We start from the raw sequence: 144,179 nt of genomic DNA, 5'->3' as shown, positions 1-144,179 counted from the left end.
CTTCACATCCTGACGCACGCTGGAGTCCATTCCCCGTGCCTGTCCTGGTGGCTGACATGTCCTGTTTATAGCCAGCAGACCAGAGGGGTGAGCAGTCGGACTCCAGCTGGGGTTCCCTGGGAGATCTAACATCCCCACACATTCCGGACCCCCTCCCTTTGGAGCTGCTGCCAAGAAAGCATCTGCCCTGCTGCCTCATTTCCATGAGGAACAACAGCTAAGGGAGAAAGGTCCAGGGAAGGAGAGTGGGGTGGAGGTGTTGGGAGGAAGGCAGGGTTTTTTTGTTTGTTTGTTTGTTTGTTTTTGTGTGTGTGTGTGCGTGTGTAAGGGGAGAGAACCCTTGGTCTCTGCAACTGCAAAACCCTTAATGCTGCAGACCTGGCTGGCCCATTGTCCCCTGCCCTTGCAGCTGCTACCTACCCCCTGGAGCCACAAAGCCCCTCTCAATGCCACAGTCAGAGGAGGAGGGAAATGCTGAGTCCAGAGCTCTCAAAAAGGCCAAGTCTTCCTTGGGGTCCTTTCTCTTTACTGTGAGCTGACAGCTCTCTTCAGCTTGTACTGTTTCCTGCATGGGCCTGATGGGCTGTCACTGGAGATAGGGCAGTGGGTGATTAGAAGCCGAGGGCGTCAACTCAGGAGAGCTTCTCTCCCCACTTACTGGCTTTGCCACCTTGAACAAAAAGTTGAATCTCACTCTCATCTTGTATAAAACAAGCATCATAATAGAACCTACCTTAGTAAGGGGGTTGTGAGTATGCTTGGAAACTCTGTCTAATGACATTCAGAACAGGCTCAATAATGACCTTCTCCCCACTGCAGTGGGACCTCCCGCATGCCAGGTTCCCCTCCAAGACTCAAGGGCAGTTCTGAGCAAGCAGCACCCTCCACCAAAGCTGTTCATGACAGATCGTGTTCTCCAGGAATCTTTCCTCTTGCATTGGGATGAGCTGATTGAAGCTTTTTGTCCCTGTCATTTGTCTATCATTTATTACCTCAGACTTTTTATTAACATGGTCTTTCAGTATGACCTCCACTGATCATCTTATTCAAATCACAGCCTACCCTATTCCCTGCTCCATTTTCCCCATTTTTTCTTCCATTGACATTACCATTCTATAGACTATTTATCTCACTTATTTATTGGTTTATAATTTGTCTTCCCACTAGAAGGTAAACTGCACAAAGTCAGGGAGTTTTGTTCATCTCTGTATTCTTGATGGCTAAAACAATGTTTGGCAGATGGTCAGTGCTCTATAAATATTTGCTGAATGAGTGAAATTAAATCTTGGGTATTTTTTTTTTTTTTTTTTTGCCATGGGAAGGTCCATATTGCTCTTTGATTGGTAGCTACCTGTAAGAAACCACTTCCCCCACCCCAAGTAATTTAAGTTGTTTATAAAGTACCATAGTAATATCCCTCTGGGTGTGAGAAGTGGACACTTATAGGATATGTATTGTGGGTGGTCCCAATTACACTCCTGTGGTCTGATTGGTCCAGTGGTCTTGTCTCTTGCAGTGTGGTCACACTATGCTTGTTATTGGTTTTATGTGGTACACAACCCAGAAGCCTTAAATGGGTTAAGGTAGTAACTTACAATCCATGGGTTTTGCAGATGTAATGTCCTAAGTGTTGTATATCAGGAATTGTACTGACCATGACTACCGGACACCATACAAAGAATGGCTTAAACTTAAACAAGTTAGGGTCGTATTTTTCTTCTATAAAGCATGAAGTCTGCAGGTGAGTCATCTAGGGCTGGTGTAGTAGCTCCACAGCATCTTCGGTGTCCCAGACTCCTTTTTCTTTTTCTGCTCCTTTCTTTGGCCACAGGTTCTAGACTCAAGTAGCCTCATGGCTGTAAGATAATCACTGTAGCTCCGGCTATCAAGTCAGCCTTCCAGTTAGTAAGAGGGCTAAGGCTCCCAGAAACAGCCTGTTTCTGACTCAGCCTCCCTTAAAAATATCCAGTCTGACAAGCTTTGATTTTAATTGAGGCATTTAGCCCATTTATATTTAATAAAATTGCTAACATATTTGGGTTTAAATTCACTGTCTTATTATTGCTCTTTTATTGTTCTCACTTGTTTTATTTCTTTTTTCCTCCTTTCTTGCTTTCTTGTGGATTATTTTTTATTATTCCACCCTTTTTAAATTATTATTATATCTTTTCTATATTTTAATAGTCACCCTAGAGATTATAATATGTACCTTTGACTTATTAAAGTCTAATACAAATTAATACTTTTACCACTTCCAGGGCAATGTAAAGATTTGAGAACACTTTAACTCACTCGCTCTTCTCCCATCTTTTGTGCTCTTGTTGTCATGCACTTTAATTTTATATGTATTTTAAACCTCATAAGACATTATTGTTATTATCTTATATTAATATATTGTGAATTTCATTTGGATTTGCTCATGTATTTGTCCTTTTCATTGCTGTCTATTCCTTCCTACATCACTGTGCTTCCTTTTGGGGTCATTTTCCTTTTGCTCTATAAATGTTTCTTTAATCTGTGTTTGCTGGTGACAAAAGCTCCCAATTTTTGTTGGTTGGAAAATGTCTTTATTCTATACTTCCTCCCATCTGTGGAGGGGCAGAGGACTCTCGTGTCCAAGGTAGGAAGGACACCATGATGAGCTGGATAATATGGGCTGCATGGAAAGTTCACAACCCCTCTCGGGGAGGGGGTGAGAGGCATCAGGAAAGCCAGAGTTTGGCAGAAGGCACGGGCAGCCATTCGATTCTGACTTGCGCCAAGGGGTTGGGTCTGGCCTTGGTCAGATTACTGAAGGGGAGCTGCTCTTGGCACCTCCTCCCACAAATTTCACTTTCCACTGGGCAGCCAGGGTCTCAAGGTCCAGCCTCTCCCTGAGAACAGTGGGGAAGGAGAATGGCTGAGTCTACCCAAACTTCCACCTTCTCACTTTTTACAGTAGAATAACTTTATTAGGCCTATTTTCTTTAAAGGACAACTCAAAAAACTTTTTTTAAAAATTATTATTATTATTATTATTTTTACATTTTTTTTGAGACAGAGTCTTGCTCTGTCGCTCCAGCTAGAGTGCAACAGCGTCATCATAGCTCACTGCAACCTCAAACTCCTGGGCTCCAGCAATCCTCCTGCCTCAGCCTCCAGAGTAGCTGGAACTACAAGTGTGTGCCACTATGCCTGGATAATTTTTCTATTTTTTTTGTAGAGGTGGGGTCTCGCTCTTGCTCAGGCTGGTCTCAAACTCCTGTGCTCAAGGGATCCCCCAACCTCGGCCTCCCAGAGTGCTAGGATACAGGCATGAGCCACCATACCTGGCTTCAAAAAACATTTTGTAAACTGCTCTCCCCTTGAATTCCTCAGATAAGCCTCGGGCCTGCATGGATAGACAGTGAGTGGTCCTCAGTGCTCCTGGTTTGACCCAGCCTGGGCATCTGGAGTGGCTCTGGCTGGATTCTTTAGACCCTGAGGTGTCTATTCTAGTGTGAATTGGTGGCCCCAAGGATCCGGGAGTGAGTTGGGAAGTTCAAGTCTTCTCCAGATGGTATCTCAAACTCTATATCCTAAATTCCAAGTCAAGCGGGGAAATCACACCAGGGTAAAGAGTGGGACAAGGAGGCATTATACAACTTCTTTCTTCCCCTGAAAATCACCAAAGTCCCACTTGCCAAGGTGAGTAACTGCCTATACTGAGGATGTAGGAAACAAACAAAACAGAAGCACGGCTTGCCTCTGTCCAGCTCTGAGCTCTCTCTGGGGTGGGAGGAAAGTTGGAATGCATTTCTGGTGGTCTGCTAGTGTATAGCTATCTTACTGCAGGCTAAAAAGAGACGCCAAGAGCTTTTCCTTCTCTACATTTTATTTTGCCAAGTCAAACAAAAACTCATTCTAGATTGTTCCCTCCATCTGGAACTCTTTTTCTAGATGGTCCATGCTCACTCCTTCACTTGAAGGTCTCTGCTCAATGCTCCCTTCTCCGGGAGGCCTTTCCCAACTACTGTATTTAAAGCTACAACCACCATGACCCTCAGCTCACCACTCACTTCAAAATCCTGGCGATTCCCCACTCCTCTTCACTACTTTATTTTTCTCTGTCACTGTCTCCATCCATTTGTGCTGCCATAACAGATACTCAAGACTGGGAAATTTATAGGGGAGATAAATTTATTCTCCAAAGTTCTGGAGGCTGGGAAGTCCAAGATCAAGGCGCAAGTATCTGGTGTACTGTGTTCTCACATGGTGGAAGGCAGGAGGGCAAGAGAGAGCCCTTTTTATAGCAGCATTAATCCTTTTATGGGGGTGGGGCCTTCATAACCTAAACACCTCCCACTAGGCCCCACCTCCCAACACTGTTGCCTTGAGATCAAGTTTCCAACACACGAATTATGGGGTCCACACTCTCAGACCACAGTAGTTACCATGATTTATTTGCCATCTGCCTCCTCTCACTAGACTGTCAGCTGCATGAGGTTAGGGATGCAGGTATCTTCTGTCCGCTGCTGTGTCCCCAGAGTGAAGAATAGTGCCTGGCACATAGTTGGCCTATGAGTTATTTATTGCCTCGTAAAAAATCACTCCACACCTTAGTGCCTTGAAACAACAACATTTACCCTCTTACAGTTATTGTGGGTCAGGAATCTGGAAGCCACTTAGCTGAGTCCTCTGGCTTAGCACCTCTCACAAAGCTGCCAGCAAACTGTTGGCTTCAGGAACGGTCTAATCTGAAGACTCAAATGGGGGAGGATCTGCTTCCAAGCTTATGTGCTTGGTGACTGGATTCAGTTTGTCAGGTTGGACTGAGGGCCTCAGTCCCTTGCTGGCTGTTGGCCGGAGACTGCCCTCAATTTGTTGGCACGTGGGCTTCTCCCTAAGGCAGCTCAAAATATGGCAGTTGACTTCATTATCACAAATAAACTGCAGAACCACGGAGAGAGAGTGTGAACAAGAAGGAAGTGGCCATCTTTTGAACAAATGGTGACCATAATGGCCCATCACTTTTACTGTATTCTGTTCATCAGAAGCAAGTGACTAGGTCCAGTGCACATTCCAGGGGAGAGGGTTGCACAAGTGTAAGTCCTAGGAAGTGGGAGTCACTGGGAGCCATTTGAGAAGCTGCCAACCACATTAGACTTGCAAGTTTGATGAATAAATAAAGTGTTTGATGAATAAATAAATGAATAGATTTGGATAGATGGAGAGGAAGACTAGAGACAGGTAGGGACGTACTGCTGTTGAGAAATGGTTTATCCTTGGTACACTGGAAAAGCAGCGGATGTGGGCATTGAAGAGCTTGCCACTTTCCACTTGTCACATGCTTCATTTTCAAGAGTGATTAACTTCCACTCTGACCCCACCCTCTTCATTTGCCCACAAATGCGTGCGTGCACATGACATACACATGGGAGGACAAGTCATCCCTCAGAGAGATGAAGAAACAGGCAAGCTTACATACTGGGCTCAGGAGTTTGGGAATTACTTTCAGAGGACAGACTGGGGAAATTTTAAAATTTTGGGAATAGCACATTTTTTCCCACTTGCACAACTCAAATAAGGCTGAACACTTCCTTGCTGGAATTTTCCAAACCTTTTCCATTTCTCCTCTAAAGAGGAGAAAATTCAGACAAAGAAAGCCTGTTTTCAAGGGAGAAATGAGCTATATCTTTGGCATACCTTTTGTATGCTCAGCATGAACTTACATTTCAGGGATACAGAAGAAATAAAGACACAGGAGGAACAGGCACGGTGGCTGGAGGGACCAGATCAACAGTTGGGAGACAACAGTGAAACACAGAGACCACCACCTCAATTATGAGGCTCAGGCATGATGTGCTGTCCTCCTGACCAGGAGAAGCTCTGGGGAACATGAGCGCATCTTGGATATAGCTGCCAGGGGAGCAAGAAAGTTCACCCCTATTCCTTGTGGTCTGCTACAAGATTGGGAGTGGAGGGGGGGCGGCCATGATGGGAGACAAAAGACCAGGGTCACACTAGAACTTCTATGCAGCTCCATCCCCTACCCTCCCAGCTCCACCCTCACCCCTTCTTGTCTCCTTGTCTCCCATGCCTGTTCTATTGTTCTCCACTGCCTTCTTTCTCCACTGCGTGTGTGACACCTGACACATGGTATGTTCACTTCTTTGTCTTGCATACGGTCTGTGTGAGCTCCACGAGGGCCGGAATTCCCAGAGATTACAAAAGTGCTTGGCACGTAGTGGGCACTCAATTAATGTCTGTTGAATGAAAGAAGGGTAAATTGGCCGAGCGCGGTGGCTCTCGCCTGTAATCCTAGCACTCCGGGAGCCCGAGGCGGGAGGATTGCTTGAGCTCAGGAGTTCAAAACCAGCCCGAGCAAGAGTGAAATCTGGTGTCTACTAAAAATAGAAAAAATTATCCAGGCACAGTGGTGGGCGCCTGTAGTCCCAGCTGCTTAGGAGGCTGAGGCAAGAGGGTTGCTTGAGCTCAGGAGTTTGAGGTTGCAGTGAGCTATGATGATGCCACTGCACTCTAGCTGGGGTGACAGAGCAAGACTCTACCAGAAAAAAAAAAAAAAAAAAAAGAGTAAATAATATGATCGGCGCCTGTTTACAAAGTGTCAAGCTCAAGCTCCAGGGGCAATGGACTTACCTACAGCCAGTGCAGCTTCATTGGGAACCCGTGTGTCTTTACCTGCAGAGAAGAGCTCTTGCTTGGGACAACTCTCACCTCAATCTGGGCACCAGGGGAAGCTGCAGGTGACACAGGTCTTTCTCGGGGTCACATCTGTGGCCCTGAGAGAGATCACAGAGAGAGGGCCCCGCTCCTCCTCTACTACTTTTTCTTTGTCGTTGTCTTCATTTGGCGTGTTCATTTCCAGTGATTGCTTTGACTGCTCGAAACAGCCCAACTTCCCAGTCCTCTGAGTTTGGGGCTCCTGCCTGCCCAGCCCCCTGTGCCAGCCTCTTACCTCCCTTAGTGCCCATCTCCTCTGCCCCCTGCTGCCAGCCTCTATGGGCACCACGACCACCTCTGGGAGACCCTGGCTGGAAAGGGCAGGAAGAGCTGGGGTTTGCCCTTCCCAATGCCCACCCCAGCCCCAACAAGCAACAGGAGAAAGGGCTGGCAGTGATGTTTCAGAGGCTCCATCATGACCCTATGAAATATGCTTCATTTTTCTCAGATAATGAATCACTCTTTCCCTCTTATATTTTCATATGGTGCCCAGAAGCCCCTGGATTTCCTGGAATTTATATGAAGAATTTCAGCTATTCCAGCCACAATTTTCACACACATAGTCCCTGCCAACAGACTTCGGCCATGTGGGGGGCAGCCCGTGGGGTGGAGAGAGTGCAGGCTCTTGGGCCCTGGAGATCTGGTAGGGGTCCCAGCTTCCCCCCTGACCCCTGTTTGCTCTTGGGTATTTTTATAAAAACAGTTTTATTGAAGTATCATTGGCATATAAGAAACTACACCTAACAACGTGCTAAGTTTTGGCTCAATGCTTATACCTGTGAGCCATCGCCACAATCAATGTAGCAAACACAGCCCTCATCTCCAGGCTCCTGCACTCACCCTAGTCCTGCCCCTCCCGCCCCCTTCCCCAGGGCAGGCAACCACTGGTCTGCTTTCTGTTCATATGAGTTAGTTGGCCTTGTCTAAACTTTTATATTACTAGAATCATTCAGTAGGTACTCTTTATTCTCTGACTTTTTTCTCTTAGCATAATTCCCTTAAGAGTCATCCACTTGGTGTATATCAACAGTTTGTTTCTTTTTATCCCTAGGTAGTATCCCATTGTACGGCTGTACCATCATTTGTTTATCCATTCACCTTTTAATGGGCATTTGGCTTTTTTCTAGAGCCATTCCTTTTACAAATAAAGCTCCTATGCAAATTCATGTACAAGTGTTTGCATGGACATGTATTTCCTTTTCTCTTGGGTAGTCACTTAGGAAAGGAATGGCTGGTTAGCATGGTAGGTATATGTCAATGTTTAAAGGAACTACCCAGCTGTTTTTCAAAGTGGTTGTACTGTCTTTCATTCTTGCCCACAGCGTGTGAGAGCATCATGGCCTCCACATACCAACACCTGGTAGGGCCAGTCCTAATTTTAGTCATTCTAAACAGTGTGTAGCAGTGTCTCATTGCAGTTTTAATATGAATTTTCCTAATGACAATTGTTGTCGAGCGACTTTCCCTGTGCTTATTTGCCAACCTTATATCTTCCTGGAGAAGTGTCTGTTCAAATATTTTGCATGCCCCGCGTTTAAAATTGGATTGTTTTCTTATGGTTGAGTTTACGAATTCTTTCTATAGTCTGGATACAAGTCCTTTATTAGATGTATGCTTTGCAAATGTATTCTTTCAGTCTGTGGCTTCCCTTTTCATGCTCTTAACAGTGTCTTTTGAAGAGCCAAAGTTTTACATTTTGATGAAGCCCAATTTATCCTTCTATGGATTGGGCTTTTGATGTTGTATCTAAGAAACTGATGACTAATACAAAGTCATGAATATTTACTCCTGTGTTTTCTTCTCAGAGTAGTATAGTTTTTAGCTCTTACATTAAGGTCTACAATTCATTTAATTAATATCAAATTAATTAGTAATTTGATATTATTAATATCAAATTATTGACATAATTTGATATTATATCAAATATCAAATTATATCAGGTGACTCCAAATTCTTTCCTTCCCTCTCCTCCTCCACTACTTTTCTTTGTTTTGTCTTCATTTGGCATATTCCTTTCCAGTGATTGCAGTACTATTTGTTGAAAGGCTGTCCTTTCTCCACTGCATTACTTTTGAGCCTTTACAGATGTTCCTATATGGGTTCTGCATTCTCTACTCTGTTTCATTGATTTATTTGTTTATCTTTGTACTAACTCTATGCTCTTTTGATTGCTGTAGCTCCATTAAGATTCTTGAAATCTGGTGTGAGTCCTCTATATTTTAACCTCTTTTTCAGGGTAGTTTTGGGTATTCTAGTTCCTTCATATTTCCATATGAATTTTAGGATCAACTCATCAATTTCTACCAGAAAAAAAAAGTCTATTGAGCAGGATTGCTTTGAATCTGCAGCTCTTAGATATTTTACTTTACTATTTTCCTGCGCTTCACTTTTCTCCTCTGCAATGTGGAGATGTTAATTTCTGCATGGCAGGATAATCGGGAGGCTCATATGGGCTGGTACTGTAAAACTGCTGACACAGTGCTGAAGCATAGTAGAGACTGAAAACTATTGGTTCTTTTATACCTTGTCATATGACAAAACCTTGCACCTTTTACCCTAACCTTTCCTATAGGTTTTCTTCTGTCACTTTTGGAAATTCCATCATCATATCCTGGTCAGCAGTGGATGTGACATTTTTCACTTTCTCTCTTTTAAGTGGTCTCAAAAGCAATGTCTTCCAGATCTGTAAAATCAAGGGCACTAGCAGTGCAGATATTTGGAGAAGAATATTCTAGTTAGAGGGAACTGTCAGTGCAAAGGCTCTGAGGCCAGTGTGTGTCTGATGGCATTTGCAGAGCAGTAAAGGAGGGCAATGTGGTTGCAGCAGACCAAGTGAGGGCCAGAGTACTAGGAAGGGACATCAGAGGGCAGGTTATGCAGGGCCTTGTAGAGCGTCATAAGGACTCTTTGGCTTTTCGCTGACATGGGAGCCATCAGAGGTTTGCAGCAGAAGAGCGGCGTAGTCTGACCTATTGTTTATGAGTAGCTCTCTGGCTATGTCAAGAAGAGGCTGACGAGGCAAGTGCAGAAGCAGGGGAAGTGGTTAAGAAGCAGCGGCAGTCATCCAGGTGAGAGATGCGGGGGGCTTGGCCAGGGAGAGACACCTTCTAGAGGCAGCATCGTGCTGATGGCCTGAATGTGGTCGGGGTAGTCAGAGAAAAGGTGGATAACAGTGATCCTCTGTTTCTGGTGTGAGCAACAGGGTGGAAGGGGGACCACTGCTGAGGTCAGGCTTGGGGTAGGTTCAGGGAACCAAGACTTCTATTTGGAGAAGTATGTGAGTTGTGCAAGTGGAGATATTGAGGGGAGTGGGAACTCAGGGTGTCTGGAACCCAGGAGACAGCTGTGGAATGGAATGTAAGTGAGAGAATCCTTAGCAAATGTGTGGTATTTAAGGCTGCGGGGATGGGTGCTATCACCCGAGGAGGGATTGTAGAGAGAAGAGATTGAAATATTGCTCCCATTTCTTTGCTCCCTGATAAACATACCTTTGCTGATATTTCATGGTGGGAGGAGTGAACACTGCCTCCTTTGACTTTGGATTGGGCCACGTGACTTATCTGCAGTTAGGATGTTAGCAGTTCTGTGTAGTTTGGCTTGGCGCCTCATGCCTTGGCCATTGCCAGAAGACATAGCCGAGGGAGCTGGGCCCCTCAGCCTAGCACCTGAATAAGACACATGGAACAGAACCACCCCAGCCACTGCCCAAATCCACAGCCTCAAGCAGAGCTACAGCTGGCCTGCAAATGCCGAGCAAGAAAGAAATACTTATAGTCATACATACTCTGTGGGTGTTCCACAGCACAACCTGACTGGCATACCTCCCTTCAGCCTCTTGTGCCCATTTGTCCCCTAACTCCAGCTTGCCTCCCCATTTTAACAGCCTATTGTCTGCCACCTGCCAAATCTTTCCTTTTCTTATCCAAGATCTTCACACCCTATCCCTCAGACTGTGCTAGACAAGGTAAGGGGACGAGAAGAGTGCTTTGTCTCAAATAGTGATAACTCAGGAGTGCACAGCACTTCAGCAGGCCTGGAGCACTCTGGACACATGCTCGTTGGGTCCTAACAAGCTCATGCGGTAGGTATTCTTACCCTGCTTTTACTGAGGGGCAGCTGAAGAGAAGGGGAGTCTTGCACCAGGTCCCACAGCTTGAGGTAAGATAGGAGATGGAAGGCCAGGCCTTGCTGAGGCCAAGCAGGAAGAGAAAAGCAAACACTGCCATCTGGGAACAGGGGGAAGGGAGACTTGCCTTTCACTAGCCAAATAGCCATTTGTTCCTTTAATTCTGTACCAGGTGTACATGTTATCTACACCCATATACAAACACACACAGCCTGGGAATAAGCTGTGATATTTACACACTTAGAGAAAGGATCCATCTGTCAATTGGAGGGGATGGGAAAAGGGGTGCAGAGAAGCACATTTTTTTTTTTTTGCTGTTTTCTCAAGTTTTGTCCAAGAGGGGAGATCTGAAGTGCAGTCTTCTCACAAGGTTTCTCCATTCCCAGTTCTGGTTTCGCCTCGCTAGGCCTTCCCTTGGATGGAGAATTATGGGCTGGAAGCACTAAACATTCTGGAGGAGGACAGCCCAGTCTGTGTGGGGTTCTGTCCTGCCTTGTGAGTGTGCTTCCTGGGCTCTGGAGCCTCTGGGATGCTGGTACCCCCTTTCTTGGTGGCAGAGTCAAAAGACTGAGCAAGAGCAGGAGCTACTGCCCCAGGTGACTCCATGGAGGTGTCAGCCTGGAGAGGCCCCACCTGAGAGACTTGCCCAAATCTACCCCCTTGAGCCCTGACCCTCTCTTTGCAGGGAAGTGCCTATTAGTAACAGCAGCATGAATTGAGTGTGGGTCCTTCTTGTTTTAAATCCACAGAGAGATAAAGTCCACATCTGTCCATAGCTCCTCCTGTCTTGTGGCCTTTGTTTTCCCATCTATGATAAGAGGTGATGCGTCTGGTGTGTGTGTATGGGAGGTGGGGGCAGGCAGGGAATGGCGAGGGGAGACTGAGGATCTTGAGCAGGGGCTGGGAGATGCCTAGGGAGGAGGGTGGATTAGAATCTTTGGGGGACAAAGCTGTAGTTTGAAAAGGCAAGCTCACAATGACCACAATGACCATAGCTGTGTTTTGTTTTCTTTTGCTTATTTATATATTTTTTTGGCCTGGATATGGCACAACATTTGAAATTGTCCCCTAACATGAAAGGAGAATGTGCGATGTTAAACAAATATGGGCAAAGACCGGCTGCAGCGGGCTGGTGGGACTTGAAAGGGCGGTGTTTGGGATTGCAGAAAAGAGAAACCCTGCTTTCAACCCAGCATCCCAAGAGACCAGGACAATTGGGATAAACTCAGAGGATCAGACGTACATGCGGACAAAACCAACATCTGCATTTGAAATGGGTTCCCGGGGCTCTTCCAGGAGGCATGCGGCGTGATCTGCCCGCTGAGGGGCTCCTCCAGGCCAAATGACATCCCAGAAAGCCCACGCGGGAGGATGCGGCTCGGATTGCAGACCCTGGGACTCCGCGTCCAGGAGCGGCCCCAAAGAATGCCCGCGCCAAAAGCTAGGGGGCGGGGGAGCGGGCGGCTGCCCCCAGACTGGGCTATTTTGCTGAAGGTCACCTCCACACGGGACAGGAATAAACCCTCCTTGTTTGCTTCTCGCCCTTCCTAAGCCCCGGGTCCCCTTGGGTGTCGTCCAGGACGCCAGGCGCGGCTGCTTACAATGGCGCTCAGACGACAGATGGCGGGCGGGAAGGGGGGCGCGGGGCAGGTGCGCGGGGGGGACGCCCGCGGCCGCGCAGGACGCCAGGCTGCCGGGTGAATGGATTTGCAGCCCGCCGGCTGCAGGCGGCCGCCGCTGAGCCCCGCGAACAATGAGTAAATTCTCCGAAGAGACTGGAACCCCCCGGGCTCGGCCACGCGCCAGCCAGGGAGAGCGGACCATTGTGCAGCGCCGGCTGGGGCGGGGCCATCCCCGGCGCCCGGAGCTCCCAAGGGCCTTGGGCCTGTGTGCGGGGACAAAGCTGCATGTGCGCTCGGGCGCGCGCGCACACGCGCACTCACTCCACGCACTCGCGCGGGCTCTAGGCCAGAGAGTCCTTGAAAAGGTCACAGGTGTGGCTTGAGCCCAAGTGTCCAGGGAGCAATGGCTTTCCTTCCTGGCGCACAGCAGACTTCAGAAAGAAGTGGCATTTAGTTTTGAGTGATGAGCTCCGTATCATAAGCCACTCAAGCAGGGCAAGGACTCAGAGCCCTGAGTCAGCGTTGGGAGAGTTACAACCTGGCATGCCACTCGGTGGGAGGCGCGGAGGCTAGGGCAGTAGGTGGGATCCCCGCGCCCTTTTCAAGACAGCTTCTTTTCAGCAGTCCCTCTAGCTGCAGGCCTGCAGGTTTATGCTCCGTCTTAAACAAAATGAACCAGACACTGGCGAGGCAGGTGAGCTGAAAGCAGCCCTTTCTGACTATCCTTCAGGCCTGAAGATTTCCTGAGCCAGGGAGGCATTCATGAGCCGCCAGCTAAGTGTAGTGTTCAGTCCTCAGGAGAATCATCCAAATCCTCTGGAGACATGGAGCGATTGGGCAAGTCCACTGCAAACGGGGCGGGACCCACCTGCACAATGTGCCGGAACCCCTTTGTTGTTGAAGAGGGAATGGCAGCTGGAGTGACCTGGAGCCGTGAATGCTTAGAGTCTGCAAGTGTCTGTGGCTTTGAGTCACAGTGACCTTCCCTCCCCCAGCCCACCACATTGTGTTGACAGTAGTGATAAACACCACACAACACAAGAAACACATGAGGCTCTTCATTTGGAAAAAATTCTCCTCTGTAGTAAAGGCAGATCCGGCTCCAGGCCCTCACTGACCCAGACACATCTATGGAGGGGATGCATGTGAGAGAAAGTCCCTTATGAGGCTCACAGCTCCTGTTGTGGCTCCGGAAGTCCTTTCAATCTGTAAGACCCAAGTCGCTCTTCACCCCAGGGAACAGCTACCTCGCAAGACAGTTTGGCAGTTTCTTACTAAACTGAACACATTCTTGCTGTACAATTCAGCAGTTTGATATTTACCCAAATGAGTTAAGAACTTATGCCTACACAAGAGCCTGTACAAGGGTATTTATAGCAGCTGTATTAATGATTGATAAAGTTTGAGAACAAGTAACATGTCCTTCAGCAGGGGAATTGTCGAATAAACTGTGGGACCTCTAGACAATGGAATATTATTCAGTGCTTAAAAAGAAATGAGCCAGTAAGCCATGGAAAGACATCGAAGAAGTGTAGGTGAATATTTCTAAGTGGAAGAAGCCCATCTGAAAAGGCTACACAGCGTGTGATTCCAACGATTGGACATTCTGGAAAAGGTAAAACTATGGAGACAGTAAAAAGATCAGTAGCTGCTAACAGTTAGGGGAGACACAGAAATGAACAGACAGAGCACAGAAGATTTGTGGGGGCAGCAAAACTATTCTGTATGACATCATAATAGTGGGTACATGTCATTATATACTTATACAACACCAAGACTGAACCCTAATGTAAACTATTGACTTTGAGTGATAATGATGTATCAATGTAGGTTCTGTGATTGTAACAATGTAGCACTCTGGTGTGGGATGGTGACAGTTTGGGAGGCTGTGGGGGCAGGTGGGAAGGGAGCCTGGGCTATGTTGGAACTTGGTACTCTTCTCTTAATTTTTCTCGGAACCTAAAACTGCTCTAAAAAAAGAAATGAATATTTATATGATATACAAACCCTGGATAAAAATGATTAAATGTTATATCATAAACTATCTGGAAAGCAATGATCTATTTAGTTCATACCCAAACCAGTAGGACACAGTGAAAGCTACACTTAGAGGAAATTTTATAGCTTATAACATCTTCATTATCTGAGAAGAAAGGTGAAAAATAAAAGGACTAAATATTTATCTTCAAATTAGAAAAGCAAAACAAATAAAAAGTTATAAATAAAAAACATCTTAGTTTTTAAAAAAGGAAAGGAATTAGAAAAAGGGTATTTAAACAAGGTGAAAACTGAAATTAATGAAATAGAAACAAGAACAAAAATGGTTAAAGATCAAATAGACCTCAGAATAGGCTTTTTGAAAAGACGAATGAAATACATAAACTTTTCACAAACTTGATCTGAATTTAGAACACAGGAAGAGACAGGGCAAAAACAAACATAATTAGAAATGAGAAAGGAAATATAACTGCAGATGAGATTAAAATAATTATAAAGAATACTACATATAGGTTTTTAAGAACAAACTTGAAAACTTAGAGAAAATGAATGATTCTCTGGAAAAAATTTCCAAAACTGGCCCTAGAAGAAATAGAAAAATTGAAAAGACCAATTATCATTGATGATTGGAAATATGATAAAAAATCTACCACTGAAAAACATACCAGTATCAGATGGGTTCATGGCTGAGTGTTTTCTGACCTTTAAAGGAAATCAGGACATCGAAAAACATGGAATGTTTCCTATTCACTTAATAAAGCTAGCTGTGTTAGTGAGGTTGTGCTGCAATAAAGCTGCACAATTTAAAACAACACCCCCCCCCCAAAAAAAAAATCTCAATGGTTTTCAGCACAGGCTGTGTGTGGTCAGCTATGGCTTGGTTAGGCTTTACTTCAGGCTACAGATTGAGGTTAGTTCTGCTCAACATGTCTTCTCCAGGGAAATGGTCTTCTCAAGTAGCAGGAGGCAGTGTAAAAGTAAAGCCAAACCAAGGCTGAATGTGACATCTATTGTGTTTGCCCACATTTCATTGGCCAGAGCAACTCAAATGGCCCAAAGTTATATACTCCACCTTCAATGAAGCCAGAGCAAAGGGCAGGCTTGGAGGGGGTGGGGGAATGAAAGAACCGTAACTGTGTGTAGATAATCTTGTTTTCTAAGCTACCTAACTTGAAGACCAAACTTTATTTTTTAATATAAATGCAAAAATTCTAAATGAAATGTTAGCAAATCACAGAAAGACTCTCTATTTTGACCTGAGTGATGGTTACATAATTGTTTGCTCATTTGTGATTTGTGCTTTTTCTGTCAGTGTGATATTCTTCAATAAAAATGTCTAAAAACGTACACTAGAAAATTAAATGCAAGCCCAGAAAACTCATGAATGACCACAGAACTGTGAGCAACAAATAAATGGTTTGTTGTTGAAAGTCACTAGTTTTTTTTAACTGCTTGCTACACGTTAAGCTTCATGAGGTCAGGGATTTTATGTTTTGTTTGCTGCTGTGAATCTAAACAACTTCTACAACACAGTAAGCTGTCCATAAATATTTATTACTAGCAAATAAAAAAGTAAAGCAGCAAATAAATCACGACAACATATCAAAAGAATAATGTATTTTGAACAAATAGAATTTTCTCCAGGAATAAATATCAGGAACTCCCTTTAACATAACTTATTACCTGAATATGTTAAAGGAGGAAAAACCATATGATCATATCAATAGATACGGTAAAGATTTGGTAAAATTCAAAAGTCATTCCTAAAAAAAAAAAAAAAAAATTCACAGTAAAATAGAAGTAGAAAGAATATTACTTAAACATTTAAAAAAGAGAATTTGCCAACATCCAATAGCAAATATTATTCTAAATAGTGAAACACTGAAATAATTTCAGTTAAAATTAAGAAGTTGACAGGGGTGCCTGCTTTCATCATTGCCATCCAACATGGCTTTGGAGGTTCTAACAAATGCAATAATACAAAGATGTTACATAATTGTTATAAGCATTAGAAAAGAAAAAAATAAAACTATTATTTTTTTTTATCATGTTATAGCTCATCTAGAAAATCCAAAAGCCTTTAGGAAAAAAACCTGTTGGAATTAATAAAATAATTTAGAAGGTAGCTAGATAGATGAGACATATGTCAAGATAGTTGATCTCTATCTTAGCAATAATCACCTAGACACAGAAGTAGGAAAACAAATCATTACAAGGGTGGCAAAAGTTATACAGTGCCTAAAATAAATTTAGCATGAAAAACACAAGACCTGTTTATAGAAAACTTGAAATCTTATTGAAAAATATAACATATTATTGTTTGGGGTGGCAATATCATAAACTATTAAATCTTCCAAAATTAATTTATAAATTTAATATGTTAAATTTCCATAGAAATATTTGAATAGGATAAAATGATTTTAATGATTATAAAGAATAGTATAATACCTGAAACTTGGGAAGAAATTATATGTGAAAAATAAAGAGTGATCTTTAACAGATACCAAAACCTAATACAAAGACAATGTAATCAAATCACTATGGTATTGGCATAGGAATAGACAAATAGACTATAGAAAAGATTAGACAATTTATAAATAGATTCCAAATCTATTCATTACAAGGGTGAAATGAATATGAAAATTTGTAATGAATATATTTATTACCAATTCATTGGGATATGAAATATGTAATTGACACCACCAGCTCTCTACCTGGAAAAAATGAAAATTGGATACTACCTCTTAAATCCTATTAAAAAATAAATTCAGATTGATTATAAAGGACAAAGCAAAAAATTCTAGGATACTGTTCATACAATCTAGGATAGTTCTTCTTAACCAGGACTAGCTGGAAAAGAAAAGATAGACATATTTGACTATGTAAAAAATGTAAAAGTTTGAATGTCTAAAGATACTTCAAGTAACAGATTACTCCGACATACTTAAAATGTTTTAATACACTTGCCAAAAGGTTAATATCTATAATATACTAAGAGTTTTTTCAAATTGATAAGGAAAAGGTGACCCAACAGAAAAAAATTGGGTAAAGGATATGAAGAGGAAGTTTAGAATGGCTAAGAAAGGAAGATTAGAATGGCTAAGAGAAGATGCTCAAAAACACGAGCCATCAAGGAAATTAAATTAAATTGGAAGAACAGAAATTAAATTAAAAATGGGATATCACTTTTTGCTCATTTGATTAGTAATAATTAAGAAGGTATAGCACCGATTGCTGGAGGGGTTTTAGGAAAGAGGTACAATCATACGGCCTGGTGGAAATCTGACAGTTGTTTTGGAACATAATCTATAAACACCTATTAAAAATACAGCTCCCCTTTGACCAGGAGTCCTATTCCTCAGGCTCCATCCCTTAGAAACTAAACCATGAGTGTTTGAAGATATACGTATAAGAATGATTTTAGCAGCATTGTTTACGAAGAGCTAGAATCAGAATCAGAGTGCATGAATGATCAGTAGGCGTTGGTTGAAAGAATTATGATACATCCACACCATGGTATATACATGTGATAGATAGCAGCTAAAAGTGAATTCAAGTCATAGCAGTGAACTCAGAGGAAGGGATTTCTGAGAGGTATGTTTGAATGAGTAAAGCAAAATGCAGGACCGTGTATATAACATGATCCTCTTTAATATTTTTGTGGAGCAAAATAGCCCCTGTATGTATGAATTTTTTTTTAAGAAGGGAAAGAAAACCATCCTGATTTTCAGATAAACAGGTAAAAAAGGGAAAAGAAAAGAAAACTCTCTGATTCCCTGCTAATAGTCAGAGATGCTTATCTGTACTTAGTCTATTTCTGCCAAGTGTCTGGACAGATCACAAAGCAGTTGAAGTCAGAGTTCATTTGCAGGGCCTATGCTCAAACTGATCGTCTTTAATACAATAACATTTGCAGGTGCCGTAGGTTTCCTTGGTCTGACTAACTCTTCTAACATCAGGGAAGGTTAATCTAGATAGGTTTACTTAAAGCACACTTCCTACCCCAATCCCTGCTTTTCTCTCCTGATGCTAAAATGGAAACTAAAAAGGAAGTTATATTTTCACCATAAATAGAAAACTAGTTTTACTTAAAACAAATAGAGGATAAAAGAAAAAAAAATCAAAATGATGTTATTAAATTCCAGCTCCTACTGCCAGCAGATGGCTTAGACCTAAGGCCCCCTCTCTCCGTTAAAAGGGAGATTGGAAAGCCATTAGAAAGGTTAAAGGCCCACTAGCATCAAGTTGAGACTTTCTCCCCTATAGTAGTCAAGGACTGGAAGATAGCTGCAAAGGAAATAGTTGTTTCAGTGCCTGCTTCAATATCATTTGATGTTGTGCTCATATGTCACGCAGAATCCCCGGTGGCATAGCTCCAGCGCTCAGGCAAAGCTGATTTTGTCAAATCCTTATTTCTCCAAGTAATAAACCAACCCCTGGATGGGAATGGTACCTCCTGCAAAGTCAAACATCTGGATGGTGGCATGTTCTTGCTGCCACACCTGGCTGGCTCTTCCTGAAAAAGCTAAATTCTTTGCAGACATTTTAGAGCACAAGGAGCAAAATCAGGAGATGACATTTGATTCTATTCTGGGCTGGTCATGGAAAATAACTCCTTTAGAAAAATAATCTCATTTATGTGAAAGTTAAAATAGATGTTCAAGGGGTAGCATGAAATATATAAAGGTCCTTGGAGGAGAAACATGCTAATCAAGAAACCATTTAAAGTGCTTTGTCTTGTTTCTCAAGGTGGGGAAAGAATTTAAGAATAGAACTCACAAAAGGAAGGGTTCCAAATAGAAGAGTGATGGTGCGGTAATTATAATGTGATGGGTAATTATGGTCTTCCAGGAAGTGCCAAAATTACAGGGCATAGTGTCATTTCCATGTTAGTTCCTCCTAAGAAAAATAACACAGGCATTTGACACTTGGGCACACCTGGGCACCTCCCCTAAGGCAAAGGCAGCTTTGGTTTGGGGTCTTATGACTGCCCTTTTCCTTCCTTCAGCATGTTGTCACCTCCTGTGAGGGGTGGCAGTCAATGACTTGTCCCTTCTTCCCTGACTCTATAGTGAGGTGGTACAATTCACTGGTCCCCTCTCTGCCTTCTCTCTGGCTCCAAGTGAGATGAAATGTTAAGAAAGTCAACACTAATGAAGTCATGGAGAACGGGCAGCCTGAAATAGCAGATTCTCATTCCCTTTTCCTCTGCACAAAGGCAACCTTTCATTCCCTTGGAAAAACCCACCCGAGGGCCCTTGTGAAGAAATGGTCATCCCCAGGACTCCTGTTTACTTAGCTCTCTCGCCTGGGAGGCCAGGGCTGGCTGACACAAATGCCCCCCTTTTAAAGGCATACTGACCTCAAGTTGGCAGAGTGGAGAAGCTAGGAGTTTGTGTGAGGGGCTCTTAGAGGGAAGGCCCATGGAATTTTCCTGCAGCCATTCTGACTGCAGCTGCAGCAGCTGTTCCACACACAGTTGTTTTGATGTGGAGAGTTTTGACTCAGCCTAAAACCCAACCACTAAACTTTAGGCTTTAAAAAAAAAAATAAACCAAGTACACACACATCCCTATCCTATTCCTGAGCCTCACCCCTGGGTAAGGTGAGAGTCAGGAATGTAGTAAGGGTTATGAGAGTCTGTTTTGTACGTGGACTGATAAGTTTTAAGAAACAGGGTTTTACACTTTGATACAACCTGTGAAAATGTCAAGAGAAGATAGCATCTGAATGCCTGTTTCAAGGCATCCAGCTTCTCATCCAACCCACTCTCACCCTCTCACAGGGCACTCCCTCTCTCCTATTGCCTGCTAGGTTGGTTTGGAGTAAATTCCTTAGAGATAGGCAACACTCTAAGTCTCTAGCAGGTATAGCTGCTTGGTGTACTGATAACATAAAATATGCTTACATACAATTAGAACTTTCTCCTTTTCTGAAAATCAAAGAAAAGAAACCAAGAAAGATCCCTAAACCAGTGGTTTCTCCAAACTCTTTGACCACAACCTATAATTTAAAAAACGACTATTTAATATTGCAACCCAATATAGTATCATCTCTTTCTCTTTCTCTCTCTCTCTCTCTCTCTCTCTCTCTCTCTCTCTCTCTCTCTCTCTCTCTCTCTCTCTCACAAACACACACACACATCCCTGGTACAAAAGTTTAAAGAAATAAAACTCACATTCTCTATGCACAACGCACTTAGCCATTTTCTGTCCTGTGCTATTTTGTTCTCTATTTCATTTTTTAAAATGGTTGAACATTGTGCGTTCAGTTGGTTTGATGGGTAGCAAATGGGTGGTGACTCACAATATAAAACACTACTGTTGACACTTGTCAGACCCATTCCTGACAGTGCTTAGCAGGGCACCAGCTCACCCACCTGAGAAGGTGGGGCTCCCTAAAGGTTCATAAGAAGGAGCTGCAAAGTGTGCTTCTGAGCCTGGGCCCATGCTGACTCCCATTGCTCCCCTTCGCCCTCCCCATCCCCACATGTGTAGCTGGCACATGTAGTTGGCTTCATGGGGCAGGTGGGCAGGCTGTGCCTTTTGTTCCAGGAACAGCCCTGATCCAACATGGAATTCAGGCTTAGTATGCCAGTCAGGGTACAGATGGAAATGAAACCACACTAGGTATTTCAACAGAGAGGAATGAACATAGGGAATTGCTAGCACAACTGCCAGAGGGCTGACATAACAAAAAGACAACATGAGATAATTCAAAGGTACTACCAAGTACCTCTGGTTCTGAAGCAACAGTGTGCTGGCAGCAGCTGGGTTGGCTGGCCCCACATTTATAGAGTTTCCTAATGAGGGGATGATGAGCCTAAATGGATTTAGATAGTTTACTACTCACCACACAGCAGGCATCATGAGCTTCATGTTTACATTGGTTTCCCTTGTCCCCTGAGTCCCAAGGGGGCAATGCAGAGGTGGGCCCACACGGACACCAAACACACGGTGGGTCTGTGCCAGAGCTGAGGAATCCTGAGCTCAGGAAATCCCAGTCCTAGAAGGAGGCTGCTAGCAACCCTGTCATATTAGTCATCTAGGGCTGCCGTAACAAATATTGCTGCCTGGGTGGCTTCAACAACAGAAATTTATTTCCTCACAGTCTGGAAGCTGGAATTCTAAGATAAAGGTGTGAGTAGAGTTATGTCTTCTGAGGCCTTGATCCATGGCGAGTAGCTGGCTGTACTCTCCCCATCTTCACATGGACTTCCCTCTGCATGTGTTTGTAGCCTCATCTCTTACAAAGATACCAGTCATACTGGACTTAGGCCCACCCATGCAACTTCATTTTACCCCAATCACCTCTTGAAAGACCCTCTCTCCAAATGGAGCCACTTTCTGAGCTCCTGGGGGCTTCAACGTGTGAATTTGGGGAGGATAGAATTCAGCCTGTAGCATCTGCCCAGATTTCGCCCTCGAGGAAGCCATTAGCTCTGTTATCCTGGTCAGAAAACCTCCCCTGTGCCTCAGAGGGTGGCATAATCTCTAGCTTTCAAGGCCATTTGCATGCAAACTTCTTTAAAAAGATATTCCTGAACAAAAGCTGTCACAGGTGTGTAGAAATGTATGGAGAATTGTCTCCCAACAGACAGTGAGTGTGGGGAGCAGCTACGATCTCTGGGGCTGGGGAGCAAACAGAGGTTGGGGTATCAGAATCTAGATGGGGCAGTGAGGCTGGTTCTAGGAATTTATAAAGAAACTGGGGGCTGAGGCCCAATTCTGCTGCATGGGTACATCTGGTCACCTCCAGAAGGCCACTTATTCTGAGGTCAGGGTGGAGCTTGCAGTGTGACAACTGCAATGTGGGGCATCACGCCTGGCTCTGTCCTGTTGGAGATGAGGCCCATCTGCCTGGCTGGGAGTTTTGCCTCCATGGAGAGTGATTTGTGTGGCCTGGCAGAAGAGGGATGTCCTCAAGCCAGGGTCAGAGCAGCACCTGCCCCCCAGCACCTGCTGAGTGTCAGATTACAGCCACAACAAATGGCATCAGTTCAGCTTCCATGGACCTCCGGTCCACAGTGCAGGTCACCTAACCCCGAGTCCACAGTGCAAGGCAAGGCTCGTCAAAGTGGTGAGGAGGAGAAGGGTGGGTAGCGCAGGGCATCATCCAAGGGTGTGCTCATGGGGTGGAGGTGACAGGTGTGGTCCCCAGGAAAGCCGTCCTCATGCTGAGCACTCTCACAGGGACACCCTCTTCACACTGTGCAGGGAGATGCTGACAGGGGCCTTAGACACCTGCTAAGGATACGCTCCCCTGCTAAGGCTACGGACCCAAGGGAAAAGGAATCAGGTCCATTGGCAGAAAAATAAACTATGTGGAAGAAAAGTGAGCCCGAAAGAAAATGTAGAACCAACTTACTTCTGAAATAGAGAGCAAGAACTCTCAAGCCTTGAAAAGAGAGCAAAGAAATACACTCAGTTCTATCTTTTGTCCAGTGCAGTGGAGTAATAAGGAGCGAGTGACAGGAAAAGGGAGGGAGAGTGGAGAGCTGCCTATAGTGATGTGGGGCCAGCTTGAGAGAGGGCACCTGGAGTGCCTCTGGCCAGACCCAGCTCCCCTCTCTGCTGCCCCTCCCTTCCCATTATGGCCCCCATCTGCCTCTGCCTCAATTCTCATCCTTGTCCCCACTGTGGTCCCACCTCTCTGCTCCTGACTTAGCCTACCCCAAGCCTACCATGCCCCTATGTGACAAAGGTCCTGATGAGCTGGACTTCGGACACTACGTGTGAACAAAGGGGGAAGGTGGAATTTAGTGTCCAAGTCCTCTGGCTCAGGTCCATGGTCACAAAGGAGATAATGCATTAGCACTACAAAGTTACAAGGGTTTTAGCCATTGCTTAGTTGAAGCCCTCATTTTGCAGATGAGAAGGCTGGTGCTCAGGGACCCAGGGGCTCAGGGACTTCTACAGATCCTCAGGTCCCACTGGCACTCTTCCCCAACACTGCAGAGCACTGTCTGGGGCAATCGTACCGATGGACGTCACCTGCCCTTGCTTCTCTCATTGTGCCCTTGAACTGCCTTCTCTGTGGGGAAGGATGGCAGGAAGTCCTAGGCTCAAATTTGGTCTCTGATAGTTACTTGCAGAATGACCTTGAACAAGTCACTTCATCTCTCTGAGTCCAAACCTTCTTGTTCTAAAAAAGAGGACTTATTTTTACAATTGTGTGGTAACGATTTATATGAACTAATGTTCATGTTTAAGGCAGATGGCAGACTGGAAAGAAGTCAGAAGACCTGGTTTCAGATTCCAGCTCTGTGACTTGCTAGTTGTCTGATCTTGGGCAAAGTTTCAACCTCCTTAATCTTAGCATTCTGATCTGGGAGAGAGGGATGTTAATCTCTCTCAAAAGCAGTTGTTATAATCATGATCTTATTTATGTATTCACATTTATTAGACTTTAAACTAAAGCACTGAGCACCCGTTTATTAGACTTTAAACTACCATGTGCCAGGCTCCATTCTAGATGCCAGGAAAGCAATAGTGCATTAGACCTACAGAAGCCATCATCGTGAATTCACATTCTATTGAGGGAGACAGTTAATAAGCAAATGAGTAGATACATATATAATCTAATGCTCAGAAGTTGAAAGAGCTATGAAAAATGGGAGAGAAAGATAGGAGGAAAAGACTTGGTAAATTACAGAGCACGATATAATTCATTCCTCTTGTTATAAGTTGCCTGGCATTTAGTAGGTGCTCAACAAATGCTAATGTCTTCAATGCCCAGTGCTACTCTCAGGAGCCCATACTCTTCTCTGAGGGCCTCACCGTTTTGCTTGGCCACCCACCCAGCCATGCTGCATGCAATCTCACACTCTGCCTCTTGCAGACCCTGGGCCAGGCACTGAGCTCTCAATGACAGCAGGACACCTGCCATAGTGAGAAGCTTATTATATGGCAGGAGGGAAGGCATGGCAACAGATGCACACAGTGCAGCCTATGAGACATGCCTTTGGTGCCAGGGCAGGTGCTTACTCCCCGGGGCCTTGCCCTCCCCTGCCTCTGGGACTGGGAGCTGCTCCTGAACAGAGCTTCAGTTAACAAGATGGAGAGAGTCTCTGAAAATACCACACCAGTGATCGAAGATCAAGCCTCTCTCAAATTTATTCGTTAATAATGAAACATAACATAATTAATTAATTTTATCCACCAGAGATTATAAAAAGCATTTCCAAAAATACAAAGGCAAAGAAATATATATATACATATATATATATATATACATATTTATTTATTTAATACAAGGAAAGAAAATTTAAGAAATCCATCATATTTTTTTTCATTTGTAAATGTGTACTCTGTCCCATTATACCCTCTTATTTAACTATAAATATTTAATAGCTCCAGGTATGAGTTGCTTGTCTAGTCTGTCAAGAGTTCAAGGTCAGGAAATCCTGATTAGCTCCTGGTTGGGGTTTCAGAGGAACAGCTTACCTTGTGTGAGACAGAAGAACCTAGAACAGCCTTCCTTCTATGGCAAAGCTTCCCTTTCACCCCTTTGCTCCTTCTGGCTTCCCCATCTCAGCACTCTCTGGGACAGGCAACTAGAATTCATCTGAGCAAGGCTGAGTGCTGGCCCTGGAGGCCACAAGGGGTGAAGAGACAGAGACCCCACCCTCAGGGAGTTTGCAGGGAGACCTCTGGCTTTGGAACCAGAGCCTTACTTTCAGGTCCAGCTCACCCTTTCATCACCAGTGTGACCCAGCCTTGTTTTCCCATTTGTAAAATGAGGGGGCTGGCTTACATTAGCATTCCCCAAGGTGTTAGCCACGTACAGTTCCATAGGATGTTCTAGGGACAACGGGACTTTGGACAATATGTTCGCAGGCCACTGACGTCTGCAGGAGCATCCTGGGAGGCCCTGCTGGCTGCACTTCATCTGGTCTGAAGCTGGGCCGCCCACCCCTGCTGGAACACAAGCCCTTTGCTGAGGGTACTGCCGGCAGCTTTCTGGGAAGAGCCAGCTGTGGATTTCTGAAGGCCTTTTCCAGGCAGAGATGCCTGGGGTACGAGGAAAACAGGATGGGGTAAGGAAACCACCAGCCTGGGGATGTGAAGGACTGAGCACCCTCTCTAACCGGAGAGCTGTGGGCACATCCCCGCCTTGGCCGAGCTGCTCTGGCCACAGTGGTTAAGTGGGTAGCCCGGTCTGGACGCACGGCCACCACAGGTCCGTCCACAGAGATGAGCAAGCAGCATCCCACCGCCTGCCGCCTCATCCCAGCCCTTCTCACGCCCGCCCCCAGTCTCCTCCAGATCCCCTGTGGCGGGAGAGACTCAGCGACTGTCAGACGGGACCACAGGGGCTGAGGGGAGCTCTGCCTTGCCTGGTGGGGCCTCCCTGTCAGAGTCCCGGACGGGTCTGAGGGGACACCTTGTCTGGCCCTTAGAAATGGCAGGGGGGCTGGATGGTCAGAGCGGTAGAGTTAGTCTTCCCGGCCCCTGCCCTCCTCCCTCCAGAAAGAGGTGACAACTGAAGCAATCTTGCTGAAAGAGAGAGCCCCAGCGCCTGAGATCCGAGGGCTGGTGAGGCAGTGTGGTTGAGACGGTGACCTCACCCCCACACGTGCAGTGTCCTGCCGGGGAGCCCAGCAGCGCAGCCGAGGAGACAGCGACGGCCGACAGCCGGCAAGCCTGGCTGGAGGGCAGACTGAGTCACCTCAGACGACGACGGAGTCCTGGGGAGTCACGCCTGTGAGTGACGAGCACCTTGACTGTGGCCAACGTCACGGGCGCGTCTGGGAGGTGAGTCAGGGACCCGCAGACGAAGAGTCTCTCCGTTCCTGGGAATGGCTTCCTCTTACTGCCTTGCTGTGATATATTTTCTCCCGTAAGTGACCTCAAAGGAATGACAGCTTTGCAACTGACATTTCTACAGCTAAATGAGCTAGTGTGCACAGGAGTTCACGTGGCACAGCTGCGGCTTTCCAACCAAACTGCAGTGGAGTGTCAGAGGCCGATCGCCCGCCCCTCCCGCTTTCCTTCCTTCCATTGTGTCTGTATCCATCTTTCAAATATTTATCAACAGCCACTTTGTGCGAGGCACTGTGGACTGGGGGCACAGTGATCAACTAGACACACGTGGTCCCTGCTGTCACACACCCTGTGGTCTAGGGTAGAAGGACACCGAACAGTCACACCAATGATTACCTGCAATGTGCTGTGAGCTACGAATGACTAGCTCAGGGGGCTCTGAGTGGGTCTAGCAGGGGTCCCGGCAGGACCTGGAGGAACAGGGAGGACTTCCCTGGGGAGAGTCAATGTAAGAGGAAACTGAGAAGGTGGGAAGTTCACCAGGGAGGAATATTGCAAGCAGAGGGAGCAGAGGAAGCTGAGAGCTCTACGGCTTTGAGAGGCAGCCTAGTCAGTGTGGCTAGAGAGAGGCAAGCACAGGGGAGGATTCAGGTCCGACAGGGCCTAGGAAGCTGTGGTGAGCATTCAGAGCTTTACCCTGAGAACAGTTCTTAAACAGGGAAGGTGGAGAGCTGGGGCCCCTGTGCTCCAGCAGGGAGGTTGTGTGATTCTGCCTGTGGGGCGTTAGAGCTCTGATCCCTAACCATCAGCCACACCCCTTAGCTGAGAGCCAGTGACGCAGGGGAGGCTGGGACGTCTTGCTCTGGGAGGCTGGCTTCCAGGGGTCTTCCCGCCCAGGCCTACGGGGGTGACAGTGGGCAGGTGCTTCGGTTTCCCTCACTGTAACATGGGCATAATAAGGCTTGGATCAATGTGTCTGGAGTCTGTAAGGATGAGCAATGGTGGTAGCCTGAGGGCAGCCCTGTGCTCTTCAATGGATAACCCTGCCCAGGAAAAGACTGCTGGCTGCCCCCTTCCAAACCAGAAACCTTGAGCTTACAGAAACTGCAGTCCCTCCATTATTAGGTGGCACCTTTCCCGAGGAAACAGAAAAATCCCAAGTCAAAAAGCCCACAGATACCTTGATGTAGTAAAAGGAGGCTGGGCTTTGGAGGCAGAAAAATTTGGATTTGTATCCTGGATCTGTCACTTGCTGTGTGGCCTTGGGCAAATCACTTAACCTCTCTGAGCCTCATTTCCTTATCTGTAACAAAAGGACAATTGCAACAAACTACCCTTATTCAGTTGTTTCAAGGATTAGAGATGGCATTTGTAAAATGCATAGCAGAAGGCGAGAATAGCCCTCTGGGTATTTGGTAGTAGGAAAACATTCAAACCATCTGAGAGAGGTGGTTTTTCACCAGTGCTCATAACAAGGAGAGCCCTTTCTGCCATTAGTGCCCTGTAATAATCCTTTATCAGTCAACCTTCACTGCCAGGAAGTGCTGCCTTATGTCTAATCTGCATATATCACGCTGCATGGCAGCTGCAGTCCATCTCCCCTTGGTCTGCCCTAACAGCTGGAGCCTGGCAACATCTGTGCACTACCAGAGGAAGGTGCCAAGACCCTGCCCCCCACAGGGCCTTTCCCACTAGTTTCTACAAAGGAGCTCACAGAGGACATAGAACATTGGTCCTGCAGAAACAACAAGTCAGCTGCCTGAATTAAATCGTGTCAGAAATGCATGGCCCACACACCAAGACCTGTCACCGTAGACACTAAACCTTCCCAGGACTGGGACAGGAGAGACCAACTCTAAGGTAAGCAAGGGGCCAGGAAAAGGACACAGAGTTTCTGGAGCCATAAATGCACACACAGGCACACGCACGGGAACGTGGACAGACATAAGAACATGTAATTATGTAACACACACAAAGAGTGACAGGTAAGGGGACCCCAAACCCAGAGATCCCCAGACACTTGAGTACACGGTAAAGTTATTTACCGTTTCCCTACCTCAGGTCTCTTGTCTGTAAAATAGGGATGACAGTAACATAGGAATGGTGTAAGGATCACACATGAGGTACTTGAACAGTGCCTGGCTCAGACTGGGCTCTCAGTTTTTGTTAGCTATGATTATTATCACAGCTAGAAACACAGACATACAGGGACACACACGCAGGCACAAATGCACCCAGGCCCAGAGCAATCAGATTCACAGGCACACACAAACCCCACATCTGACCACAGATACAACGTCCAGGTGCTCACTTAAGAGAAGCGTGCTGGTGGTCGGTGTGGTAGGGCTCACACAGTTTGGGACTGGTCCAGTTTCCTTCAAAGGAGCAGCATTTTGAGATGGCATGTGGGGGGAGGCTGAAGAGGAGGGAGAGGGCTGGGCCTGAGTTCAAAGGCTCTTTTTAAAAACGTCAGATGCCACTTTTAAGCTAGTGCCCAGGCCTGCAGTTTAAATAGTCCTACTCCACTCGATGCACCTTCAGTGGAAGGTGTATTGTCCCCAGTGCCTGACGTGACAAGTGTTTGGAGCTGATCAAAGAAAAGGGACTGTGTTCTACATCTGAGTTAATGTACTGCCAGCCATGCTCAGAGGCAAGACATGCAGACTTCAGTGGGAGCAGAAAATTAGACCAAGCTGACCAGGAGAAAGGGAAGTGCCCCAAGGCACTCCAAGTTGTCATGAGATGGAGATGGGAGCTATTAAAATGTCTGGAGGATGCAGGGCTATCCAGATGGCCAACTTCTGAGTTACAAAAAGAGCAGAAATATGAGCACATATGCCCAGCCCTCTCTAAACCATCATCCCCACCTGCTAAGGGAGGCTGGGGCGGCTCGTGGGAACCCTGCAGGTTTAGCCAGAGAAGGCTCTGTGGAAAGTGGGTGTGGGGTGGAAGAAACACCGTGTTTGCATCTGGTCAACCTGAAAGCAATGAAGGTTATATCTTGGGGGAGGCCCTCTAGGAACTTTCTCTGCAATTCATCAAGAGATTTTCTGTGATCCCACACTGATTATATTTAAGAGGAGTCTGTGAGTCACCCTCAAACAATTAGTACCTATCATTTTTCTTTCGAGGATGAAGCTGCCCCATAACTCTACAATTAATGCACCCTGACTCTGGATGTCAGAGGGGATTAAAGGACGGGATTGGACCCTTTTGAAAAGAAGGTGGCCATCTGGTTTGTGCAGGTGCAAGGTGCCTGGGGCCAGAAGGTGGCAGATGGTTTGATTCTAGGAAGACAAATTAGGGAACACAGATGACAGATGGGCAGGTGTTGGATCGTTGTGAAAGGGAGTTGCCCAGGTGAAACAAAGAGTTTTTTATATTTAAGTTTGGGCCAAGTACAAACTTTGCCTTTCAAACTTTGCCTACAAAGACAGTAGGAATCTCTTTATGGCAGATCAGTTTCGGAAATAAGCAATAAAAAGAAGAGAGAGGAGAGGCAAGGTGGACCTGCCATCTCTTATCTGCAATTCCAAAAGGCAAAACAGCTCTGAAAACTAAGTTTTTAAAAAAACTCATTTGGCAGCATAACCTGATCTGAATTGACCTGAAGCTCTTTGTCATCCTTATTCCATGTAGTTTGAACATTTGATACAGAAATGTTGATGCATTTGACTATCCAGGATTGCCCCACACCACACCCCCATTTTACATAATATAGGTAATATGCTCTATATTACCTTTCTAAAATCCACACAGTTCTAGATTCTGAACACATCCGGTCCCTAGGTTTGTAGACAGAACCCTCCTACCTCCGGGGATGGCTGAGAATGAGTGCTCGGCAGGCTGCCTGGTGGTGGCCTTGGCATGGGACCCTCAGGTGTAAGCAGTGGAAGAGGCTGCAAGGAAAGGCTGCAGCTCTTTGTATGGGCACCCTTGGGTGGCAGGGGAGCCTGGGTATAAATGCTCAGGGGAGTTCCATTGACTCCAGCAGGCAAAATAACAAAGAGGGAGAGAAGCTCTTAGGAAAGCCATCCTCCTGGATGAAATGATAATTCACTTGAGATAGTGTTAATAATTAAAACATTTTTTGATAGCATTTTAAAAAAGAGATCCATTCAATTAGGCCCACTTGCAAAGCTACTCCCACATAGAAATCTGGGGTGTGACTTTGGGGTCCCTTGACTCGCCTTTCTCATCTCCAAAAGGCTGGTCCCCAGTCCTTAGGAGGGCCAGTGAGGAGGAAGGCTGAGGTGGGGGGGAGGAGCCGGGAGGATCACCATAAATAGATTCCACCTCCCCCATTTTTCTCATCCAGTGTCCCAAAACAGCTGTAGCAGCAGCACGGCAGCAGCCACAGAAGTGTTGGTGTCACAAGGATCTAGTGTCAGGTAAGAGAAGGGGTGTGGCAACAGAGGGACAGAGTCGGGGGGCTGGGTTGGTGCTAAGCTTCAAAGTGGTCTGATGAGAAGTAAATAAATAAATACCCACAGAGGTCTCCTAACAAAGGAGGAAACATAAATGATGTCTTGGACACTTTTTTAAAAATATAGCTTCGGGCCAGGCATGGTAATCCCAGCACTTTGGGAGGCTGAGGCAAGAGGATCACTCAAGCCTAGGAGTTTCAGACCAGCCTGGGCAACACAGCAAGACTCCAACTCTACAAACAAAATACAAGAAATTAATTGGCCATGGTGGCATGTGCCTGTAGTCCCAGCTACTTGGGAGGCTGAGGGGGCAGGATCGCTTGAGCCCAGGAGGTTGAGGTTGCAGTGAGCTGTGATTGTGCCACTGCACTCCAGTCTGGTGACAGAGCTAGATCCTGTCTCTTACAAGAAATCAAGCTTCATTCTAAAAGGAAGTGTCTTGTATGTTGTTTATGTAGAAAACCCTGAGTGACTTGTGTCTTTAACAATGGTTTTGCCATAGATACAAAGGTAATTTTTTAAATGATTTTTTTGTTGTTGTTGATAAAAGGACTTAATAGAACAGTAGGAGATTTTAAACGAGACTCTGGACCAGCGATTCTGAGAGGGCCAGCGTTTATAGGCACTCCCTACTACCAAGGGTGCGGGAGCAGGACATGCTGGGGGCTCCCACACAGGGCATGTGAAGAGATGCTGATGGGGAGGACTCACAGGCAGGGGAGGACAAGGCTCTGGATGGGGAACCTGGCATCCTCAGGGAACCAGGACCCATGGGAGGAGTCTCCACACCCACCGTCTCTCTGACCCCATCAGAGGAGGAGTGCTACCCAGTATGGGTGGACCGGGGTGGGAAGCAGTGAGCTCCTCTTCACTGCAGGTGATTAAGAGGCTGGCAACTCCTTGTCAGGTATGCTGCAAAAGGGATCCCTGCATCAGATGGGGGATTAAAATAGACAAGGTAGTCTCACCAGGAAAGGAAAGAGAGTGCTTCTGAATCCCAGGGTGGAAGTGAGCTGCAAATAGGAGCCCCTGATCTGCCCCTCCCCCACATTGCAGACAGCCTGCGTGGTGGCGAAGCGTGGCGGGGTCTCTCAGGCTGTTGGGGAGGAGGCATTAGGACCTCTGTGCCGATGTTCTCACCCAGGCTACCTGGAGTAACAGCAAATACTTAGCTAACTGCAATGGGCTAGAGAAATAGTCAGCAAGAGCTGCTTAGGAGTATTCTAGCCCAGAAAGGCAAGCCGAATTCACGTTTGACAGAAGGCAGACTTTCTAAGGGTTGGCTGTCTTTCCCCATGCAAGTAAGACCCTACACCCCACTGCGTCCACTTTGCCTGGCTGCTTCTGGTTTGTAGGTGACAGAATACAAAAGACTTTCGATGTCAGCATGTATTTTTAAACCAGGAGAATTCTGGAACTATCTAGATATCTCCCACTTCCTATCTCCACGCCTAACTCTGTCCATCGGAACTTTCTGCTAAGACGGAAATGTTCTGTGCTGCCCAATATGATCGCCGTGAGCCACATGTGGCTGTTAAGCATTTGCAGTGTGGCTAGCGGGAACGCAGAAATGAATTTTTAACTAAATTTAATTTAAATTTAAATAGCCACCTGTAGTTCACAGCTACCATAGTGGACACTGCAGCTCCAGACCATTCATTCTTTGATAGCAGGAACTGATATTTTTTAAAAACTTTGTATGTCTAGCTCCTTGTATGATTAGATAAGTGGATATTTGATAAGTAAACAGTAAAAGAAGATGATGTTTTGGGAGGTTTCTGGAGAGGGCATGGTTGAAATCTCAAGGGGAAAGGGCTGTTTTTAGTAGATTCATGAAGATGTCAAATCACTGGGATTGTTGCCTGGTTTATCTGCAGTTTTGTTCTCCACAATGGCCGGGGGAATTCCTGTCATTTTAAGCATAATTTGATGTGTTTTGACAAGTGTACACAGATGTGTAACCACCATCAAGATATCGAACATTTTCATCACCATAAAGCGTCCTCTTGTGCTCAGGGTTGGTTTCATGGGTGTGTGTGATGTGTGCAGTCACGCAAGGACTTGTGCTCAGAAGGTCCCCATGCTTGGTTTAATGCTCTGCTGTTGCCGCCTTGAAAATCTTAGTAATTTTTTAACAAGGGGTCATGCATCTTATTTTTTTTAAGAAACAGGGTCTCACTTTTTCACCCAGGCTGGAATGCAGTGGTGTGATCATACCTCACTGCAGCCTCAAGTGAACCTCCCACCTCTGCCTCCTGAGCAGCTGGGACTACAGGCATGAGCTACCATGTACAGCTTATTTTTATTTTGCTCTGAACCCTGCAAATTACATAGCTGGTACTGCTTGTATCCCTTTGAGGTTGATCCCCTCCCAACACTCCAGCCTTAAGTATGCACTGATCTGCTTTTGTCAGTGTAGGCTAAATTTGGCTTTTTTAGAGTTTGATATAAACGGAATTGTAAATTATGTACCCCTGTCTGGTTTCTTTTACTGATAACGTTGCTTTTGAGATTCATTCTTTTCTTTCTATCTTTTTTTTTTTTTTTTTGTGAGACAGAGTCTCACTTTGTTGCCCAGGCTAGAGTGAGTGCCATGGCATCAACCTAGCTCACAGCAACCTCAAACTCCTGGGCTCAAGCGATCCTACTGCCACAGCCTCCCGAGTAGCTGGGACTACAGGCATGCGCCACAATGCCTGGCTAATTTTTTCTATATATATTAGTTGGCCAATTAATTTCTTTCTATTTATATTAGAGACGGGGTCTCGCTCTTGCTCAGACTGGTTTCGAAGTCTTGACCTCAAGCAATCCTCCCACCTTGGCCTCCCAGAGTGCTAGGATTACAGGCGTGAGCGAGATTCATTCTTTTGTGTGTGTGTGTGTGTGTGGTGAGCAATTGTTTGTTCCTTTTTTATTATTGAGTAGCATTCTATTCTGTGGATATACTACAATGAGTTTATCCATTCATTTGTTGATAGATATTTGGGTTGTATTTGTCTATTATAAATAAAGCTGTTATGTGCTTTTGTTTACAAGTCTTTATGTGGACAATGTTTCCATTTCTCTTGGGCAAATACCTGGGGATGGAATTGCTGATTGTAGAAAAGAAGTATATTTTTAACTTTTCAGAAGCTGTCAAATTATTTTCCAAAGTGTTTGAAGCACTTAACATTCCTACTAGTAATGTATGAGCTTTCTAGTTGCTCCACATTTTTGTCGACACTTTGTATTGTCAGTCTTAAATTTTAGGCATTCTAATGGGTAGGTTGTATATCTTATTAGGGTTTTACTTTGTGTTTCCCTGTGACTAAAGATGTTAGGCATCATGTTATGTGCTTTTCACCATTTGTGTATATTCTTTTGTGTCATTGGTCCAAATCTTTTGCCCATAATGTCTGTTTCCTTATTATTGAATTCTTTATATGTTCTGGATATGAGTCCTGTGTTAGATTTTTGTGTGTATGTGTATTAATAAAATATATTTACTTCCATTCTGTGACTTGCTTTGCCATTTTCTTAATGGTGTTTTAAAAAAAATAGAAGTATTTTTAACTTGGATGAAGTTCAATTTAATAATTTTATCTTTTATGGTTTGTGATTTTTGTTATACTAAGAATTTTTGCGTACCCCAAGGTTACAAAAATGTGCTCTCAGTTTTTTTTTTGAAGTTTTATAGTTTATTCTTTATCCTTAGGTCTATGATCTATTTTGAGTCAATTTTTGTGTAAGACATGAGATGAGTAAATGTTCATTTTTCCCATAGATATATTCAATTGTTCCAGCATTTTTAAAAAAAATTTCCCTTCCTCCATGGAATTATTTTTGCACTTTTGTCAAAAAACAATTGATCACATATGCGTGTGTCCATTTCTGGACTCCTTGTTTTCTTTCATTGATTTATATATCTATCTTTATGCTAATACCACTTTGTCTTTATAACTATAGACTTATAGTAAGTCTTGAAATCAGATAGGACAAGTACCCCAAATTCATTGTTTATAAAAATGGCTTTAGCTATTCTAGGTCCTTTGCAGTTTCATACAAATTTAAGAATCAACTTGTCAAGATTGTATTAAATTTATAGATCAATTTGGGGAGAACTGAGTTCTTACAAGTATCAACTCTTCCAATTCATGTACTGTCTCTCCATTTACTTAGATCTTTTTACATTTCTCTCATTAATGTTTTGTACTTTTCAGTGCACAAGCATTGCACAGTTTTCTGTTAATTTATTCTTAAGTATATAATGCTCTTTTGATCTTATTGTGAATAGGTATCATAAAATTTATTTTCCATTGTTCATTGCTAGTATATAAAAATACATTCGATTTTTGTATATTGATCTAGTATTTTGTGATTTAGAACTTATTATTTCTAGTAGCATTGTTGTAGACTCATTAAGATTTTCTATGAATGTAATCATGTCTTCTGAGGAGAAAGACAGTTTTACTTCTTGCTTTCAAATCTGTATGCCTTTTATTTCTTTTGTTTGCTTCTTTCATGGGCTAGAACCTCCTGTTCTATGTTGAATAGAAATAGTGACAGCAGTTCTTGCTTCACCCATGATCTTAGGAAGAAAGCATCTTTTGCTGTTAAGCATAGAGCTAGCTGTAGATTTGTCATAGAAGCCATTTATCAGTTGAGAAAATTCCCCTCTGTTCCTAGTTTTGTTGAGAGTTTTTACCATGAAAAGATGTGGGGAACTTTGTCAAAAACGTTTTTGTTTGCTTTTTTTGTTTGTTTGTTTTTCATCTTTATGATGATCATGTAGTTGCTCTCTTTTATTCTTTTCATATGGTGAATTGTGTTGACTTGTTTTTAAAATTTTGAATACATTTTGCATTTTTGGGATAACCCCGTTCATAATATATTATTCCTTTTAGAAATTGGTGGACTCTGCTAATGTTTTGTTAGATATTTTTGTGTCTGTATGCACGAGGGGCATTGATCTCTAGTTTATTTTCTTATACTGTCTTGCCTTGTTTTGGTAAGAGGGTAATGTCCTCATTAAAAAAAATGGGAATGTTACCTCCTCTGTTTTATGAAAGGATTTACATAGAATTGACACTGTTTCTTTCTGAAATGTTTTAAAGAATTCATCAGTGATGTCCCAGAGTTACTGTCCTGTCCTAAACTCTATGTAGGCCTGGAGTTTTCTTTATGGGAAGAACTTTATTTACCAGTTGAATTTCTTGGCTGGGTGCAGTGGCTCATACCTGTAATCCTAGTACTCTGGGAGGATGAGGTGGGAGGATTGCTTGAGCTCCGGAGTTAGAGACCAGCCTGAGCAAGAGTGAGACCCCATCTCTACTAAAAATAGAAAAATTAGCAGGGCGCGATGGTGTGTGCCTGTAGTCCCAGCTACTTGGAAGGCTGGGGCAGAAGGATCGCTTGAGCCCAGGAGTTTGAGGCTGCAGTGAGCTGGGCTGACGCCACAGCACTCTACTCAGGACTCTGTCTCAAAAACAACAACAACAACAACAACAACAACAACAAACCCCAAACCAAAACCAAAAACAAACAAAAACACCAAATTCAATTTCTTTGATAAGTATTTTTTAACTTCTTTCTCAGTTTTGGTAAATTGTATTTTTCAAATAAGCTGTCTATTTTATGTAAGTTGTCAAATTTATTAAAGGCATAAAATTGCTTGTAATATTCCTTTACCCTTTTAATATCTGTAGGATCTGTAGGGATGTGCTCTCTTTCTTTCCTGATATTACTTGGTTGTGTCTTCTTTCTTTTCTTCTTAATCAATCTAGGTAATAGTTCATCAAATTTATTGATCTTTTCAAAAAACCTAGAGTTTAAAAAATTAATATTCTTATTGTTTTTGTCCATTTTCATTGCTTTCCACTTTGATCTTTATTATTTCCTTTCTTCTACTTTGGGTTTATTTTTCTTTTAGGTAGAAGCTTAGATACTTGATTTTAGACCTTCTTTTCTAATATAAACATTGAAAGCTATTAATTTTTCTGTAAAGCTCTAGATGCCTTGCACAAATTTTGACATTTTCATCTACTTCAAAATGTTTTCTTCATGATTTTTTTTCTTTGACTTATAGGTAATTAAGAAAGTTGTTCTTTAATTTCCAGATATTTGGGGATTTTGTTATTGATTCCTAATTTAATTATGAGTGGTGAGAAAACATATAATTCAATCTTTCTATATTTGTTGAGACTTCTCTTGTAGCCCAGAATATGGTCCATCTTGGTGGATGTTCCATGTACACTTGAGAAAAATATGTGTTCTGCTGTTTTAGGGTGGAGTGTTCTATAAATGTTAATAAGATCAGGTTGGTTGATAGTATTGTTCAATTCTTCTATATACTAGCTAGTTTTCTGTCTACTTATTCTATAAATTAATAAGAGAGAAATATTGAAACATCTGAATATAATTGTGGATAAATATTTTTCTCTTTTTAGTTCTGTTATTTTTTGTTCCATGCATTTTGAATTTTCATTGTTAGTTACATAAACATCTAGGATTGTTATGTTCTCCTGGCAAATTGACCCTTTCATTATTATGATAAGTCCCTTTATATTTTGGTAATATTCTTTGATCTAAAGTCTACTTCATATAAAATTAATATAGCTATCTTAGCTTTCTTATAACTAGTGCACACATGAAATAACTTTTTCTATGAAAGATCTTTTCACCTTTAACTTTCCTGTGCTTTTTAAATCAAAGTGAGGTTCGTACAGTCGGCATATAGTTGGTTTTTTTTTAAAAGTCTAGTTGACATTTATTTTATCTCTGTTTGTGGTTTTTAGCTATATGTCTTTATTTTTAGTGGTTACAATAGGATTTACAATGTACATCTTTAATTTATCACAGTCTACATTTAAATAATATAATATCACTTTAGGTATAATATAGAACCTTACCACAGTATTCTTTAATTCCCCCATCATTTGTACTGTTATTATACATTTTAATTCTGTTATAAATCCCACATATATTATTATTTTTTCTTTGAACAATCAGTTTTGTTTTAAATATATTTTAAAATAAGAAAAAATCTTGCATATTTACAGTTATTTATTATTTTTGACATTTTTCATTCCTTGGCATAAACCCAAGTTTCCATCAGAATCATTTTTCATCAGCCTGAAAAACTTCTATTTATAAAAAATTTCTATTTCTGCTTATTTTAAAAGTCATATTTTTTTGTAGAATAGGTTTGTTGACAATGAATTCTTTCAGCATTTGTCTGTCTGAAAACATCTTTACTTCACCTTTGGTTTTGGAGGATATTTTTACTTTCTATAGAATTACAGATTGATTTGTTTTTTATTTGAGCATTTTAAAGATGCCATTCCATTGTCTTCTGGTTTGCATTTTTTCTTATGATATATCTGTTGCATATCTTTTTGTTTTCTATATGTCATGTGTCATTTTTTCTCTGTCTGCTTTTAAGATTTTCTCCTTATCCTTGGTTTTTAGCAATATGCCTTTATGTAGTTTTATTTGTATGTACTCTTCTTGGGAGTAGTTAAGCTTATAAAATCTTTGGTTTCAGAAACTTTATCAAATTTGGAAAAACTTCAGGCATTATTTCTTTAAGAATTTTCTGCTCCCTACCCTTTTACACATTTGTTCAACCCTTTGATATGTTTCCATAGTTCATAGGCATTGTTAATTTTTCTCAGTCCTTTTTTTTCTTTCCAGGTATCAGTTTGGAGAATTTCCGTTGTCATGTCTTCAAATTCACTTGGTTTTCTTTTGCAGTGTTTAATTTACTGGTAATTCCATCTAGTAAAGATTTTATTTTATATATTATATTTTTACTTGTTCTCTTTTATATTTTCAATTTCTCTTCTTACTATGTCTGTGCACATTTATAATAGCTGTTTTAACATCCTTTTTGCTAATTCCAAAGTCTCTGTCATTCTGGATATGTTTCTATTGACTAAGTTTTTTCTTAGGTATGGGTCACATTTTTTTGCTTCTTTGTAAAACAAGTAATTTTTATTGGGTGCTGGGTGTTGTCACAGTTACCTTTTTGAGTGAACAACTTTTGTTTTTTACTTTTTTTTTCCATTTTTTTTCTTAGATACCTTGGTATGAAATAGTTTGAATGTTTTTTACTTTTAAAGAGTATTGAAATTTCTTTTTGCTTAAGGAACTTAGAATCAGCTCAGTTTTTTTCAAGGTGAGCTTTTAAGTTTTGCTAATGCAGGTCTACAGCAACCTTTATTTTAGCTCTATTTCATTTAATTTTATGACTTAGATGTCACTCTTCTAAAATCTCCACTGAATGCACTGGAGTGTTCAATGCCAGAAGTTTCTTCTCTCTGTCTGGATTGCTACTATCTCAGCCTTTTCAAGCTCTGGGGATTGTGCAGCATTCAGTATCTCTTCACATAGCCTTGTGGAATTTCACCCTAAGCATTTGCAGCTTAGTTTTCAGAACAGAGTCAAGGAGACCCTCTGCAGATTCCTGGCTCTTTCTTTGCATAGTTCTCTCCTTCCCAGGACTCTGCCCCATACATTCCAGATGCTTCAGCCTCACTTAACTCCAATCCCTGCTGTGCTTGTGTTCCTTCTTCTGCACCACTGTATGGAAAAGTGGCTCCTAGCAGAAAGCAAGGGCATTTGTAAGGCTTACTTTATTTATTTTCTGACTCACCTGATCATAGCTCTGTACTGCTTGTCGTACAGGATTTGGAAATAGCTGTTTCATATATTTTGTGCAATTTTTTCATTCTTTTAAATGGGAGGACAAGTCTGGTACCAGTTACTCCAGAACCCCAAGTCCCTGGCCTCTGCAGCTCTCTGCTCCCACCCCATCCCCCTACCTGGATCCACATTCCTGTCCTCCCCACCGTAACTAGAAGAGAAAGATGGGCTTTTAAAAAGATCACATTCCCAGCAGTGGTGACTCTAAACTTTTTTTCATAGAGCCCCACAACAAGGGACTTTGATAACTGAGTAAGACTTAGGAGGATCTGAGGTCTGTCGATTTTATAGTGGTACAGAGGCCCAGGATGTCAGGAAAGGGATCTCAGAAAATCTGACAGCTCAGGCTCGAACAATTGGGATTTTTGGTGTGTGGGTTGGGAATAGGATTTGAGTATTTCTATGTAAACATTATTTTGTCCTTATTGAAGAGGAGAACCCAATATGAGATAGACCAGGAACTTTTCTTCTGAAAAGTAGATCTCAACCTTGGCTACATATTAGAATCATCAAGGGAGTTTTTTACAAATCCTGAATAGTGCTCAGGCTGTTCTGAAAAAATAAATTGGTCTGTGGGATGGATCTGGACTGATCAGTGTATGTCTTTTAAAGCTCCTTTGGTTCCACCAAAGTGGAGGATCACTGCTCTAAGGTGCTCCACGGCAGCATGGGGGCTGTGGATCTTCTTCCCTGGAAGTCTATCAGATGCTCTGTGTGTCTTATGTCCTTACCACCCCCTTCCTTTCTTTTCCTGAGCATCTTTCTTCTGAGCTGTCTTACTGTATTCATAAGGAGGCCCAGGTGATGAGACAGTGGGGAAGGCCAGACAGGAGGTATTGCAGGGGAGGAGGGGCATGTGGATCCAGGTAGGGGGATGGGCAGAGGCCAGGGGCTTGGGGTTCCCCAAAGCTCCTTTCCTCCTACTGTCACACCTCCTTCCCCTGCTCCAGGCCCAAACAAGTCTGGAGTTAGCCAGCTCAGTTGGGGACTGTCGAAGATCTCCTGCCCACACTTCCTGGCCACAATCCTCCTTCAAGGTGATGAAAAGACCCTGGAAATCCCTTCCTATTTACTGAGAAAGCGTAGGCTTGTCTCCTGGGAACAGAGTCCATAGACTTTCTGTGATGGACAGCACTGTGTGGCAGAGCTCGTGCCCTGCTGCTGACTTGCAGAATGACCCAGGGTCAGCCGCTGCTCCTCTAGGCACCTGTTTTCCCACCTGTAAAATTAGGGGATCAAACTGCATGGTTTCATTGATTCTCCATCTCTGACTGTTTGGACGCACACAGCATCCTGTGTCCCTTTGGGAAAACTCCAGAAGTTGGCTTTGAGGACCCTTTTATCCCCAAAGGTGTGTGACGCCAGGTGAGTGTTGGCTCTTATCTCTCCTCCTGGAGTGTGTCAAACTCTCAAGAACATGCTGGAAATGAAGATGGCTTTAGTAGCTGAGAGGATGGCAGGTGGATTGTTGGATGTGTAATAGAGCATTATGTGGAACTGGACCTCAGCGTGGCCTTTTCTTTTCCTTTAAAGCTGGAAACAAGAGACTATTTTGAAAGGGTCATGTTGAGGACAGAGAACATGTTTGTTTTGAAAGAGACCACTCAGCACTCCCACTGATGATGCGGGATGTGGAATACCTGCTCTCTGGGCTAAGGGTATGCCATGGAGATTCCTGGAAATTGGGTGGGGTGATGGTGGCCAGCCAGGTGGAGGGTGTAGGGAGAGGACCCTGTCTTTGGAGGATGTCTGGGAGCTGGACAGAAGCCAGTGAACAGGAACTCTGCAGCAGGGCTGCGCTAGGGGCTCTCTGAGGACATGCTGGAGCAGTGGTGGGGGAGGAATTTCTGTGCATGAAGGAAGGGGCCAAAAAGGGAGGCAGTTCCCAAACTGGGCCCCACAGCAGTTCTCTGGCGAGACTCAGCCACAGCCAGCAGCAGAGATGACCTCACAAAGACACTGGGCAGAAGCAGCAGCAGTGCTGGGGCCTGGGCTGAGCAAGGAGGCTGTCTGGAAGCTGTCTGAGGCCTTGCTTGAGAGCCCGTGGAGATGGCACCTGGGAGCCCCCTGGCATCATCTTCAGAGCAGACCATCAGAGAGCCCAGATTCTCTGCACCTGGTGGGCGAGGGCTGGGGCAGCATTCGAAGCGGTCCTTCCTTTGCAGCTGAGGGCTGCTGAGGCCTGGGGCAGAGGCTGCTCCTCACAGCGCTTGCCCCACAGCCCACGGAGGCACCACACGAAAGGGGGCAGAGGCTGACTGCAAGAGTAAAATGTGTAGGGCCCAGTGTCCTCCCTCGGGTGTGTTTACAGAACTGCTGCTGTGATTATCATCATTGCTAATGAGCCATCCTGGGAATGTTTTCATGGACTAGGGCCCAATTTACATTGATCCCTTTGTTGACTTCTGCTTGGTAACCAGGGTGCCGCTGTCCAGGCCTGTCCCTAACATTTGTGTGGGGCCTACGCCAAGAACACAGATGGAGGCCCACATACTTTAACATAATAAATTCGGCTTACTACCAAATTTAAGAGCAAGGGGAATTTTTTAATATTGCAAAATGTTCCTTAGCCATTATGTACAGCCGCTATGAATACAGCACTAATTAACGAGAGCCTCGGGAAGCACACATTGGAAGTGAGCGCTCTGCATGGCAGGGAAAGTGTGTGCTATTGCATCCTGCTGTGTAGCCCACTGCACTCGTGCTGTCTGAGAGGAAGGACTGGGAAAGGTAATTTGTCTTTTCTCCATCTAAGCACCTCCAGTTCCAACTGAGCACATTGTGCCTTCTCATTGCCACACCTCCACAGCATTCAGTCACCTTTGATAGGAGGACACAGAGCAAAAACTCTGCAGTTGGGTTGTCCTGGTCCCCAAACGGTGCTAATTGAGGGAATGGATATTTAGGTTTTGTGTTTATAATATGGGGGCAGGGAGGGTGCTCGAAAGCATGGGGGTCTTGTTGCTGGGTTAGCATTGTTTTATTTAATTTTATTTTATCATTGGATCTTAGATACAGAGATTTTATGTGTGCACTCCTCAGTGCATGACACAGAAAAACCTTTGGTGTGTCCAAGGGCCTCTTAACACGACACATAAACTTCAGGATAAGCTTTTCAAAGAGATGAAGGGAACTATCAAATTGGACTAAACGTACTGCTGAGATGACGGTTCTCATCTATTTTGAGAAATACAACTTAAAAAATGAGTGTAAGATAGATTCAGCTTAACTCCTGGACTTTTGATGAAAAACGATTTTCAGGTTCTTCTTCAAAATCAGTTAATAACCGATCGAGGGTCAGGAGGATCGACACCACCGGATGCAGATAGGCGTTTATAGAGGCGGGCGTCTAGATGTCACGTGAGGAGAAGACAGGGAACAAAGGAAGAGGCCCACGCTCATGGGCGGCTGCCTGTACGTGAGGAGCAGGTGGGACAGCCTGTCCTGCAGCCCCGTCACTAGCCTGTCCGCTGTGGCCTTGCCCGGCGGTCAACCGCTCCCCTTCTCCCTGGCCAGCACCCTCTGAGTTAGGTCGCTGGCCTTCCCATCCCCATGTTTTCTGCCCCCAGCTGTCCATTCAGCCATTGTAGCTGGTGCCACTGGAGCCTCGACATTCTGGTGTCTCCTCCCCTCAGGGAGCCTGCCTGTGTCCTGTTTTGCCCTTCTCCCCACCTCCCCCAACTGTCCTCCCTGGAGACCACAGGCTGTCCTTATGGAGACCCTCACCCCGGGTGTCAGTCATGGCAGTGGAGAAGGAACCTGTGAGTGAGCCACCAGCACAGGCCTCCCCTGTCCTCTCACGGGGATGCTTGCTCTAGAGCTCCCTCTTGGGGCTGTACCTCTCTGAGGCTCTTCCTGCCCTCTCCTCCGTCCTTCCCCCTTTCCTTTTGCAGGTGTCAGAATTGCCCTCTGGTTTAAAGGGTCTGCCTGCCTCCTCCTGCTCCTTCTTTCCCTCCACCCTCCACAGTCCTCTCCCCCCAAACATCTCTCACCCTTCTAAGGTCACCCCGGTGTCCACGTCTTGGAGAACCTGAATCGACACAACTGGTGGGAAAGTCTGTGTAGAAAAGCCACGTGTGGCTTTTCAGCTACTGGCAGAGAGGGAGAAAAGGTGGTGTGAGGGTCCGGTGAGCCAACAGTGGCCTCCCCAGAGCCACTTGCCCTGAAGAGCATGCTTTGAGCAGAAAGTAAAACAGGGGAAAAGGGTGGGGCCCTGGGTTGCTGTGCTCCCTGGCCCAGCCCCTGTAAAGGGTATAGGGAGCCTGGGATCCAGGGTTCGTGTTCCTCTCCTTCTTTTGGTTGCTATTCACCCCCTGGCCCTGCTACTTTTGCAGAATCTTGCAACATGTGAACTGAAACAGGGAGGGCACTGGCACCGAGGCTCTCTTTCCATTTGGCCAACTTTCCTGCATTGAATTCACACCGGTTGTTAACTACCCATGCAAACAGCCCTTCAACATCCACCTTCCCCTTTAGAATATAAGCCCTGTGAGTCAGAGGACCCTACCTGTCTGTTCAGAATTGATTTTCTAGAACCAAAAACAGTGTCTGAAACATAACAGTTACTCAGTAATATTGGTTGATGGAATAAATGAGTGAATGAGTATGGGGTAGACCATATTTTTATTCTTCCGGCAGCTATAAAAATTAACCAAGAAATAAAAGCCATCCCAATAGCTTAGTATTCTAGCCAAAAAGTATATCTCCCATGGCTACCTTTTTCATGGGCGTAGTCCCTGTGGTCCCTGTCCTAGAGATGTCATTCCTGTATTCAAGATGGTTTTCTTTTTTCCCCATAGGAAGCCTGTTTCCATACCCACTGTGCCCAGACTTCCCCAAGAGGCCGAAGCCAGCTGTATTTGTGTTGAGCAACATTTTTAGGGTGCCTGAACTTCAGGAAAGCCTGTGAGATGACATTCCAGAGTACTCCTCCCCCTCTTCTTTCATTTAGATAATTATAGGTCTCTTCCTCCCAAGGTTCTGAAAGAACTTCCCCATGGGGCAAAGTGCTCTGGAAGGTGGTCCAAGCCCAGTGTTGATGATGTGCACTCATATTTGAAAAGCCACCCCTATCAATTATCTCAGGAATGGGCAAGCTGGCAAGTAATCATTTGTCGATGACTAGGAGAAAAACAATTGCCATACTCAAGAGGTAAGTCAATGCAAGGCTCGCTGGGCTTTCACAGAGAGGAGAAGCAAGGACTCTGTCTACTCTTCACTGAGGACCAAAACAGAGACTGGGCTGAAAGGGCAGTAAGCCACTCCTGGGTTGGCTGTTGCTGAACCATGACTCTTTCAAAAAATAAGGTTAGCTTGTTCTTACGGAGTGCATTAGATGTGCTCACAGAGGGGGCTGGGCTCCGGGTAAAGTCCTGCATTCCTTTCCTCCTTGGTTACCTCAGGACAAGTTACCATACCCGGGATGAATCCTTTCAATGAAAGCATCTCTCTGTCTATCTCTGAGTCTCACTCACTTGCTCACTGTCTCTGTCTTCCAGAACACATTATATAGAAGGAAATTTCTCTAAGATCAAGGTGGGACAGAGTATTTATTCAATCATTCACTCATTTATTCATTCAACAAACATCCAGGACATGTGTCCCCTGTGCCTGGAATTGTTATAAGAGCTGAGGATGTGGCAGTGAACAAAACAGACATGGTGCCTGCTCTCACAGAGCTTGTGCTTTAATGGAGAGGAGAGACAAGATGATAAGCAGGCAGTAAATAAATGCAAAAGACAATTTCTGACAGTGGTAAGTTCCAGGAAGACCATAAAACAAGATAATGCAATGGATAGGATGGGTTCTCTTTAGGTAGAAACACAGGTTGGGGAGGGGTTTGCTAATTAGGATTGGTAGTCAGGAAAGAACTCACCAATAAGGTGGCCATTTGATCCAAGACTTGAACAACCTCAAGAAGCCAACTACACAAAGACCTAGAGGTAGATCTTTCTAGGTAGAGAGGAAGAGCCTTGGAGAGAGCCAAAGTGCTAAGGTGGGAATGAACTAGGTGTGTTTGAGGAATCAGAGGAAGATTCAAGTGACTGAAGTGCAATGGACTTGGGGGAGAGGAGGAGGTCAGAGAAGTAGAAGGGGCCAGATTATGTGGTGACAATGACCAAACTGACATACCAATGAAAACGTCATCAGCTCTGTGTGCATCTCAGTCTCTAGGAACCTGACTCTAGGTCCCTGTTTATGCAGGGATCACTAAGTGATGATAGGCTGAGACGACTTTGGTCACTTGGACAGTCACACATATATGCATGTGTATCTAGACTCCATTCCCACCAAGCTTCTGGGTGGTCTCTTACATATTTTATACTCATGTTGGCCAAGGCAAAAGAAGTGACTTTGCAAACTCAGCATTCCAAGTCAATTACAGAATTCCCATTTCAATAGTTCATGATATGTGAGCAGGAAGTGGTTAGTCCTCTACTTTCCAGTGATGCCTCTGGCTTCCACATTAACCCTCTTGTTAAGCAGCATTGGGTTACAGATCAAATCAGGTTCAAAGAACTAACACCAAAGCTTCTCATCGACCAAGCCAGGGCTTTGCAACATCACCCCTCATTTCCCTAGTGACTGTTTCTTCCCCTGTTTTCTGTTGACTGTTAGAGCCAAAAGAGTCATTTGAGATTCATGCTTCCCTCTCAGTGAAGGAATGTCAGTGCCAACATCCTTGTCAGGTGGTTGTACATCCTTGACTGAATTGTTTTTTTCTACTGGGGAATTCACCTCCTTCTGAAGAAGTTGGTACCTTTGTTGGACAACTTTCGTTAGAAAACTCATTAGAAAACTCGTTTACCTATTGAGTTTATCTTCCAGTAACATTCACTGACACGATATTTCCAAAGAGTTATCTTGTGGTCTTAGAGTCTTCTCTTCTCCAGGATAACATTACCAGTTCTCCAGCTGTTCTCCCTAGTGAAGTTTCTGGATCCTTAGAAGCCCTCAGATACACTTGGGTCAGTTAGGATTCTTTTGGTAAGAAATGACTGGAAATCCAAATCAAATTGGCTTAAGCCAAAAAGGGAACTTAATGGCTCACAAAACTGAGAAGTCTGGGGAATGCTCCAGATGGTCTTGGTCCAGCGGCTGGTTTCTCCTTGTCTTTGGCTCAGCCTTCCTTTGTGTTGGGTTCATTCTCCAGTCCCCTGTGGTGGCCCTCGGAGCGCTAGGCTCACATCCAAGTTTAAACGTGATGCTCTGATTGGCCAGTCCTGATCACATTGTCACAGTAGAGCAGGGGAAAGGATCAACTGCATCGGGAGCAGAGATGTACTGAGCATGGAGGAGAAGTGCGGTGCAGCTACCTGGAGAAAAAGGTGAATAGACACTTTGGGGACAAAACAACAGCACTCCAACTGAGCCACAGATCTAAAAGCAACCAATAGGTCCCACTTCATCAGCTTGGGGTACAATTAAAATCATATCTCTCCATGCAGTCTTCCAGTGAAAGACTTCAAATGTCCCAATCCCAAGTTATCTTTTCCTTTTTCCTGGGGTCTACCCTTCTGGGATAAACCAAGAAGTGTCCAAGGTGTTAACCTGTGTTTACTTGGGTTTTGTCTTTGGTGGAAACATTGCATGGTATTTGGGGAAGAAGTAGAATTCAGACCTATTCTAGAAACCAGAGATCAAGCATCAGAGTTGATGCCTCTGAGGTGTATGGAGCTTTCTGTGCTGTTGCTGTTGCAGCTTCTGCTGTTGCTTTTACCACAGAAGGCTGTCTGTCATACCAGTGGTCATATATGAAAACGTGTGACCAGCTGAGACTGAGCATCCTGTTCAGGTTGCTGCCTCTGGACAAGGCAGAGGTTTCTCTGGTTGGGATGGAGGTGGATTTACTGTTCCTCCCCCTTGACACATTCTGGTGCCATAGGCTCAGCCACTGGGGTCCTCAACAAGGTATAGCCTAGGCTCTAAGAGCATGCATAAACAAATCTTTAATGTTTGAGGGCTTTTGAGGAAGAAGAGGAATTACTACGCTTGTATTCTAATGATTTGCTCATTAATGGTCTAAGTTTATCAGATGATTAACACTCCATTGACATTAATTGCTCCATATTTCTCTACATGTCCACACAATATTTACACAATTGTAAATCAAAACTTGAATTAAATTTTCCTAATTATTTTCCTATTAATTGAAAATTATTTAATCTTCTAGATATTTATCGTGTTCTAAAATTATAAATCTATTAAATCAGTTTTATTAAATGCTTCAAATATCTTAAAAAACAAAAACACACCAAATATTACAATGATTATAAAATTATTAGACTTATATTAAAATCATTCATAAAAGTGCTAGTATCTGGATTTATTATATATGTTATTATTCTTATTCTTATTCTAAAACCTCATTTAGGTTCTTTTTTCTAGGGTTTCAGCCCTCCAGAAAAGAAAAAAACCAACCATTTAGAGTGGCCAAGATTGTGGGTTGTGAGCTATAAATTCTTGAGCAGGATCAAGAACTGGTACCTTAAATCCTATCACCTGAAGGTCAGGCTGAGCCTTTGATAATTTAGCTTACTTTTTAATCCCCTGGAATTGGTGTAGATTTTAATTTTAGAAAGGGAGGTGTCTTTTTCCAGAAATGATGGACTCTTTAAGTTTTGCATACTGGCTCAGCTGACCCTCTGCTTGCCGCTGAGGGACTTTAACTTGGTTAGGATCCCTACAGGTAAGTCTTGATGATGATTAGCTTGGGGTCAAGTCTGGGCAGTTGGCATCATCTTTGGGACATTTGCTTCTTTTGCTATCCTGGAACCCACACTTGAGTTTTTTGTAACTGATTAGCATGGGTGACCACCATGGCTGGCCAATTTGGGGACCTCTTCTCCCTCAGGTCCTGGTCAGCTAGTACTGTTCTTGGTGCAGCAACCACTTTTACCAGCTTTACTTGACTTTGTCACAATTTCTGTGTTTTTAAAATTTATACTTAGAGAACATATCCCTACTTTACAACAAGAAATAAAATAACTCTATGTGTGTATGTGTATGTATTAAATATATAGGCATGGATATGTGGATATAGGCATACATTTACATTTCCTGTCTCGTTCTCTTCCATATCTATGAAAATTATTTAAAATGGAATCTACTATATTATGTTCATTCTTTTTTATTTCAACTATATCATTTATACTCTCTGTATCATTTAAACTCTTTCCTGAGCATTGTTATACTCTAGCCTTTCACAAACTGTTTCAACCAGCCACATTCATTATTCCCCATTGGATGCTCAGAGTGTCCCAGCTTTGCCCACAGGAGGCCCCTCAAGCCAAGCACTGCCTCACACATCCCAGAAAGCATCCTTGCTTTCTGGCAACAACTAGAAGATGTTCTAGACCCTTCTTGATTTTTCCTTATTATTAGGGACCAAAATCTGGGCACTAGGAATGCACAGGAGAGTTGGAGGAGAACAAAAGTGTGGTTTTTGTTTTGTTTTTGGAAGAAGAAATTAAAGATTTTTTTTTAAAGGAATGTATTTGCCCTAGTTTTTCCAGTGTAAGACATCGCATTGCCGCCTTTTCGTAGTTTGTGTTCTCTTTCCATAGTCTGTGGTCTCATCAGCCCCTACAGTGTTTCCTACCTTACAAATTACAGCTCTTTCCATTCACTCTGCCAGTCACTCCACCACCTGGAAAGGCTGGGCCAGGACATGCTCCACCCTCCCTTGTCCCAGAGACCTCCAGTCCTTTTCCTCTTTGGTCATTTAACTCACTGCAGAATCCAAGGCATAGGTCCCATCTCTATCTGTCTATCTTCTTTTGGGAGGTTCACTATATCCCTCAATTCTGCTTCATTAGGAACCTGCTTCATAGAAAGGTCACCTTTTATTTATTGTTAGGAAAATAATATATTCATTAAAGGTAATTTGGGAAAGTCATTAAGTTACAATGAAGAAAATAAGAACCAACTATGTCCTCTAGCTTTCTCTGTGCAAACTACCTGAAACAAAGGATGTTTTTAGCAAATTCAGCTTCAAACTCTAAAGTCCAATTTATATCACAGTGCTAACAGAGGTTACATCTGGGAGTGGCGGTGGAAGAGAGAGAAGAGAAACTTTATTGTTTATACTTGTGTATTGTTGGAATTTCTTAATCTAAAATATACTGCCTCTGTAGTAATAAATACAATTTTAAGTGCTTTGAATAATAAAAAATTAACCACCATGGTAAACACTGCTAATACTTTTTTGTGCTTCCTTCTAGTCTTTTGTTCTCTGGGGTGTACATTTCTTTTTGCAACACTAGAACCATGATCTATAATTAATATTTTCTAGATTCTACTTTGAATTTTAATTCAACACGATATAACAAGCACTTTTTCACGTTATCAATTATTCTTGGGAAACACAGGACTTGTAATAGCTGCATGATATTCTCTCATGAGGATGTACCATACTTTATTGGGTCATCCTCCTATTGTTGCCAACAAATTGTTTTACATTTGAGAAGTGCGTGAAAGATCGTCCTGTTGGAGTGTCTCGTTTTCCAGATGAGAAAGCTGCAGTCTAGTGAACTAGTCATTTGTGTAAGCACAGCCAGCTGGTCGGAGGCTTGGCTGGGACCGGGCCTGGGCCCCTGCTCTTGCTGCCGTCACACGCTGCCTCCTGGGCCTCCGCGGGGCACTTTTGGAACCTAACTGTAGGGCACTGCCTACATTCTTTCTAAATTACATTTTGTAATTTGGGGCGTATTATTCCTGTCTGACAAGATCGTTTTTTATCTTCTGTCATATAACCATTAGCTAATGAGGGACAGTGTAGCCAACATCAGAAACTGTGGCTTTTTCCTCTATCAAGATCTGCTTCCTAAATCATCTGTGTGCCGAGGAAGAGGAAATACTGTCATACCTTCGATCAGATAATTCCAATAGTCACCAGCAATTACAGGGAAGGGTGCTCATTAGCAGACCTTGGTCTGTGTTTCTCAGGCATCCCCTGGGTTCTGACATTCTGTGATCAGCACTCTGGGAGGATGCCCGGGCCCTGCCCAAGGGCAATGCTCATAGGACGGAGGAGGAATAATTATTGGGTGGGGAAAAGAAGAAGAGGAGGGAACTAACTGCTTTATTAGAAACCTGCCTTGTAGAAATGTCATCTTTTATTTATTGTTAGAAAAATCATATTTTATTATTATAAAATATAGTCGGGTGGCTGACTTTGTGCCAGGTGCAGGGAACCAGGGCATGGGTGGCAAGCATTATAGGAGGGGGGCCTGTAGGATAGAAACTGGTATGGTTTGGGAAAGCAGGTAGATCAGAGGACTCTCCCTCTTACTTGAATAAAGGAATATTGTCTCTCCCTGAAGCTGTAGTATTAAAGTCTAATCAGACATGAAGGAATGCATGATGATAGAAAAGATTACTGTTGGAGAGCCAAAGCTTGTTTTGATTTTTTTTCCTTCACATTTTATGAAATACATTTTATTCAAACTTTACAAATGAGTCTTTGACATCAGCATCTGTCATCCCTAGAACCACTTTTGAGTCATCTCATTTAGTTTTTTTCCAGAATATATCATGTTCACTCTCATTTAAGTTATTTGAGAAATAGCCCCTTTAAAAACTCTCTTAAAAAATATAGTGGCCTGGGTTTATTCTGCAGGGACATTTTTCATGTATTGCTTTTCAGAAAATGCTCAATTCGTATGAATGTGATTACAGGCACCAGGGATTGTGACGGTTTCTATTTATGGTTAATGTTAATCCATTGACCATATGGTTGTGTAAATTTCTAGTGTGAATTCCTTTTGTATGATGTTATAACTCATTCCTGGACTGTTATAATTGTGTCATTTATCAATGTAAAAAATGGACTTTGAAATGTAATAGTCCAGAACCAATATGGTGAGCAGCAAGAGAATTGTGTGTGTGTGTGTGTGTGTGTGTGTAGAGAGCTGTTTTCATGGGAACTAAATGCTTCGAGAAAGACCCCTGGATCCCTGGGCTGCAGTGTGAGCTGTGCATCCAGGTGATCTGACCTCAGTTCTAGGCTCAGCTCTGGCATCAATAGCCAGGTGCCACAGACAAGTCCCTTAAGCCTCTTTGGGACTAGCATTCTTGTCTCTGAGTTGAAGAAGTTACAGACTGGTTCCAAAGTTACTAGACTTTGGAGTATCAGTGACCAGTAATATCTTTAATTTTTTTTTTTTACTTTGTAATAATTTTAGATTCAAAGAAAAGTTGCAAAGATAGGCAGCTTCCCCTAATGTTATCCTTTATCCAGATTCCCTCAATGTTAACATCTTACATGAGTACAGTACATTTGTCAAAGTAAGATTAACATAGGCACAGTACTATTAGCTAGACTACAGGCTTTATTTGAATTTTCCAAGTGAAAAAACTTTTGAGATCCTTTTTCTGCTCCAAGATCGAATCCAGAACACCACAGTGCATTTAGTAACCAAGTTGTCTTATCTCCCACACTCTGTGACCATTTCTCAGTCTATCTTTGTTTGTCATGACCTCAATAGTTTTAAAGAGTACTGGTCAGGTATACTGTAGAATGTTCTGACCAGTAATATTTTTAAAAAGAAAAAAAAATTGGAGTCTAGGGTTGGTAAATTTTTATTTTAACAGGTAAAGTGTAGGAGTAAATCCTCAGGATTGCAAGTGACAGAAAACCTCACCAAAGAGGGAAGTTATTGTAATTCATGTAGCTAAAAAGTTGGGGGGCCTCTGTCGGTTCAGGTTGACATTCCCATTGAGTTCCACCTTGTCTCTTGGCTTGGTTCTCCTCTTCTCTGAGCAGCTGGGTCATTCTTAGATGTGCACTCACCATGTGGTTACAAGATGGCTGCCAGCAGCCTGCATGGCTATTTCCAGCTGGGGTGTGCATGTGTGAGCATATGTAGGTGTGTGTGTATGTACATGTGTGCGTGCCTGTGGTGAGGGTGGGATGTTTGCCTGTTTCACTCTTCCAGCTAAGTTCTCATTGGCTCTTAGTCAGCCACCTGCTCATCCCCGAACCAGAGGGAAAAGCTAATCCTTTTTCTGCCCAGATGTGTTGCCCAGAGATGTGGCCACCATCTCCAACCATGAGGACAGAGAACTGAGAGCTGAGATGTACACGAGAACCTTAAAGTTGAACAAGAACCTGGGTTCTGGGCTATATCATTTCGCTGCTGAATTAACCAACTCTAGAGCGGGGTTGACCGTCTGAAATAATAAATCCTCTTTTTGTTTGAGCTCCTTTCAGATAGGTTCCATATTACTTGTAACCAAAAGCTCCTTAATGATACAATATTCCCTGGTGCACATTTTCCTGATATAGGGTTCTTTCTTGGGCATCTGTAGTTGATGGCATAATGCAAAGCAGAGATTCTGTTTCATAGTTTTCATTAGAATTATCATTGAAAACTCTAGCTTCACATAGGCATTTTGGAAAAACCAGAAGTGATCCTCTTCGATTTCACACAATATAGGGCATTAGCGCAATCATTCCAATGTTTCTGGTGGTTCTCCTCATGCAAGCTGGAAGGGGATGGGAAGGGATCTTGCAGGGGGGTCTTCACTTGGATCATGTCCGTGCTCAAACTTCTGACCATCCAATGGGGACAATCTGGAATTGTTCAGAAGGGACATCCTGCCTGGAGAACACTCCTCATGACAGACATTTGGGCACTCTGGGCTGAGATGGTCTCTTCTAAGGCCCCTTTCAACTCAGGCTAATATTGCAGGACGAGGTGAAGTGGAAACCAACAGCAGTAAGGACCTTTTTCTCAGTGTGAGCCCATGGTTTCCGATGAAGAGCAACCTCTTTAAGGACTAAAGGAGTGTCAGTTTGGAAATGCTTTGGCTTCTTCCCTCTTTGGCGGACACACTCACTCCTTTAGTGATGCAAATGAACAGTTTTTGCTTGCTCCCCTGACTTTTTTAAATGAAACAGTTTCTACTCCTTCCTTCCCTCCCACGCGCACTTTCTCACGAGCGGATACATACTTACATGAATACTCTCAGACTTCTTGTAGATCCACATATTTTGGGCATGTACATGAAGGCATTTATAAGGGTTTAATCCATGAATCATAGACAGAAGATTCTCATTAGGAATGGGCCGTGGCCTCTTTACGCTTGCATATAGTACTTATAGTATTTGAAGGAACGACATTTTATGGGAGGCTTACAGATTCACAGCAGACTCAGCATTTTAATATCAAAAACTCAGGTATGGTATCAAGCCCAAGGGCAATAACCTGAAATGATAGCAGCACTTCGTTCAGGGCCTGGCATATAATAAATTCTCAAAAACATCTGTTGAGGAAATGAATGACAGTCCCCCCCCCTCCCCTGGGTTTTCAGGATAAGAAGTCACAACAGAGCTTTAGGGAAAATCAAATATTTCAGAATTCCTGGATTGCTAAATGCTGAAACAATGTTTAAATTTCTCTGCAGTTACATTTCAACAGGGCTGTGGACAATCTCATGCAGATTTGTGATTCTTCAGCAAATGAGGTTTTATCTTTAGTGTAAAATTGACTCCATTGCTTGAGCCCATTTTAGGGGATGTTGTATTTTGTCTTCAGCAGCCCACACAAAGCCCTCAGGACCTGGGTACTCACTTCACTGCTGAGAGCCCTACACTTTCCCTCTTGGTCTCAAATTAGTTTTACTGAAACCCTATCTTTATGTGGGTCAGGGCTTCCTTTTTCCTTAAAAACTTCTTCTTCTTCTTCTTCTTTTTTTTCACTTGAAAAACAAACAAAAAACTCTCCCATTTCCAGAAATTCCTGCACTTCTTATTTCCTGTTGGCTTATTTAGGGGCATTTTTTGCTAATGATGTTTCAAGATGGTTTCTTGAAACTGTTATAAAGTTATATAACTTTGCTGATTTAAAACTATCTTTTTGCTAAATTCTTAACTATTGAGTCTCTCTCTCTTTTTAGAACAGAGGCTCTTTTTAGCTACTGTTGGTCATAACAGTGAAACGAGATCATGGTTTTGAAGAATGTCAGTCCAGTATGCAGTTTTTTCCTTTTCTGATCCCAGACTTCACCATTCTCTGCTCTGTAATTGTTGCTACCTCCTATTTTAACTCAGCCGGTCAGACTCCAAGGCATGGACCCATGGGCTTGTTTCTGGCTTCCTGGGTGACGTGCTGTCAAGAAAAGCAGCTTGTACAGTGTCCAGGACTCCAGGTTCCAGTCCCAATTCTGCCTCAGTTTCCACATCTGTGAAGCAAGGGCCCTATAGTAGTGGATGTCTTTATGGTTCTTTTAGCCCCAGGCTCTGATCCATTCAGGTATCTAAACATTCCATTTCTAAAGGCCTTGGAGAAGAAAACTCTGGGGTCCATGGCTTCACTCCTTTGATTTTTCTGCCTCATAACGCTAAAACTTTCTTCCTTCAATCATTTAAATTCTTTCCCATTCAATCAAGGCTGTGTCCTTGAAGTGGGCAACACATGGCTACTTCTGCAGCCTCATAGATTGTTGGCATTTGCACGGCAATTGATGGAGAATGCTTTGCTCCTCTTCTTCATAACTGTTGGCTATTCGAATTATTTATATTTTTCCAAGAATAAAGATTGCAGGTACAATGGCATGGTGCAAGGAGGCTGGGCTTGGGCTGGGTGATCTTGGCTCTCTGAATTCCCCTTTCCTATGAGTAAGGTGGGGGGACCTGGCCACCTGGCCACAGAACTGCTGGGAGGATGAACCAAGATGATGCACTGAAGTCCCGGCGGGGAGTGGCTGTCTTCACAATGTGTGATTATGTTGCAGCCTGTCTCTGGGTGGCTCAAGGGCAGGGGATCAGCTGTGCATGGAGACCCTTCACAAGCGGCTTTTAGATCCATATGGAATCCTTGGTGGAATGTGATAGGCTATAAATAAATCAAAAATATACATATACGCAGGGTGAAAATGGAGACTTCTAGAGAATCTGGCTCCCTGTGACACTGTTGGAGTGCCGGGTGGGGAGCACTTATTCAGGGCACTGTGACTACTGACTACTGTGGCTGTCTCCCAGTGCCTCCCCTCAGTCCCCCTTCCCTCCCCCCCCGCCCCCCCCCGTTTTAAAAAAAAGAACTTTCCCCGAACTTTCCCATTCTTCCATGGCCTGGCTGCGAAAGCTGAAATTCCATCCTGTGTTTGTTGTCACCCGCGGCCCCGTTTCCATGGTTACCCAGATTCCAGGCACTGGCCTGGGGCCACCGCAACGCATCCCTCAAAGTCTCTTTGGCAGAAGAAAAACATTCCTCCTTGCTGTGGCCAGTCGAAGCCAAAAGAGGCGCGCTTTCCTTCTCCCAAAGCCCCTGCCTACCCCTCGCAGTGTTCCAGGTGGGTCTGTGCAGCACTGTTTTGTGTGTGTGTGTGCATGGGGGGTGGGGGTGGGGGAGGTAAACACAATGTAACAATTCCCTCCATTTCTCTTCTCATTTCAGCTGAGGAATTACTTGTACCCATCATTACACCCTTGGAAAACACTCCAGATGGTTCTTATTAAAATTCCGATTCCTTTTTTTGCAATTCTCCCCCCCTCCCCATTCTTTTCAAACTGCAATCTCAAAAATAAACACCAGGTTGAGGAATAAGTGGAGGGGGGGGGTGTCTAGGTATTCCTGCTCCATGAATGGAATCTTTTCAGAGTCCCTGGTGTGCCCTGAAGGGGCCTCCAGCTCCAGCTCCTCTTCTTGCCAATGGCCACCTTGCCCTTCATGGGGCTGCTGGGGGCAGCAGCCCTGTGGCATTTTCTCTGTGCACTGTCACCAGGGAGAGTCTGAACTAGGGGCATGCTCAATGGCAAAGGTGCCCTTAGCCATGGGCTCTGCTGCCTCTGCAGGAAGAGGGCAGAGGGCTGGGTAGAACCCTGCTCCCCAGCAGGCCCTGGCCCTGATGAGCCTGAGGACGGCCTGTCTGCCTCAGTTAGTGCACACTGAGGCCTCTGCACACCACTAAAGACACTGGCCGCAGCAGTGAGGGGACACTTACTCTAAGAAAGGGGGTCATGGTGGGGGGATTGCCAATGCTTTTTGGCCATAATTGCAGCTGAGCAAACCATAGGCTTTGCTCCTACATCAGGAAAAATCTGCTTATGCAGAAAAGTATGTGTCCAAGGATGTGTATTTGGTGTGTTTTTATTTCCAACTTAATATTACAAAAATTTTTTTAAATATAGAGAATCTGTAAGAATAGTACAGTGAATAGCTATATCCCTCCACCTATATTCACAAGTGTTAACATTTTGTCATGTTTGCCTTCTATCTTTTTCTAGATAGATCTTTTTATTTTTTTATTTCAGCATATTACAGGTGTACAAATGTTTAGGCTACATATATTGCCTTTGCCCTACCTGAGTCAGAGCTTCAAGCATGTCTTTTGATTAGACATTTGAAAGTTGGAATCTTGCCCCTATAGTGTTTTAATAACCTTTTAATTTTATGTATTAATGTAATTATATAATGCAGTCATGTGCCACATAATGATGTTTCCGTCAACAACAGACTGTGTGTTTGACGATGGTCCCATATGATTATAATACTGTATTTTTTACTATACCTTTTCTATGTTTAGATATGTCTAGATACACATATATTTACCATTGTGTTACAACTGCCTACAGTATTCATTATAGTAACGTGTTGTGCAGGTTTGTAGGCTAGGAGCAATAGGCTATACCATATAGCCTAGGTGTGTAGTAGGCTACACCATTTAGGTTTGTGTAAGTACACTCTGTGATGTTCACACAATGACCAAATTGTCTAATGACGTATTTCTCAGAATGTGTCCCATTGTTAAGTGATGCATGCCTATATGTGAATATATTCTTATAATAAAATATTAAAATATTCAAACAGTACAGAAGTTTAGAGAGTATAAGCAAAAGCCCTGCATGAATCCTTCCTCATCCCATCTTCCCCATCACCCAGGATTACTTGGTTTGTGTCTTTCCTGACCTTTGTGTTTATGCAGACATAAGCATGTTTAGATAGAAATATATATTTTTGTCATATGTATTTTTAAACATAAATGAGATCATACTGTACATGCTGTTTTACAATTTATTTTTCGCTTGGAAATATGCCTGAGATCTTTCTATATTAGTGCTTGGAACTCTGCCTCATCCTTTGACTACTGTAGAATATGCCAAAGAATGGCTGTATAATAATTTTCTTAACTGTTCCCTCTCGATGGGCATTTCAGCTATTTATTATTATTTTTCCATTACTCACAATGATGCAGTTAATATCCTTGGGAAATGTTTCCTTAAGGAGAGCGCCAGTATTTCTCCTTGACAGATATCTAGAGGTGGAATTGCTGGGCCGGATGAGATGCGCATTTTACATTTGGATAGATAGTGCCAAACTGCCCTTCAAAATGGCTCTCCAGTATACACAACCTCTGAGAGAGAGCCTGTGTCCCCTCATCCTCACCAATGTTAACTTTTATCAGTCCTTTCTAGTGTTGACATTCTGATTAATGAGAAATAATAGCATTGTTGGTTTAGCTTACATTTCTTTGATTATGAGTAAGGTGTCAGAGTTCAGCTAGAGATGACAGAAGCTACTCCATTAGTTTATGCAGAAAGAGATTTATTCATAATACAGGGAAGGGACTAGGAGGAGAATGGCTGGGGATGGGATGCAAGAGGCATGGAGAAGAGGCCGATTGGGCGGAGCCATGCTGCCGTCTGTCTGAGCAGAGCTGGGGGAGGCTGCATGGGGTCTTAGTCAATGACAGGTGTCAGTGTATCCCCACCAGCCAAGAGGCAGGGGTGCTGTGCCTCATTCTCCCTCCAGAAGCCCTCCCCAGTGAGACTGCGAGCCACTTAGAGCAAGTACCGTTCTGTGAGCATGGTGGCGGGGCTAGGAGAGCTACCAGAGATGAAGCTGGCAGGTGGGGAGGAAGCATGGGCAGAGGTGCCAAGAAGGTAGAGGAGAGCATGCCATGAGCAGAGGAAAACCCCTTTTGCCCTTGGGTAGTGGCATCATGATAAACGGGATCTGAGTCACCAGGGAAGGCATGGAATAACTGGGATGGGCTTGTGCATCAACCTCTCCCTCACTTCCTTTGGAGTCATTTGGTTGTTTTCTAATTCTCCACCCTTTGCCCATCCCCTGCCCTCATCAAATCCACTTGGTATGTGTTATGTGTGTGTCTTTGTGTGTATACAGGCACAGTTGGCTCTTGGTAAGAGTAATATTAGGTGAAAACAGGAAATTGCAATTATCTGGCTATTTTTTGACCTACAAAAACAGATTTTTCATAAGGTTCAACCAATAGGGTAAACTAAAATAAAAACTCAGGTATTAATAAAAACCCTTGATGCTAATGCATGGAACTAATGAGGTAACCACTGTTCCCAGCTCTGTAATTGTCTTCTCACGCCTTACTGCAGTCAGAGGCTCTATTCTGAGATAACTGCATCGCTGTGGCCAGGGTGGTAGAATGCAAGGTCATGCAGCAGCTGGCTAAGAGCCAGGTGGAATTTAGGCAAGAACATATCCCAGGATTGGGTGATAACCTTGCTTCAAGTTCTGTCTGCCCCTCACCTCACAGTCAGTCAGGCTAGTTTTCAGGAGGCAAGGGTGACAGAGCTCAGTCGAGCTGAGGGAATGATTTCAGCAACTGCACTGGGACAGCTTTCAAGGACTTGGAGCCCCCTGTTAGGACACTGCAGAGAGCCGGGGAGCTGGGGTCTGCCCAGCTTTTCTCCTGCTGCTCCTCCTGGACCTGCCTGCTTTATCCTCCCAAAGGCCAACGCTCACAGTGCCTTGAGTTCCCACTCCAAAGGCAAGAGTATTTGCTGGGTTGAGTTAGTCACTGTTCAGCGTGGAACCCTGATAGACAGCTGCCATAGATTCAAGGACCAACTACATAATTTATGGGGCCCAGCGCAAAATGGAAATATGGGTCCCTTGTTAAAAAATCATTCTGAGTTTCAAGATAGCAGTAATAGAACACTATACCAAACCGAACACATGCCCTTTTGAGCATGGGGCGCAATGCGACTGCACAGGTTGCACACCCACGAGGCTGCCCTGGCAGGAGCGCCCATGGGGAAGCCAGGAGGGCCGTGAGATATGAAGCCCCTGCAAGAGCCCGCCCAGCTGCCTTTCCAGGCCTGCCCCTGCCCACCCTTTCCACAGGAGCTCACTGCTGGGGGCGTGGCATGGCAAGGAACACTTAACGGTGGTAAGGTAGGGCCAGATTAAGAAAGCAAGCTTTGGAAGCTTAATGGATTATCCTTGGATGATGCTTAAAGTATCCAAATGATTTTACACGAAGAGCTGGGAAATAGCTAATTGAAAGAGCCCCAGGCTTGGCTATGAGTTGGAGTCACAGGTGGGCAAAATTCTTGATTCCAGCCCTCCTTTTCTGTAACCAAGGTCCTGAACTGCCCTCACCTTCTGTGTGCCCTCACTGCCCTGCCTCACAAAACACGAGTGAGAAGCCCACTAGCTGAGCTGCCTAGTCAAAGCCTGGCCAGCCAGAATCCCAGGGAGGCTGCCCTTTCCTCACATAAACCCCTACCCAGCACTTTGGGCAACCCAGATAAGCAGAATCACTTCTAAGCAAAAGACCACATTTATTCAGGACTTTCAGTTTCAGAATTTGCAAAAGGATGAGCTAATGATTGAAACTTTCCAAAAGGCACGGAGCGCCCCCTGCTGGGTACCATGTAGCCTTGACATTAAACTGTCCTCTGCCAAAGCACCCAAATCTGAAACTATGCGGTAGGGCAGCGGTCCCCAACCTTTTTGACACCAGGGACCTGTTTCATGGAAGACAGTATTTCCACCGAACGGGGGCCAGGGGATGGTGTCGCCTCCTTGGCTTCACCTCAGATCATCAGGCTCTGGATCCTCAAGGGGAACGTGTCACTTGGATCTCTCGCATGCTTTTGCAGTAGTGTCCAGGCTCCTGATGCAGGGCTCAGCCGGTGTTGCAAGCGATGATGAGTGACTGTGGGTGCAGGTGGGCTTTACCAGCTCGTCAGCCTTCACCTCCTGCTCTGCGCCCGGTTCTCGGAGGGCCACAGACCCGGTTCACCATGTCACTGGGTGCAACCAGCGAGTGGGCAGGCAGCCTTAGGGAATTAACTTTGTATAAAACCCAGTGACAACAGCAGGGCCCACGGTCACAAAGTTATAAATTATACATGCATTTGATAAAAGGTTGAATTTTTCAATGTTTCATGACTCCTAGGCTCCTAATAAACATTCTTTTAGTTCTTTGTCTCAATTATAGAAACAAAGTAAGCAGTTTGAAGTTCTGAGTGTTCTGACAGGATTTTCTTCCCATTTCAGAATGGGTGGGTCACAGGTTTTTCATGGGTGGAGGGTGTGGTTGGGGGGTGGGGATAACATGGTCCAGGAAGAGCACATGGGCTTTGGGATCAGGTAGCACAGGTTGGAATCCATTTACTATTTGAGTGCCTTGGAATAAGTCCTTTAACTTTAACCTTAAGTCATTATCATCTCCTGACCAATGAGGACAATGATATCCACCTAAACAGTGAATCCCAGGGCTGGAGTTCATGTGCATAAGGCACAGAGAAATGCTTGACTAATCATGGTGTCACTGTTACTGTACTATTAAGATGTGGGTCTAAGTTGAGCTTCAACAACTCCAGGACTCAGATTCTGTTTCTTGAGAATAAGGGCTGTATCTGGAGTCCTGTGTCTGGCTCAGAGATCTCGATACCCCTGGGTCATGAGGGCAGTGCTCATGCTGGGCACTTGAATCTCTTCAGAACCACATGGCCATGATCCAGGGTGCTGGCTTCATGAAAAACACCTGGCACTGGGCGAGACTGGACAATTCCACTTCTAAGAGACATCCCAAATCCACCACTTCTACCTCCATCTTGCTAGTCCAACCCACCACCATCTGGGTAAAGACCTCTCCTCAGTTTATCTGGGTCATTGCTGCTATCCTCATTGCCAAGTCTGAAGTGCCCTTGAATGAAGGAGGTGGCGCCAATGCTTGGAGTCTTTGCTCAGTCTAAGGGACTCAGGGCTGAGGTTTGGGTCTCTCTCAGGGCACCCACACAAGCCATGAACCTCTGAGGTTCTGGAAATATTTCAGAAACAAAATCAGTATTTTAAATTACGTGCTATAAATGCTACTTAACACAACTCCCTTGATTACTCAATACAAATCAGGTGCCTTCTGTATGCTCCTATGCCTGCAGTAGTCACTGTTGGTGCCCATGCGCCCTTTGCCTGGTCTGTGCATTCCCCAGCCACTGGGTAGTGGCTGCCCAAGGCTCATGGCTGTACCCTCCTTGGCAGTGGAGGCTGTACCCTCCAATGCCCAGGAGGCTATGCTCTCTCTGGGGGATGGCGGGAGGGGCAGAGCCAATGACTGAATGGTTCATACTGAGTACATGGGCCTAGCCCCTTGCATTGAGGTGGGAAAACTGTTGGTGCCAGCGTGGTCCAGAGCTCCCGTGTGAGCAGACTGAAGCGAGACTTCAGCTGACATATCGTTGCTTAGCTCCTTTCCCTGCTCTATCCTGCTTCCCTCACAGGGCTCTTCTGAGAGCACAACCTCCATAAAACACTTGCAAAGAAAAGAGCTTCAGGCTTTGTTTCTAGGAACCCAAACTAAGTCACATCCTTTAGTTTTCCTTCCTAGCTTATGGCACAATTTGAAAACACAGATTTGTATGGCTATTGGTTTAATGTCTATATCTCCCCCACTAAACAAAGGCTTCATGAGGGCAACCAATAGATGTCTTACAGGAATCATATTCTGATTCAGCTGAAATCAAGATAACTTCCATATTGTATTGGTCTACCGATAATCTAGGGAAAGGCTGGGCTGGATTCATATGAACATTCATCAAGTTCCTAGATGTTAGTGTCTTAGATATAACATACTGTACGTTGTAAAATCCTCATTTAACAAGAATGTGAAAGAACTGTGGCATACTAGGTACTTTAATTTTTTATAAAAGCTTTGTATTCTCTTGGTATAGATTTTTTCTAAACATCGTAATTTTCTTTTCTATTAGATTGTCTTTCTTTGGGTCTTTATTCCAAAGATAAATCATTTTTAGGTAGGACCAGTGATGGAGAGGGAAGAGATCGGTCTGGATTATAGAAGAGTTGCTACAACCATGTTTCTGATTGAAACTCTAAAATAAGCTCATTTGTTTCGTAACATACTTCTTCCTCCTAAAAGGCAGGTAAACAAAAAGACCCAAGTGAAAACAGGATGAGAAGAGATTTAGATTATTCTGTGTTTTCAACGAGGGATACAGACGTATAAGCCAGGACTTCTTCCTACAGAGTTTACATGTTACAGAACATGAAAGACACTGTTTAACAGAGGCAAATAACTCCAGGAGATAAATATACATGAAGGTGTTTTACAAAATACAGGTTCTTATACAAATGTATAACTAAATATTGATTCCATGGTGGTGTGGTTGTATCTGAAAGGGCTTTGAGAAAATAAGAAATGCCATTACTAGATAAAACTAGTAGTCCAGGTCGCCAAAGAGCCTCTCCAGCAGCACCAAAGGAAGTTGTAGGGACAGCAGAGGTAACTGTCAGATAACTTTTTAATCTGTACATTTACAGAAGTTTGAAAATACCATGGGAGAATCTTAGGAATCCCAGTAATCAGTGAATGGGATATCTATAGATCCGTAAGATCTACATGGCTAAATCCACTCAGAATGCTTCTCTAAGTGGGTGATGGGGAAGGTGTATGAGAAGTTAATAATTCTCCTTCAGTCTGGCTTCCTTTTTGCCTTTCCCTCTCCTATTTGCAATCGCCCGTGTCACAGGACACGTATAAGTAGGTGGGAGGTGTTAAACTTTGACAGTAAATCGAAATCAGAGTTAAAGGCAAATGTTTTCCCACTCACGTTTATACAAGCTACTGAATGAAGAGTTCTAGGGTTTAAAGAGTCAAATATTCTACACTCCTGAGAAATCTTAGTTTCTCATTCTGGTGAATATTTTCACATCCCACTTTGCTACTGTAAACCAACTGGGTATACATTTTTGAGTGTTGATTTACTACTCAAAGATTTGAATTAGGAGACTAAAATAAAACATTTTGTATCTATGTATTTTATAAAAATGCATCCATGAGAAAGGAGCCGTGTGTCAGTTTCCAATGGGGGGAACATTCTCATGGAGGTACTGTAAGGCTAAGTCTGTCCACTTCATTTCCTGTTCTTTGACAGATTCTGTGGTGCCACCGTTGTCTTGTTCAGGTTCAGGAAGCTCATTCTGAAAAGGCACAATAGACATTGAGAATGGTAATATATTCTGTGTTAACCTCTTAAAACTCAAGAGCGCTTAGAATTAAAACCTGTGAGTTCCTAGGAACAGGCAACATAACTGACAGATGTACTCCAAGGAAAATATCAGAAGTATCACACAAACACAGGCTGGTCCCTCTTCAGTAGGGAATGATGTGCATTATGACCCTGGTGTTTGGGCAGCAGGCAGTGTGGCAGAGGGCTAAAGACAGAGGCTTTTGGAAGCCAACTAGGATCGAAGCCCACAACTCTGCCATTGCGGGGTTACTTGACTGAGCAAATCCTTGAGGCCTTTGTTTCCTTTTTGGCAAATGGGAGAAAATAGCCATCACCTCACAGGACTGCTGTAAGGATTAAATGAGGCAATTCCGATAAAGTAGTTAGCAGTGTGTGGGCATCCAGGTGCTCAAAGAATCTTTGCTATTATTATTAGTGGCTAGGAACACTGAAAAAAGCCAATACTAAATCTTTTTTTGGGAGTATGCTTTAAAAGAATATGAGATTTGTGGACATATTCTTTAAGCATTAGAAACGTATCCAAAAAACTATCCTGTACCCAACATGCCTATATTATAATGAAGGTGGAGATGGAGGGGAAACACTGAAAATGTAAGATATTACATTTTAACATCTAATAATAGATAAGACTTCCCCCTTGTGGTGGAGCAGGGCAACATAAGACATAGCAAATGACCACACCCTACCAGCAATTTTCTTAAATGGTAAGCCATGAGTTATGCTTAGTGCAGAATCTGAGATTATTTCCTTATATTATAAATTTAAATTTATTACTACTGAAACTGTGCTTTGTACCAGAGTTCACTGACAAATTTCTTTTCTATTATCAGAATTTACATTCTGTTTTAGGGTTGGCAAATTGTTATTCAATATCCAGACTTATGATTTCCCACTGGATTCTAATTTGCAGTTTTTGAATATGTTTTTCCTCTTTAAAGTTATGTTCAACATATAGTAAATGATATTTATTCACAATGTGAATAAATGTGTAAGTATGTTTGTGTAAGTATGTGTAAGTATATTTGAATCACATACATCTTGCTCTACAAATGTAAGAAACATACTTGTATAGATTGAAAAGAGCTATCATTTATTGTAAATGCAAAAATATACTTAAAAAATAGTCTGGTCCTAATAATTATTTACAGATGACAAAGAATAAACAGCTCCTTGGTTAATAAATTATTTTCAGAAGCAGGTAACTTTTCTTAATTTCATCCCATCTGTGGGGTGCTTTTTAAAATAATGTCTTTCCTAGGGTGATTATTGTCTTTTGCAATGAATGCCAACACACAAAATTGTACATGTACCTCGAAAACAAGGGTATAATAAACACAATCATCTGCAAAAATGGCTGTAGTTCTTTGTAACTACTCCTATCAAAAGGTAGAATCTATTTCCCCAGTCTTGTATTTGGACTGGCCATGCAACTTGCTTTGGCCAACAGAACGCAGTTATGGTGTTAGTGGGCCAGTTCTTGGCCTACTGTGCAATTTCTCATGCTGCTCTTGGAACCCTGAGACTGAGAAGTCTGGGCTAGCCTGCTGCATTGTGGCAGACTGTGGCCTAGTTGTCCTGTCATCCAGCTGACAACTTGCTAACTGCCAGACATGTGAGACAGTCCAAGATCACCCAGCCTCCAGTCTGTTGGCTGCATGCATGACACAAGCGAGCCTAGCAGGGATCAGCTGAGCTGGCACAGACCAGAAGACCCTCCCAGCTAAACTACACAATCATGAAATAAACAGTTTTTGTTTTAAGCCACTAAGTTTTGGGGTGATTTGTTACGCAGCAAAGCTAACTTGACATACACATTGCCTTAGAACTACAAGACAAGGGAAAAGGTATGGATTAGCAAGAGGGCAAGGCCACGATCTGAAAGTCAGCAGGCAAATGTCCCTTTCCCTCATCCCCTACTACACAAATGGTTCCCAATCCATGCCATCACAACTCCAGAATTCAGCAAGTCTCCTCTATTTTCTTGACTTTGTTCAGGCCTTCCTCCCTTGCCTAGACCCCTGCAAGAGCTTCCTAATTGGTCTCACTCCCCCTTTCTCCATGTCAGACCATCTCTAATAAAGCTACCAAACTGATTTTTCAAAAGCCAAATCTGAACATGGCAGTATTGTTCTGAAGATCACTCACTGCAGGATCTCCTGCAGATGAGGTCTAAGTGTGGCATCAAATACTTCTCTCAAAATCTGGTCCGAGCCCAACTTTTCAGCCTACTTACTTTGATGACAAATGTATTCTCCATCTGCACTGAATCTCTCACCATCTCCCAAAGCCTTTCAAAACTCTGGGCCTTTACACACCTGTCCTCTCTAGTGCAGTGACCTTGTCTACCCCCACTGAACTTCTGGTTCTTCCTTACAACCCAGCTTAAATGTTACATTCTTTCTGATGCCTTTTTGATGCCCCCAAACCAATCAGCCACTTCCTGTATGATGTGGCTATTCACACCCTGACTTAGATCACTTATAATTATAATTATTTATTGATATGTGTTGCCTCTCTAGATCCCAGGGGCAGGAACCATATCTTGTGTTCAGGGGCACACAGTAGGCTTCAAAAAAAATGCTTGTCAAGTGAATGAATCAACAAAAGCTCACAAGGCAGGATTTGGAACTTCACAGACCTAGGTATAAAGTCCAACTTAACAGCTACCAGACTTTGGGCAAGTTCCCTTCTCTGATCTTATTCCTCTCCTATAGAATGGGGTTCATACCACCTTCCTTGCAGGGTTGTTTTAAGGATTAGAGCTAAGGTATGTCTTCAACCTCACTCCTTGGCATAAACTGGTATTCAATAAATGGCAGCTATGAAACCCGTTATGCTCTCTCTTTTGACTACATTCCTAAACTTGAACTAAGCTGTGACTTATTTTTTGATATGTATATTATTAATTGAACATATTACTCTTATTTTTAAATGAAAATGTGGGTGAACTATTTTATTTCTTTAAACAGTAGCACTGGACAACCTACCCATAAATTACATTTTATTAACTACTCTCCTCAGGTCAGCTGGCATGCTTTAAAGAAAAACAGTCCCCAGGCCCTGTTCTACTTTTGTTAGGCCTCTATGACATAAATAGGATGTTTAATAAACATTTATTTACATAAGCAAAACTTCTGGATCACTTATTCCATGAGGTTTAAAATACTCCTTGAAGAAGAGTTTTCCAGAGATTAGGGAAGAAAAGAATATTCCAGGAGCCTGTTGGCCTAAACGCAAAAGAGAAAAAGTCATGTATCTTCTGAATATTTTCCAGGGAACCTAGGATGAGTGTGTGTTCTAAGAATGTGAGTTTCTAAAAGTGTCAACAGACTGATAAGCCACAGGCAGGGAAGTAAGAAACAACATTTATGCTGCTGCTCCTTATCTTACATACTAAATTCTCATTTTTTGATTTCTGGCTTTGGTGTGATGGACAGAAACAGCATGGCTCAGAAACTCTGGTCTCCAGTCCTGGAGTGATCCCTAACTGAGCTGCTCATATTTCTGAACCACATTTCTCTTCAAATAAAAAGTAGGCCTAGGTGCTCTCTAAGGGCTTCTGAAGTTAAAGCAGCTTTCATTTCTTTGCCCTACTAATCTTCCACCTCCACTAGGAACTGCCAGATGATACCTTCAACCCATCATCCTCAGTTTAAATCATAACCTACCAGTGGTATCGCAACATCTTCATAAGGCAGCTTGTCTTCTCGCCAAGCATCGTCAATCAAATCCAAGATCCTTCCATCCCTTTGTACCTCACTGTCCATTTTCCTGCAGCTTTGATTTTGTCAGATCTGTAAACCAAAGAGGTTATTTCTTAACTGTGAAGACTGAGATGGTGAGTACTAGCATTTCCCAGGCTTTTCAGCCTGGAGCCATTTTTTGGCACAACACCCTGGGAAAAGCTCATTTTCTCATATTGGTCAGGTGACAACTTATATTTATAAGACCACAGTTCCTCCCCTTCTACCTGCTGATAGATGCTTTATACTGTATATTAGACAGACATAGCCCAGTGACATTCCAGTGCCAGAGTGTGACAAGACAGCAACATATTCCCAAATGAGGCCCTCAAACATGTTGCATCTAAATGTAGCTTTTCTCTCCCAGCTTGCACATTTACCTTTCCCTGTTCATGATGACTTTGATGAGTCCCTGACTTGTAACTGTTTCCTAAGTTTCCTCTCCAGCCCCTCTAGACTTGCCTGTGCCAATTTTATGTTTCCACCTACTTTGGTTCAAACCTCAGCATTTTTAGGCACTGGAGCTAAATGAATATACTGAGATAACATTGCACTGGACTGTGCAAGGTGACCAACTACAGGCCTGACACAAATCCTCAAGAACCATGCCAGAAGTTGAGCTTGTAAAGGAAACTGCTTCCTTTCTTAACAGCACCCAGGCTGAGCTCTGAAAAAAGCACCTCCAGGTGAACAACAGTGACAGAAGCCTGTATTACTCCAGTTTTCTACTTTCCTTTGGGGTTCCTTCCCCTGCTTAAGTATTAATGCTACACTCCCTTCAATGCCTGGCCCAAGTGGTCAAGATGCTTACTTAGCTCTTTGACCATAGTGCATAGTGGATTACCCATTTTTCTCCTGAACAGCTGTAATCTAAGCTAAAAGGCTGGCCATCTTAAAGGATATCATTGGGTTCCTGTTTCCAGGTTTAGGTCCTGTTTCCTCATTGTAGGCATCACCCTACTATCTGAAGGCCTGGAAGAAACTGGCACCAAAGACACTCTCAGTCACTCCCAGTTTCTGAGACTTTGGAGTCTCATACAAGAAACAATTTTTGAGGGGTGAAACTCAGCTATGTTATATAGGCCTGTGTTTGTCCCCGTAGTATAACTGTAAAATATCTCTAATATCTGGGCATTAGAAGTACCCAGACTGGGGTGGGGAATGGTTTTTAGCCCCATGATAAATTTCAGGCAAAAATGAAGCAAAAGGTGCCCATCTACTTCTGTCACCAGTGAACCAGGTGAGGTCTTAATGTTTCACTCAAGAATTAATCCAGTACTACACAGTGGATAACTCAAGTTAAAAGATCTTGTGTTCAGGAAAATACTCAGTTCCAGTTATACATTTGAAGTCTCTGCCCTACAAGAGCTCTCCTCTTTCCTGTTGCCACTCCTTTGTCCTTGCTGCTCTGTTCCCTAGGATACCCTTCTCACTTCTTTCGGATCCAAATCTGCTGATTTTCCAAGGCCCAAGCAGATTCCACGTTTTCGTAAAGTTTTCCCAAATCACTCCAGCTTCAGCTGGGCTTCTGTCCTTGAACGCTTGCTTTTGGTCCTAACTTGATCCAGTAAACAAGTTAGGTCAGCTTTGTGACCGACTGCTCAGGTATTATTGTCTCTAACTGTTATGTGTAAATTTTGTGCCAGTGATTCCTTAGCAGATCTTTCCACAACTTGGCCTCAATCTTTTTCAACTGTCCCTCTTCCAAACACCTCGAATCCTTTCTCACTTTCCAGTCTAGCACTTAAAAGCCCCTTTTCCTCGTCACTAATACCTTTCAAGCAACACGAGCATCAGCTCTGCGAGGTCGACATCCCATTTCCAGGGTTAAGCGCTAAGGCGCCTTCATCAAGACAGGCAACGACAGGCAATGCGCAGGGCAGGGCCACTGTCCCAAGCAGTCGCCTCACAGTACGACTACCACCAGTCTCCGGAACAAACTTTCCTTATACATGCGATAGTCCCCATGCCTGGAATGCTCTTTTCTCTTCTTTTCCCGGCGAACCCACAATCGGTCTACAAATCTTAGCTCCCTGATCGCCTCCCGTAGGACGAGGTCCCCTCTAACCCCAGGCTGAGCACAGTGCGGGGACCCACCCTGCACCCCCAGGTCCAGCAGTTCCTTGGGCTAGGCTCAACGTATGGCACCAACTGAGGAGTGTCACACTGTCCAGACACGCAGCGCCTGCGTTCCCCGGGAAAGGGGCACCTTGTATTCATCTTCGTATTTTACAGCGTTGTAAATAGGTGATTTATATGATCAAGGTGGGGCAGCTTTTTCCCTCGCTAGAAATGACCCTCGCAGGCCACCACCATCCGTAGCAGGGTGTGACGCCTTCCCCAGGTGCGGCTTCCGGCCTCCGCAGGATATACCAAATGTGGAAGTGAAGGGGGTCTAAGAGCGCCACGCAAGTCCCTTTCCACCCGACAGAGCATGCAGTGAGGGGACGATTACGAGCGTGCAGTGAGGGCCTCAGCATAGGCCGAAGGCAGGAGGAAGGTCGACACTGAGGAACGAAGGCGTTCCCACCCCGCAAGACCGAGACGGGGGTTGCTAGAAACCCTTACCCGCGCCCGGCCCACCGCTGCACCCGCTTTCTCCGACCGCGCCCTCGGCACCACGTGACCTGCACGCTCCTCCCTCAGATTCCGGATGTGGGCGAGCCCATTCGCCGGCGCGGAGAAGACCGCGTTTCAATAAAAGCGAGGGCGCGGTGGGCGGGACCGACGTGCTGACGCTAGAGGCTGGGCGTAAGGTTGGCGGTGACGCGCGTGCGCAGCGCGGGCCGGAGGTAACGGCGGGAAGGCTCGGGCTCTCTCGCGGCGGTCCTGTAACTGCTGTGCTCTCGTAGGACGGGCCAGGGGCGGGCGCCTCCTCGTCCGGAGGCGGCCCCGGCTGCCGTGGTGCCGCTGGCCTCGCGGCCGCATGGCCTACGGCTGGTTCCCAGGGCAGCCCGCAGGGCACCAGGCCCGTCCCCGCCGGCCTGGGTCCGCTCGGGCGCGCCGCCCATCGGTCTCGCCACCCACGCCCTGCAGATCTGCGGACGCGGGCATGGCTCCGGCCGCGGCGCCGTTCGGCCCTGCCAGGTGGTCAGCCCTCCCTCGGAGGCCGGGCTGCGGGAGGGCGCTTGGGAGGGTGGCGCGGTGGGCGAGCTGCTCCGGAGGTCTCGCCTTCCCGGCGCAGCCAACCCCGGGCCGGGCCCCCTGCTCGGTGGAGGGACCTCGGCACAGCCTCCCTGCCTGGGCTGCTGTGTCTAGCTAGCGCTTCCTAGCGTTGTTGCGGCTTATTTCATTTATGGCCGATGATGCCGGCTCTTTCATGGTGGGAAGTTAATTAAGGTTAACAACTTTTTAAGAAGTGAGTTGGTTTCAACGTTAACATTAGTACAGGAAGAACGGAAATGTGGCAAAAATCGTGAAGGACTGAAACGGGGGGAGCCCTGAACTTACGCACACAAATCAGCGATGGAAATAAATGGTAGAAGATTTAAAGAGGATAGTTTCTTAAGAACAGTTTAATCATGAAGATACTTGAAGACAGTTCATCTAGGCACATAATACAGCTTTTCTTACATCAGGAGAGTTGAGTTTGATGTCAGAGATTAGTCTTCATTTACATTTGCAGTGCACAAAGTAGTCTCCCTGAGCTTTATAACCGACTCCTTAAACCAATTTAAACCGATATATTTTTTAAAAATATTTTATTCCTTTAATAAAGCAGTATTTTAGGGTAAATGCCTTGTATTTATACAGTTGTCACATGCTTGCATTTTTTATTTTATGTGAGGAGGAAATCATAAGGATCATTGGCTATACATTACCTTCAAATATTTACATTTCTACTTAATAGCTGTAGCTTAATGATATAATAGTGTATATAATTGTATTTGTCATGCAGTGCCATCTTTAGATTTTTATCCCAAGCTCTTTATCTTTTGACTAGTGTCATTATCAGTGATCAGTATAGTAAAAAAGCCTCTGAAACTAAAGGGTTAGAGATTTATAAACAGTCAGGCGCACTGCCCTTTAAAATGTATGTACATTAAAATCTAAAAATTATTTGTAAAACTTATATATGTTAATTGTACGGATGCCATTTCCACCGGTTAAGAGGTAGAAAACCTTTGCATGGTCTTACCTGTCCTCATTTATGTAGTGGATGGTGGCAGCATCAGTAGATAACTCTACACAGCTTTCTACTTTAAAAAATGTCCACTTGGCTTGAAATTCAGCTAAAGCTAACATTGATAATTAATATAAGGTTTCAGGAATTGAATTTTTGATTTTTGTTATTTTAGGTTCCGCCCCGCCCCCCCCCCCAGCTAGGTTTGTTTTTTTCAGTTTTACAGAACTATAGTACTATCATTGCACCTATACAAATTAATACAAATTCTATAATGTCAATATCCATTCAGGGTTCGGATTTCTTCAACTCTCCCATGAATAAGTATCTTTTCATAGTTAGCTTGTTTGGACTCAAATCCCACAAGGATCTGCCTGCGGCATTTGGATGATGTACATTTTACGTTTTGTAATCTATAGCAGTTCCCTCACCTTTTTGTTTTTCCTAAACATTGTAAATTTAGCTGGCTGCATTGCATGATATCCTGTTCCCTTTAACATGTATCTCTGTTCCCTGTATGTCCTCTAAACTAGTGGTTAGATCTGGAATTGTGCTGTCCAGTATAGTAGCTACCGACAAGTTGTGGCTATTTAATTAAGTAAAATTAAAAATTCAGTTTCCTGGTTGCATTAGCCACATTCTGAGCTCAGTGGCCACAGATTGCCTAATGGCTACTGTTTGAACAGTGCATTTATAAAATATTTGTGTAATTGCAGAAAGTTGTATTGAGTAGCACAGATCTAGAAGCTTGATCAGATTCAATCTTGATTTTTTTTTTTTTTGGTGGGGTTGGGGGGAGAACATTTCATAGGTGGTGCAATATACTTAGTATTTCATTAATTATCAGGGTGGCAGGTGATGTCTGAGTTGTTTCTCCTTTTGTGATATTAAGATTGAGCATTGTAGTGGATTCAGATGTTGTTGGCATCATGAAATTCCCCAAGAGCCTTTCACTTAATGGTAAAATCCTTTCATAGATTTAGATATTGACTGTATCTATTTTTGCATTAGGGATTGCAAAGTGGTGATTTTCAATTCTATCATTCCTTTAGTATTTATTATCTAGGAATCTTTTATGAAGAAGAACTTTCTCATCAGCTATTTGACTACCCTGAAATATACTTTGTACAGAAAAGACAAGAAAAATGCTTAATTTTTCCCCCTCTATTTTCAGACTACAGTAATATGTAGGTGACCTAGCAATCTCCAAAGATAACCTATGAGGGTTTTTGCCTTTTTTCAAAATCATCATAAACGTATTGACTTTAATGTATTTAATATTAATATTTAAACTGTTTAAACATACTGCAGTCATTTTTTAGTACTCAAATTGTTCCATGTTAGGCAAGTGAGACCCCCTTTAAATTGATTCCTGTTCCATTTGCTATGACCAAGAGTTTTTTGAGTTTTCATAATTTATTTCCTTCCTTCCTTTCCTTCCTTTTCCTTCTTTTCTTTTTTTTGACAGAGTCTTGCATTGTTGCCCAGGCTAAAGTGCAGTGGCATCATCACAGCTCACAGCAACCTCACTGTGCTCAAGTGATTCTCCTGCCTCAGCCTCCTGAGTAGCTGGGACTACAGGTGTGTGCCACCATGCCTGGCTAATTTTTTAATTTTTTTGTGGAGACATTGTCTCACTGTTGCTCAGGCTGGTCTTGAACTCCTGACCTCAAGTGATGCTCTCACCTTGGGCTCCCAAAATGTTAGGATTATAGCCACCTTGCCTGGCCCTTGTCTTCTGATAAAACATTTTCCTGGCTTCCTTTAAAATATATTTATACATTTCTGGCCTCCAAATGAGCCCTGGTTCCTTTGAGTTGGAGGTAATTAGAGACCACAGTCTGGGTGAGAGAGGTGTTCTTACTCCTAGGTTGGTTGTTGGTTCTAGGATTTACAGTGGTCAGAATTAGGAAATACACTTTTTAAAAAGAGATAATAGAGAGTTCATACTGCTTCCAATTTAAGCTTCATTTTATAGTTTTTTTTAACATTTGATTTTATATTTGTATCTTTTTCTCTTTTACTGAAAACAATGGTAACTAATTGCCATTAATATAGTTACTTTTTATATAAAATGATTTCAAATTAACAATACCAATTTTATTATTACCAGTATGATTCCCGAATAGAGCCTAGAATTTCTTTTTAGTTCTTTTTTATCCTTAGTATATATGCCTCTAGGGCCATATACAGTGAAATCACTGTATTTTAAAGGCATATGAAGTTATTGTATGGTTAGTCTATCAACTCGATATCTAGTTGATGATTGATTTATTTAATTTTATTTCCAATTTTTCAGTACTGCTTTTTTTCATTTTGATTTGATTTATCCTTTGTAAAACATTAGTATAATTTCTAAAAAAAACAAGCACCTATAAAACAAGGGTCATTCAGAGAAGCTTAGCTTTCATCCCTGTTTCTTCCACCGTTTGTTTATTTATTTATAGGAAAACTATGAAAACTCAAAACTATTGGTCATATCAATAGGAAAGGAGCCAATTTAAAGGAGTGTCTCACTTCCCATTTTTTTTACTGGCTTTGGGTTTATTGTTCCATAAAAAAAAATGCACATAAAAGCAATATGCAAATCCTAGCACTCTGTGAGGCCAAGGCAGGCGGATTGCTTGAGGTCAGGAGTTCAAAACCAGCCTGAGGCCGGGCTCGGTGGCTCACGCCTGTAATCCTAGCTCTCTGGGAGGCCGAGGCGGGCGGATTGCTCAAGGTCAGGAGTTCGAAACCAGCCTGAGCAAGAGCGAGACCCCGTCTCTACTATAAATAGAAAGAAATTAATGGCCCAACTAATATATATATACAAAAAATTAGCCGGGCATGGTGGCACATGCCTGTAGTCCCAGCTACTTGGGAGGCTGAGGCAGGAGGATTGCTTGAGCCAGGAGTTTGAGGTTGCTGTGAGCTAGGCTGACGCCATGGCACTCACTCTAGCCTGGGCAACAAAGTGAGACTCTGTCTCAAAAAAAAAAAAAAAAACCCAGCCTGAGCGAGACCCTGTCTCTACTAAAAATAGAAAGAAATTAATTGACCAACTAAAAAAAAAAAAATATATATATATATATATATATATACACACACACACAAAAATTAGCTGGGCATGGTGGTGCATGCCTGTAGTCCCAGCTATTCGGGAGGCTGAGGCAGTAGGATCGCTTAAGCTCAGGAGGTTGAGGTTGCTGTGAGCTAGGCTGATGCCATGGCACTCACTCTAGCCTGGGCAACAAAGTGAGACCCTGTCTCAAAAAAAAAAAAAAAATGGGGGGGGAAATGGGCATTTATTGAAACCTTAAAATCTGTACCCCCATATTATGCCCAAATAAAAAAAAAAAGCAATATGCAAGCATCATAGATGAAAGGTTCTGTTTACATATGCTGTTTTTTATCTTGCTTTTTTACCTAATAATTTATGCCCTTTGGGTCCTTCCATAGAAGTATGTAGAGATTATTACTCTTTTTTATAGTTTCATAGAATTCCATTGGTGGAGGAATATTTAGTCTCCTCTTGATAGGCATTTGTGTTATTTTCTGTTACAAATAATGGGGCAGTGAATAGCCTTGTGCATATGTTATTTTGTATTTTTACCAATGTATCTTTGGTATAGATTGTAAAAAGTAGCATTGTTGAATAAAAAGGTAAATGCATGTATCAGTAGGTGTTACCAAAATCTCCCCTGGGTAGTTGTACCATTTTACATTCCTGTCTGCAATGTGTGTGAATGCTTGTTGTCCCATAGCCTTGTCATCAGACTTTTCTTTTTTCTTTTTTTTCTTTTGAGACAGAGTCTTACTTTGTTGCCCATGCTAGAGTGAGTGCCGTGGCATCGGCCTAGGTCACAGCAACCTCAAACTCCTGCGCTCAAGTGATCCTTCTGCCTCAGCCTCCCGAGTAACTGGGACTACAGGCATGCACCACCAAGCCCGGCTAATTTTTTTTATATATATTAGTTGGGCAATTAATTTCTTTCTATTTATAGTAGAGATGGGGTCTCGCTCTTGGCTTAGGCTGGTTTCGAATTCCTGACTGTGAGCAATCCGCCCGCCTCAGCCTCCCAGAGTGCTAGGATTACAGGCGTGAGCCACTGTGCCTGGCCCAGACTTAATTTTTGGTTAATCTGATAATAGAAGAAAGAGTAATTCAGTGTAGTTTTAATTTGTGTTTTTCTTATTATCAACAAGGTTGACCATCTTTTCATATGTTTAAGGCTATTTACATTTATTTTTCTTTGCATTGCTTGTTCATACCTCTTGCCCTTGTTTCTGTAGATTTTTTTCCTAGTTATAAGTGCTTTATATATTTGGTTAATTAATGCTTTATGGTAAAACTTTCAAATACTGTTGTCATTTGTCTTTTAACTTTGCTTATGGTATTTTTTAATGTAAAAGTTTATTTTATGTACTTATATTTCTAAGTCTTTATCATTATTCTTCCTGGATTTTGAGTCATAGTTTGGACAATATTTTTAAAATTTAATTTTTTTGAAAAATTTCTCTAATACCTTATCCACTGACTTTTTCCCCTTTAAGCTTAATGAGAAGCCTTTCTGGAAAATGCTAAATAATATTGATTGTTCATAGTTTTGGGGAAGGTGTGGTATCTTTAATTGAGGGGTTGGAAACAGAGTACCCCTTTAAACACACACACACACACAGAGAACATGCAAATAGCTCCAATTTTGGTAGAATAATTCTTGGTCTTCCCCAGAGAGACAATTTGTTGTACCCATGACTGTTGCCTGCAAAAAATAAAAGAGAAAAAAAGAAAAAAGAAACAAAAAAATAATATTGATTGTTCATTGGAACTGCTATAGTTTACCAGCCATAGTATATCTGACACAACCATAGATCTTTGTCATTACAGTGATCTCAAGGCAGGTAAAGGGCCAGAACATTGTCACCCTTCTTCACCTAGACTTCAAGGTTAGGCATATCCCTTCTCTTAGCACATACACATTTATTCATAATTCTATCTGGAGTTTTTATTTTCTTTTTGTGTCCAATTTTGTAGGTAATTTGATCTTGGGCATATACTCTGATATTTTTCCTGATCTGTAAAATGAAGAGGTTAAATTAGAGGCCTGAAGTACTTTCTAGCTCTTAAATTCTAATATGTTAATGAATTTCAAAGATTTACCTATTATCAGACATTCTATTTATATTCTATCCCCCTCATATTTAAAGTGTTTTTCCTGCTTCCCAGACTTGATAAAAAAGCTTGTGTTTCCTTTGCCATCCAATTCCAGATTTCACTGATTTAAAACAGCCTTCATTCCAAAGGAGAGTTATAATTATTAAGTTCTGTTTGTTGATGTTTTGATTTAATTGCAGAAATGAGTAAGATCATACCAATTGTAGAGCTGGACATTTTCCATTTAACCACATTGTCATTACATGTTAGTGGCAAGGAGTAGCAGATCATCAAACAGTATTTACTTAAATTTGTATTTAATATTATGAAGAAAAAATATCTAACTTTATGTAATTATCACATGGCACATGCAAAGAAATAAAGTGACATAGTTCATAGAGTTGAATGAGAGTCAGGTTGGTTAGTAAAGGAATCAGCTACGTCACGTAGCTGTGAGCAGCTCATAACAAAGATCCACAGAAAATCTGAGTCTTTGCTATTTACCTTATCCTAAGGAATGAAAACTGATGATGTTTGGCAGTTACTCAAGCAGATGGTGAAAGTATTATTAAAGAAACGCATTACACATTAGTAAGTTTACTTTATTTTCCACAGAGTGTGCTTCTGGTTCCCTCCCCTCCCCTTTTAAAAATAAAAATAGGGGTCTCTTTGTCTTCATCTTAGACCATTATTTTGATTTCTGAAATGGCAATTTCCCGTGTACTATTTCATTATTGTGCTGCCGCCGCCTGGTGGCCACAGTGGTAATGTTGTACTTCAGTTTAAGATTTTTTTTTTTATTGCCAGGACACTATGGGACCCAAAGAAAATATGCTGATGGATGTATTTTAAGATCTGGAATACCATAAAATCTATAAAAATTGCACATTAGTTGGTACTTCAGAGTTGAGTTATTTAACTTTCTAAGCCTTAGTTTACTCAAAGTAATAGTATCTGTCTTTTATGAATGTTGTGAAGATTGAATTAGACAATGGGCACAAGAGAGCTAATATATAACAGTTGGGCATTCAATGACATTTAACTTCTGTATATTGTTCTTCTAAATAACTTCTAAAGTTACTTCTAAGTAACTTCTAAATATTGTTAATTATTAAATAATAGTAATCTGGAAAATATAATGATGTGTTATATATTGCTAGATATATTACTGAATTTATTAATGTTTAAGACTATCATGACCTAAAGAAGTGTAATTTTACTAATGATAATTTTGAATAACTAGTAGCACTGTACTAAGAAAAGCATTTTCTACATATTTAACAAATATCTATGTATAGTTGTCAGGAGCACAATATTTACATTGGATATTTAATTGACTATTAGAACCCCGTGAGAGATGTGCAAGAAACCTTGGAGATTATCGTTCATGCCCCCCATGTGGATGCAAAAATGGAAGACTGTGGATAGAGGAGGACTATATCCTAACTGTGTACTGCCTCCCAGTTCTAGAGTGGACCAAAACATGGAATAGGTTGCATTGTAATTTGACTCTATCATGAAAATAGAAAGTGGACTAGAACATGGGAACCTTTTTCTTTAGGTTTTTATTTTGTGTAATGTTGGTGTAACATGTAGGGTAATTCAACTGGAAAAAAAATCCTCTCTGCTATATTTGTGCGTGAATAGTTTAATACTCCTTGTTACTACCTTTGGAAATGGATAAAAATAAGGTTCAGTGGTTATATTTTCCAGTTTTTTCATTCTCCTCTGTGTTTCTGGAACACCCTGGACGTGCCTCGGTCACTATATTTGTCACACTGGGAAAGCATTTTTGGCTAATTTTTTTCTGTCCCATACTGGACAGTTAATTCCTTGAAGAGAGCCATGTCTATCATTTCTGCGTGTCTAGTAGGACAACACTGAATTATTTGTTCAATAAAGGAATCTACTTGGAGCATATAACTTTTAGATAAGATGTTAGGACAAAGGGGCAGAACTTCCACACCACAGTCTTTGCTTATTGTCTAAATAAGGAAAAGGAGCAGTTTCTTAGGAGTGAAAAATGGCTTGATATTTATGAACATTTTAAAGATTTGTGATAAGAGGTGAGAAACCTATAGCACATAGTACTTATAGGTACTTCTGAATTTAAGGGTCTTCATTCCTCTCTCACTCTCATCTTCCTTTCTTCATGATATATCTTTGTCTTTTTATGGCAGTCTGTTCTGTCTCCCCTCTTCTCTTTCTCAGTTAGACCCTTCTCTGTGGTCCTCCAGGTATGACCAGTTTGCATACTGTGGTAGGTATAAGAGAGGAGTTGAGATAAGCGAAAAGCACCTAGCACATTCCGTGTTGGAATGCTATACTGAGCTCTGGAACAGAGATGAATAAAATTGGTTTTCTGCCCTGGAGGGATGAATAGTCTAGTAAGGAAAAAGAGTATATAAAAAACTCACTTCCAATGTGGTGTAACTCCTAGGCAAGAACCTGTTAAGAACCAGGAACTATGAAATGCAGAGGAGGGAGGGTCCTGTGGCTTCTTTTCATGGGTGAGAATGTGTAGCAGGAAGCTCTATGGGTCTCTCTTCTCCTTGGTGAGTGGGGTCTTCTGTGATGGACCAGGGAGTTCAACTTCAGTGCCTTCACCTTTTTAAATAATATTAGCATCTTTATTTATTTATTTATTTTTAAAGGCTATACTTTTCTTCTGACATATGTGACCCCTTTGTTTTCCTCTCAAATGTAAGAGGGTTTGTGTCAGTGTCCCTTTGCTAGAAAGACCCACCTCCACCCCTGGCCCACCCTTACATTAGGAACTTCGCATAGAACAATGAGGTATTTGATAGCAGTCGTATGAGGAATGTCAACGCGATTTGGATAAGTTTATTGTCTTTTAGTCTGAAATATATTTAGTCCTGGTATTTCTTGAAATGATATTATTTGCCTGCTTCTGCAGTCATCTTAAGAAGTGTTGCATTTTCTCATTGTTATTTGTATGCTTTCGTTCACCTTCTTAGGTCATAAGTTAGAATGTTAGAACTTAAAAATGAATTTTCTCATGACTTACTTTTTTTCTTCCTCAGTTGCCGAAACAAAGGGGATTTGGTGATGGAGGCTTTGTTGGAAGGAATGCAGAATCGGGGACGTGGTGGGTAAGTTTGCTTTTTTAAAAATTAATTTTATTTATTAACACATAATTGTAAATATTTTTAGGGTATATGTGATACTTGGATACATGCATATAATGTGTAATGATCAAATCAGGTATTTAGTATATCACCTTAACCATTTATCATTTTTTTGTGTTGGGAGCATTTCAGCTCTTCTAGCTAGTTTGAAATATATAATAAATTGTTAAGGTTTAAAGAACTTTACTGTGCTAGTCTGCCTTACTGTGCTACTTACTAGTCACTTACTAGTTACTTGCTAGCCACCCTACTGTGCTATTGAACACTGGGACTTATTCCTTCTATCCAACTGTATGTTTGTACACATTAACTAATCTTTCTTCACTCACTGTTCCCAGCCTGTGATAGCCATCATTCTATTCTCTACCTCCATGAGATCCACTTTTTTGGTTTCCACATATGAATGAGAACATTTATTTTTCTGTGCCTGGCTTATTTCACTTAACATAATGACCTTCAGTTTCATCCATGTTGCTGCAAATGACAGAATTTCATTCTTTTTTGTGGCTGAATAGTATTCCTTTGTGTGTGTGTACCACATTTTCTTTGTCCATTCATCTGCTGACGGACACGTAGGTTGATTCCTTATCTTAGCTCTTGTGAATACTGTTGCAGTAAACATGGGAGTACAAGTATCTCTTTAATATACTGATTTCCTCTCATTTGGATTAATACCCAGTGGTGGGATTACTGGATCATATGGTAATTCTATTTTTAGTTTTTTGAGAAACCTCCATACTCTTTTCCGTAGTGGCTGTGCTAATTTACATTCTCACCAAAAGTGTGTAAGAGTTCTCTTTTCTCCACATCCTCACTAGCATCTGTTATTTCTTGTTGTCTTGATAATGGCCATTCTAACTGTGGTGAGATGGTTTCTCATTGTGGTTTTAAGTTGGATTTGCCTGACAATTAGTGATGCTGAGCATTTTTTATATACCTCTTGTCCATTTGTATGTCTTCTTTTGAGAAATGTCTATTCATTTCATTTAATGAGATTTTTTTTTCTGTTGAATTCCTTGTATAATCTGGATATTAGTCCCTTGTTGTATGAATAGTTTGTAAATATTTTCTCCCATTCTATAGGTTGTCTCTTCATTCTGTTGATTGTTTCCTTTGCTGTGCAAAAGCCTTTTAGTTTAATAATGTCACATTTGTCTATTTTTATTTGAAGTCTTAACCATAAAATCCATGTTTTCTAGGTCTTTGCCTAGACCAATCCTGAAGTGTTTCCCTTATGTTTTCATCTAGTAGTTTTATAGTTTTGGGTTTTATGTTTAAGTCTTTACTCCATTTTGAGTTGATTTTTGTGTATGGTGAGAGATGGGGTCTAGTTTCATTTTTCTGCATGTCGATATCCAGTTTTTCTAGTACCATTGCTTAAAGAGGGTGTCCTACCCCCAGTGTATGTTTTTGGCACTTTTGTTGAAAGATGAGGCTGTTTCTGTTCCATTGGTCTCCATGTCTGTTTTTATACCATTAACATGTTATTTTGGTTATTATGATTTGGTAATATTAATATATTTTGAAGTCGGGTAGTATGATACCTCCAGCTTTGTTCTTTTTGCTCAGGATTACTTTGGCTATTTGAGGCTTTTTGTGGCTCCATATCAACTTTAGGACCTTTTTTTTTCTTTTTTCTATTTCTGTGAAGAATGTCCTTGGCATTTTTATAGGGATTGCATTGATTCTGTAGATTGTTTTGAACAGTATGGTCATTTTAACTGTTAATTCTTCTGATCCATGTGCAAGGGATGTCTTTCCATTTGTTTTTGTTCTCTTCAATTTCTTTCACCAGTGTTTTATAGTTTTCATCATAGAGGTTTTTCACTGCCTTGGTTAAATTTATTTCTACATTTTTTTTTTTTTTGTAGCTATTGTAAATGGGATTGCTTTCTTTTATTTTTTATTTCGGCATATTATGGGGGTACAGATTTTAAAGTTTCAATAAATGCCCTTCCGCCCCTCCCCCCACAAGTCTGAGTCTCCAGCATGACCATCCCCCAGATGGTGCACATCTCACTCATTATGTATGTATATACCCGCCCCCCTCCCCCTCCCACCTGCCCAATACCCTATTACTCTAGTACCTATGTGACCACTTAGGTGCTGTTCAGTTAATACCAATTTGCTGGTCAGGGGATTGCTTTCTTGATTTCTTTTTCAGCTAGTTCATTATTGGTATATAGAAATGTTACTCATCTTTGTATGTTGATTTTTTTTTTTTTTTTTTGAGACAGAGTCTCACTTTGTTGCCCAGGCTAGAGTGAGTGCCGTGGCGTCAGCCTAGCTCACAGCAACCTCAGACTCCTGGGCTCAAGCGATCCTACTGCCTCAGCCTCCCGAGTAGCTGGGACTACAGGCATGCGCCACCATGCCCGGCTAATTTTTTCTGTATGTATTAGTTGGCCAATTAATTTTTTTTTTCTTTCTATTTATAGTAGAGACGGGGTCTCGCTCTTGTTCAGGCTGGTTTTGAACTCCTGACCTTGAGCAATCCACCCGCCTCGGCCTCCCAGAGTGCTAGGATTACAGGCGTGAGCCACCGCGCCCGGCCTGTATGTTGATTTTGTATCCTAAAACTTTTCTGCATTCTTTTATTAGTTCTAACAGTTTTTTGGTGCAGTCTTTAGGTTTTCCTTTATACAAAATCATGTCATCTGCACAAAAGGACAGTTTGACTTACTCCTTTCCAACTTGAATACCTTTTATTTCTTTTTTTTGCCTCATTGCCCTGGGTAGGACTTCCAGTACTGTAGTAAATGGGAGTGGTGAAAGTGAGCATACTTGTCTTGTTTCAGTTCTTAAAGGCAAGGCTTTTAGCTTTTCCCATTCAGTATGATGTTAGCTGTGGGTATGTCATATGTGGCCTTTATTATGTTGAGGATGTTCCTAGTTTGTTGAGAGTTTTTATTATGAAGGAATGTTGAATTATTTATTTTTTTTCAGACAGAATCTCACTCTGTTGCCTGGGCTAGAGTGCCTTGGCAGCAGCCAGCTCACAGCGACCTCAAACTCCTGGTCTCAAGCAATCCTCCTGCCTCAGCCTCCCAAGTAGCTGGGACTACAGGCATGCACCACCTTGCCTGGCTAATTTTTTCTATATATTTTCAGTTGTCCAGCCAATTTCTTTCTATTTTTTGTGGAGATAGGGGTTTTGTCCTTTCTGAGGCTGGTCTCTAACTCCTGAGCTCAAACCATCCGCCTGCCCCGCCCTCCCAGAGTGCTAGAATTACAGGCATGAGCCACTGCACCCGGCCTGGAATGTTGAATTTTATCAGATGCTTTTTCTGTATGCATTGAGATGATCATATAGTTTTTGTCTTTCATTCTATTGATGTGATGTATCACATTTATTAGTTTGTATATATTGGATCATCCTTTTATACGGGTGATAAATTCCACTTGATCACCACTTTTGATGTGTTGTTGGATTCAATTTGCTAGTATTCTGTTGAGTACTTTGCATCTATGATCATCAGGATATTGGCCTGTAGTTTTCTCTTTTGGTTGTGTCCTTGTCTGGTTTTGGTAGCATGGTAAAGTTGGCCTTGAAAAATGAGTTAGAATTCCCTCCTCTTCAATTTTTTGGGATAGTTTGAGAAGAACTGGCATTAGTTCTTCTTTATAAGTTTGGTAGAATTCAGTAGTAAAGCCAACAGGTCCCAAACTTTTCTTTGCTGGGTGACCTTTTATTACTCATTTAGTCTTGTTTCTCATTATTGATCTGTTTAGGTTTTCTGTTTATTCCTGGTTCAATCTTGGTAAGTTGTATGTGTTTAGGAATTTGTCCATTTTCTCTAGGTTTTCCAATTTGTTAGCATATAGTTGTTCATAATAGTCTCTAATGACCTTTTGTGTTTCTGTGGTATCAGTTGTAATGTTTTCTTTTTGTTTTTGATTTATTATTTGTGTCTTCTCTTTTTTCTTGGTTAGTCTAGCTAGTAGTTTATCAATTTTGTTTATCTTTTCAAAAAACTAACTTTTCATTTCATTGATCCTTTTTATTATAGTTCTTTTAGTCTTTATTTTGTTTATTTCTGCTCTGCTCATTATTATTTTTTTCCTTCTAAGTTTGGGTTTGGTTTGTTCTTGCTTTTCTAGTTCCTTGAGGTACAGATTAAGTTGCTTATTTGAAATCTGTCTGCTTTTTTGATGTAGGTGTTTATTACCGTAAACTTCCCTCTTAGCACTGCTTTTGCTGTATCCCATAGGTTTTGGTATGTTGTTTATTTCTATTTTCATTTGCTTAAACAAATTTTTAAAAATTTTCTTCTTAAGTTCTTCATTGATCCAGTGGTCATTCAGGATCATGTTGTTTAATTTTCATGTATTTTTAATTTCTAAAGTTCCTCTTCTTATTGATTTTTAGTTTTATTTTATTGTCTGAGAAGATATTTGATATGATTATGACTTTTTAAAATGTGTTGAGACTTGTTTTGTGTCTTAACATATAGTTTGTCTTGAATAATGTTCCATATCTTGAAGAGAAGAATGTATATTCTGCAACTGTTCAATAAAATATTCTGTAAATGTTTGTTGAGTTCATATGGTTCATATTGTAGATTAAGTCCAATGTTTCTTTGTTGATTTTCTGTGTAGATGACCTGTCCTGTGCTGAAAATGGGGTGTTGAAGTCCCCAACTACTATCGTATTGAGGTCTGTCTCTCTCTTTTTAGCTTTAATAATATTTGCTACATATATCTTGGTTCTCTGGTATTGGGTGCATATGTAATTATAGTTGTAATATCCCCTTGCTGAATTGATACCGTTATTATGTAAATGCCATCTTTGTTTCTTTTTATGTATTTGACTTAAACTCTATTTTATCTGATATAAATATAGCTACTCCTGTGTGGCTTTTGGTTTCTATTTGCATAGAATATTTTTTCCTATCCCTTTATTTTCAGTCTATGTGTGTCTTTACAGGTGAAGTGACTTTCTTGTAGGCAGCAGGTAGTTGGGGCATTTTTTTTTTTTTTTAATTCATTCAGCCAGTCTGTATCTTTTAATTGGGGAATTAAAATTATGTATATTCAGGGTTGTTATTGATAGATGAGGAATTATGCCTGTCATTTTGTTAATTGTTTTTAATTAATTGTTTTCTAATTATCTTTTATATCCTTTTTTCATTTTTTTCCTCTTTTATTTTTTACCTTTATGATTTGGTAGTTTTTTGTAGTGATAATGTTTGACTCCTTTCTCTTCCTTATTTGTGTATCTGCTCTACCATTGAGTTTTACACTTTTATATGTTTTCATGGTAGTAGATATCACTCCCATAAGCATTTTTCATAGGGCTGGTCTAGTGGTGATGAATTTCTGCATTTTTTGCTTGTTTGGGAAAGACTTTATGTCTCCTTCATTTTTGAAGGATAGCTTAGCTGGATGTGGTATTCTTGGTTGATGGTTTTTTGTTTTTTGGTTTTTTTTCTTTTAGCACTTTGAATATATCATCCCATTCTCTCTTGGCTTGTAAAGTTTCTGCTTAGAAATCTACTATTAGTCTGATGGAGATTCCCGTGTATGTGACTAGATGCTTTTCTCTTGCTGTTTTAGAATTCTTTACCTTTGACTTTTAAGAGTTTGACTATAATGTGCTGTGGAAAGACCTTTTTGGGTTGAATCTATTTGAGGATCTTTGAGCTGCTTGCATCTGGGGATGTCTGTGTCTCTTGTAATAATTGGGAAGTTTTCAGCTATTATTTCATTAAATAGGTTTTCTATGCCTTTACATATCTCTTCTCCTTCTGAAATTCCCAGAATTCAAATATTTGGTTGCTTTATGTTCTCCCATATATCATGTAGGTTTTCTTCATTCATTTAATTCTTTATTATTTTTATTTTTTGTCTGAGTTATTTTAAAAGTCTTATCTTGAAGTTCAAGATAATTGAACAAAGCGGAAATTCTTTGTTCTGCTTGATCTAGTCTGTTGTTGAAGCTCTCAATTGTATTTTTTATTTCACTTGTTGAATTCCTCAGTTACATAATTTGTTTGGTTCTTTTTTTTATGATAATTGTCTCTTTGTTGAATTTCTTAGTTAGATCATGAATTGTTTTCCTGATTTCTTTGTGTTGTTTATCTGTGTTTTCTTGTATCTCACTGAGTTTCTTTAATATTATTATTTTGAATTTTTTTTCAGATATTTCATAAATTTCTTTTTCTTTGGGACTTGTTATCAGAAAATTATTGTGTTCCTTTGGAGGTGTCATGTTTACCTGCTTTCTCATGTTTCTTGTGTCTTTACATTGATATCTGTACATCTTGGGTAGCGGTTGCTTCCTCCAATTTTATGGATTGCCTTTCATAGGAAAGATTTTTTCCTATAGATGTATCTATAGTGTTAGTTGGGTAGGTTGCTTTGACTTTGATCTTGGTGGGCGCAATAGTGTAGTTTCCGCATGATTTTTTGATCTGTAATCAGTGCCAGTGGTGCCTGCGAGTTCCTCAGTAGCTTATACTGAAGTTGTTAGTGGAGGTTGTAGCAAGGCTTTGATGGTGATGGGGACACCAGGCAGCCTGGTCTTCAGGCACCAATGATGGCAGTGTCAGGCAGGGTGGGCATGTCCTCAGGCCCCTGGATGGTGTGTGGAGGCACTGGTGACAGTGGACAGGGCAGATACCCAAGGCCCCCAGATGATGTGCACAGCCACTGGTGGTGGCAGTGGCAAGCAGTTGGGCTCTCCCCAGGTCCCCAGGGGGTACCTGTGGGTGCTGGCAGCGGGTGGAGTGGGTCAATCCCTAGGGCCCTGGACAATGTGTGTGGGTGCTAGTAGTGGGTGGGACAGATCTTTCTTCAGGCCCTTAGGTGGTGTGCATGGGTGATAGCAGGAGGGGCAAGCCTGTCCTCAGACCCCTGAATGTGAGAGGGTGCCAGCCAGTCAGTTTTCTTTGACCTTAAGCTTCTCACTGAAGTTTAAAAGGCTTATCTGAGTTATGCCTCTGAGTATATTGTGCTTTGAGTATAGAAACAAAAGTGTTGAGCAAAAGCTAAACTGACCCATGTCATGATTGTGGACAGTGTCTCTTTTTGGGATGTTTGCTTCATCTTAGCAGTATGAAGTTGGATGCTTGCCTTCATCCCACCTTGGCTTTTCTACTCGTAAAAAGCAAAAGTACAAAGATTCTATAACACTAAGGACAAGTGCTTTTTAAAAAAATGTATTTAAGCCTTAGTGATGGCTCTCTGAGGCCATTTCTGGAAACTTCTTTGAATCGTTAACACATCTGTGTCCACCTCTGTTTCAACCTCTGCAATATCTGGCAACTCCTGAAACTTGGAAGGACATCAGTAAGTTTACAATAATAAGGGAGATTGTAGTAAATTCCTGACAGTAAAGTGGGAATAAATAGTTGAAATAAATCTGGCTCAAGGATTCATTTCTTGAAGCTACTCTTAAAATTGTATTATCATTTTTCTAAAAAAAAATAAAAAAATAAAAAATAAAATGTAAATTCTTAGGAGCCTTGTTTGATGTTTATCCTTTAATTGGTTTTAAATGTTTTAGAAGTATCTATTGCTTGAATTTGTCAAGTGTTCTAATAAATTGATTACCTATATAAAAAAAAAATTGTATTATCATTTTTCTGCATGATAGCCAGCTTTCTTCTAAGGCTTTTTATTTTGGCTTAGATGAGCATGTGACATATAGGCTTGTCTGAATTCTTCCTGAAAGCTTCCCTAAAATATTATAGAAGTGCTAGTTAGTTGTGGAAATCTTATTCCAAAAGCCAAACTGAAAACATCAAGTCTCATGTTTAACAAAAGGACTTGGGCTTTAGGTTGGCTATTAGAGGAAGACAAGATATTCTATGGAATGGGTAGTCATCTTACTATAAGCACTAAAAGCAAAAGCTCAGAAATCCTGTTCTTTGTTTGTGGTAATTTATTAGTTGACATTGTTCTACTTCAGGGAGGTTTACATCTTGTATGTTTTTACATGAGAAAGATGAAAAGCCACTTGGACATATGTTCTATGTTTTTAATGATCTGTTCTTATTTTAAGGGGATTTTTGACATCCTGTGAAGCAGAACTACAGGAGCTCATGAAACAGATTGACATAATGGTGGCTCATAAAAAATCTGAATGGGAAGGGCAGACACATGCTCTAGAGACTTGCTTGGACATCCGGGACCAGGAACTTAAGAGTCTTAGGAATCAGTTAGATGTGAAACACAAAGAGGTAAAGCAGTTGATTCACTCTTCTTTTTAGTATCTTTATCATTTATATTTCTTAAATATTTATTGAAGAAAGCATTTGTATGCTAATTAGTTTCTTTATTTATAACTTCTTTAAGAAAATGTAAAAGGGTGCCATACAACGTTTGCATGACCGTCATCATATTTCATGTCCACATTAACATTTACTGAGTTTTAGTGGAAGTTGTTTTTTGGCTTCACTGTGTGGCTAGTGTAAAAAACAAAGTTGAGTTCCAAATTCAATGATTTGCCTCTTTTAGTTTGATTTAAAACAAAATGAAGAGCACTCTTTTAAAAAATCATATTACTCTTGTTGAAAATTAAGGGGAAAGAAAGAAAAGAGGAAAATAAAAATAACTTATAATCCACTACCCACTGATATTGGTTATTTGGAAGAAAAGTTTAATAATATTTGCTGAGTGCTTTCTCATTTAGCTGGTATGGTAGGAAGAAGTACACCCAATATTGGAAGGGAATCAGAAAGCATTTCTAATTGCGAGAGTTGTGCCTAAACTTTCGGTGTGAATGTCAATCTCATAAGGCTTGGAAGAGTAGTGGGGAAACAGTGGTCCCAAGCCCTCTTCTGAAGGCTTTTCCTACCAATAGTATCACCACTCATGAAGGCTGTCAGCTTATTCAGGTATACTTTTATGAGTAGTGCACACTGAGATTGTGATTTGGTTGAGAAAACTTGGATAGTTCAGAAATGTTTTATGTTACAGAGACAGGGTTAGGCTTGATAAAAAAATGTTTTTATGCTTATCAAGAAAATCTCTCAGTGGTTGGCCATTTGCACTTTGGATCAAAATAGTACATGGTAATATTGGCTATATCCAAATTTTCTATTAATGCCATTTTCTAAAATGCAATTTATTTTAAAATTTGGGTAGACCTTTGGGAATATATTTAAAATTACACCTCATGCAAAGTATAGAAAGTGATGAAAAAGTACACTGAGTATCATGTTTGATATTTTGGTGTTGATATTGATATTTCAGTGTTCCTTTTCTAGTAAGCTACTTTAGCACTTCTTTGTTTCTCCTAAGGGAAAACAAAAGTAGTTCTGTTTAGTAGGTTGAAGTGAAAGTGGTTTTCAAGTGAAGAAAATCACCACATATATAGATATCTAGGTTGTTTATTTTGTTAAAAACCCATTAATTTCTGTGTTTGTGATTTTGAGAATAGTCACTCTGATGCTAAGTTTGTACTTATATCTGTGGCTTAATTTTGCTGTCAAGGGCATTATTGCCATTACTTAATGCCTTAAAGAGAAATTAAGAGATCGAATGAATAGGTACCATGGTAAGGATCTGAATGTTACAAGTTTGAAACAGCTGGGAACATATAAGAAATTTAGAACTGCAGCTGTCTAGTCAATTTGTTGTTTCATCAGTGGGGCTGCTAAAAGTTGATTAAGTTTGTAGAAGTGATGTACATTTACCAAACACTAGTAATGGGAATCTATTCCTTAGAGTTTGCAAAATTGTGTTGCATTAAAACACTTTTTTCAAGTATGGGTTATAACATTCTCATAATCTGATTTGAGCAGCACATGATATAACAAATGTAAAGTAGGGCTTTAGGCTTTTGTCATTTTTATTTGTTTGAAAGTTCCCTTGAAGCAGTTAGTTCTCTGATACAAACACTGCTACTCAAATGACAGGTCCACAATGAGGTAAAAAGCTTGCACCAGCATATAAATTAGTGCATTACATCTTTTACTGAGAAAGTTTTGCTATGTAAGCATGTCAGTTGCACTAAATAGTGTGTTTCGTGACATAGTTGATTTACATTCTACCTCAGGCTCCTTATCTCCTGCTGGGTTGCTGTTTGTGATCAGCTCCAGCCTGCCTGCAGATAGATCATACTTTGGAGCAGCATTACTATAAACAACTTATTTTGGGAGTTAATGCTTTATGTATTTTCTGATTACAATATTGGCATTGGTTTTGTTTTAAAGGACATTTCTGCTGCTGTTACCTTCTAACTTCCTATAGAGCAGGTTGTCCTAATGAAATGAGTAAGGAATTTGGAGTTATTCTAGGCATTCAAAGCTGTTTTAACATTTGTAAATCAATATAACTTGCCACATTATTGGAGAAATAACCTATAATTGTCGCAAACAATTCAGGAAAGAAATTTAATAAAACTCAATTATCTATTCATGATAAAAATTTTAAAATCTCTTACAAACTAGAAATATAAGAGAACTTCCTTAATCTGATAAAAGGATATGCAAGAAACATATAGCAAGTAACAATTAATGTGAAATATTAAAAGCTTTCCTTCAGAGATTGTGAATGAGACAAGGTTGCCCAGTATCAACACTTTTTTTCATCATTATAGTAGAGGTTTAGCCAGTACAATAAAGCTAGAAAAATAAATAAAGGATAAAAGAGTTAGAAAGGAAGAAATACCACTGTAGTAATTAGCACATGATTTTTTTTATGTAGAAAATGCAAAGACTCTACAAACTGCTATAATTAATAAATGTAGCAGGATTGCTGAATTCAAGGTTAATATACAAAAATTTTTGTATTCTCTATACCAGCAAAAAGCAATTAAAAATGAAGTTAAAAAAAGACATCATTGACAAGAGTATCAAAAAAAGCACAAAATATAGTAAATCCAATGAAAGAAGTACAGAACCTTCATACAGAAAACTCTAAATTATGGAGAGAAATTCAGACTGTAATAAATGGAAGGATGGGCTGTGTTCATGGATAGACTCAATATTTTAAATGTATTAGTTTCTCCAAAATCGATCTATTGATTCAGTGTCATTTTAATCAAAACTACAGTATAATAAGTATATGGAACTAGCCAAAACAATCTTGATGAAGAGGAATTAAGCTGGAGGATTAGAGTACTAGACAACAAGATTTATTTAAAACTATATTAAGACAATGTGATATTATTACAAGGATAGAAAAACAGACCAATGGAAAAGAATAAAGAATGCCGTAACAGAAATTCCACGTATGTGAACATTTGATTAATAACAGGATAGCACTGAAGGGTGGTGGGAAGCCTTTTCAATACATGGCACTGAATCAACTGAATAATAATATGAGTAAAAAAGAAAAGATTTTGACTTCTAGTTTCATACTATACATCAAATTTAATTCTAGATGTATTACAAATTTAAATGTGAAGTGCTTGAAAATCTTCAGAAGGTGACATAGGAGAATATCTTAGTGACCTTGGAGTAGGGAAAGATTTCTTTAATAATAATCATAAAAGAAAAAGTTAATGATTATATTAATATCATGTGCTTGTTATGTATTCATAACCAACAAAAGACAGATAAGGAACTAATAATAAGAATTTAACTGAGTAGAAAAATGGGCAAAATACTTAAATAGGTATTTTATAAAAGAAGATATCAAAATGGCCAAAAAACATGTGAAAAGATACTCGGTTATTTCATTGGTTATTAGAAAAATGCAAATTATAAACACAACATACCTCTAGATACATCCCAGCATGGCTAAAAGTTAAAAGACTATTAATACTGTTATTGTAAGGATATGAAACAGCTGGAATCCTTATATTATTGTTGGCAGTGTAAATTGGTGTAATGTCTTTGGAAAACGGTTTGCCAATTATCTACTAAAGTTAAGCTGTGATCTGGCATTTCTACTCCTAATATATATGTTTATAGTATATCTGTTCATAACAGCACAATTCTTAATATCCAGAAACTGAATACAGTTCAAGTGTCCATCAGAAAAGAAAGGATTTTAGAAAGTTATGTTTTTATACAATGAAATACAGTACAGCTTTGAAAATAAATGAGCTTTTGCTACAGGCAACAGTGTAGGTGAATCTTGCATAGATAATGTTGAGTGAAAGATACAATCCAAGAGTAGATACTGTATGATTCCATTTATATGAAGTATAAAAACAGGCAAAGCAAAACTAATTGATGACATTAGAAGCCAGACTAGAGGTTACCTGTAGAGAGGTGGGGAGGGAGGGGTAGTGACTAGTGGGATAGGAGGAGGCAGATCTACTGGAGTGGTGGTGATAATGATTGATAGGCAGATTCTCTTTTTGATAAATGACTGAGCTACACTTTTCTGTGTATTTGTTTCAATTTAAGTTTATTAAAAAATAAAGTGACGATTCCTACTTGAATGGTTGAAAACATGCATTTTGTGCATTATTTTTCTGTGGGTATTTTGGATTGTTTTCCTCTGGGCCTGGAAAAGTTTGGAAATGATTAGTTGTAATGGTAAACTCTTGAGTGTCACATGATTTAGCATGCTTGCTTTCAGCCTTATACACTAAAAGTTCTTTATCGTTTTATATTTACACAAAGTACATTTGTGTTTTATACTTATTAGTTTCTTTATATATTAATATATTCTGTTAACATGCATAATTTTTTCACTTTATTTTGTTAGTTTTATCCTAGAACTCCTGTAGTGGGAAGTTCTAGAAGATCTGTGAACACCTTGGTCCTGTTATCATCATTAACAGTTAATATTCTCACTTCCATTTACTGATCAGTGACTTGTTACATAAGAATCAGTAGTACAATTAACTGGAACTTAAAGCTCTCACTTTTCCCTTGGCAGTATTAATAATGTTCAGAGAGGGGTGTGTGTGTGTGTGTGTGTGTGTGTGTGTGGTCTTTGTGGATAGTAAATATAATGTATCTTTTCTCTTGGTATCTTTGTTACGAGTAATGGTTACTACATACTGACGTGCTTTGTCTTCATGGGTTATAGCAGTATAGACACAGGTCTACCTTCAGGGTAATCTGCTTCTCCTTTTTTTCTTCTATCTTTTCTAAAAGCTATTGCTCATTCCTACTGATTATTGCACTTCTACATATTTTACTTTCTAATTTTATATCTTCTGGCAGGTTGGGGGCTAGGAAATATGAATAATTAAGACTTATGTTAAACAAACAGATGAATCCTTAAGATCTTTATCAAGTAGGTGGGCTTAGTATCAATCTTACTGTTTTCTTTTTTAATACTGTTTTTTCTTCTACAAAGCCATAGCCATTGGGGAAAACTTAGAAAAGACAATAAAGTGTGAAGAAAAGAAGTAGGATAATCCATAATACCATGAATCAGGGTTAATCTGTATTAACATTTGATACATTTCCTTAAAGCTGTGTATGCTTGCTTATGTAAAAATCCTTCACAAAATTGGGATTTTAATGTAGTTTTTCTATTTTTAAATGGCAAACATTTTGCATGTTAACTCTTTTGATACATATTAATGTTACCATGTTTTCATTTATTCATTATATTCACCCAACAGTTCCTTTATTTTTAAACATTTACATTTTTTTCCATTTTATTCAGTTTTTACAAAAGAACTTCTCTGTTCGCAAATTTTTAACATCTACATTTATTTTCTTTACATGGATTCCTAAAAGTAGAGTTTACTAGATCGAGGTTAAGAATATTTTTAAGGGTTTTAATATAGATTCCACATTGCATTCTAGAAATGTTATTGTTCTTTTCATTTCTCTAAACATTCTGTGGGTCCCTGATTCCAAATAACTTACGCATGTAAGTCTTTTTTTTAATGAGATCTTTGCCAATTTGATAGATGTAAAATGCCATTGGATTTTTAATTTCCCATTGATTACTAAATTTTTTCATATATTTATTGGGCATTTATGTGTGGGAATTGTTCTGGTTCTTGGGTTATTTTTCTCTTGAGGGCTTGATAATTTTTTAAAATTTGATTTGTAAGAGTTTTTTATGTACTAAAAGTTAAAGGCCCTTTGTTTTTTGGTAAACATTTTTCTCTGTTTACCTTTTAATTTTCTTAATTGGATTCTTTTAAATATAGACGTTTTACATTTTTACAGAGTCAAATTCATCATTTTTAAATGACCTTTTCATTAGTTTTAAGCTCAGAAGTGTCCTCCCATTTAGAAATTCAGTAAACATTCACTTAGATCTTTTTTTAGAAGTAGTTTTTTCTCTTCCATTTTATTGGCTATATTTAGCCATTCTTCCAGTTTGAACTTTAGAATGACTTCTGTCAAGTTGCAAAAAAATGAAAAATCCCACTAAAACTTTTTATTGGAATGCATTAACTCCTTATTCTTATGTTTATTTCTAGTACGTAAAAAAAAAAAGCTTACCATTCTATTTTGTGATTGAGATGATTACCTCTTGTTCCTTGTTCTCCCCCTCTCTCCCCACTTATCAGTATATCAACAGAAATATTGCTGGATACTTAAGGAGGTGAGGGCTTAGTATCAAATAGCTGTGACTAGTATGAAATCATTGAAAAATGGGCTAGGATAATTTCCTTACTCTGGTTAGTGGAACTGGTTTCTCTGAAGTTGGGTAAATGGTGAAGCAGTTACAAACATCCTATTTTATTTCTGTTTGATGTTACTATTCTGCACTTTGATTTGGAGAAATTATTCTTGAAGTCTCATAGATTTTTTAATAAAATATTCTTGGTTTCCAAGGTTCTTAAAACTTTGTTAATTTTTTCATGAGTTTTTTTTTTTTTTTAATAAAAAGGATTGGGTAGGATAAGTTAGACATAGAGAGAGTTTTTATTTAAACCTAGAAATTCTAAAACTAGTTGTTTTCTGACAGTGTTATTTATTATTAAATAACTAGATACTTGACTTTCTGAGAAAGGGGTGTAGTACCATTTATATGCATTTGAGAACTTGAATTTACAAATAAGTACAGAGGTTATTTCCTATTTTTAGTTTCAGGGATATTGTTTCAATGCTAATAATGAAAGATACTACCACTTATCTGCTTTTAGGTTGGGTTGTTGCGTCAACAGTTAGAAGAACATGAAAAAATCAAGGAAGAGATGGCCGTGGAGTATAAGCAGGAGTTAAAGAAACTGCATGAAGAAGTGAGATTTTACTTCTGTTACATGTTGTATAGTTCTCTCTTTTGTACTTGAGAATTTTGTTAATGAGAACCAGTTTCTACTTTGCAAAGTGGGAAGCACATATTTGTGGGAGGTACAGGGGTGGGAAATCTATTTCTCTGTTCTTTAACTCAGGCAAGGAAGTCTTGCCTAATTATATGTTTGATGCTACTTAGAATGGAGATTCTAAAATATGTTTCTTGATTGAATATCTGAAAGAAATAGTGCTACTTTTGTATAATACTGTGAAATACTAATGCCAAAAATATATTTAATATTTTAATTTTTATCAGTTACACTATTTTAAAAATTGAGGATCCTAAGATTTAAGAAGCATTTTGAGATAAATAAGAAAAGTAAGAAACTTCTATCCATTAACTTAATTTTATTCTTTAGATTTGGAAAAAACTGTTTTTAATTTGTTTTAATTCCAAAGTACTCTTCTCCTGCTTACTGAATCAGTACCTCATAGGAGCATAGCTTGAGAACCACAGGCCTAGAGGAAAGAAAGTTTTTATTTGCTGCTTTTATTGTGGGGGTAGGTGGTAGGGTCTTTAAGTACAAGGCTATTGTAATAAAAAATAAAGTTTTGTTTAAAAATTATTTTTCCTTTTATTTTTTCTTTGAATATATTTCTTTGCTAGTGTTTATTTTATGTATATAATGTTTTGTTTTGTATTTTAGTTTGGAAATCTAACATGTTCTCAGTCTATTTTCAATAGTACTGGTTAGCATTGCTTTTGCTTTCATAATACCAATTTGCCCCACCACCACTGTTTACAAATTCTTAAATTTTAAGTATAGAAGTAACTGTCTCTACAGTTAGGCAAACTGAAGAGAAGCTATGAAAAGCTGCAGAAAAAGCAAATAAAGGAATTCAGAGGAAATACCAAAAATCCCAGGGAAGATCGATCTGAAATTGAGAGGTTAACTGGAAAAATAGAGGTATGTTTATAGTAATAATTTGGTCGTAGTGATTGTCAGCCTTCATGTAGGAAAATGCTGTTTCTAATGGTGCTGTTTCCTGAAACCAATTTTCTACCCTCTCTAGGACTGCCACTGAGCTATTTCATAGGTGGGAGGGCCATCTACTATACATCCTATCATCATGTGGTTCCCTGTGGTTAACAGGGTTACTATCTATCAATAATTCTCAACAGGGCAGTACCACCTTTAGAAGGCATTTGCAAATGTATGGAGGCATTTTTTTGGTTGTCAAAATGACTGAGTTTGAGACTGGCATTTAGGCTACCGTAACCAGGGATACTAAACATGCCTGGGACTAATCCACACAGGAAGGATTGTTGTACCCAAAATGCCAGTATCTCCCTTACTGTGAAACATTGACCAGCAGTTATTGGCAGTCTGTCATGGGTGGTGTCCTCGTCCTTATCTTATTTGTTGTCGTACCTCAAGCACCTAAGAGAGTAGGGGCTTAGTAAATGTTGAATGTACATGGCACTTTTTGTATAGAGTATTCCACATATCAGATTGTTTGTCCTCAGTTCCCATTTAGATATAGTAAGCCATTCACCTCCCTCTTTGCTGACCATATTTTAAGACCGAGTAACTCCAAGATTATTATATATATTGAGAACTTAAGGGGAAGTGGTGAGCTAATTTTGCCAAGAGTAGATGAAGGAGCAGCTCAAGGCTGTTACTACCCTCCCTATCTTTGCCAGTAGTTCTCAGTGTACAAAAGAAACACCAGGGTGCTTTTAGGCTCTCAGAAATTCTGAGCCAGTAGTATGGCGTGGGACCTACGGATCTGCATTTTATCCAGCTCCCCTAGTTGGTTCTAATTTGAAAAACAGTTTTCAACGTCCTTGTGTGATTACTTACAAGTTTTCTATGCTCGGCAACCTGTCACCCTTAAATGCCATTATATTATTACTACTTAAAATTGTAATTTGTGTGTTTAATTCTTTTACATCTGAACATTTTTATACATTTGAAGAGCACAGAATCAGAGGACTATACAGATACTGCTTCCTCTCTAGCCCTTGACAGTGATACCTTCTCCCATCCCCCATATCTTTCTTGCTTCTCGTTGCTACTTCCCGACCATTTTCTTTCTGCCTCAAAACCCCATCAGCCTATACCACCAACCAATGTCGATATAACTAAAATAGTCATCTTCTGATCCCTGGGTTACCCTCCTAGTTCATTGATTCCAGCTCCCAGCTCATTGTCACTGTCTCCATTATTCTTATCTTAACTTTGAGGGTTTCAGTGTCCATGGGGATGATGCCTATAGTACTCTGGCCTCTGAGTTCTATGGTGTTTTTTCCTCCATAGATATTTTGATCTCATTCCTATTTCATCCTCTTAATTCCATTGCCATTTCTTAGCTCGTGTCATTAGGAATATTTACATCCCCTCTAGAATCTCATTTTTAGGTATGTGACTCTGACTACATCCCTGTCTTTTCAGCTTATTCTTTGTAGTCTTTTGACTCTCAATAATCATTATCTATCCCTTCAAGTGATTGAATTCTGCCACTTTTTCACTGTTCCATGTCTACCTCGTGTCCTCACTTATCGGTCCTTATCTACCTTAAATTCTGTGCATTACATTCCTTACTTTGCCCTTCATCTCCTGGGCTCCTCTCTTGCTTCATCATATTTGCTTGGCAAAAGCACAACTGTGGGGTTGAGTGTCCCCCTTATTGTCCACTCTTTACCGGCCATGTGTGGCTTAATGGCTGGAGAAAAACATAACTACACCGGCTGGCTCATCTTAATTCCTGGTCACTAACTTCAGATGGGTCCTATTGCTGCCCAGAATCTTACTGCATTTCCTCTCAGTCTCCTACTTTCCATAGTAACTGATTCTTACTTCCTTTTTTCTCCTCAAACTTTCAACAGTTTTTTTCACATCCTCACCCTGGGGTGATATCTTCCTTTCTATTCACAGACATCCAACCCTGTGTCTACCCACCTATCTGTATCTGTGCCCATTACCCTGCCTTCTCTCCTGGAGGAGTTATCCGTGGCCTCCCCCTTAGCTACCCTCCAGCAATTCTTCTCTTTTCTGCATCCTCAGTTTTTTTCCACCCTACCGAGTATTTTTGGCCAGGATCTAAATTTCTCCCTTATCAAATATCCTTTCTTGACCTCTCTCTTCCTCCTCTGCCCCACTTTTCTCCTTCATTTTATGACTAAATTACTTCAGGCATCTATACTTGTCTCTGATTCCTTTTGTCCCATTTTTCTTGCACCCACTCAATGACGCTTGGTCCCCTCACACTACAGAAACTATTTACATGGAAGTCACCATGTTAGGGACCGACTTTTTATAGCCCCACCGGACAGAGAAGCAGAGACATTGAGGATGCAATTATATAAGAGGAGGTTTATTTTTTGGCTAGCCAGGGTTTAAGCCCCAGAGCATTAACGCAGTGGCCACTCTCGCAGGTAAGGACCCCGACTTGAATTGCAGGGTGCCTTTTATTTTTTTTCCCAAAGGGCCATAGCAAGGCACAAACTAATTACGCGCTGGCCATAAGCTGACCTTTGAAGTGATTAATTTTCTTTGAATTTTGCGCGATCTCTGCGCATCTCACCTCCCTTTTGCCTTTTTTTATAACCCAAGAGATAACTGGAGGTAAGAGTATAAACAGATGTGTGCTGTTCGCTAATTGCCTCACCCTACTTTACACGAAGGGGGGGAAATTTTTTTCTTGTTGTGCCACCGAGAGGCTGCCGAAGGGCCATCGAGGCGCCCCCACATTTCTCTCTTTCTTTTACATAGCTGACGAGCACTCTTGCTCGTCTTTTGGGTAATTTATAAGTTCTGGGTCTGCATTATTTGTCCCGAGTCTTTGATATTGCTGTTGCAGCACCAGAAGCTGAACAGCACTGACCCTGTCTCTTATAAATTTTATGAGTTTGTTTACTATGCAGGGCCCAAATGTCAGGGCTAAGAGTAAGATTATTTATAAGCGCGGAAATCAGGGTAGTCAGCCAGGGGGAACTATTGAACCAGGACTCAAACCAACTTGTTTGTTTTTTGTACTCTCGTTTGCGACGAGCAAGCCCTCTTCTTACTTTGGCCATGGACTCTATTACCACTTTTGTGTGGTCGGCATAGAAACAGCATTCTTCCCGGAGGGCCGCACATAGCCCTCCCTGTTGCAGGAACACTAAGTCTAACCCTCTCTGGTTTTGCAAAACTATTTCTGAGAGGGAGGTTAAAGACTTTTTTAAGTGGGAGATGGACTCTTTAATCTTGGCGATATTTTTATTGATAGCCGCCCTGAGGGAGTTAAGTCTCTTATGCTGCATGGCTAGGGAGGAGATGCCAGTTTTTGCCCCTATTGCCCCTAGACCAAATAGGGTAGCCAGAGTGATGGCAGTAATGGGCTCTCTTTTTTTATGGAAAATTAGGTTAGCAGCTTTTTGCCCTATTATACCCTTATACATTGTCTCTTTAGTGTGGTATATTATTTTGGGGAACACTAATATTATTATACAGTAATTTTTAGACTCATTGAAAATAGACATATTAAGGCTAGGAGTCAGACCGGTCTTGGAGCAAACCCACCACCCACCTGGCCCGGGGATAACCCACTTTGTTTTTTTAGATAGGCTTAGCGTCCTGTTACCCTTGGCACAGAGTTGTGCATGGCTGGGAGGCACTGTTCTTAAACAGGTACCTTTGCCAAGAACTGACTGGAGGGTGAGTCTAGGGCCCTTACGATTTTACTGGCACATTTTAGGGGAGTCTTCTGAAGACAGGTTAAAATAAGTGGCCAGCCCCACTACCTCATAAAAGGGGGGCCTTATGTCATAGCACAACCAACAGGCCTGTGTGGCATTGGGACTTGTGCGGTTTAGTGCATTATATGCTGCTGTCAGCATTTTTTATAAGGGATCTGTGAGCTCTCTATCGGGCGATGGGCCTCGGGGACTACTTGTGCTAGCCATTAGTTTGTGGAGAGTCCCTTTGCTGGAGGTGGTCTGGGGTGCTGCCGGGCTGGGCCTGACAGTAGCTGGCCATGGATGTAGTACCTGGTTGGGTCTTACCGTTGTTGGGAGCGGGGTAATTTTAAGTTTGATATATATTAGTGAGCAAATGTGCGGTCTTTGGTAGAGGCATATCTCTTATGAGAGTCCTGTTATTTACCGCCTATTTTTTTTTCTTTTTTCTGTAAATTTTACCCTTATTAGGTTGCAGTTTCTGGCATACCTGTTTTTAGTACAAGGTTGGACATAGGACATGCTAATGAGAAGAGGTTGTGCCTGCCATTTTTATTCTCTATTATTGGTGGTCACACACCACTATTTGGCACAATAATAACTTTTAATACCCCCACACTGATGGTTTTCCTGAGGGGGCCGGAATTCTGGACAGGCATAAAACCCATTTTGGCTCATGGGGGTTTGTTTTATGTTTTTTCTCTATGGTCTAGTTACCCACGAACTGGGGATTGGGGCAGCAGCAGGGCCTCTTGAGGATATTGCTATTGTCTGTGCTGGCTTTTCTAGGGGGTTGACTTTTTTTAAGTTAAAATATAAGTCTGGCCACTAACTGTTTAAGGGGGCCACCCCAGAGGTCACGTTCTAGACCTTGTGGGTTTTTTGATTAACAATTTTTTATGTCAGGTTATGGGGTTTGTGGGGATTGAAATTGTTCATTACACTTATAACACTCTCACCCATTAATAAAATGCTCTCAAGGAGATATAAAACAAACCCTGCATACATTTTTGTAGTGAGGTCCAATCCCCAGGTGCCACAGCCCCGAGTCTGAGTTTAGACAGTATAACTAGTAGTCCAAGAGGAATAGGACTCAGCTGGCTTCTCGTGGCGCTGCTGCTATTTGAGTCAGCCTGACTTTTAGTGGGTTCTCTGGGTCTACTGTCACTCTCTACTGGCTCCGGCACCGTTCTAGGTCGTTCTCGTTGGCTGGCCTCACGTGGGAGTGGTGTATCTAAGTTGATATGCCGTCTACCTTGAGAGCAGTGGGGGTAATAAGAATAATTTGAAAGGGCCCCTTTCACCTAGGCTCTAGGGTTTTACTGTTATGCCTCTTTACCCACACCCAGTCTTCTGGTTGGTGAGGATGATGTGAATGTCCGGCACTCTTCTCCTCGGGCTCTGCGGCACGGTGTATGGCCTGAAGGGCAGGCCATACCTGGCTGTGAACGCGCTGCAGAGCTCGAACGGCTTGCAACACGTCTTTGGGGTGTCTTGGGAGGGCTTCAGGGCTCACCCTGGGGACTACGGGTGGAGGAGTGCCATACATGATTTTAAAGGGGGTTATGCCTAAATGATAGGGGGTGTTCCGGGCTCGGAACAGGGCGAAGGGAAGGAGGGTCACCCAGTCCCCGCCAGTCTCTAGGGCCAATTTAGTCAGGGTCTTTTTTATTGTTTTGTTTATTTTCTCTACCTGCCCTGAGCTCTGGGGGTTATAGGCACAATGTAGCTTCTAATTGGTCCCCAGAGCCTGGGCCAGTCCCTGACTGACTTGGCTGACAAAAGCAGGTCTATTGTCTGATCTTATTTTCTCTGGCAGTCCATATTTAGGGACTGTTTCTTCTAATATTTTTTTGGCTACCGTTAAGAGTAGTCTTTTTTTTAGTGGGGAAAGCCTCTACCCACCCGGAGAACGTATCTACTATAACTAGCAGATATCGGTACCCATACTTTTTTGGTTTGACTTCTGTAAAATCTATTTCTCAGAACAGTCCTGGCTGCCTCCCTCTTTCTTTCGTACCTGCATGGGTCCCTTTGACCCTCCCTGGCTGCATGACTTGGCAGGCTCGGCAGTCCCGGACGATGTCGTCTGCCACTCGTCCTTGCGACATGAACCTGAGCTGGGCGGTGTTTAACAGTTGTAACATTTTTTTCTTTCTTAAATGTGTGGTCTGGTGTAGGTGCGTCAACAGGTGACGTCCCAGAGTCTCTGGCACTATCAGGCGGCGTTCTTTGTCTCGCAGCCAGCCATCTTCACCTTTTTCTGCAGTTAGTCGTTTTGCAGCCCAGGCTTCGTCTGCACTGGAGTAGTCTGGCAGAGGAGGTATCTGTCCCATGCCCAGGGGCGGAAGGCCGATGTGTAGGATATTTGGTGGCGTAGCACCCCCCGCCGCTTTCTTAGCCTCGGCGTCTGCCCGTCGGTTGCCCCTAGCCTCTACTGAGTCTCTACCCTGGTGTCCCGGGGTGTGGACTACTGCCACTGCCTTTGGCAGCAGGACAGCCTCTAGCAAGCGAAGGATTTCGGGCTTATGTTTGATCTCCTTCCCTTCTGCTGTGATGAACCCCCTTTCTCTGTAGAGAGCTCCGTGTATGTGCACAGTCTCAAAAGCATAACGGCTGTCAGTGTATACCGTCAGTCTCTTCCCTTGGGCCCGGCAAAGGGCCTCTGCCAGCACTATTAACTCTGCCTTTTGAGCAGATGTTCCCTGTGGGAGGCATGCCGCCCAGACTAGTTTGCCCTGGTCATTGACTATGGCCGCCCCTGCGTACCTGTGTCCGTCCCGGACGAAACTGCTCTCATCTGTGAACCAGATCAGGTCGCTGCTTGGAAGGGGGCGGTCTTTTAAGTCTTTTCGGGCCATCTGGGTTTCAGCCAGGATTTTAAGGCAGTTGTGCTCAGGTGCAGCTGAGTCGGGGATGGGCAGGAGCGTGGCTGGATTTAAGGCGGTGGGGGCCCGGAACTCGATGCGGGGAGCGTCTAGCAGGAGTCTTTGGTAGTGAGTCAGCCTTGCATTTGTAATCTATTGTCCCGGAGGCTGCTTTAAAACCCCTTTTATAGCATGCGGGGTAGTGATGAGCAGCCGCTGCCCTAAAGTAAGCTTATTAGCATCTTTGACTATCAGAGCTGTGGCTGCGATCATTCGCAAGCATGCTGGCCACCCTGCCGCCACTGGATCCAGTTTTTTTGATAGGTATGCCACAGGCCTTTTTTAGGGCCCTAGGGTTTGCATAAGCACTCTCTTAGCTATCTCTGATTTTTCATCTATATAAAGGTGGAATTCTTTGGTAGGATCTGGGAGCGTTAAGGCAGGGGCCTCTAGCATGGCTGCCTTCAGGGCCTGAAAAGCATCTGCCATCTGCTCAGTCCATTTCTATGCCAGCCCCGCCTTATACCCTTCATACAAAGGTCAGGCCTTTTCTGCGAATCCCGGAATCTAGAGGCGGCAGTAGCCTACCGACCCCAGGAATTCTCTTAGCTCTCGGCTAGAAGTTGGGGTAGGTATTCTTAGCACGGTTTGCTTTATTGCCTCAGTTAGCCACCTTTGGCCCCCTTTTATTTTATAGCCCAAATAGGTGACTTTATTTTTATAAATCTGGGCCTTCTTTGCACTGGCCCGGTACCCCAGTTCACCTAGTACCCTAAGCAAGTCTTTGGTGCTTTTTAGGCAAGTCTAGGGATCAGGGGCGGCTAACAACAAGTCATCTACGTATTGTAGCAGAGTTACTTTTGGATGGTTGGCTCGGTACTCACTCAGGTCATCTTGGAGGGCCTCGTTGAACAGAGTAGGCGAGTTTTTGAATCTCTGGGGCAGTCTCGTCTATGCCAACTGTCCGTGGATCCCTCTCTCTTTATCTCGCCACTCAAAGGCGAAGATCTCCTGGCAGCGTGTCACTATTGCCAGACTGAAGAAGGCATCTTTTAAGTCTAGGACAGTGTACCACGACAAAGTAGGGGAGAGAGAGCTCAACAGGGTGTAGGGGTTTGGAACAGTAGGGTGGATGTCCAAGGTCTTTACATTGACCTCCCTAAGATCTTGCACGGGCCTATAGTCCTGTCCCCCCGGTTTTTTTACCGGCAATAGGGGTGTATTCTACGCCGACTGGTATTTCCGGAGAACCCCACTGTCCAGAAGTTTTTGAATGTGGGGCGTTATCCCCATTTTGGCCTCCTGGGACATGGGATATTGCTTGACTCTGGCCGGCTTGGCTCCGGGCTTTAATTTAATGTAAAGAGGCGGCCTGTGCTTGGCCCACCCCGTTCCCCCTGTCTCGGCCCAGGCCATGGGAAACTCGAGGAGCCATTGATCTATCGCTTTTCTTCTATGTTCAGTGAGCTGGTATAGTCTGTATTTATCTGCCTGAGCTAGTGTCAGAACCTGGGTGACCCGGGGGCAGGAGAGGAGGTTACCTTTACTATCAGTTATTGTCACCCCTTCTTTTTCAAAATGGATTCGGGCCTTGAGCTTGGTAAGGATATCTCTGCCTAGCAGCGGAGTGGGACACTCAGGAATAACTATAAAGGCATGGCTCACCTGACCTGAGCCCAAGTCTAGCTTTTGTCGTGTAGTCTATCGATAAGGTTTGGTTCCAGTTGCCCCCTGTACCCAGCTGGTTTTATTAGAAAGTTTTCTCCTGTCTTGGGTTAGCACGGAATGTTCTGCCCCTGTGTCTATGAGGAAATTAACTGGATTCTCCTCTACTCGCAAGGTTACCCTGGGTTCGGGGAGGGGAGCCGAACCCCGTCCCCCCACTCATCTGCCTGGCCCGCCATCAGGATCTTTTCAGACTCTCTCAACTCTCGTCTCCCTTTCTTTCGGGGACATTCTCGTGCCCAGTGCCCATGCTCCTTGCAGTTGGCACACTGGTTCCTGTCGAGCCTTTCTCGCAGAGGTTTGTCTCTGTTTTCTGGTCTCACTTGTCGCCCTCTGCTAGCTGCAGCTAGCAAAATTTTTGCCATTTTTTTATTTGCCTTTTTTGCCTCTCTGGCCTGGAACTTCCTATTTTCCCTTTTCATTTTCTCCACCCTTTCTTCTGGTGTCTCTCTATTATTGTATGCCTTTTCTGTCACCTCTAACAGGTCCTGCAACGTCTTTTCCCCTCATCTATCAATTTTTTGTACCTTACGTCTAATGTCAGGGGCTGCTTGATTGACGAATGCCATCATAACTGCAGCCTTATTCTCTTTTAATGTGGGATCTATGGGGGTGTACTGTCAAAAAGCCTCTATAATCCTTTCTAAATATGCTGCCGGGCTCTCTTGGGGCCCCTGACGGATGTCTCCTACCTTAGCCAAATTGGTCGGCTTTCGTGCCGCCATGCGGAGACCGGCCATTAGAGTCTGGCGGTAGACCCGGAGACGCTCCTTACCTTTAGCCTCATTGTAGTCCCACAGTGGTCGTTCGAGGGGGAAGGTTCGATCAATGGTCCTCGGGTTTGTAGTAGGCCTGCCGTCTTCTCCCGGAACCAGTTTCCTTGCTTCCCCCTGAATTCTTTCCCTTTCCTCTGTGGTGAAAAGCACTTGGAGCAGCTGCTGGCAGTCATCCCAGGTAGGCTGGTGTGTAAAAAGAACAGAGTCTAAAAGGTTAATAAGGTCCCTGGGGTTATCGGAAAAGTTTGAGTTTTGAGATTTCCAGTTGTACAGGTCACTGGTGGAGAAAGGCCAATATTGATAAGTCTGCGTCCCATCGTCTCCCTGGGGCCCTACTGCCCGTAGGGGAAATGCCTTCACGGGCTCCGGGTCTGGGGTCCGACCTGTGCGTTGCCTAGTGCCATAGGCCGGTCCTCCCTCCCCTCCAGTGGCATCTCGCTGGGGCGCAGGCACCTCGGGGGCTGCTGGGGCCGCGAGCACCGCTCTGGGATTATAAGGGGGAGGGGCATTAAATGTGGGGGCATTCCATTTAAGCCCGGTCAGGTCAGGGTAGAGGTTAGAGTCTGAGAGAACCTTGGCGGGTGACGAACCTGGCTTCCCCTTCTTCCCAGCCTCTTGTACTGTGAGGATCTCTGTACGTCCCCTAAGGGGGGGCACGAAAGCTCGCATCCAAGGCGGGGGATCTCTGACCAGGTCCTGCCAGACTATGATATATGGAATCTGATCGGGGTGCCCAGGATGCCCAAAGATTTTCTCTTTTACCTTCTCAACCACGGTCCTGTCAAAGGACCCTTCTTTAGGCCACCCGACATTGAACATGGGCCATTCGGCTTCGCATAAGGTGACCAATTTACCCTTCTTAATCTCTAAGGACAGATTACGGGCCCTGTCCTTTACATCTCTAAAGTGGCCCAGTACAAGGGAAAGGCGCGTTGTCATGGCTTGTCCCATGGTGGCGTAAGACAAGCAACTATAAGGAAGTACCGGCTCCGGTTTTGATCTAGTCAATTCCAGTCCTCGGCACTCCGATGTCTCCTCACGGGTCTTAGCGTGGGCCTGTGGAATCAACAACCTCACTCACAAAACCCATTCATTCAGACAGAACACAAAAGCCGGCAACAAACGAGACAGACGACAGATAACATACAGAAAACGAATTAACAATAAACCTAACCTGGTCCGGACCTGCTCCCCGGTATCCTCCTGACCGAGCCCTTGGCTACAAGGTCAGCTCCAGCTCCTCCTGACCGAGCCCTAGGCTACAAGGTCAGCTCCGGAGTCCCAACGGGGCCAGAGGACGTCTCCGCCTGGCTCCGACCGGCGACCCACCAGCGCGTCCGCCTAGGTCCTGTGCCGGCGTCCTGATCCGGGGTCCTGCAAGGGGATTCCGCGTCCCTTGCCCAACACCACACCCGGCTAGTCCGGGGTGGATTTTCACACTCCTCCCTCAGCCCTGAGTTCTATCCGGTAGTCTGTGGGGAAGGCGAATCCCGGACGAGCCCCCAAATGTTAGGGACCGACCTTTTACAGCCCCACCGGACAGAGAAGCAGAGACATCGAGGATGCAATCACACAAGAGGAGGTTTATTTTCTGGCTAGCCAGGGTTTAAGCCCCAGAGCACCAACGCAGTGGCCACTCTCGCAGGCAAGGACCCCGACCTGAATTGCAGGGTGCCTTTTATCCCCCCCCCCAAAGGGCCATAGCAAGGCACAAACTAATTACGCGCTGGCCATAAGCTGACCTTTGAAGTGATTAATTTTCTTTGAATTTTGCGCGATCTCTGCGCATCTCACCTCCCTTTTGCCTTTTTTTATAACCCAAGAGATAACTAGAGGTAAGAGTATAAACAGATGTGTGCTGTTCGCTAATTGCCTCACCCTACTTTACACAAAAAAAAAAAAATTTTTTTCTTGTTGTGCCACCAAAAAGCTGCCAAAAGGCCATCGAGGCGCCCCCACAACCAATGACCTCCACATTCCTTAAGCCTGTAGCCAGTCCTCATCTTCCTCATCCTATTTGCATCATGATTGTACTTAGCTGGTCTCTCCCTCCTTAAAATGATTTCTTGATTGGCCTGAGAAAAATCACATTTCCCTTGTTTTTCTCCTATATTATTAGCCACTCTTTCTCAATCTCTTTTGCTCCCCAACCTTTTATCATTGAAATGAATATCCTAGGGTTGTGACATGGGACTTTTTTTCCCTCTGTCTACGTTCACTGCCCTGGTGACTGAGCTTTAACACTAATTCAATCTTATAGATTGAACAATGTACATACATTGACAGTTACCAAATATATGTATTTAACCGTGACCTCTCCTCTTTGATACTGAGTAACTATTGACTGCCTGTTTCACCTCTCCACTATACTGTCTAAAACTGTCAAACTTAACATGTCCAAAATAAAGGTCCTGACTTTGTCTTTCTAATCTTATGCCAATTCCTGTTTCAGTTGATGGCAACGCCATCCCTCAGTTTGCCCAAGCCTAATCGGAGTCATCCTTGACTTCTCTTTTCTCACTACAACAGCCAGAATTCTGCTGTAATGTAAGTCAAATCACGTCACCTCTTGTACAGACAGACACCTTCCAGTAGCGTCTCTTAAAAGCCAAAGTTTCCCTAATGACGTACATGGTCTCACCCCCAGTTAACACTCTGACCTTGTCGCTTCCTACTTCCCTTTCACTCGCTCCATTCAAGCCGCACCGGTCTCCTTGCTCAGCCTTAAACACACAGGATGCTCCTACTTCAAGGCTGTTCCCTCTGCCCCGAATAGTATAACTTCATCCCCATCTTCCTAGGTGTAATTTACTTAAGTGTTATTTACTTAGTCTGGCCATCCCTTTTAAAAATTGCAACCCCAAAATCAGCTGGGTGTGGTGGTGTATACCTGTAGACCCATCTACTCGGGAGGCTGAGGCAGGAGGATTGCTTGGGCTCAGATGTTCGAGGTTGCAGTGAGCTATGATGATACTACTGCATTCCATCCTGGATGACAGAGTGAGTCTTTGTCTCTAAAAAAAAAATTTGCAACCCCTACTTTGAGCACTCCATGCTCTATTTTCTCTAAAACACGTATTACCATCTATTGTGGTATATACTGTGATTGGCTGTGATTGACTGTTATCTATTGCCCTCCAACTGAGTGGGACTAGGATTTTTGTTTGTTTTATTAAATCTTGTATCCCCAACACCTAAAGCAGTACCTGGCATATATAGTAGAATGATTAAAAGAATGAATGAGTGAATATTAGAAATCTGGTTAGCAAGAATTATCCTAAGGAGCATGAGACTTACAGAGTTGAGGGTTTAGAAGACAGTGATAGAAAGATGGAGCTTCCTTTCCCTGTGATTTGCCCCATTTTCATAAATATTGGGCTTCTTTTCTTGATCATACAATTTGAAATTACTGTTAATTCATCATTAATTTTTAACTGTTTGGCTTTTAGATACAAATATCTGTTAAAATTTAGTATAGATTTTCCTTGTCATTCAGGCCTTTGTAGTTCTTCTGTGAGAAAATAAAAATTTGGATATTAAAGAATATTGTGTTACCTGAATCTACTTTGTTTCTGAGTTTTAGATACTGAGAAGTAAGGTTTCGGCTACCAAGGGACTTACCTAAAAATTTAATTTGTTCAGTTCCCGGGTCTGGATGTCAAGAATTGGATAGCGAGGGATATCTGTAATCATACTTTGAAATTTTAGTTAACTTAGCATTAGTTTTCTGAAAAATCACTAGAAAATTATAACAACCCTTAGGTGGCAGCAAATCTACGAAAATCCATCATGAATCCAGTATTCAGCATCTGTGTTTCATACTCTTCACCATTAGGGTGTTAAATTTAGAAAGACAGATATCCAGAGGCACAGTGTGTGAGGAATCAGTATTACCCTACAGTTCTGTCCGCTAAGTGAGTAATGGGGCCCCTGCTGTGGAGAAAGGTGCAAGCAGACCCAGGGACAGGGGGGAAAAGTTAACATAGAAGTGAGTCTGGGAAGATGTGACTGTGAGCAGAAGCACTTAGAAGTTAAGTACCTTAATTACCTCCTCAGGAATTTCGTCAGAAATCTCTGGACTGGGAGAAACAACGCTTGATTTATCAGCAACAGGTATCTTCTCTGGAGGCACAAAGGAAGGCCCTGGCTGAACAATCAGAGATAATTCAGGTAGGCTTAAGACGTTTTAAAATAATGAGAAGCAGATAGGTTTTGATTAAATTTTAACTACCTTAATGCAACTTCCTGGTGCTATTTAGCCTCTTTCAGCTTCTCACCACTAACCCTGCTGTCTTTCTTGTATAGGAAGCCTCTCCTCCTCTATGTATAGGCTTCTCCTCTTCAGCATCTAGACGTACCTCCTCCCTCCCATGCACACACACTCATGTCCTCATGCCTGCTTGCTCTTTTGCTCGCTTCCTGCTTTCTCACTGGCTCGCTCAGTCTCTGTCTTGCTCACTGTCCACTCACATCCATGTTCACTCCCCTAATTTTGGTCTCTGGCTTTCTCTCTCTTCCTGCTTCTGCTCAACCCCACTCCCACCCGAGTCTCTCTTTGTCTCCTGTTCCATGTCTTTTTCTGTGTCTGTCCCTGGGTCCCTTGGCTCTCCTTCTGTGCATGCCTGGCTGCCTCTCTGTGATAGCTGGGATACCTTGGCTGAGGTGCCTCCGCTGGGGAGCTTCATTTCATCTGCCTGTCTGGACACCAATGCTGAGAAAGTCACACTGCATTGGTACACACACTAACTAGAAGTAGTGTCTTTGTGGTAACAGAAACACTTTTTTAGAACACTGGTAGAAACTTTTCTTTTAGTGGCTTAAGCAAAACCAAAAAATAGACACCTACTTTAGGAATGTGTCTTCTTAGAACATACTCAGCTTGTTTGCTTTTCAATTAGTATCAAGAACATAAAGGAAAATGAACATGGGAGAAATGAATGTTTGTGATCATCTGTTATGTGCTAGAGCTTGATACTGTCTCAGTACTTCTAGATGAGTTTTTGTATATGTTATCTGTTTAATACCATGGCAGTCTGTCAATGTTGGTAGTTACTTCAGTTTTACAGAATGAGGGAACAGACTGGATGAGTTAAAAGAGCTAGAGGGAAGGTGTTTTTGTTTTTTCTTTTATAATCTGCATTTATTTGCCGCTTTAAGTCTCAATAATGCATTGATTTTTTTGTTCGTCTCCCTGAATGTCAGCTATCTGTTAACGTACTGACAATGGCTCTGCAGAAAGGGGTCCACAGCAGCCCCAAGGAAGAAAATTATCTTCTAGGCTGCAGCAAGCTGTGCAGCCAGAGCAGGTCAATGAAATCCTGAGATGTCTAGATCAGGGTTTTTTGACCTTATTACGAAAGCACCAAATCCTAATTGTTGCCTTCAGATTGGCCAGAAAACAAATTGAGTCTGAACTTTTACAGTTATCAGTTATTTATCTGCGGAGTATTATTATTGACTGTAGATTTTCTTTTTAAATTATTGTTATCTTGTTTCAAATAACTATTGTGATTATTGACTCTACATATTAAAACTTCATTGTTAGTAAAAATGCAATTTTTATTTACCATAATTCAGCTAGGGCTAGAATAAGAAGTCTTTAAAGAGCTAATATTTGTTTTCTGCATTAAGGGTATTTGAATTATTCTTCCAGTAGTTTCATTTTAAGTAAAACTGTCTCATTGTTTAATTCAAAAAAAGTTACTTATAAATGTATTTCTCTTTCTCCCTTAGCAAATGAAACAAAATTAAATCTTTCTGCGATTCAGTATGTACCAGTGCCTTATGATCATCATTTATTTTAAACATCTAAATAAACTTTTGTATACTCATTACCTAACAGTGATAGTTATCATCTTGACAATCTTTTTTTTTATTGTGGTAAAAAACACAACAAAATTTGTCACCTTAACTATTTTTAATTGTATAGTACAACAATGGTAAGCTATATGCACATTGTTGTGCAGTAGATCTCTAGAATTTTTTCATTTTATAAAACTGAAATTTTATACCATTCCCTACTTTTTATTTTTGGCTAGAACATTACAAAACAAATCACAGACATTTTATTTCCCAACTTAAATAAGGATTTAAAAAAAACTACAATGTGTCAGTACCTCATTAATAGAATAAATAATAACAATATACTTTAATATCCAGTCTGTTCAGATTTCCCTAGTTGCCTAAAAACCATCTTTTTACAGTTGGATGTTTGAGTAGGAATCCAGTCAGGGTTGATACGTTGCATTTGGTTAATATGTGGGTCACCACTGAACAATGACAGTAGGAAATCTGGGAGATCAGGTAAATGGGTATTAATAACCTGCCCCCATTAAAAAAAATTTCTGGTATGAATTTTTTTTCTTATATGTTTTTTACATCTAAAAAAGTGGAATTCAGAAATAACTTCTCACTTTTTGAGTCATATATTTGCTTGAGTTCTTTTCTTTTAGCTATTAAAATTATAATACATGTTCATTTTAGAAAAATGAGAAAATATAGATAAAATAAGAATGAAATAAAATTACCCATAATTCTATACTTTATAGATTTACCACAGTTAACCTTTTGATATAAATATCTTCTGACTTTTTCTATGCTTATATACAATGTATATTACATTTATGTGTGTGTGGCTTTTTTTTTTTTTTTTTTTTTTTTGAGACAGCGTCTCACTTTGTTGCCCAGGCTAGAGTGAGTGCCGTGGCGTCAGCCTAGCTCACAGCAACCTCAAACTCCTGGGCTCAAGCAATTCTGCCTCAGCCTCCCAAGTAACTGGGACTACAGGCATGCGCCACCATGCCCAGCTCATTTTTTCTATATATATTAGTTAGCCAATTAATTTCTTTCTATTTATAGTAGAGACGGGGTCTCACTCTTGCTCAGGCTGGTTTTGAACTCCTGACCTTGAGCAATCCGCCCGCCTCTGCCTCCCAGAGTGCTAGGATTACAGGCGTGAGCCACCGCACCCAGCCCATTTATGTGTGTTTTTTAGAAAGAAAACTATATACACTGTATAGGAAGAGAAGGATAGTTGCAAACTTTAAAAAATGCCAAGAATAGCAAACTGTTGATAATTTTTGAAGTTAAGTGATGAATAAATAGGGGCTTATCTTACTGTATGTTTGAAATTTTCCATGAAACATAATTAAAAATGTATGGCGTGGGCCGGGCGCTGTGGCTCACGCCTGTAATCCTAGCTCTTGGGAGGCCGAGGCGGGCGGATTGCTCAAGGTCAGGAGTTCAAAACCAGCCTGAGCAAGAGCGAGACCCCGTCTCTACTATAAATAGAAAGAAATTAATTGGCCAACTGATATATATATGTAAAAAATTAACCGGGCATGGTGGCGCATGCCTGTAGTCCCAGCTACTCGGGAGGCTGAGGCAGAAGGATCACTCAAGCCCAGGAGTTTGAGGTTGCTGTGAGCTAGGCTGACGCCATGGCACTCACTCTAGCCTGGACAACAAAGTGAGACTCTGTCTCAAAAAAAAAAAAAAAAAAAAAAAAAATGTATGGCGTGCTTACAATGTGATGGGCACTAGGCTAAGCACTTTTTAACAGTATTTCAGGATCAATACAGTCCAAAACACAAGGTCATTTCTGTTTAGAAGGCGAGGTATCATCTGCTGTTTTCCCTCTTGCCTAAACAATACAACTGTGAAAAGAAAATGTTCAGGGACATTTTAGAAAACATTAAGAACATTTGAAAAAAAAATATTAAGTCAACACAAAGTGTTAAAATATTTAGCTGATAAATGATATGTGGGAAAAGTAGAGGTTGCATTATATATGTTTTCCTTTTGAAATATTTGGATGCACTGTAAGATATTATTCAAGTTAATTTTAAATCCACTGTTCAATTATATGTATATATGTTTATACATTATATTTAAAAACATCATTTTCCTGTTACAACTTACAAAGAAAAGATGATCCTAACTCAAATGTTAATCTATTGTTTTGGTACTATTATTAGAGTAATTGAGTTGGCTCAGACCTACTGTTTAGAAGTTTATAGTGGCATAGACACAACAGTGATAAATAAGAGGATCTCACTGGGAGCTGTATTCTTAATAGGCTCTCTAAGCTGCTACCTAGTGGAAATGCTGCAAGGCTGTGGCTTACAGTGACACATGTGGAGTTGACAATGATGGGGAGCTTGGTAAGGGATTGATGCCTACAATGGCCATAACTTCATACTGGGATCCATTGTTAAATAGCCCTGTTGCTTCATATTACGTTACATGTTACATTACATTACATCTCGGTAATTTCACTATCTGGAAGAGTCATTTTCTTGAAGCACCAGGAAGTACATGCCACAAATCCAGAAGAGGATTTGAATTCAAGCCCCAATCCCCAGCCTTTTCCCTGCTCTCTCTCTCTCTCACTTTACCTGCACATCCTAGGCTTTTGTATCTGTCTCCTGATGTAAATTGCCTTCTTAATTGTTTCTTTACTTCTAACCACCTGTACTGTGATTTGTTTTGTTGAAATAACCCTACCCACTTCAGTAGAATAGTTAGAATGCTAAATGTTAGATTATTAAGAGGAATTTCTGTTTTCTGGTTCAAAATATTAGTGGTTAGTGCAAAAAAAAAAGTTTAAAAAATAATCCTGGCCGGGCGTGGTGGCTCACGCCTGTAATCCTAGCACTTTGGGAGGCCGAGGCGGGCGGATTGCTCAAGGTCAGGAGTTCGAAACCAGCCTGAGCGAGACCCCGTCTCTACCAAAAATAGAAATAAATTAATTGACCAACTAAAAATATATATACAAAAAAATTAGCCGGGCATGGTGGCGCATGCCTGTAGTCCCAGCTACTCGGGAGGCTGAGGCAGTAGGATCACTGAGCCCAGGAGTTTGAGGTTGCTGTGAGCCAGGGATGCCACGGCACTCACTCTAGCCTGGGCAACAAAGTGAGACTCTGTCTCAAAAAAAAAAAAAAAAATCCTTAAAGTATTTCTAAAGCCATATTTTTAATTTGAAGAAATCTGAGAAATAATCATTAATTTATAAGTGGTTTATATGATTATTTCTGACTTTCTTAGTATTGGAAGAGTATTCTTGAGATTAGTACATTGCTAATAGAGATATAATGGGAGTCACAGTTATCACTTAAAATTTTCTAGTAGTCACATTAAAAAAGTAAAAAGAAACAGGTAAAATTTTAAATAATATATCAACTCAGTATGCAAAAAATATTATTATTACAATATTTATATATATATATTTTAACTGAGCTTTTGATTATAGTTTTGAGTTGAATAGTGTTAAGTAGCTATTGCAGTGTTAAGATACTGCTAGTGTTTTGCAGTTATATATTATGTTTCCTCCTGAGCGCCATTTGGATGTAGTTTTCCAGCTGTGTTCTGCCAAGCCTCAGAGCTGCTGTACAGGTTAAGGTAGGGTTGGGGAAGGTTCAGCAAGCCGAGCTCCAGCCCATTTCTACTTTTCACCTTCACTTAATCTCTACGTTTATTTATTCTGTGCAGGATTCTGTATAAGATTTCGTCTTGGAAAAATGTTTATATTATATTTAAAAGTTTGGAGACAGTTACATGCCTAGAAGTTACTCTAGTAATTCTAAACCTATGTTGATGTCCTTCTGTCATACTATTGTAGAGATCTGGTTTTTAAAAAATGGCTTTTTACACTGGAATCTTGATCAGTAATTCATACAAACACCATTCGTCTCTTTGCCTCTCTCCTCCTATCCTCCCTCTGGCTTATGGACATTTTTGTAGCATCTACTTTATGTGACCACAGCAGGATTTTGGCCCTGTACTGTTTACAATAAAATCTTTAAATCTGCAGGAGATAGATTTCTCAGAGACATTTCCACTTATATTTCTAAAATAAAATTATGTGCTTTTACCTTTAGAAATATTTAGAATAAGAGAAGTTTACCTTCACAGATGATTTATGTTCATCTTCAGTGTGTGATGAAGTACCAGTCTGGATGCCGGTTTTAAAACTTGTGAAAACTAGAAAGTTGGGAGCCAAAAACCAATATAGCTGGACTGCAAAGCCTAAAAGTTAGGAAATATATACTACAGGTCTATGATACAGTTGCTAAAGTGATTTCATTTATATGTACCTCAGTAGATAAGTCATTGAGAGAAACTAATTTGAGATGCATATATTTGGTTAAATCTTTAGTTCAGGAAATGTCCAAAAACCAATGACAGAACCAATCTTTCCTTCCTTGTAAGCACCTTTTTCCTCAATGAACAAAATTCCACAATTCCCTCACCTCTTTCAATTCAAACAGTATTTTGTGGTCAATTTGAATAATCTGAATATGTGTATTTGTCATATATCTGAAAATAGTGTTAAAACAGAATAATTACATACAACATGCTGTGGGTGGGGAGAGGGGAAAATTTGAACTATGAATTTAAGACGTTTAGTGATTTTTAAAATTTTAATTTCGGAACTTCCACAAGAAATGGAAGAATGCATTATAGCTCCTATTTTCTATTTTAAGGAGGTGATACCTCCACTTTTTGTATATGATGGCTTGTGGTTGCAGTTGAATTTCTGCACAAGTAGGTAGGATATTGCAGCTGTCTTTTCAATCAAGGAATCCCTTTACTTTCTCAATTCTTTCTTACCCCTTCTAAAGATATTTATTATATATATTTTAGTGAGCTAATGCTTTGTGTTTTTATGGAAATGATACTCAGTTTCATTTTAGTCTTGCTTATTCATTGGTTATTTTATCATTTCCTTTTCTCCTGTTGATTGTGTTTCTAGGCTCAGCTCACCAATCGGAAACAGAAATTAGAGTCTGTGGAGCTTTCCACCCAGTCAGAAATTCAGCACCTGAACAGTAAGCTGGAGCGGGCCAATGACACCATCTGTGCCAATGAGTTGGAAATAGAGCGCCTCACCATGAGGGTCAATGACTTGGCTGGAACCAATATGACTGTTCTACAGGAGCAGCGGCAAAAAGAAGAACAATTGAGGGAATCTGAAAAGCTAGTAGAGGTGTGTTTTTAAATTACTATAATTGGGAGAAGTGTGTGTATAAGTGCTGGAGAATAATTAACTTAGAACTAGGTTCTAAAACCTATACTTTCTTCCCTACTCTGTAGCTGATGGATCAGATATTGATAACTTTGTTAATATTGTGACTATAATATAACTTACAGTCTGACTCCCTGGCTTCCTTTTCCCATGAAATGGAAAAATTATAATAATATCTATGTTTTTTTTCTTCAGTATTTTGTAGGTTCTGGAGGAAGAAAAGAGAACTGAAGGAAAATTATAATAACATCTCACGTTTTTTTGCAGGCTCTGCGGGAAGAAAAGAGAGAATTGAAGGTAGCTCTTCAGTCTCAAGAAAATTTCATCCATGAGGCAAGAATGCAAAAGGAGAAGCTACAAGAAAAATTGAAGGCAGCTGACACTCAACACCCAGTAGAAGCCATAAGGTGTATTTAATCTTAAGTATTATTGATCTTAGCCACTTGATGCTTTGGCATTAAGCACCAGTTTCAATATTCATATTCATAATTTTATGTTTGATCATATTGTGGGTTTTCTTATTCAGTTTTAATTTCTGAGTTAGGTTTTTAGAGTATTATAAAATTTTGCATGGTTAGTTTTTTTTCTGCCTCCAGTTTGGGTCCCTAACAGAGACTTTGATGTTTGGAAAGTTAGAAACCTATTGCTCACTTTGTACCTTTGGTGAAACTCCAAATATTAAGGAATTGTAGTCCACGTTTCCTGGAAGGCCTCCCTTTCTTGGTAGAAAAGGTTGTGATTAGTAGCTGCTTATCATCAATTATAATCAGTCATTGAGCTAGCCCTTTTAAACACATTACTAAGACTAATTTTATTTTTATATATTAGTTAATCACTATGAGAAGTTTGTTGTGGAAACTAATAGAATGAGCTATGCTCCTTTTGCTTGATTTAAGTCTGTTGTAAAATTTTATCTTTGCCAGAACTCTCCTATAACTGTCTTTCTTTTTTTATAAAACTCATAAAAGTTCTTTTTTATTTCAAAATATTAAGAAGGTAGAAATATTTTTGTTACATAAATACCTTTTATAATGCTTAAGTGAGGGTTTTTAGTGTGCCCATCACCCAAATAGTGTACATTGTACACAATAGGTAAATTTTAACTCCTCCCTTCTTCTTTATTTACTTATTTATTTTATTTTAAATTAAATTAAATTAAATTAATTTTTTTTTTTTTTTTTTAGACAGAGTCTCACTTTGTTGCTCAGACTAGAGTGCCGTGTTGCCAGCTTAGCTCACAGCAACCTGAAACTTCTGGGCTCAAGCAATCCTCCTGTCTCAGCCTCCTGAGTAGCTGGACTACAGGCATGCACTACCATGCCTGGCTAATTTTTTCTATATATTTTTAACTGGCCAATTAATTTCTTTCTATTTTTAGTAGAGACAGGGTCTTGCTCTTGCTCAGGCTGGTTTCAAATTCCTGACCTTGAGCGATCCTCCTGCCTCAGCCTCCCAGAGTGCTAGGATTATAGGCGTGAGCCACCTCGCCTGGCCACTAAATTAAATTTTTTTATTTCAAAATATTGAAGGGGCACAAAATTTTTTGGTTACATGGTTACATGCTTTTGTAATGATAGAGTCATGGCTATAAGTGTGCCTATCACTCAAATAGGGTTCATTGTACCTGTTAGGTAGGTTTTCACCTCTCCCTGCTTTCCTCCTATAACTTTCAGTTTCTTTGGCTCAAGGTATCAAGGGTCAATTAAGTGATTTTGCCATTCTGTCTTTTTTTCTTGAAAAACTGGCAAATTCCAGTTAACAAAGGAATAAATTTCTGCTAACTTTTTTGAGAAGCAACATCTCTTGACTCTTTACTCTCCCAGTGTTCTTTTGTAAAGCCAGAGACAAACTGAAGAATTCCAAAGAGTTTAATTACCAAAAACAACTGGGAAATACAAACTGGTTGTGTGTTGTTTTTGTTTGCAAAGGTAAAAGGCCTTTAACAATCATAGTGTGTCTTTCTATAGGCCACTAGAGGAGTCTCAGACAGAAGGGAAGTACACCTCTCAGGGGGACTTAGACAGTGTGCTCTCCCCATTGAATTTTACCCATCGTAGTGAAGAACTTCTGCAGGAAGAGGTGACTCGTCTTGAAGGCAGGTAGATAATTACATACACATTTCAAAAACTTTAGGTTGTTAAAATGAGTTTTTGATCATCATATTGATAAAGTAAACTAATATAATAGTCTTGTAAAAGAATAAATTTTTTTTCTAGCATCTACAAATGGCTTAACTTCTTATTTCATTGAGTAAACAGAAACAATTAAAGGAGAACTTTGTAATCTTTCTACCACCAGATCTACCAGTCTGCTGCATCTGTGCCCATAACCTATTACTGTGGATCTGTGCTCCTAAGGCCAACCTTTCTGCTTGTGTCCTATTTCTGTAGTTATTTCCTTTATCCCTACAGTATCAAGTTCTTCCTCTCTGCTGAATCATTTCTACTGGGATGAAATATGCTGTAATAGCGCCCATTTTGGAAAAAAAAATTAAAATCTTCCTTTAATCCTATATCCCCATCAAGTTGCTCCTATATTTCTCTGCTCTCTTTCAAAACCAAATTCATCAAAGAGTTGTCTATACTCCTTCCCCTTTTACCTGTTTAGAATCCCTTTAACAAACAACAACAAAAAAGTTGCCATTTAACATTTTTTAGGTTATCTTTAAGTAATACACTTTTTGTTTTCACACTTATTTTGGGGGAACCACTGAGTATTTTCTTGGTTTTTGTCTACATATTAAATAAACACACACAAATTTTTTTGTTTTATTCCTTTTGGAATACTTGGAATACTTAAGATATTCTTTGTTATTATCAACATATATGTGTGTGCTTTAGGATGAATAAAATAAAGCTGATTATTATTTGTGACATTGGGACAAAAATTCACTTTTTTATTGATTGGCTTTCTAGTAATTTTTTAAATGGGTAAGGTAATATTTAAGATATTAGCAGGGTATTTCTTGGACATCAAGAAGGTAAATTAGTCCAATTTGTAGATTTCAGAATTTTTGTTTCATTTTAAATATGTGAAGTTATTTTTGTCATACAGTTTGGAATCTGTAAGTGCAACATGTAAACAGCTGAGCCAAGAACTAATGGAAAAATATGAAGAATTGAAGAAGATGGAAGGACATAACAATGACTACAGGGAAGAGATTAAGAAGGTAAAAATCTGCATGCCCGGGATTGCAAAATTTATGGACTGAGGTAGGGGTTGGGAGATCATAGGGGTCATTTTTAATGAGAGGAAAATGTAGTCCAGAGGACCACTTGATATTCAAGAGTGGAAGAGCAACTGGAATGGGAAGTGCCTTCTTTCTTACCCTGAGATATTGGAAAATATTATTGAGGGATTAATGAGATGTGGTTCATAAGACCATTATTTTATTGTATAACCCTATATTACTATATTAAAGACAGAAACAGGAGTTTGCAGGGTTTTGCCGTGAAGGAATGTGTGGACTCATTGTTTCACTTATTAGAGGCTGTTATCATGGGAGAGCTCTCAAATCTCCGGTAGGGATGTTTTCTAGGAAGGCTTCCCAGTATCTCAAAATCTGTGAGCATCCCTGTGTCTTGAAAGACAAGACAAGGCAAATATGGCCCACAGGATGGGAGCCAGAGACAATGAGTGCACTTTGCCCAGAGATGCGCCCTGGTGGTTATAAACAACCTGCTTTATTAGAGATGGGCTTCCTGCTCTCTCCTGTCCGTCTACCTTTAAGTCCAGCATAACTAATCAAAAAAATATTGAGTCACTGTACCTCTTTTGTTTTAACTTTGTTAATTGACAACTACCTCTTAAAACTTAGAAGTTAGTCCCTGAAAGACTGTGTACCTGTTTGTTCACCTAGACAGATTAGAAGCCACTTGAGAGGACTTTTGACCTCAAGCCACTACCTGTATCCCTTAGCAGCTGCATTCCCTGATATGCAAATGTGTTACCCTGACAACTGGTAATTGATGTCTGTGATTATAAAAACCTGTATGAATCTAACCATATTGCTGGCATTTATGGAGATACGCCAGTCCCCTAGGAACTTCCCGCTGTGTTATATCTGATCTTTATATGTATAAAACTATAAGCTATACTTTAGTCTCCGTATTCTTTTATTTCTCTCTGTTGCCTGTAAGCAACATTTACAGGTTATTAACTAATAAAAGAATGAAGGTCACAGGTTCTGTCCTCTGAATGATATACATGGACTTTGATACTGGTCCTCCATGTTTGAATAATCCATTTCTCCCTGTTTTGGGAGGGTGATGATTGTAATGAATTATTGTAGTTATAACTACCTGACCTTCAATACAGACATGCATCTTGGTAAATTGCTAATTTTCTGCATATCTAATCTAGAAAAAAGTTTCATATTTTGAGGTAAGGTAAAATTTACTTTATTAGCTATTAATATATTTTTATATCTAAATGCTTTCTCTTAACCTTTGGTGCTTGCCTTTTTGCTTCTTTGTAGTTGAAAGAACATATTATACAGGCTGAACAAAGTTACAGTTCTGCACTAGAAGGAATGAAGATGGAAATCTCCCAGCTAACTCGGGAGTTACATCAGCGAGATATTACTATTGCTTCTGCCAAAGGTTCTTCCTCAGACATGGAAAAGCGACTCAAAGCAGAGATGCAAAAGTCAGAAGAAAAAGCAGTAGAGCATAAGGTGGTGAAGCCTGAGTAAATACTCTTTTTACTGAAGTTTGTTTTTGAAGATGGAATTAATTAAAGATATAATTTCTATAATATTTAACTCGGTAAATTTTTCATAGGCACTGGTTTGAGCTAAGGGTATGCTGGTTAGCAGGCAGTCTAATGTGGATTGTTGGGGAGGTGAGAGTGGATACAGACAAGGAAAGTGCCTGTGCCAGGGGTGTGTGGTGAGAGGCTAGGGGGCACCCAAGCAGCCCGGGTTTAGACCACTGACTACAGAGGTTTCCCAGAGGTCATGGTAGCTAAGTTAGGAGCTAAGGACTGAATAGGAATGAGCTAGGTGAGGGGGAGAAAAACGTGTTTCATACAAAGGAAGAGTATGCACAGAGGCCTCAAAGGGAGAGTGGGACATGCTTGCCATGGTTGAAAATGGGTGGGATGAGTGGAAAAGATGAGACTAGAAACCAAGGACTAGCTCCTAAAGGGCCCTGTCATCTGGGTGAAGGAGTTCTAGTTTGATCTTGAGATCAGTAGGGAATGGCCTTAAGCAGTATAGGGTCTTGATGGTCCTTGAATGGACACTAAACAAGGAGGTCAAGAGACCACCCAGATGCTGTCACAGCAGTAAGATGAGGGCCCAAGCAGTAGGCAACGGAGGGAGAGGGAAGTGGATGAATTCTGGAGATGTGTGGCTGGTGAAATTGACTGGGCTTTGTATTTGATTGGCAGGGAGGGTGAGATAGGCAGAGCTGAGGAGAGATGTCACTTTAGGATCCAAGTGTGGGCAACTGATGGAAAGTCATGAAATACGGAGCAAGTTTGGGGGAAGTTGATGAGCTTGTGTGAAAGATATGCAGAGTAGGGAAGCTGGTGGAGGGGATTGGTTTGCCACATTTGGTTGGAGATAAAGGCTGTACTTTTATGTGGAAATATCTAATGGTCAATTCCACAGAAGGCCTGGATTTCAAGATTAAAATCAGGGTTAGGCATTTAGCTGTGGGAGTCCTTGCGTGAAGGTGGCATTTGAAACTTTCTTAGAGATTATGATGAGAAAGCATAAAGGATAAAGAGCAGTGACTCAAACTAAATTTAGATTACTTCTCATTTAGGGTAAAAAAGATGTTGGAATGAAGCTAAAAAAAGTATCAGTGAGGAAGGAAACCAGATAGTGTTTGCCAAGCCAAGGAAGGCAGGAATCTTTTTAGGTGGGAATGGTCCGGCAGAAAGGCTAAGGACAATGAGAACTGAAAATAAGTTGTTATTTTGTGAAAGAAGCGCAGTTCCATGTGATGCTGGAGGTGTTGCCGCCCAACCAGGTTCATTTGCCTGCTGTCCAAGAGGAAGCCAATGCACTGAGACAGTTGAATTTGCAGCAGAGGAAGAGTTTAATCCTCACAGTGCTAAGTGGGGAGACGGGAGAAATTTCTCAAATCCACCTCCTGGAGAATTTGGGAGACGGGTTTTAAAGACAGTTTGGCACAGGCAGTCGAATCTGTTAAATGGCTGGGTTCGAGGTGGAACCATGAGGTTGTAGAAATCGTCTTTGCTGACCAGTCTCTTGGGTGGGGGCCACAAGACAAATTGAGCCAGTTCCTCTGTATGGGCCACTGGTCTGGGTGGGTCAACTGTTCCACTGGAATGTGGGACCTGGAAGATATCTCAGAAACTACCGCTAGGTTTCAAAAAGGTGATGTTATTTATGGAGAAAGCTAAGAATCTTTGTGACCAGCAGCTGTGTGGCTACAGAGTAGCATTTATAGAGAAGCAAACAGGAGGACAGTGGCTAATTGTTATTATTATTTTTAGCTAGGCCTGTGCCTTATTTTTAGCTAGGCCCTTACCACAGTTCTCTCCTTGCAGCCCTTTATCAATTTGTAAAGGCAGTTTCAGAGACAGAAGCCAAATGAGAGAAGGCTAACCCAGGAGAGTGGTTTGGTATTTACCAGTAAACTGAAGCTTTGCTGCTTCACCTGATTCATCATCCTAGGATATTTTAATCATGTGCGTTCTCAAGTTCACCTTGAGAACACCTTTAAAAAAATCTTCTTAGATAATACATATTTATTATATATATGTATGTTGTATATGAATGAAGAATGTAACTTAGTCTAATGAAAATTACATGTGGAAAAATTTTGTAAGATGCATTTGATTTATTTTTTTCTGCTTTTTCCTTTTCAGGAAATTGTGGATCAGCTAGAGTCACTCAGGTTAGAAAACAAACGTCTTTCTGAAGTGGTGATGAAGTTGGAATTGGGTTTACATGAGGTACATGAATAGAAACTCAAGTTTTCTACTATTCAAGCCTTTTAAAAAATCACTTTGTAAATATTGATATTTTAAAGAGACAGTTAAGGTCAAACTAGTAGAATGATCCTCTTGTAGAAATTTTCTCAAATAGAATGAAGTCAAAACAATGATGAGCGTGAGTAAAATGGAACTTTCCACTCCAGCAGTAGGAAGATTTTTTTTAATATAATATTATGTATGTGATAAAATATATGTACAGTCTGTGTTCTTAGTGGGAAATTTATATATATAAAGGCCTTAGCAGGCTGCACGCAGTGGCTCATGCCTGTAATCCTAGCACTCTGGAAGGCTGAGGTGGGAGGATCACTTGAGGTCAGGAGCTCAAGACCAGACTGAGCAAGAGCAAGATCCCATCTCTACTAAAAATAGAAAAAATTAGCAAGGCATGGTGGTGCACACCTATAGACCTAGCTACTTGGGAGACTGAGGCAGGATTGCTTGAGCCCAGGAATCTGAGGTTGCAGTGAGCTATGACGATGCCACTGTACTCTAGCTGGAGTGACAGAGCAAGACTCTGTCTCAAATAAATAAATGAATGAATGAATGAATGCCTTAGCATAGTGCCTGGCACTTAATAAATATGGAGTAAATGCTAGATGCTGGTATTATTATTATTGTAATTATTATGTTCAAAATATCTTTTTATTCTAAAGTATATTTTAACTAATTTAGTTTTAATTATGTTTCTATAAAATACTCATTTAATTAAATATTTTAGAATATTTTATGTGTAAAGAATTTTAGTAGGTGCTATAATGACCAGGGGGACGAATAAGATAGGATTCTTGCTTTTAAGAGATTAATAGTGAGGATAAGAAATGTGTACAGTGCTAGGCACAGTGGCATGTGCCTGTAACCCTAGAGACTCAGGAGGCTGAGAAAGGAGGGTTACTTGAACCCAGGAATTTGAAACCAGCTTGGGCAACACAATGAGGCCCCATCTTGAAAAGAAAAAAAGAAATACATATAAGCTTCTATGACACCAAGAGAGAACATGATTAGCCAACAGTGAGTTGTAAACAATATAGATGCTCTTTTAACTATTTTGTTAAAAAATTCTCATAATTGGCTAACTGACTCATTTTTTTCCCCTCCATGGAGGTCAAATGTTAAAAGATTATATAAATGCTTTATTTCTGCATTTCCAGAGAGTATATTCCTCCAGTAAGATGCTGCCTATTTGCTCCCAAGTAGTTCTAATTCCGCAATTCTAGATTGTGGAGGCTGGGGTGAAAGAACATGCAAAAAGCTAGATGAATACTTTACTTTAACTAGAAAAATGGGGGACAATTTTTATATCTTTTAGAAAGGTAAGATTCTCTAAGCATGAAGCCATAAAGGATTTTGCAACATAAAAATGTAAAATTTCTGGATGGTAAAAGACTGAGGTCTTAAAAAAAGACTGAGGTTTTAAAAAAGACTAATAGGGAGAAAACAATCTATAAACAGAAAAAGTTTAATATAAAAATTAATATATAAAGATTTCCCACAAAGATAATAAGGAAAGATAATCCGTTAGAAAAGTGGGCAAAGGACATAAATAGATAATTCATAGAATTAATGCACTTATCCAGTAAACAAAGCTGTTCAACCTTCATAATATTCAAAACAATATAAATAGATTTTTTTTACTAATTGGCTTGATAATGACTTTTAAAAACTAATATATAGCAGTGTTAGCAAGGATGTAGAGAAACAGGCTCTCTCATGCACTGGAACTGATAAGGCCTTTCTAGAGGACAATTTAGCAGTATCCATCAAACATGTAAATGCATATAGTTTCTAAACTCCTGTGTCATGTGTATTTCTGCTTTTGATAGTCATTGCTAAATTGTTCTTCAGAATGATCTTACCAGTTTACATTCCCAATGAACCTATGCTATAGGAGCACATGTGCAGAAATTATCATTGCAGTGCTATTTGCAATATCCAAAATTTTGAAATAAGCTAAATGTTTATTTAAATGGTTAATTTGTGACTCTCTATACTATGAAATATTATGCTGTCATTTAAGATGGCAGATGAAAACATTTATCTAATCTTATTCTCTTTCCAGACTCTTCTAAAACTATAATGAAGGGATTGTTTTATTTTTTTAAAGCACAAACTTACAAGGATGGGAAAAATAGGCGAGGAGATAATAGCTAAATGTTTTGTAAGGGGGAAGATGGGCGATGAAAGAGTGGGTGAGTGGATGAGTGGCTAGGTGGATGGATAGATGAGTGGGTGGATGAATGGATGGGTGGATGGATGGTAGACAACTTTATATGCCCTGATAAAGCCAATACTGAACAGTGGAGAAATATCCAAGAACTAGCCTGATTTATACCTGAGATTCCTCAAAAGGCTCAGGATTCAGCAATACTTAATTGATAGACTCTTATGTAGTGATTACTTGTCCATATTTAAGAGTTGAGAACTTTCAGGGGAGCGTAAGCCAGACTATGGCCAGAGATTTTGTTCAGTTTAATTTCTCCTGAAATCTCCATCTAATAGTGGTAATAGTGTTCTTTCTTTACACAGCTTGTTGGGTGCTTGCTACTCAATGTTTAATATTCCCTTTCAAATTTATTTATCTGTAATTGTTAGTAAAATAATAACATTGAGAAATTGTTAAGAGGTACCTGACAAAGGCAAACATTATCTTTTTTAAAAAGTATGTTTGATAACATCAGACATCAAACTGGCTAGTGAAAATCCTGTGAGCAGTTCTTACTTCCCTTGGTTTTGAAGTTACACACAGTGTGAACATGTTGTACATATTAAGAATAATTATTAGAAAGTTCCCCTTTGCATTTTATCACCTAGAAAGGTGGAGTTACTTTTACACATGAATATTTGGGTTAAATATCTATTTTAACACATTATCTAATTATCTTAATAATGAAAGCAACAGCTGTAATAAATTATTTCTCATATTTTAAAAACTGACAGTAGTTTGTTTAACTCATCTGTCCTGCAAATGTTTGTCTCGGAAATTTTATCAATTTTATTAGTGTTGGCATTGATAACTTTTTGGAAGATTTTGTAACTCATTGAATAGATAGTTCACAGGTATATTTTAAAGATTATGTTTTTGTTAGGAAAATTATATTTGTCAGACCATTCTTTACCACCTTACTTTCAGAAATTGTTTTACAGAAAAGACCAGGCTTAACATCATATTAAACTCCAGAGAAGATTACCATAACTTTGTAGAATGCTAATTAAAATATTTTGTCATTAGGAAAAAAGTCTCCCTAATGAAAAAAATGAAAACACTGGTAGTATATTACCAGGAAACACTTAGAATTGAAAAGCAATAGAGTTTAGCACAAAACTAAGACTAGATCAGGGTAGTAATTCCCACCATATACTTGAATCCTGCTTTAACCTGTCCACATTTGCATATAAGAAAACTCTTGGACCTGGCATGGCGGTTTATGCCTGAAATTCTGGCACTTTGGGAGGCTGATACAGGAGGGTCACTTGAGCTCAGGAGTTTGAAATTGCAATGGGCTCTGATCACATGCCGAGCAGCAGAGTTGAGACCCTGTCCTTCCCACCCCCCCAAAAAAAAGAATACTCTTAAGTTATAACAGAAGAACCATGGCTGCTATTTTCTCTCTTTCTGATTCTCATTTATAGCTTTCCTCCATCCTAGTTCCAGTCTTCTTCCAGCTCCATGAATATTCTTGGCACATTAGGAAGCCCACTGTGCTTCTAACTTTCCACTACTGTTAGAGTGAAAGTAAGAGACAGGGCTGAGACCAGATGCAGGGGCTTGCAGAGTGTGTGCAGATGTTAAAATAAACAACTGTCAGACAGGAGCTAACTGAGCTGCTGGGCTAGGAGCCGGATACAGGCACTTGCAGAGTAGGTACAGATGTTAAAGTCTAACCCAGGGCCAGAGGGGGCTAATAATACAGACAAAAACTGGCTTTAACTTGCTTATCAGCTCCTCTAAGTCACCTTACATAAACTTTGGCTAATTACAATATCATTTGCATTGAGGTTTTAAAATTTCTCCACCCTTGAAATCACCACGACAGTTCCAAATAACTATTAATATATAAAGTAGAAAAATGAGTGGAAACCCAGTTCTAGGAGTTACCACCCAAACTCTTAATAAAAACCAACCCCTTAGCCTTGAATATTCTTCCCTTCAATTAATGAGACTTCACAAGAACAAAATCCCTTCCTTTCTGGACAGCAGCTCTTTTTGAGCCTGCCACTATCTCTCTAGAGCAAATTCTCTCATTTTCATTTTCAATAAAAGCTGCTTACTTTTGGCTTACATAGTGCATCCTAAACTTCTTTTCTTCCCATGATCACCAAAAACCGGAAAAAACCTCTGCTCAGAAGATGGTACTTTCTTCATGGCAACCGTGACTGGACACGTGTAAGCTTTGGCTTGACTGTCATATTGTACTTTGAGGTAGACACATTCTTGTGTCTCACCGCTTTTATAGTCTCTCAGTGAGTTACAGATACATAATCTTGCTCCATCTGGCTGACTGTGGCTCCCCTGGCCGGGGTGACAAATTCAGTCAGATTCAGTAGCCAGAAGCTAGGTGACACTAACTTAGAGAACTGGGAGGGGATTTCCCCGTGCCATGCAGGAGCCCAAATACTCTCTAAGCCATGGCAATTCCATGCCTAGCCTCTACTGCTAGACTTCATTCTTATTTCTCTCTATACTACTGCTCTATGTTTGGGGACAAGACGCTTGCAACTTAATATGCCACCTTGCAAGGCAGCAATACCCTAATGCCACTTGCCCTTTTAATGTTAGCCAGTCTCCCCTTGTTTGCTGTGCTTATGCTAGATTCTTGTGGAAGAATTATAAGGATAGACAGAGTGACCCAAGAGAAGGAAAACTTAGACTCTGGTCTTGCCTGATCAGACACTTGATTAAATGCCACAAACCTGAAAAAACCTTCACTTGGAGGATGTTAGCACTACCATTTAACTCTAAGACACAGAACACTTTTTCTCTGTTAGTCTTAGGAGGACTAAAATCTTCACTTTTTCCAAAATAAAGCCATAGATTAACTAGTTACAACTTAAAAAAAAAAGGAATTTTTCAACCCACAGTATCACAGATCACAAATATTCTTGTACAAATTAATGATTTGAGTATTCTTTTTTATTAGGCAAAAGAGATTTCACTAGCAGACCTCCAGGAGAATTATATTGAGGCATTAAATAAATTAGTGTCTGAAAATCAACAACTACAGAAAGATTTGATGACTACCAAATCTCAGCTAGAGATTTCTGTTCAGATGTGCAAACAACAAAATAACAGGATCTTTAAACCAACACACAGCAGAACAACTGAATTCAAGAATACAGACTTCAAGTAAAATTTCTTAAAAGTTTATTTAAAATGTGTATTGATGCAATATACTTTTTGTTTCTTTGAGAATAATTTCTGACAGAAATTAAATCTTCATCAAAGGGATTCTATGTTTAATTCTGAAGCACAGTGTGCACAATCAGTAAAGCTACAAACAGATTAAGAAATGGGGGAGAGGAGGTTGTATGGCATTTTCATTGAAGCTTTAGTTTTATACACTCTGGATGTCGGTATTAACATCTGTATTCCCCTGCGCCTTTTCATGCTGCCTCCCACCTCCTCAACCCTGCTTGCCCCATAAGAAATAGAATTTATTTTTTTTAAGGTTCCTTTGTATTTTTTTGTCAATTAATTGTAGGCTGTTACCTATAAGAAGTAAGCATTCAATGAAAAGCCGCCAGGCTTCAGCTCGTACTATATGCCTTACATGTTTTCCTATCAAAGGCCTCTGAACACCCTCACCCCCACCATTCAGTGAGGTTAGGTGCCTTCTCATGTGCATAGTACCATCCCTGTCCCAGCTCCGACCATACTACGTAATGCTGGCAGCTTGCCGTCTTCCTAAAGTATTAATAAATGTGTGAGGGCAGGGGCCTGAATGAATGGAAGAACACCTGGTCTTAGTGGGCTGCTCATTTTGTAAATTACAGCCTTATGCCTTAGCTTGTTTATTTTTAAGTGAACTTCCTACAACATTTCTTTTGGAAAGAGACAAGTTGCTACAATTTTTTATTTGTTTTGTTTTCTAATTTACTATCCAGGCCAACCCATGGCCAGCACAGAAATGATGGAATAAAGACTGAGCACTACAAAACTGGTCTTCATTCTCCCAGAGGACAAGCGTCGGATAGTATAGACCCTGTGTCCAGGGTCCTAAGTCCCCTGAGTCCTCATATCAGCCTTGGCAGCTCCACCAACTCTTTGCCTTCCTACTTTCTGTGTAAAACTCACTCCTTGCCTTCAGTGGTAGATACAAATGAAGCCAATTTTTCTGACACTGTGTCTGAGAGTATGAATGACCAAGAAGAATTTATGTCTTCGGTATGGAAACTTTCTGATCTTACTAGTTTATTAGTTATTTTAGTTCAATTTTATTTTTTATTTTAAGGGTGAAGAAGGTTGATTTTTTTTTTTTCTTACTGGTTCCCTATCCTAAGTACCATTTACTATTCTTATGTATTTCTGTCATATGGTTTTGTTTGTAAAGGCACATTTGGCCAAGAATTTCAGAATACATCCTAGTTCTGAAATATAAGTTATAGATATTCATTATTTTAACCCTAATTGGGAATTCCCTTCCTGCCTTTTTCAGAGAGGCTCAGTTTTCCACTGGAATGGTTGGTTCGAGAAGTATCTCTGGAAGCCAAGATGGTGCTGAGGCATAGACAGTGAAGGGGGAAAAGAGGAGCTGTTGGGCAGGGGAAAGGGGTGGGCCGAGGTGGGGGAAGGCAGGACCTCTGACATGTGCAGAGCATGGCTTGGGGACCACAGACGGTGGTCCTGGTGGCAGAGGCTGCCTTTGACGCTTTGCTAGCCCCTTGTTCCTTCCACTGCTGTGCAGACTGCACTGTTTTTCATTGCCTATCACCAGCTATGGTCATATACCTGGGAAAGTTCATAAGTCCCCACTTATATGTAATTCTGAAATCCAAAGAAGCCCTGAAAGCTAACCTTTTCCTAAGTTTAGCAGCAAAACTTTTTGGCACCAAAACCTTCCCTGACCTGAGCTGATACAATAATATGTATGGACTTTATTTGTCCCACTTATTGTGAGTATCCATGTGTTTTGCTTCAGAAATGTCAATGTGTTTGATTATGGGATGTTATCTCAGATTGCAGTAGGGTGATACAGTTGTTCCTCATTATTCACAGATTCTGTATTTGTGAGTTCTCCTGCTCCCTAAACTTTATTCATAACTCCCAAATGGATACTCGTGGCACTTCTACAGTCATTTGTGGACATGTGCAGAGAGGCAAAATGTCTGAGTCACTGACTTGCACATTCCCAGCCAAGGTGGAGCCAGATGGCGCTCTGCCTTCTCTTCTTAGTGTTCATACAGGGGTGACCAGAGGACAGAGATGGTAGGAGCAGCCCAGTGTAGTGCAAGCAGCTCAGCTCTGGGCCAGCTGGACAGGGTTTTAATCCCAACCCTGGCATCAGTTAGTAGGGTGGCTTCGGGAGAGTCATTATCACTTATGAACCTCATGTCTGTTTTATAAAATAAAGAATACAGAATCTATCAGAACTATCCTTAGGATTTAGCATTATAATCTATATGAAGGGAGTGTGTGTGTGTGTGTGTGTGTGTGTGTGTGTGTGTGTGTGTGTGTGTGTTGTATGTGTGTATTTCCCCTGGGGGCCAACCATTCCATATTTGCTAATTTGGTGTTCAGGGTGACTTTGTAGAACACAACTACTGTGGATGCAGATTGACTGCATATGGCATATGTCCTATATTACCTTTCTAAAATCAGAATTCTGAAACATCACTGGCCCCAAGGGTTTCAGATAAGAGACTATGGACTAGAATTCTGGAGAAGAGAAAATATTGATTTTAGCTGGCATCTAATTTATATTTGGCAAATTTTCGGTACTTTAAAATGAAAGTGACATATTCAGGTTTTTAAAATGAGTTTGAAATAATAGGCATTAACTATACTCTGTTCTGGGGTATAGAAGGATATATAAGTCTAAATTGAGATATTCTTCAGACTAATACCTAATATATTTATATGACACTTTACATTGATATAACTTGGGTCAGGAAAGGAGAGATCTGTGTTTATTTTTGCAGAACTTACTGATCTTTTTATTTTACTGCTCTTGTCATTAGGATGAAAATAAAAAATACATTTTCAAGGAGAAAAAAAACCATCTGTTAATATTGCTAGCTAGAAAATATCATGAACAGTGTGTCTTAGAAATACAATATTCTACTTTACCTATACATGTCAACATTTGTTTCTCTTCTAGTGTTCCTTGCCTGTGTCTCCCCTCGGTTCAATTGCTACCAGATTTTTGGAAGAGGAGGAGCTGAGGTCTCATCATATTCTGGAGCGCCTGGATGCTCATATTGAAGAACTAAAAAGAGAGAGTGAAAAGACAGTGAGACAATTCACAGCCCTAAAGTAGCCCTTAAAAAAATCACAAACTTGGAAATGAAAATAAACACGGAAGAGTTACTATCCTTTGAAGTAGCAGCTCTTAAAAATGTGAGCATACAAAATTACAAAGAGGATACATGCTAAAGCAGTGGTGAAGAAATCTGAAAAATTGATACTTCCTCAGACATTTTCACTGCACTGGCTTGTTTGAAGGACTTCTTCCAGCAATAATTTGTGGGAATAAACCATTTCGATAGACTTTTTTCTCATATGAATATTTATCATCATAAGGTTATACTTTATGTTGCTGACTTAAATGTGAATAACTGTGTGCTAATAAAATAAAGATTTAATGATGCACATTGAAAATAAAGTAACTGCAAGAGCTTAACTTTAAGAGACGTGTATAGTAGCAGCATGATTTTAAGGGTCAAACTGATCTGGGTCGATAGACTGGTTTTGCCCCTTACTAGCCAATTAAGCTGGTTATTTACTCAGCCGGTAGCCACTTGCTAGCCAGTGGGGCTGGTGACGTGTAAACTCGCGCTGGCAGTGGATGAAGGGGGCTGTGCTGAAGAACCTTGGCAAGGAGCACTCTCTTGCTCAAAACTCAAATGGAAGAGAGAGGCAGGGGAAGGGGCAGGGGCTGGCTTTAGCATGTGTCGCCCATGGAACATCCAGTGGAAATAAATGTTGAGCATCAGCACTGCTGAGCAGAGCTTCAGATGGGACACAAAAGTGTCAACCTTTGTTGGCATGTCAAAGGTGTCATGCAACTTCCCGGAGGCATTTGAAACTGTGGGAGTTGATAAGATCCACCAAGAAGGGTGTGAGGAGAGAGAAGAGCAGGGTGCTGGGCTTGGGGCCCTGAAGGATGCCATCATTTGAGGATCACAGGAAACAGATCCAGCAAAAGAACTAGATTGTGCAATTAGAGACAAGCAGGTGAAGTGTAGTGTACTTGCCAGCTGGAGGGTGTGGCTCCCGCGATTCTCCTTTCTTTAAAAGCACATCAGCAATCTCAATGCCATATGCCTCTCTGTATGCATTTGCTCCCCATCACCCAGACATTTCTGGAAATCATTGTCTACAGTAACTATTTCCAGTTCTTCACCTCCCCTCCGGCCCCATTCTCTTTTTAACCCCCTCCAACCCCACTTTTATCCCCACCATGAAACAGCTCTCTTGCTCTCGAGGTCACCAGAGACCTACTCCGTCTCTGTGCATCACTTGACACAGTTGGCCTCTCGCTTGGCTTCCAAGACCTGGCACTTCTGGTTTCCTCTCCACCTTGCCAGCCACTCCAACTCATTCTACTGTGATGGCTTTTCCTTGTAACCTCCATGTCCAGGCCCCCTAGGGCTTTGAAATGTCTTTTCTCACTCAACATACTTTTCCCTCGAATTTTCCATTCCATTCTCAAGCTCTTAATACCATCTGTGGGACAGTGGCCCCTACATTCATAACTAATCCTGACCTCTCCCCAGAGCTGCTGTCTTAGATACCTAGTTACTTGTGAGTTATCTTCACCTGGATGTCCGATAAACACATTTAACATTTCTAAGAGAGAACTCCTCCCTCTGGCTAAGATTCCATCTCAGGACACACCGGCTTGTTTGCCAGATCCTAGGAGTTATCCTCAATTCCCTCTCTACCTACATCTCTATATTCAATCATTTGGGAGATCCTGGCATCTAAAATCTATCTCAGACACAAAGATTTCTCTCCTCCACTGCCACTACCCTGATCCAGACTGCTTCAGTCTCTCGCCTAGACTCAGGCAGTAGCCTCCTAGCTGGCATTACTCCTACTCCTGACACCAATAATTCATTCTCCACAGAGCCTCCAGAGTTGTCCTTTAGAAATGTAAATGAAACAATGTCACCATTACTTTCCTTAACCACTTCGGTACGGTGCTCACTGTCCGCAAAACCTTGCCCACAGCCGGCACTCATAGTCTGCACGATAGTTTGTGCTGTGCATTGACGACGAATCCGTTTTGCTCTTGTGTGATGAGGAGAGCTTTAAAGCACTGAAGGCTTATTTTACTTTACAGGCAGCTTTACTTGTAATGTAAATCAGGATAGGTAACATACATACATGTTTTCATTATGTTATTTTTAAATGTTCACAATTTTATTTTGATGAAAAAACGGCTGTCAGCTAAAGTCGACGCTTGGCTGTGCGCGTTCATCTGTGGCTATCGACTATAGTCGACGCTCATACCGAAGTGGTTAAAACTCTTACAAGACTTACTGCACTCAGAATAAAATCCAAATCGCTTATCATAGCCTGCAGGGCATCACATCACCCACTGCATCATCCTTCCTTATGCAGCAGGCCTTAAACTGCTGTTTCACATGCAGTTTATTCCCTCTCTGTCTCCCCTTGCCCATGGTGGGCATTTCCCCCCTCTCAGGCCTGCACTCTGGCATTCCCTGACTACTGCATCCCAAGCCTGCTTCTCCCCTTTTCTCTAGCTCACTGCCCTGCCTCTTTCCTCCATAGTACTCACCACTGTCTGAAATCATTTTGGTACTTGGTTTATATTTTCATTGCCTCTATATCTACCTTTAGAATTAAACCCCTTGAGGGCAAGGACTTTGCTTGTCTGTTTTGTGGTGGGAGCCTCATCACCCAGCACAAGCCCAGTACTTAGGAGAGACTCAGAAAGTTTGAACCTGTGGGTCAGTGTCCTTCCTCAGGGGCACCATGCTGTCCTTTGGGTTTGGCTCCTCTTCCCACATCCTGTCATGTGCCCCTAAAACACCCCATTTACTTGGCCACTCTGTCTGCCTTGGCAAAGCTTTCCCTCACCCCCTGACCAGACTCGGGGAGAATTTCTCTTCATTGCTCTCACGGCAGCCTGTGTGTGTTCCTCCCAAAGCACTGACCAGCTGCCGCCGTCTTTTAACTTGTCTGTCAGGGGCTGGGTCCTCAGTCATTATGTGCTGCCTAACACATGACGGATGCCCTGCAAATACTGGGTGGATGAAAATCACTACCATTCTGGGCTTTGTTGTATTTATCTGTAAAACGGGAATTGAGAGGATTTACTGAAAATGTACTTCTGAGAGGGCTTTGCAGACTCTGAAAGTTATTTTTGTGCCTATGTGGATTGCTGTAAGGGGATTTCTGGATTGCAGTTGGTCCCAGGCTTCAGCTTAAAATCTGCAGGCTACGACCTGTTTCTGAAATGTGCCATAACATGTATGTATTGACCTGAAGGAACAATGACAGACTGTAGTCACTGGACATACTTGAGGAATCATGAGGTATTTCCTTAAATTCGTACTGTGTTATCTAAAGTTGAAGTAGTTAATTGTCTAAATTTGTCAGGATATTGGATTGTAATTTAATAACTCAACTTCATTTTTCACAAAGATATGCCAAATATTAAAATGTGTCAAAACTAAATTTGAGTTAGTTTCTTCACACACATTTTGCAAAATCCCTTAGTGATTCAGGCTACCCAAATGAGAGGAGAAGATGACGGGTCTGTAGTCTACTTTTGGTCTTTACAGATGATGTGTTGTTGGGTGAGTTACCTTGTTTCTCTTGCCCTGGATTTCCAGTGAATTTTCATCTGGATTCCTATGCAGATTTTAGCTGAAGAGAGCAAAGTTGATTTCTCACTATAAGCTGGACATTACCTTCCCATGGAGCCTCATTTGATCTCAGTAAGTCTAGGAGGCATGAGTGTCAATGTTTCCATTTGACGAGGAGGTTTTAGGTGGTTTGTGAAGGGTCCCAAAGCCCTGGCTCTAACAGAGCCTAGAGTTAGAGTGTGGACTCTGCAGGCAGATGACCCTGTTCCTAATCCTAGCTCTGCCACTTACTAGCTGTGATACCTTGGGCAACTTAACCACTCTGTGCCTCAATTTTCTCATCTGTAAAATGGGGGCAATAAAAATATTTTGTGTGTGTATGTGTGTGAAAATTAGTGAATATTTTTAAAGCACTTAGAACACTGCCTGGCATACTCTATACTATGAAAGTATCTTGGTGAATAGAAAAAGAATACTATAACGCTCTTTATTTCTATGACATCTACTTAACTCCAAACAATTTTACCTTCTCTCTCATATACACACATAACACCTGGTAAACTATGGGTGATGGTTTTCTGTTTGCAAAATACCCGTGAGTCCAGTGCCTAAAAGTTACAGATGAGAAAAATAACTATAAAATCAGCTCCATGTCAGTGAGGACACAGGTTAAGCAAACAGTTGTCATGAACAGCATCGAAATGCAGAATGACAGAAGTTAGAAAAAGAAATTTGTCAGGTTGTCCCAAGACGGTTTGAAATAATACACAAAAATGCATCAGAAAGAAACAGTGGAATCAGGGCAAAGGGAAATGGCAGGCCATAAACATGGATTCACAAATGAATCCAGTTATCCGGTCCAGTTGCTAGCGGCAGGCACCTAAGTTACCTCTAAGCTTCTGAGGAGCAAGTGCAGAAGAGAAAACACTTAAGAGTTTCATGGTCAAAGAGTTTCAAGATCAAAACAGGCCATAGGTTTAAGAGAAGCACAGCTTTTTCTGAGTGTGCATATAAGCACTTGGTAAGGTGTATGAACATTAGGGGAGGTCCTACAACACTTTCATAACTGGTAATAAAATAACCGCTCCGGATTCCCTGTAGTGTTCTTCAGTGTGGGTTGATGGCATAAGGCAGAAGTCCAATTCTGGAGTAACCTATTCTGAGAGGCTCTCAACACTTTACGGTATAAAGCTCTTGTGGCTGGGCTTGATCAAAGGGGCAAATCGAGAGGATTGATGGACTGGAGGCTTTTAAAGTAATTCTCTGTGAAAGCTATTTTGGTAATTCAAACACAGTTCACACATTTTTTCTCTGTGGGAACTTAGCATTTGGGAATTTCATGTTGCCCATTAAGGCCAGGTTCAATAATTTGATAATCATCGAATCAGAAGTGGGTTTGTGCTCCTCTTATGAAAAGAAAGAACCTAATCAAGTCAACGATCGAATGGTGGAAGGTCCAGGAACTCCCTGACATTAAATGCAAAATATATAAATGTGCATGTGTACATTTTTCTGGGGAAAGGGTTCATAGTTTTCATTAGATTCTTAGAGATATCTGTGAGCCAAAAAGAGTTTAAGAACCATAACTTTAGGGATTAGAGTTCTTCCTGAAAGGTATTCTGTTTCCTGGGGAAAGACATGAAATTGGAGAAGTCCAAATTCTTCCTGCTGGAGCTGAGTTTTAAAGTGCAATTGAATAGTCATTCAAAATTCAAGCTTTTCAATAATAAAAAGACAACTCAATTTAAAAATGAGCAAAGCATCTGAATAGGCATTTCTCCAAAGACAGATGACTAATAAGCACTTGAAAGATTCTCAACATCATTAGTTATCAGAGAAATGCAAATCAAAACCGAAATGAGGCACCATTACACACCCACCATAATAAAAAGCTGGACAATAACAAGTGTTGAGGATGCAGAGAAATTGCAATATTCCTATGTAGCTCATGGGAATATCAAACAGTGCAGTCACTTTGGAAAACAGTTTGGCAGTTCCTCAAAAATTTAAATTTAGAGTTTCCCTATTACCCAGCAATACCATTCCTGGGCATATACCCAAGCAGAATAAAAACATGTGCACACAGAAAGTTGTACACAAGTGTTCACAGCAGCATTATTCATAATAGTCCCAAATGGGAGCAAGCTATGTGTCCATCGCAGATGAATGGATAAGCAAAGTGTAGTATATCCACGTAATACAATGTTATTTGGGAATAACAAGGAATGAAGTACTACTGATGTCACAACATGATTGAACCTTGAAAACATGCTAAGTGAAGGAAGCAAGTCACAAAAACAATGACAATTTGTATGATTCCATTTATATGAAATGCTCAGAATAGGGAAATCTATAGAGGCAGAAAGTATCCTAGATTGGCAGTTGCTAGGGGCTGGTGGTGGGGTGGGGGTGTGGAGAGGGGAATTGGGGGGTGAGGACTAAAGTGAATGGGGTTTCTTTTTGGGGTTATGGAAATGTTCAAAAACGGACTATGGTGATGGTTGCACAGCTCTGAATATAACAACTAAAACCATTGGATGGTATGCTTTAAATGGCTGAATTATATGGCATGTGAATTATATCTTAATAACTCTGTTACCAAAAAAGTCTCTGATGCATGGCAACACCTAAAAAAAAAACACCAAGTTTATATTCAGAAAACATCACAGCACATATAGCCCATGCTATTCTAAATTTCCTATTTTCAGCTCTCAGCTCACGTTGAGGAGTATCAGTGGTACCCCTCTTAGGGAGAGTGGATGGTGAAGCACCGACTGGGAACGATTGCTGGGGGTGTGGGGCGGCTCCGCACCCAAGACAACGTGGGTAGAGGGCCCAGACCAGCTCACCGCGGGGCTCCTGCTGTCCTGGCAGGAGTACGGCTTGGTGTGGCCGCCTGCTAGCGGAGTAGCTTCCAGGGTTACCAAGGGTGCAGGCAGCAAAGTCCACTCATCAGCCTGGCAGTTCCTTGGCTAAATATATTCTAGGAGGGGCTGAAGGATGCTTGGCATTGACCTCAGTGGTGGGGGAGGACTATTTACAGGATGCTTTAGAGAGGGTTAAAGACCACTGATGTGGAAATGTGAGAATATTGGACTTGTGCCCTAAGACTGCTTGGCAAGCCCCTCAATGTCTCTACAAGCATGACTGGGCAGAATAGAGAAAGAAAAGCCAGGTACATTACCTAAACCTGCTTTGTTTCTTCAGCTTTGGAAAACAGATCAGCTAAGACACCCTTCGACACTAGTCTGCCCAGTTCTTTTTGGGAATAGCCACTCCTTTGAGAGGCATCCAGGGTGGATGGCTCACAGCCAGTCCCAGAGTGGTCCTGATTCTCACGGCACTGGCTTTGGAAGCAGTCGGGGTCTCTGGATGGGCTGGTTCATTGTCTTGCCCTTGATGTATAGCATAAACAGCCACAGGTCCCCGATCTTTCTGCCATCTAGGTCACGTGTCTCAGATCCTCAGCCTAAATCAAATATCACACGCAAGACCAGAAGAGTTATCTTCCAATTAGTCCCTTCAGCCACTGTGGGGAACAGCCCTTGGTCCCAACAGGAGCAAGAACTCCAACCCTGCAGGCCCCTGTGTAACCCAAGGAGGCTGCTGGGGCAGGAGCCCCGTGGTCTCCCCAGTGATCCCCCTCTTGGGTGAAAGGCCCCTTGGTCCCACGTGGAACCTCAGCACCAGCCTCGTCACATTAATAAATGCTGGACCTGAGCAAAGGATGGGAATATTTCCAGATTCCTGATGTGTTCAACTCACCACCTCCTGCATGAGCTACGACTTGTAAACTAAGAAAGAAGGCATCACCTGGTCTGTTAATTTTGCTTCCAAAAGATTTAACATTAACATATTGTTTGGCAACACCAAGAAATTCCACCACTATCTTCCCAGGCAAAGTGATTTCATAAATCCACACTTCCCAAACTGTTTTCCAGAGATCCGAAATGTTTAAAGTATTAATAAGTGTTCTTTAAGAACATACCAAAGCAGAATGGGAAACACAGTACACTGTACCCCCAAGGCCAGGTCAGCCCCTGGATGGACTGGGGGAGTCCTCTCTCTCCCTCCCACTGACCGGGATCCCTCCCTGGCCTCCCCATTGCTTTCCAGATGGACTAGGAGCTGCTGGCTTTAGCTACTTAGAGGTTCTTAACCTTGTGTGTGCCAGGAACTCCTGGCAGAGTGGTGGAGTAACAAGTCTATCACCTACCCTGCTTTTTAAGCAGTGATGCATGAAAATAATATTTTGAGATGTCTGCAACATACAAAAATATCTGTGATTTCTATTGGAATAAAGCCACAGGTTCTGCTAGCACTATTGTAATTTATGGGCTATATTCATAACGGAAGAAAAGCTAAATTTCATTCAGAAGTTATTGAAATAACAATGTCAGTTTTTTACGTCCAAGTTCATGGAGCCCACGGTTGTATCCTCAGACCCCTTGAGAGTTGTCTGTGGACTCCAGGTTAAGAATTTAGAGGCTTACTTATGTTTTACCGAGTACGTAGTCACTCTGGTTTCCTGTGAACACGTACTTGTTTAGAGGGGGCAGTACTTGGGCTTAGGGTCAACCGTGACTCTAAGGACTTAGTCTTTAAAGTGGGCTGAGATAACTAATTGACTTAACCGAGTGAGGAATTCTTTTTTTTTTTTTTTGACTCATGGCACACTTTGGGGCATTTTAGAGAACTATTGTTCTACATCCAATAATCAGAGCATTCTACCTGGGTTATAGGTAGACCCTGATGTCTTGGAAGCCCTCAGCATTTGGGGCAGTAAAGTCAAGCCTAAAAGGGTGAGACCTCCTTTCCTGGGACTCTGCATTCCTCAGGGGCAGGTCACATGCCCAGCGAGTGATATGGAGCATCTTGGGTGGGCTGCATGTGACCAAGGAGAAGCTGGACCATTCAGACATCTCCTCCAGCTTAGCTAAAGAGGGTGCCACCGTCCACTGCGGACAAGGGACCCATAGCACTGTTGGAGGAGTGAGTGCCCTGTGCACCCAGGAGAATTGTGCACAGCCCAAGTGCAGCCCCTTGGGACTGGGGTGAAGGGAGAAAGGGGAGAGGTGGGTGCCGGGAGACCAGGCAGAGCTCAGGTGGCTACAGCTCTAAATGTTTTGTAGCTCTAGATGGCAGTCCCAGATCTGTCTTTACAGAACAATCCAATAGTTGCTGAATCTTTCCAAAATCTCAAGACATGTATTTTGGATACTTGTCCTAAAATTAAATACTACAAATAAGGCCAAAAGTATTATCTAGCACCGCGTCGGTCAATTCTGTCTGTCTGCTATTGGTGTACTCCGCTGCCTTCCACCCTAAGCCAGCTACAGGGAGCCTGCTCCAACAAGGAAGTGTTTCTCATAATTTTTAATCACTGCATCTAAAAGTGTTTGATTGGATTAAAAATATATCCATAGTATTATTAAGAATTTCAATAATTTGTCAATGAAAGAAGAGGAATGTCGATTGGGGTCTTTACATACAATCTGTATTGTTGTAATTTTCAAATAAATGTAAAGAAAATTAACACTGATTTGCAAAGCTTCTTATCAATGAGGACTATGAAGAATTTAAAGATATTGTCACTAAAGACATCTTTTTTTGCAAAGAGTGTATTGGAAGTTTCATATAAATTCTGTCTTTCCTAATACTTGCATTTTACTTTTATCTTCATAATTACATCTTGCAGAGAAAATGTAATGAATTTTGTGCCATACAGACTCCCTTAAATTCTTTCCAGTTTACGTCAGAGATGCAGATTCCCTATGCTTTTCATGGGGGGGTGTATCTTAAATGTTGGGCCGTTGGATGACAGGGCCTTGGCATGGGTTCTGGGACACTGTCGGCCAGCCCTTTCTCCTCGTCCTTTATGCATAACTCCACTAAAATATTTCTGCAGTTAAAATCTATTTTGATTAATGGTTAAACATATGCAGGCTACTCAGATGACAGTTTATCCACTTATTAATTCATTCATCAAACATTAATCAAGCATAGCCCTCATCTTAGAAGATTGAACTCCTGCTATTCCCTGTGGATGCCAGCACAGGAGACACAGATGCCAGCTCCCTTTCTGCTCCCAGAACGTCTGAAAAGTGTGCATGGCAGGACTAGTAACACACCTGTGCCCTTAGCAATTTGCATCAACGGGGCTTGAAGACAGCCCCAGTGCCCACGGCAATGGGCCTCGTGGAGTGAGTCTCAGCGCAGGGAGGCAGGGCCTCAAAGCCAGCTTGCCACTTAGCAGCTGTACGCCCTTGGGCAGTTTCTTCATATGCAGAACGTGGACTATGATCCTGACTCATCAAGGCTGTCATGAAGCCAGGTGAGATGCTGAATTGGGCAGAGAACGGAAAAGCTGTAGATGGGACCCTGCAGGCAACATCAGCCACCAGAGAGGGCAGCTGTAAGAGAGCATCGGAGCAGGCGGCTGACCCTGGCCTCAGGGTCTGGGAGAAAACAGAATGGTGGGCGTGGGGTGACTTGGAGAGGCAGGCCACCCAAAAGGAGGAGCTGAAACTTGGCTCCCTGTGGAAAAGCTGGATGGTGAAATTTTTCATGCCAGTTTTCCTAATTTTTAAATATGAATGCCAATTAACTTTTTTCTTTTTTTAAATGCTATGCAGGCTGAATAGTGAAGTTTGCAACCTCTGCCCACACCTGTGTTGGGAAATAAGGATGACCTGGGGACATGGTCCATTACCCTAGGCAAGGCCCCCGGGAAAGGGTGGGCAGGAGGAGAGCCATCTTCCTTGTCTGTAGGGCTGCAAGGGACACTGGAGCCACAGAAGCTGGTCACCCCTTGTTGCCCTGTGTTTCTTTAATCTGGGGAGAATGGGGCTTGTTTTACAATAGAGTGACTTCCATAAAGAACTGAAGTTTAAAAACTTCTAAAAAAAACACACACACATAAAAGAAAATCTTTGTGACCTTGTGTTAGGCAAAGATTCCTTTTTAAAAATAGTGGAATGGATGATTTTTTTCTCTTGGACCTAACAAATGTCAACATTTCATCTTATATGCTTCAAAACTTATATAGAATAAAAGATTACCAAAAACTTCTTTGTGGCCTTTTATAATTCCACACCCTTTCTTCTATCTCCAGAAACAACTGCTAGGCTGGTAATGGTGTTAACACTTCACAACCATATTTTTATACGGGTACACATCCACAAAACACGCATAGTGTGATTTCATGTATTATAAGAGGTACATATGGTAATACCACACATAAAATTTGCAACCAGCAAATGAACACCTTGCAAGGTTACTTACAGGTCCTGAGGGGTAAGGTTGGCTTATACAGATTTCGTTTTTGCACTTTTCCTGGAATGATGTGCTGAATTGCTGGGTTTATGTTCAACTTTGAAAAATACCAGGCTGTTATTCAAAGCGGCTAAGCCATTTTACATTCCCATCAGCAACATTTGAGGGTTGCAGTTTAACCATGTCCTCACTGCTGCTTGACAGCCATCAGCCTTTCCGATCATGGCCATATAGCGAGTGTTGACATACCTCACTGTGGTATTAATTTGCATTTCCTTAATGACTGAAGATGGTAAGCATTTTTTTCTTATGCTTATTAGCCACTCATATATTTTCTTTGGTGAAATGTATATTCAAAACTTTTTGAATCTTTTCTTTGGTGAAATGCATATTCAAAACTTTTTGAATCATTTGTTTTCTTATTATCAAGGGGTAAGAGTATTTTATATAATATGTTCAACACAGCAATTCTGCTCCTACATACCTACGCAATGGGAATGAAAGCATATATCCATATATGTATGTCTATATAATGACATTAATTTATTATTATTAGTTTTAGAAACTGGGTCTTGTTATATCATCTAGGCTGGAGTACAGTGACTTGATCATAGCTCACTGCAACCTTGAACTCCTGGGCACAAGTGGTCCTTTTGACTGACTCAACCTCTTGAGTAGCTGGGACCACAGACATGTGATATATTGCCTGGTTCATTTTTAAATTTTTTTCTGTAGAGACAAAGTCTCTCTATGCTACCTAGGCTGGCCTGGAACTCCTGGGCTCAAGTGATCCTCCTACCCCAGGCTCCTGAGAAGCTGGGATTTTAATAGGAGTGTGATACCATGCCCAGTTTATATAAAGAAATGATTTTAATGTCCATAGTAATATTACTCATAATAGCAAAAATCTAAATGTGCATCAACTGGTAAATGAACAGAAATATGGGGTACCCATGCAACAGAATACTGTATAGCAGTAAAAAGGAATGAAGTACTAATACATGCTACAATATGCTTGAAACTTAAATACATGCTAAGTGAAAGAAGCCAAAAGATTACATGTTGTATGAATCCATTTATATAAAATCTAGAAAGGCAAATCTATATATCAGTGCTTACCTGGGGCTGTGGGTGAGTATGAGGACGCTTTTTGGGGTAAGTGAAATGTTCTAAAACTGGATCATGATGATGGCTGTACAACTCTAAGAATTTATGAAAATTATTGAAGTGTGCACTTACACACAGTGAGTTTCATGTTCTCTAATTCATATGTTAATAAAGCTATTTAAAAACAAACACACATGTTTCCCTTCCAATCCCAGGCACATTGGCAGCTGCAGACATGGCCAAATCCAAGAACCACACGGCACACAACCAGTCCTGAAAGTGGCACAGAAAAGGCATCAAGAAACCCTGATCACAAAGAGATGAATCTCTTAAGGGGGTGGACCCCAAGTTCCTGAGGATCATGTGTTTTGCCAAGAAGCACATCCAGAAGGGCCTAAGGAAGACACAGGCCAACACCACCAAAGTCCTAAGTGCATACACAGAGGCTATCAAGGCCCTCGTGAAGCCCAAGGGGGTTAAGCCCCCAATCCCAAAGTGTGTCATCAGCCACAGCCTCAGTGGACTCACCTACGTTGCCCACCCAAGCTTGGGCAGCTGCTCGTGCCCACATTGCCAAGCATCTCAGGCTTTGCCGGCCAAAGGCCAGGGATAAAACCAAAGCTCAGAAGTGGCTTCAGCTGCAGCTTCAGTTCTGGCTTTAGCTCAGGCTCTCAAAGATGCCCAGGCCCCCATGAAGGTTCCAGAGTAGAGACCTCTGTCTGCCAATGTGAGGACAGAAGGACTGGTGTGACCCCTGGGCTGCCGTCTGCATGGGGCTAGGGCCCTTATGTGCTATCTGTACAAATAAACCTGAGGCACGAAACACACACACACACACACACACACACACACACACACACACACACACAAAGAAATAATACCAACCATAACTAAATCCATCCAGAAAATAGAAAAGAATCCTTTT

General features: G+C 41.6%; 2 protein-coding genes across 6 annotated transcripts; one reads left to right on the top strand and one right to left on the bottom strand.

Annotated features, from left to right (window-relative positions):
* Window positions 1-62,504: 62,504 nt before the first annotated feature.
* Window positions 62,505-70,040, bottom strand: ANAPC13 (anaphase promoting complex subunit 13). The gene is made up of 3 exons (XM_012787790.3): window positions 69,893-70,040; window positions 67,250-67,375; window positions 62,505-63,531 (listed from the first exon to the last, which is right to left on the bottom strand). Exons 2-3 carry the CDS (start codon window positions 67,346-67,348, stop codon window positions 63,406-63,408), a joined length of 225 nt encoding a protein of 74 aa, XP_012643244.1. The 5' UTR covers window positions 67,349-67,375; window positions 69,893-70,040; the 3' UTR covers window positions 62,505-63,405.
* Window positions 70,006-131,721, top strand: CEP63 (centrosomal protein 63). 5 transcript variants are annotated; one of them, XM_012787783.3, is made up of 15 exons: window positions 70,006-70,116; window positions 79,629-79,697; window positions 87,739-87,916; window positions 94,699-94,794; window positions 95,635-95,757; window positions 108,937-109,050; window positions 115,637-115,870; window positions 116,177-116,316; window positions 117,877-118,008; window positions 118,964-119,078; window positions 120,387-120,584; window positions 122,753-122,839; window positions 128,017-128,222; window positions 128,981-129,260; window positions 131,194-131,721. In XM_012787783.3, the coding sequence occupies exons 2-15, from the start codon at window positions 79,654-79,656 to the stop codon at window positions 131,350-131,352; spliced, it is 2,106 nt and encodes a 701-aa protein (XP_012643237.1). In that variant the 5' UTR covers window positions 70,006-70,116; window positions 79,629-79,653; the 3' UTR covers window positions 131,353-131,721. The 5 variants fall into 5 exon arrangements, with proteins under 5 accessions (XP_012643237.1, XP_012643236.2, XP_012643239.2 ...); XM_012787782.3 differs by lacking the exon at window positions 70,006-70,116 and adding an exon at window positions 70,126-70,411; XM_012787784.3 differs by lacking the exon at window positions 70,006-70,116 and adding an exon at window positions 84,333-84,390 and having other exon boundaries at window positions 79,631-79,697.
* The last annotated feature ends 12,458 nt before the right edge of the window (window positions 131,722-144,179 follow it).

The sequence above is a fragment of the Microcebus murinus genome, chromosome 1 (genome assembly GCF_040939455.1).
Source record: "Microcebus murinus isolate Inina chromosome 1, M.murinus_Inina_mat1.0, whole genome shotgun sequence".
NCBI lineage: Eukaryota > Metazoa > Chordata > Mammalia > Primates > Cheirogaleidae > Microcebus > Microcebus murinus.
The sequence above is the reverse complement of the archived record's forward strand: the minus strand, read 5'-3'. Positions and strand labels throughout refer to the sequence as shown.

Bases quoted from the DNA above. Each gene is read 5' to 3' on its own strand.
- ANAPC13 (XM_012787790.3), bottom strand. From the start codon at position 67,348: ATGGACAGTGAGGTACAAAGGGATGGAAGGATCTTGGATTTGATTGAC. The intron at 63,532-67,249 runs GTAGGTTATGAT...GTGCCTTTTCAG, and splicing joins AAGATGTTGCGATACCACTG to AATGAGCTTCCTGAACCTGA.
- CEP63 (XM_012787782.3), top strand. From the start codon at position 70,251: ATGGCCTACGGCTGGTTCCCAGGGCAGCCCGCAGGGCACCAGGCCCGT. The intron at 87,917-94,698 runs GTAAAGCAGTTG...ATCTGCTTTTAG, and splicing joins TAGATGTGAAACACAAAGAG to GTTGGGTTGTTGCGTCAACA. The intron at 95,758-108,936 runs GTATGTTTATAG...TTACCTCCTCAG, and splicing joins GGTTAACTGGAAAAATAGAG to GAATTTCGTCAGAAATCTCT.